Here is a 125,619-nt window from a genome sequence, read left to right on the forward strand (position 1 = left end):
TGTCGCTCCGCCTCTCTCCAGTGCCCGCGAAAGAAGCGCCGTGCCCAGAGACTCCCGGAGCTCGTCGCTCGCGAACGCTCGCCGGAACCTTCCCCTCGAGCTTCGCGTTCCCTTCACCGCCCCGCCTTCCCGACGCGCAGATGCCGGCTTCCGGGCCCTCACTGCCGTCGACATAGGGGACGAGGCGGGGGACGACTACATCGACAGCTGCTCTCTCCTGGCGTCGGACAGTGAAGAGTGGTCTGGATCCACACACTCCACCTCCTCTTCGACTCAAGAAACCTGGCAAGGCTCGGTCTAACGTGGACGCCGAACTCATCCGCCTCCTCACATGGCCGTCGACCAGCTAGGCCTGGATTGGTCTCCGCCAGAGGCGCCCGCGCCCAACAGGCTCGACGGGTGCTTCCTTCCTAGCCGCCGCCTAGCGCCCGCCTCTAGGTCAGCACCCTTCCTGCCAGAGCTTCACACCGAGCTCTCTAAATCGTGGAACGCTCCATTCTCCGCGAGACTCCACTCCGCTGCTCTTCGACTCTCTCCCAAGTGGACGGAGCCGTCGAAAAAAGGCTACAGCCGGATTCCCCCAGTGGAAGATGCGGTCGCAGTGCACCTTTGCCCGCCATCTCCAAAATGGCGCTCAAAGTCTGCCCTCCCGTCTAAAGCCAGCAGACCTCAACGTCCTGCTTCCGCCGCCGGCCTCTTCGGCCAGCGGTGACCCGGGATTGTGGACCGGTTTTCAGAGGTTCAGAAAACGACTCAGGCCATGAACTTGTTCCTTCACGGCTCGTTAGCTCCGCTGCAGGCCGCTCTCAGAAACAGCCATCCTGCACGAAGCTCTTCACAACAGTGCCCATCACAGCCTCCATCAGCTTCGCAGCAGCGACAGGGCGGGCCACCCTCGATCGCGCTCAAACAGCCGTCACAGACCGCCTCCCCCCCGGGGACCCCGGCAGAAGATCGTGCTGAAGCCTGAGGCCGCGAAATCCTCCTAGCAACCGCAAAGAGAAAAGATGCGCGAGTCCTGCCGCCGGACCGCCATCAAAGTTAACCGCTCTGTCAGTCCCCTTATTAGGCAAGGCTACTGCAGTAGTGTATTCAGCAGCCAACGAGCCCGTCACAGCACCCGCTCGCCTGCACACAAACGCCGTTTCACGGCGACCCAGATAAATCACAAAAAGAGTGTAATGTCTGTTCATGCGGCTCACGCCGATTGTGTTATAAGTGTAGAAAATGTGCCCACTCCAATGTGTTCACCACTACACACAAGCACACCCCCAATATCTGTCACAGAGCCCACTCACATAAAGTGGGCACGTACCGCTCGAGTGTTAAATGTAGGATTTGTGCCCACGCCCCAGTGCCCACACCTACAAAATGCCCGCTCTGCTACACAGTTATCCCAGGGGGTGAAATCAATAAAGCTCACCGGCCGTGTTTCAAGCGTAAGCGCTGTAAGTGCTCACGAGCGCTCACGCTTACTGATGAACACTGTTTCCCCCATATCGCTCACAGGCACCGCTGTTCGCGCCCCAAATTGTTCTCCGTCCCTAGCGACCAAGTTACTGAATGTGAAACAGCAGGCTGCTGCCGTCAGCGAGCAGCATTACTCAGCCAACGAGGGCGCGCGCGCCGCGCTGATACCTCCGTTTCAGTTTCTCGAGCCCGCGCAGTGCGGCGCTCAGAACACGGAGACCATTCTGCCCCTAGCTATGCGTGCGAAAGCATGGGAAGCGATTCCGGGCGTGTCAGAATGGGTGCTGAATGTTGTAAAACAGGGCTATACGCTGCAGTTTCGTCCGCCGTCCCCCGCGCTTCCGAGCCCGTACCGTGACGAGCGTGAACCCAGAAGTAGCACACCTACTTCGCGCAGAAATACCAAAGTTGTTGTGCAAGGGGGCAATAGAGCCGATACATCCTTCTATGTGCGAGTCAGGCTTTTACAGCCGTTATTTTCTCGTGCCCAAGAAGGACGGAGCGCTCAGACCTATATTAGATCTGAGACATTTGAACAAAGCGCTTATGAAAAGACCGTTCAAAATGATCACGACCAGACAAATCCTCGCGCAGATTCGCCCGAGGGACTGGTTTATTTCTCTCAATCTGAAAGACGCGTACTTTCAGATTCAGATCATACCCCGTCACAGGCCATTCTTGAGATTCGCCTTTGACGGTCAGGTATATCAGTACACCGTCCTGCCGTTCGGCCTGTCCTTAGCACCCCGTACATTTACGAAGTGCATGGACGCGGCGCTCGCTCCCCTGAGGCGTCAGGGGATGCGGATACTGAACTATCTGGACGACTGGCTGATTTTAGCACAATCAGAGGCGGAACTCGTGTCTCACAGAGCTGTGCTACTCAGTCATCTGGAAAGCTTGGGTCTCACGGTCAACTGGACCAAGAGCTCACTGCTGCCCCGTCAGTCAGCTTCCTTTCTGGGAATAGAGCTCGACTCGGTGGCAATGACGGCTCGCTTGTCAACACAGCGCGCGAGCCGTGTTCAGCGTCTGGCTGCGTCTTTCCAGAAAGACAAAGTTTTTCCCCTGAGAACGTTTCAGAGAATGCTGGGCTTTAGTCTATTGCGTATGCGCCCTCTGCAACAATGGCTCAACGCTCGTGTACATCACCGAGCCTGGGCTTCCGGCGGTTTCCGAATCAGAGTGACTCAGAGCTGCGTTTCAGCTCTGCAGCCCTGGTTAGTGACCGACTGGTATCAGTGGGGAGTGACGATGGGAACTGTCTCGTACCGGAAGGTTATCTCGACGGACGCCTCCAACCTAGGTTGGGGCGGGATATTCGAGGGCAGACCGGTCTTTGGCCTCTGGTCAGACACGGAGAAGCTCCTCCATATAAACTGTCTGGAGATGATAGCGGTCGAGTACACTGTGAAATACTTCCTCCCATTTCTGCGGGGCCACCACGTACTGGTTCGAACGGACAATATGTCTGTGGTATCATACGTGAACCGCCAGGGCGGTGTCAGATCCAGGACTCTCTGCGATCTGGCGGAACGCCTCCTCGTCTGGGCTCAGCACCACTTGCGCTCGCTCAGAGCCGCACATGTGCCAGGACGCCTGAACGACGGACCGGACAGACTGTCCAGGAACAATATTCCCCCCGGGGAATGGTCCTTGCACCCTCAGTCAGTCCAGTTATTGTGGCACCGCTTTGGCGAGGCGAAAGTCGACCTATTTGCGTCGTCAGACAACGCCCATTGCCCAAGGTTCTTTTCAAGGAACGAGGACGCTCTGGCCCAGACATGGCCCAGATGCCCATTATACGCGTTCCCTCCAGTCTCGATGTTACCACAGGTAATCAAGAGAAACAGGGAAATGCGTCATTCGGTGCTCCTCATAGCCCCCGATGGGAGAACCAGACGTGGTTATCGGAGTTGGTGCGGCTGTCAGACTCAGCCCCATGGCCGATCCCGGTGAGGAAAGACCTCCTTTCCCAAGCCGGCGGGTCGATTTGGCATCCTCATCCAGAGCGATGGTTTCTGCATGCATGGATAATCAACGGGTACCCGTTGCTTTGCCAGAAGGGGTCGTGAACACGATCACGCAGTCTAGAGCCCCCTCTACCAGGCGGCTTTATGCGTCTAAATGGTCTGTGTTTACCAAGTGGTGCACGGAAAAAAGCCTAGAACCACAAACGTGCGGAGTTTCGTGGGTGCTTTGCTTCCTTCAAGAGCTGTTGGACAGGGGCAGGTCCCCCTCCACGCTCAAAGTATATATCGCGGCCATCGCAGCGTTCGCTGAGTCGACGTGCGGCCAGGCGATAGGAAGGAATGAGCTCATCATCCGCTTCCTTAGAGGAGCCAGGAGGATGAATCCCCCACGGCCCCCCTCGGTTCCTATCTGGGATCTTTCCTTGGTCTTAGAGGCCCTGAAAGCACATCCCTTTGAACCGTTACACTCTGTGGATCTGAAGTACCTCGCGTTCAAAACCGCATTTCTGATTGCTCTGGCATCAGTTAAACGTGTGGGTGACTTACACGCGCTCTCTGTGAGCGCTGCGTGCCTCGAGTTTGGACCTAATGACTCTAAAGTCGTCCTTAAACCGAGACATGGCTATGTCCCCAAAGCGATCGGCACCCCGTTCAGAGCGCAGATCATTTCACTCTCAGCTTTGCCGGCATCAGGCAGCGAGGTCGATGCGAACCTCCTTTGCCCTGTCAGAGCGCTGAGAATTTACGCCACGCGCTCCGCCGCCTTCAGGCGCTCGGAGCAGCTTTTTGTTTTGTTCGGTGGGCGCACCAAGGGTCTCGCCGCCTCAAAACACAGCCTATCCAGATGGATAGTAGACGCTATGGCTGCGGCTTACGCGTCAAAAGACCTGCAATGCCCCTTGGGCGTTAGAGCTCACTCCACCAGAGGCATGGCCTCTTCGTGGGCTTGGTCCAGCGGGATTTCTATTCATGACATTTGTACGGCGGCAGGCTGGGCCTCCCCGTTTACATTTGTTAGGTTTTACAACCTAGAAGTCCCCGCCCTGCAGGCTAGACTTCTTTCAGTCTAAAAAAGTCCTAAACGACTTTCTCTGTGAACTGCGCTACAAGGGTAGATGTGTTCAATATAAGACTGGCGGTGCCGCTCTGAATGTGTATCCCCTTATAAAGTGCTTATGTTACATGTGCGAGCCCACTCTGTTGGCCGCCTATTTCTCACTTATCTATGTCCCCTGTGGCGTTCCCCCCTGGGATTCATGTAGTGACTGCTTAGCGCACACGGCGTTGACCAGGGGTTCCCGGTGCGTACTTTCAGTACGCAGTACGAGAGAACCTCTCGTAAGAGAACGTACTCGGTTACCTAACGTAACCTCGGTTCTCTCTAGAAGAGGGAACGAGTACTGCGTTCCCTGCCGTGTCGCGCAACGAGCTCATTTCGCTTCATGCGATGAAAAACACTGTTTTGCAGCCTCGAGCTTTCTTTTATACGCTAAGCCACTCCCATTTTGGCGGGCTGTGACGTTCGCGCCCTCATTGGGCGTGACGTCACGCCAGGAGCTCAGTGGTAGGCTGCAGCAGTTGCCGCGGAGCAGCCAATGAGCGCGCGAGATAGCCCGCTCTAGGTCTGACTGCTGCTGCACTGCGTTGACAATGTATACAAATTTAAGGATAAATTTTTGGCTTCAATATCTCGAGCAAAGAGACTTTACCCGGTGCGTACTTTCAGTACGCAGTACTCGTTCCCTCTTCTATAGAGAACCAAGGTTACGTTAGGTAACCGAGTACGATTTTTTCATGGGGGTGGCCAGGCAAGGGCCATCAACCAGTCTGGGGTGGCACAGACATTTTTATTATTTTAATTTAAAAATGAGTTTGACTATAAGTATTGGACTGTTTTAGTGCCTACACAACTGAATAGTTAATTTAAACTTAATTGTAATTGAGATAGTAGTGAATTAGGAATCATGGAATACTGAGTGAATTTTTATCTTTTTTATTATTATTATTCACCACCTCCAGGCAAATTAATAAAGGGGCACACACTATACCTAAAGTTCATCTTGCTCAGTTAGCTTGCTTCTGGTTCTCAAAACCCCCAATAGCTTGTTCTACATTGTTGCACCGTCTTGAATGAGACATGCAGATAACTACTTTAGCTCAAAGATTAATCAACCTTCAGTGAATTTTATATAATCATTGAATTCTTCAACCAATTCTGAGTTTGTAAAAAAAAAAAAAAAAGGTGCAACTGAAAAAGTTAACACTGCATGTTTAACTTTTCTATATTAGTTGTCAAAATAAATAATTGCATCAGTTCTATCATAGGCTACCTAAATTAAAAAGAAAAAAAAATGTCTCTTTTGAATCCCCATATGCAAGAATGTGAACAAGGCAGAAGTCAACAGCACATAAATGCCAGAATGTAAAATTAGTTATTTTATGGGTTTAAAAATATTATCCATTTTTGTCCTCTTTACAAATTAACGCCAGCTAGTAGGAAATGCACAGTGCTCCCATTTATTTGTAGGCTACATTTAAAAATTACATCAGTTTGTGCCTTATATTGTGATCTCACATAGCAGATTATTATTATTATTACAGACAGATGTGATGCATAACAAATACATGATGCATGCATGCAGTTTTGACACAGCTTTAATCGCCTTTTTGATTATTTCACGAGTCAATTGACGTCAAGACACGCCGCATTTGCGCACCGCGAGCACAGTACAACGGCTGACAGGACAGGAAAGTTAGGCTGCGTTTACACTTGGCATTAACATGCGATCACCATGATCCGATCAAGCAGATCGGATCATTAGCCAATCAGGACACCGTGCGTTTACATTTGTTCATATTAAGTAGCCTCTGTATCTGGATAACCGATCGGATTTCTGTTCCCTGCTTAATATTTAAATTAGGTCTGTAGTACGACACCAATAAGAGTAAAGATTATACAAATTAAAGGGGGGGGTAAAATACTTAGTTTCAGTCAATCTCATGTTAATCTTGAGTACCTATAGAGTAATAGTGTGTCCTTCATATCTCCAAAAAGTCTTTAGTTTCATCTTATTTATAAAATAAAAATACAGCTTTCCGATTCTATCCGGAAAAAGCCGAGGTCCTTGATTCTGGGCGTGGGCGGAGCTATAGAGTCAAGCGGGAGCGCGTGATACCGTTGTACTTACATGAATGGGGTGTTTTATCACTGGGACCGCGCCAGGTTTTAATTGCAACCGGTTTGCAAATCCAGCGACGGCCTAGGCCTTGTTAATAAAACATTCGTCACTGAAATGACCAGAACACAAAACCGCACTTGCCGAACTCCTTTGCTGTCCCGGAAATACAAACTGCATCCACTGTTCCAGTAACACTGGGTTCTTTGGGAAGCTGAACAAGGTAAACTTCCCTCCCTCACATCCCAAAACACACTTTTTTGGAGACATTCTTGACATCAACCATTCCTATTTAGCGCTGCTGATGATGATTTCCGGTAGTAGCGCGTCGATAAGCGCGGTCTTTCTCTCCTGTGGTCGACGTGTGCGTGAACGCGCTTTTCCGAGAGCAATGCTCATATAAGGAGTTCCACTCTGGTCTACGTCATTAGATCTACGATAGAAAAAAACCAGCCGAAACGTGTTGCAACCCGGAAGTATGATTTTTAGCACAGAAATTCTCTGTTATTCGTTCAAAATAACTTTTCAAACTTTGGCCATTATTAGCATGAGAATCCATCTCTTTAACACTGTAAACAACTCTGAATACATGAAACACCATTGTACCCCCCCTTTAAGCAATGTGCCAATTGCTTTCACTCACTCACTTTACTTTCCTGTGCAATCTCCATCCTTAAATCAAATTACGTTTTTTAAATGAAGGTATATTTCCAGGGTTGATCATACAAAATAACCATGGTTAAGTCACATCATCAATCATCTGGGTATAGCATGCAATGACTATATTAACAGAAATGGGAGATTAATAAACATGCTGAAACAATAAAAACATTCAACATTTAAAACATAAAAAAAAGAAAAAGAAAAGTAGGCTATTATTCCTCTGGCAAAGCAGCGCACGCTCTTCATTAGATCTCATGCCTCACAGCTGTGATTGTACAGGCGATCGCCTCGTTCAGGTAATGTTGCACAATTAAAATGAAAAATGACACACACAGTAGGCTATCATGTAAGTCTAAATAAACTGTTTTAAATATTGACGTTTATTGTAAGGTTCAAATAAATTAAATTTATTGTCTAAACTGCGTCTGGCCATTATTTTCTGACAGCACGTGGGGAGACTGGGCGGGGATTTAAATGACGTCCACCTGAATGCACTGAGATCCGATCGCAATTCGTCCTGGGGTCCGTTCTTCGTACGTTGCTTAAAACATCCGAGATCAAATGAGACATCCAAGATGATATAATCGGCCTAATCATGATCTGGCTAATTGGGTTTTTCGAACACACCAGCCGGTTATGATTAGTATAGCTGGATTGAGTTATCTGAGATAATTGCGCGTGCATGCGCTGGTTTAAAAGGGGATATGTATCGATAGTAGAAACATTGATCAGCAACGCTGCTATTGGCTCACCGTGGCCAAAGAGCACGCACAGTTTTTCTCCGCAGCAGAGCAAAAGCTAGTAGTCGAAGTTTATGCGGAATTTTAATGTTTAATGAAAACGCCAGGGAAGACATCAAAGTCTGTAAAAGCCAGGAGATGGGGCTGGCAAATAGTAGCAAACAAATTAAATTCAATAGTGGGGACCATGTTAAATGTTTCTATCACTTGTTACAGTAGCCTATATACATTTTTGTATTATAATTATATTTCATAATTACTTTGTTCATTGTAATGTCAGAGCCACCACCCACTAGAACATTGGAACAAGTAAAAGTGAAAATGGTAATCTTTACTAAGCTACTTATACTGTTCTTGGTCTCTTTTAAAAATACACCGTTAAATGATGTGCATGTGTTGTTCATGTGCAGCAACCAAGAAAAAGGCTATACAAATTTTAATAAAAAACAGGTGGTGGTCCTGCTTACTGTCCACTTGTCCACTTACTCCCCGACAGAAGGGCTGGCCCTTGGGTTGAATATGAATTGACCCTATTGTGGGGGGCATCTCTTCCTTAGACCCACGGCAGGGACCAGTAGCAGCAACAGCTTCATTACTGGTAAATGAGCTTTTAATTATCTTAGTACACTGTAAAATAATTTGTTGCTGCATTAAATTAAGTAGGCCTATTATCCAAATGGCTGGTCTAAAGCCTGAATTGCTTTACTTTATGAAAGTAAAGCATAAAGTAAAGCACCCCCCCCCCCCCACCACCCACCCACACACACACACACAAAATAACGACAGGGTGCTATCCGTTCCTATGTAATAAAACTGGCACTATAGAGTTGCTTCAAAGGAACTTCAGAGTAATTTCTAATATATTATTTCACACTACTATTGCTGACCTTGCATAATATATCTTATTGCAGGCAAAAGATTGTTTGATCACTGGCTTTTCTTTACAAAGAATAATTGAAATAAAAAAGGAACTAAGCTTATTTGTCTTGACTTTTATTAAACATTTAGTGAATTTTTAAAAATGGTGTCCCACAAATGGTGCCGCTCTGCTACTAGGTCCGCCCGAGGTCATCATCAGGCTGGAGGTCATCATCAGGCTGGAGGTCATCATCAGGCTGGAGGTCATCATCAGGCTGGAGGTCATCTTCAGGCTGGAGATCATTAGGCTGGAGGTCATCATCAGGCTGGAGATCATTAGGCTGGAGGTCATCATCAGGCTGGAGGTCATCATCAGGCTGGAGGTCATCATCAGGCTGGAGATCATTAGGCTGGAGGTCATCATCAGGCTGGAGGTCATCATCAGGCTGGAGGTCATCATCAGGCTGGAGGTCATCATCAGGCTGGAGGTCATCATCAGGCTGGAGGTCATCATCAGGCTGGAGGTCATCTTCAGGCTGGAGATCATTAGGCTGGAGGTCATCTTCAGGCTGGAGATCATCAGGCTGGAGGTCATCATCAGGCTGGAGGTCATCATCAGGCTGGAGGTCATCATCAGGCTGGAGGTCATCTTCAGGCTGGAGATCATTAGGCTGGAGGTCATCTTCAGGCTGGAGATCATCAGGCTGGAGGTCATCTTCAGGCTGGAGATCATTAGGCTGGAGATCATCAGGCTGGAGGTCATCATCAGGCTGGAGATCATTAGGCTGGAGATCATCAGGCTGGAGGTCATCATCAGGCTGGAGGTCATCTTCAGGCTGGAGGTCATCTTCAGGCTGGAGGTCATTAGGCTGGAGATCATCAGGCTGGAGGTCATCATCAGGCTGGAGGTCATCATCAGGCTGGAGGTCATCATCAGGCTGGAGGTCATCATCAGGCTGGAGATCATTAGGCTGGAGGTCATCATCAGGCTGGAGGTCATCTTCAGACTGGAGGTCATCATCAGGCTGGAGGTCATCATCAGGCTGGAGGTCATCATCAGGCTGGAGGTCATCATCAGGCTGGAGGTCATCATCAGGCTGGAGGTCATCATCAGGCTGGAGGTCATCATCAGGCTGGAGGTCATCATCAGGCTGGAGGTCATCATCAGGCTGGAGGTCATCATCAGGCTGGAGATCATTAGGCTGGAGGTCATCATCAGGCTGGAGGTCATCTTCAGACTGGAGGTCATCATCAGGCTGGAGGTCATCATCAGGCTGCACCTCCACCACAGGGATCCTCTCCTTTCTGATGTGTAATGATGTGTAATACGGCACATGTAACAATAATGTCACAGTCCTTGTCAGGTGCAACCCTCAGACTTTTCAGACACTGAAATTTTCCCTTTAGTTGCCCATGCTCAATTTAAAACTGTGCCCTTGTCCTGGCTAGAGCTCCATTGTCCGGGTTGTGGGTCAGGGAATGGGGTCATAAAATACTGCCTGCAGGTATAGCCCCTGTGTCTCCAAGCATGTTGTAATCACCTACATAATGAAAAAAAATAGTTATGTTAGGCTCAGAATACGTGTAGCCTATATACAGTGTGCTTGATATTTATATTTTCCGTTTCCATGTTCAAATAATGTGCTACATGTGACTATGTGACTGATATGGTATAGTGCCACCAAGACATTTTAGTCAGTCAACTGCATACTTTTTGATTCCATTCCTTTTTTTTTTTTTCATATAATATTACAAATATGATACATTTAGAATTGTTAATAGTAACTTACCTGCACATTTACACTGTTCACAAAATCCTCTTCATTGAGGCCTTGATGGGAACGTGTGTACAGTCTCTGGCACCAATCACGTTAGTGAAGCCTGACACAAAGGCTACTGTAAATCATACTTATTGGCCAAGTCATGATTGCATGATCTTCATTAAAAAAATATAATGTAAATGCATTGGTAAAATAAAAAAAAATAATCTGCTTTACAACCTTGGGTCTGAAAAAAAAACATAAAAAAACATAAAAAAAAAAAGCTTGAGCGCGAGGTAAACTTTGTGAATGGCACGACAGGCAGCACTTTTCACCAAGTTCACCGTATCACTCAAATAATCTCAGGGAAATGCACACAGTTTGTGCTGTTGTTAAAGCCCGACTCCGAGATTAAATGTGTTGTTCCAACAAATTAATGATACAAATGACACTCACGAGTCACGAGAAAAACGATATCTCTCTAAAAAGTATGCTATCGCGCTGCGCTAAAGGATCACCTCCGCTTATAAAGCCGGGATCTAATCCTGTTAACATGAAATAAGCCTGCTCGCGAGCAGGTTTAAGATTGCGCACCTGTTGCTATGACAGCAAGTCCAGGATGAGCGTCGAAGAACCAAACAATCCAAGATCATGCCAAATCGCCAACAATCAAATCCAGCTAAGTGAGTTAGCGACGTACGAAGAACGGACCCCTGGATAACCGATCGGATTTCCGTTTCCTGCTTAATATTTAAATTAGGTCTGTAGCACGACACCAATAAGAGTAAAGATTATAAAAATTAAGCAATGTCCCAATTGCTTTCACTCACTCACTTTACTCTCATGTGCAATCTCCATCCTTAAATCGAATTACGTTTTTTAAATGAAGGAATATTTTTCCAGAGTTGATCATACAAAAATAACCATGGTTAAGTCACATCATCGATCATCGGGGTTTAAGGTTATAGCATGTTATGACTAGCCTATATTAACAGAAATGGGAGATTAATAAACATGATGAAACTATAAAAAATATTCAGTGTAGTCATATTAGGCTATTCCTCTGGCAAAGCAGCGCACGCTCTTCATTAAGATCTCATGACTCACTGTGATTGTACAGGCGCCTCGTTCAGATAATGTTGCACAATTAAAATGAAAAAATGACACACACAGTATCATGGTCTAAATAAACTGTTTTAAATATTGACGTTTATTGTAAGGTTCAAATAAATTTAATTTATTGTCTAAACTGCGTCTGGGCATTATTTTCTGACAGCCACGTGGGGAGACTGGGCGGGGATTTATATGACGTCCACCTGTGAATGCAGACACGATGGCTGGATTGCGTTTACATTACACTGGGATCCGATCACAATGCGTCCTCGACTACCTCCGAAACTGGACAAAGCTGATCGGATAGCATTCCGATCAGAAGCGCGTTTACACTCGTCTTTTCAATGTGTATGTGGACAACATCCAGATACAGGTCGCATGTTAATGCCAAGTGTAAACGCAGCCATAGGCCCTGTCCCAAATGACGCACTTCATGTGGACTTTCGGTCTCGTGGACTTAAATTGCGCGTGCTCGCTGAGTCTACGAGTCCGTAGACCGTCCCATTCATCATTTTACCGCTCTGAAGTGTGCTCAGCAGCGCCCCTTTGTACCCTTGAAGCGGTCTTCCGCGAAGCCCGCATAGATGCAGGCTTCACGCACTTTAACTACCCAGGAATCCTTGCGAATTTGCGAAAGGCCAATCAGACAACGAATGGGAGGAGCTTTCGCTCACGTTAACATGAGAAGAAAATATTTAAGTGTAAATATCATTATGGTTTTTATGACCTGTGTACATTTTACCAGTTATTACCTACAGTTTATACAAACATATGGTCATCAACCAGTGGTTAATGTCTCAAACATAAATATTTATTTATATTTAATATAAACATAAATAGTGCACTGAATAATAGGCTACGATCGCATTATGATTCATTAAATAAATATAACCGAATGTCAGGGCTTTACTGAATCATATGTAAATGTAGAAATATAATATTTAAACAACAACCGGACCGTCTTCCTATTTCCGGCGTGGCGATCGAGTCTGTCCCAAAAATACCTCTCAATGCACCCTCGTGGACTCGCGCCAAAGGCCCTATAGGTCTGCACTACATGACGTCACCAAAGTGTGGACTCTGAGGAAGTCCACAAGTGTGCCATTTGGGACAGGGCCTTAGTTTTACTGACATTTGGCCTGACAACATCTCATCTTACCGAAGATAGCCAACTAATGTAGGACAACGCGCGCTTGTTGTTTCTTTGACTGCACACTAGCGACGGTCGTGTAACCCACCAGTTGAGAAACATTGACTCTATATTTACTATGCGTATATCACTGTCTGTTGTTCGGCTGAAGCTCGTTCGGCACCTGCACATTTCCGCACTCGCTTGACTTGCACTGGCGCTGAGGTGCAGTTGGAATGCGCGTCTCACGTTTTTGTTTTGTTTTTGTTTTTTTGTGGTCTTAAAGAGACGGTTCTGCGTTTAAAAAACGTAATTCTTGACAATAAAAAAAAGAGACCCAAGCTTAGGCAAAGGGTGGCCACGGCCACCCCTGGCCACCCCCTAGATCCGCCCTTGGCTGTGGGCCATCGTAGGTTTGAGGGGGATTTTGGATCTCCTCAGACTCAAAACTCTCCATACTTGAATAGAACTTTTTTGGCACGTCTCCCTCTTCTGACGTCACAGCTCAGCTGTGATTTAAAAATATGATCTTAACAGAAATGGCTTATTGTAGGGCAGTTACAGTAATAATTTTAATGATAATTAGCCTACATTTTCACTCAGACATCTAAACCTTTTTTAATATATCTAAAAAAAATGTTTAACCTGCAGACATACACACTTTAAGACCCAACAACTAATCAATTAATAAAACATTTCGGTTTCGTATAATTTGGCTTTGGCTGCATTACCCTATAGTTATTTTTTTATTATTTTTACAAATGTAATGAACATTTTCGTAAGTACTAGATGTGTTGGGATATTTAACATGTCATTTTAATTATATTATTTTGAAATTAACGAAATGACTCGAAAAAAGATTTGTTCATTTTGCTGAACGAGACTCAAAGATCCGAGTCAGTAAAATGATCCGAACTTCCCGCTACTATCTCAATCTCTCCTGTACAATGTTGTCGATCCAAATATGCTAATTTCCTTTTATCAGCAACCTATCTTGAAAGTACAATGGGGCATTTCATTCTAAAAGCGAAATCTCATTGGCTGATGTCAATTTATGACAACGTGATTCGTTCAGATGCATCACGTGACATGCTCTAACATGACATTTTGACAGGGGCGTAATTTGTGGGGGTTTTGGGGGAAGATAACCCCCCCAATATTTAAATCTATGCATTACAACCCCCCCAATATTTATACCATGATCACATGAAAACCCCCCCAATGTTCAAACCAAATCTACGCCCTTGCATTTTGATAGCCTATGTGTTTTTGACAGTATAGGTTTTTGACTGGGGTTCAGTTGAAGGCCATAAATGCTGTGTTATAAGTTTTGATGTGTTTTAAGTGGTTTGTATTGTCGTAGCTGATGATTTGATTAGATATTGTGTCTGTAAATAGTTATTTCCACTAAAAAAAATATGATTTTTTACATTACAAATCTTTAAATGCCGTTTTCTCAATTTTTTTAATTTTTTTTTGTCATTCTCCTGTACAAACATCTCAGCCTATGTAGCACCTATGTACACCAAACTTTCCAGTTATACACTTAGCAGTATTCGGAAGATATTTTCAGAGGGATTTGTTAATACATCATTAGTTCTGGCCTGATTTATGTGACATTTTAATTAAAGAAAATATGGCGAAAATCAATTGTTTAAGACTATGGACAGTATTTTGATTTCCTAGGTGGTGATATCCTGAAATCCCTCTGAATTTTTATTTTTTCATCTTGTGTGTAAACAAAATGAAACAATTATTGCACCGGCTTTATCATATGTTCAGATCTATCTTCCGAAAATATATGCAAAAACGTGCATATTTAATGAGATAATGCCTAGTTTGCATAATTAATTTTTATTTATTTATAGTTGTGTAAGTAATCAACTGAAGAAGTTTTATGGTGATATCTATATCTAAGAAGTTTATTTGGTGATTATTTACCGTATTCACCTGTAGTGTCAGATGTAGTGTGCTATAACGACCATAGACTGTAAAAGATAACGACAGAAGTAGTTATAGCGCGCGGGCTTTGAAACCAATATTATGCAATGTGCACGCCACTTCACCTGGGGCGCTGTTACTTTGTTCATTCGTCATATTAACAGCAGATTGTACGACCTGAAGAAGATACATCTTTGTTGTTGGAGTAACTCTCGCCATCTCTTTCCCATTTGGGTAGTATTAATAAAACATTTCAATACCAAAAAGGCTCGAATGACAACAGAGAACGAAGAAAACGGCACGGAAATGCAAACTGAGGTCTGAATATGTTGTCATATGGAGCCAGTGAAAATTAGCGCTGAAGCTATTGCTAGCAAGCACTGACTGATTAGTTTGTCAGTGCCTTTGTTAGGATCATTTTTATTCAAATACATGCGGCTAAATATTCTCATCCAATTGAATTGGATCAATATGGTTTACCTATGTTTTGTTGATGTCAAACATTTTGTGTCTCAGGTGGACGAGTCTGCTTATTTGCTGGCTCGGTGCAAGCTGGAGAACCTCCTCAATAAGAGCATGAGGATTCGGATGACAGACGGGCGCACGCTGGTGGGGCTCTTCCTGTGCACAGACCGAGACTGCAACGTCATCCTGGGATCTGCACAAGAATTCCTCAAATCCACAGGTACCCAGTGCACCCCAGGTACACACCTTCTTCTTCTTCTTTGATGTTTTATGGCGGTTGGCAAACCAGCTTTTAGGTACACACCTAATGCTTTATCAACACTTAATCATTATTATTCTTGTCACTTTATTTTCAACTATTGCTTTATATTGTCAGGAATTTAAATAACAACCATAATTATTAAAGGCACCTTATGTATTTTATCATCAAAATATCCCAAAACCACTAGAATCATTTTATATATTTAGTTGATTTGTGTACTTGCATTATCCTAAATATTTCTAAGAATGTTTAAATCCAGGGAAATAAGCAGTTTTAACCATAGACATCATATAGATAGACGCCCTATCGACCGCTACTGGCGCGGTCGAGCCGGTCACCCGCTCCACTCAGTGTAATCTGTATGGCAGGTGCAATGAGCTGTCAGCGCATTTAATTAATCATACCGAATTGATTTTCACGTGGGGTTTTTTTCTGCAAAGGTCATTTATGTAACTATGATACAGGACACATGGTTCGGCGTATTTTAATATTTATAGTAGGCTTAACAGTAATATAATATTCTGATATAAGATATAAAGTGACCAGACGTCAAAAATAAAAATATGTGATGTAGGATATAAGGTATTTTATAAATCACACACTATACATATGATAAAGAAGCAGAAACAGATAGTTGCAGTAAAGTAAGATATTTTAATAAGTTGAAGAAACAATAATGATTTGTGACCCACACACACACACACTTACACACACACACACTCGATTTGCGCAACGTTATTACATTGCTTCCTGATATCACGTGCGCAACACAAATAACCTATATTTATATTAGGGATGCACCGATGTGAATATTGTGGCCGATACCGATAACCGATATTAATATTGCTGTTATGGCCGATACCGATATTTACCGATGTCGATATCTCTGTATAGAAAACACATTTTTATGATAATAAAATAAAGAGCTATTTTCCAAAACACTTTTTTTTTTTTTTACTTTTGTAATTTATTTTCAGAAATTACTGATATTGGGCACCTTTACCTGTGTGTACCAATATCAGTCATTAATAATTTGTATGTCCACTCTAGCCGCGACGCGACTGCGAGTTGCATACAAATCAATCAAAACCCAGAGCCAATCAGAACGGCGTGTGGGCAGGCTGTCGCGTCAAGTGCACAGCACCAGAGAGTAATCTTGACGGCAATCGCAAGAAAATGGATAAGTAGCTACATAATCAAATTCACAAATATTACACCATTTAAACAGTATTCAAATACATAGGCTACTGAGTTACTTAAACAATCTTTGTCAAATAATACATTTGTTTCTTCAGTTTGAACGTTCTTGTTTCCATTTGTTTAATTTCAAGATCTGAGATGAATTATCCATTGTTGCTTTTACAGCTACAAAGCTAGAGCACTAAATGATATTCAAAGTCACATTACACGCTTTTAACATTAAATAAAGCACATAAACAGTGCCTGAGATTATCATTGCCACACGTTGTGTTTGTTGTTCCAGCGCGACGTCGCAGAAAAATAGAAACAGTTTCTAAAATAGAATCGTCGCGTGTCGCCGTCGCGGCTGGTTAGGACATAAAGCTCTGATTAACATTGAAAATATACCTTTTATCGCGTGTCGCGGCATCGCGTGTAGTTAGGACACGGTGTAATGACTAGTTCGCGCGCCCACAATGAAGTGCGCGTGCCTACACACAAACACGGGTTCAAACCTCGCCCCGTCCAGCACGGGAGATATAACAAATGTTGATCGTGTGCCCACTATAAAGTACGCACCACTACACATAAAAACTGTTCCCACAGTATCAGTTATTCCCCTCGCTCTGACGAGACGTGATAAAGGGTGCACCCTCTGTAAAGCGCGCGCCCCTACACACCAGCGCTGTTCACAGCTGAAATGCGCTCGTGCAAAAACAAACATCCCCGCCCCCACACGCACGTCAAATACACAGGAATGATAATCGGCCTGTTCACATCGGCCATATTTTGACATCGGAACGATACCGATGTGTAAAACAATGACCATATCGGCCGATATTATATCGGCGGCCGATATATCGTGCACCCCTAATTTATATATACTACAGGGCCGTTGAATGCTTGTATCTGATAACCGAGAAGCTATTGTAATTATTACTTTACCCCACCTCTCCACGCCGGGTGAACACCGGCTGGTGCAGTAAACATAGCCTAGCTAAAGTTAACGTTAGCTGGCTACAATTTCAGTACAGTAATTATACAGCTGTTATACAGCTCAACATAGCTAGTCTTTTTTGTTTAAAGGCACACTATGTAGAAATTGTACCTTAATATAACAGCTTCAAAGTCATTTCGGTGGTAAACAAGCTCATAGTAGGGCGAGTTCCCCCCAAGCTCCTGGTAGTATAGCTTGGGGAGGACGCCGCTGAAAAAAACAGCAATGCGAGTTTGAGAGGAGCGCCCCCGACAAATCTCTTGAGAATCACATCTTGCTTTACGACATCAACGTCACACACATTAACAACATATGAAGCACAGCTCTGTAAGCACGAAGACACTTGTGCACATTTCAGACGTGATACTCGACGATGGAAAAAGCAAAGAAAACTTGGTCGGACGAGACTTGGAAAAGGAAAAGAGAATCTTATCTCAGGCTTTCACTCATGGCGGGAGCTAAAAAGCGATGCTGACCTGGCGATCTTGTTGATGGACTAGTAAATAAATCTCTTATTTGTAAACTTGTTTGCGTTCTATGTTGTATGTTGTTGCGCTTGCTTGTAGTGTGTAATTTTTTTACGATGCTGTTAGGGATGCTCATTTCGGTTAATTTTCCCGACCGACAACCGCCGCTCGTTATCCGATCATTAACCGTTAACTGATAAGATTTTAATATTTAATTGGGATTAAATAAAAATAAAATTAACGAGTGTCTGTGACCCGTTAAAAAGACAAAAAAAAAATGTATCACTGGTTTATTTTAACGTACAAACAGCAGCATGCAGAACAGATCAACAACAGAACCTGGATTCACATAAAATTATCACGCACCTGCAGCATTTCTGACAGTGACAACAGAGAAAAACAGAATAAATAATATAATATAAAAAACTAAAATAGGCCTACACTAAATATATTTTTTTAACTTTTTTTTTTTTACAAATTAAGATGACAAGAAGAAAACACTGTTTGAAGCTTTGAAAAAACTATGTTTTTTCGTCAAATAAAAATAGCAGGCCTACCTCAATCCACCGCTTGTCTAGTTTTTATTTAAAAGTAACATGTCTACATGATGTGGTGTTAGTCTGGGTCTCCGATGGCACAGATGTCCCGGGAATACAGAGATAACGTATCGCTAGAGTGGCCAACTTCGGAAAGCGCCTTTCATTTGCTTTTAGATGTTTGCTTTGCAAGTGATATTGCAATTTTACTTGCACTACTGCTTTATTTTTAGGGCTGGGCATCGTTCAAAATCTTTCGATCCGGTGCCAATTTCGATACCTCAGTTTCGATACCGGTTCCTAACGATACTTTTTTCGATATCAATTTTATGAAATCTATTTTAACAAGATTACATAACATATTACCTCAGAAAAACTTTTATTTTTTATTTATTTAGTTTTATTTTTTCAGTTTGACTCATGCTCCTTAGCCAGTGCACAAAGGAATAAAAAATGTTTTATAAAGCGCTCATGCTCACCAAAGCTGAATTTTTTAATAAAAAAATACAGTAAAACTTTAGTAATATTGTGAAATAGTATTACAATTTAAAATCGTATCTAATATATTTCAAAATGTAATTTATTCCTGTGATGTCAAAGCTGAATGTTCAAAATCATTACTTCAGTGTCACATGACCCTTCAGAATATGAAAACAGTTTGCTGCTTAATATTTTGGAAACTATGATAATTTTTTTCATGATTATTTTATGAATAAAAAAATCAAAAGAAAAGCATTTATTTAAAAACGAAATATTTTGTAACATTACACATGTTTTAATGTCACCTTTGATAACTTTAATGCATCCTTACTGAAAAAAAATTCTGACTAACCAACACATTTTTGAACGGCAGTGTACATTCAGTAGGTTATTATTTATTGCAATATAAACACTGGAGTGATCAACAAGATATCTCTTCATTTACCATTCGAAGACGGAGCAACTTTCTGCTCTTATGTTTACTCCGTGCACTGTCAAGGTCTTCATCGTGTTTGTCGTGGTACCGGTCTTTGCAGCAATTATTTTACCGCAAATACTGCATCGCGCGCTGTTGGCATCGAGCCTGGAGAAATGTACCCACACTTTTGATCGATTTTTCCACATCTTTAAGGTATTATGTGTGTGTGCTCGCGTCTCATATGAATATGAGTGCGGAGAGTTTGTGTGTGTGTGTGTGCTCGCGGCTTATAAGTATGCGTGTCGAGAGTTTGTGCGTGCGCGCGTCTCATATGAGTGTGCGCGGAGAGTTCTGCGTGTTTCGTGTGAATAGAGTTTGTGTGAATGTGCGTGAGCGACTTTATGTGTGTCGTTGTGCATTTCATATGTATTTGTTTGAGCACTAACGTTGACGAGTTAACTCCTTAGGTATCGAAATCTGGAACCGAACAACATGTCATTTTTCGATACTCGATAGTATCGAGGCAATTCGGTCGGTACCTAAAAAGTATCGAGACTCGGTGCCCAGCCCTATTTATTTTAATACCGCGTAGCATATTTTGCAAGTAACTTCGTCGCCCTTTCTGACACAGTAGGCTATTCTTTTCGCTTGCTTCATTTTGCCTGCTCAGCGAAATGTCTTTAGGCGCGTGTGGTTGCGCGTGTCGACGCACTATGCAGCAAACAAACAACAACAAAAAAGCTAAAAAAAAAGCTTTTTTTTTTTTTTTACTTTTAAACCGTTTAACTGATAGTATTAATCGGTCAACATTTTTACTTTCAGGTAACGGTTAAATGGTCAATATGAGCATCCCTAGATGCTGTTCATTCATTCATTATATCAGACGACGCTGTTGACGTTGATTCCTGCAATTAACTAGCCTGGGAAAACCCAGACCACTTCCGGCAAATTTAGATTTGCTCTGCAAGTGGGTCTGGCAAAGAGCCCATTGAAACCCATTTCCAATCCGTCGAAATCGCGGTACCAATCAGAAACGTTGGGGCGGGCTTTACACGATGACGACAGAGCAGCGACGGTGACGCAGATTTTGTACATTACAGAGATGGATGCCGCCGTTGAACATCACAGCATCACTCGTTCGAATCAGCTATCGCGTCTGTTTCAAGCGATTTAAAATTGTCATTTACAAAAACGGCAAAAGTCATCAGAAGCCATTGCTACATCTTCCTGAAAAACACAAACAGAGAATTGCTGTGAGTCTCAGATGTTTCTCCGTCGCTCTGATTGGTTTTAGATCTATCCAATTGCGCCCAGAGCCATTTGAGCGACGTCCGTTGGTGACGCCCCTGTGGAAATGAATTGTCTATGGAGCTTTGCCAGACCCTAACTCAGTTACAACTGAGAGTGGTCTGGGTTTTCCCAGGCTAGCAATTAACATGAGAACAGTTGTCAATATTACACATAATTATCAGGACATAAATGCGCCTAGAGGTTGTAAATAGTGTAAATGAGCACAATATGCAAACTATTATGATACATTGCAATAATCATGTCTAATGAAATCATAACAGCCAAATAATGAAATAATGCGACGTACATTTAACTTTATTGATGTCATCTGGCATTTTGTAATGTTTACATTACAATCAAAAAACACAAATGAAATTATACAGTAGGCCTAGACTATAGGCTATTTAGTTGTGATTTAGCTGCAATCATGTAAAAACGTCAAACATGGTAGACTACTTTATTATTATAAAGTAGTCTAACACTTGACATAAACGTATTATTATCCTATTACCATCATCAGTATGCAGTATACTATGCAGTATGCAGTAGCCTAATATTTGTATGAAATCGCAGTATGCAGTAGCCTAATATTTGTATGAAATCGCGAAACACCTGGTCAATATCTTCGGAGTCTATCTGTGCCTGTTCCATGCCCGACGCTTCTTACGACAGTGCAAGTATGTTTCACAAAAACGGAAAGCTGCATAGTATGCCTTTAAATCTCATGTTTTTGATTTACAGCGAGTACCATGTTTACCACTAATATCGATCTAGCTCACTGCAGTGTCTCATATAGTAGCCGCCAAGCAAATACAAAGAGTAGCATTATAACAACTTTCAACACACTCAAATTAATCTAATATGGTAAAACATCGCTGCGTTACCCCACGTACATATGACCGGAAGAAGCACAAGCGTCTGCGGTATAATAAAAGCTCCATTTTTCTGGATCAAGTGTTGTGCTTTTCTATTAATGTTAATAAATATTGAATACATTACCAGTTATGCATGAATATGATTCCTTCCCGATTCCCGTTATATTCTCCATTGGCTGTAGAGGTGAAGACAACAACTCCAACGATTGCGCAAAATCAAGTTGTCATCAAGCTACGCCTTTGTTTAGAAAAAACTAGCTTTAGTGGCAAAAAATTACATAGTGTTTTTAAATTTACCAGCTTACCACAAACAATTTGTGCTATGGATACTTTAAAACCTTCTTTAAATAGTTTTAAAAAAAAGTAGGGGTGATATTTCATATATTGTATCTCACTATTTTACTAAAAACATGTAATATAGATTACATGTACTTTGTAGTATTACTTGAATAATGACAGGAACACCTTTTTAAATTTGACAAAATTATTTTTTTTAAATAGTTGGGACACTACAGCCCTTCATTGATAGTAGTCACAGGTAAAACCATGCATGTCTCCTCAGTACAATGGTTAAAAGTTAAAAAAAATTTTTTATTTTTTTTCCCCACAGATTCTTTCTCACAAGGTGAACCCAGAGTGTTGGGACTGGCTATGATCCCCGGCCATCATGTGGTTTCAATAGAAGTGGAATCTGAAAGCCTTCAGACCACAACCCATGGACTCTGACAACTTTAGAGACATTTGGGGTCACCATATGGACTAGAGAGAATGTCGTTTCCATTCAACACTTTGTGTCTGCAACTACAGAGATGGCAGTAATGATCCTCTAGAGCTGGAGTTGTAACCCAATAGGATTTTTCCTTTTTGTGTGTGTGTGTGTGTGTGTGTGTGTGTGTGTGTGTGTGTGTGTGTGTGTGTGTGTGTGTGTGTGTGTGTGTGTGTGTGTGTGTGTGTGTGTGTGTGTGTGTGTGGGGGGGGGGGGGGGTGTATGTAATTGTGTAACATACACATTGTAATGTAATTATGGACTTTGCCATTTTTCAATAAGAGTTTAATAATCAATCTGATATTTGTATTATGTCATTGCACCATTTATTAATATTTCCTCATAACCTCATATCACCAGCAGAGGTCATTCACAGACTTTATTCTTTTACATGTTAATTATTATTGCACATATATAAACAAAATGGCATCTTTCAACTGTGCTAAAATTATGAGAGTGCAAATAATTATATATATATACACACACACATATAATCAATACATTACAAAATTAAAAGGAAATGTTTAGTTTTGAATTCATATATATTTGTAACAACATGATATTAACTAATCTGGATATAGAAAAAGAATGACTAAATAACATCTTGGTTATTTAGTTATCCAATATAATTGTCAAGTTAATGTAAAATGAAAAGATATACAGTATATTTTAGTATTATCAAAATCTCACTGCTCTTTTCTTGTAAATTCTTGTACATAACAATTATTTACTGCATGCAAATACTTTTATCATTGACCAAATATACAATTATAACTTATTTAGTTTGCAGTGGATATAAAACGTCTGTCCACCTGTTTTAAAAACAGTTTTTTTGTGATGTAAGAACTGCAAGATAAATCATATCAAAATCTTTAAGCATTTAATGTAAAAATGACAGACTTTGCAATGCCGCTAAAAAACAAAGAGATATTTTAGAAAAAAAGGATAAAATAAACACAAACCTAACTGCATACGTCCGCACACCATTTTATAATTGTGTATGTGGCTGTCTTTAGAATTAACTAATCATCAAGCTCATGTGAAATGATACACACCTGTCTTCACCTGAAGTGACCAACTAAATCTCAGCAGTTCTTGTAAGATTATTCTGATATGTTCTTGGTTACAAGAAGCCATGGGCCACAAAGAGCTTACAAAGCATTGCCCAAGTGATGTGTACAAAAATGATTCCAAGGCATTAGACTAGATATACCATGGAACACAGTGAAGACGGTCATCAACAAGTGGAATAAGTAGGGCACAACAATGATATTATTAAGAACAGGGCTTACTTTTAAAATCGATTAGACAAAGAGAAAAGTGGTCATGGAGCCTGTCAAGAGGCCTACACCAATGTAAAAAAGAGTTGCTAACTCTAGTATTCATCTTTCATCTGTCTGGACTGTGGGGCAGGGTGGCAAGAGAAAAAATAACGTCCAAGCCTGTCTAAACTTTGTAAAAACACATTTCCAGTCTCCCAAAACTATTTAGAAAAATGCGTTATGGTTAGATTTCTTTTTCTTTTTTTTTTTTTGGCCAAATTAAAGTGTTTGGTGTAAATACAACAGATCATATCAGCAAAGAACACCATACCCACAGAGAAGCATGGTGGTGGTAGCATCATGCTTTTAAGATTTTTTTCTTCTTCAGTTGGAACTGAGGGTGCTTCTCATACTAAAATTGATGCTTCCTCGCTCCTCTGCCCTCCAGCCTGTGACCCGGAAACCGATCGAAATCAGCTATATTAAAGGGCATCTCAATTCTCAAATTGCACCACGAGGAGGTGAGGAACGAGGAGTTAGTAAGCTTCCAGAGGAGCTATGAGCGAGGAAGCACAGGTGTATCCTATACAGGTCTTTCTTGTCGAGAAACCTGACGCACGTATTAATTATCCTCCCCCTTCACATCTGTCACAATAATTTTAATTTATGCTTTACCTTTGCAGTTTAAATAAACCATATATCAACAGGGCATCTTGCTTTATCTTTATTATTTATTAATTTATTAATTATCCAAACTTTAACAACATGACTTCCCTACACTTGACCTTGAAGCTACATCAATTTTTCCATCTGCCACTGTCCAAAACTTGGGTATCATTCTTAACCCTTCACTGACCTTCAACGTTTATTAGTCTGTAAAGCTGCATTTTTTCAACTTCGCCGTATTACCGACATTGTCAGCCCAAAAGAGTCTGTATCACTGGTGCATGCGTTTTTCACCTCAACCCGATTATTGTAATGTTCTTTTTTCTGGACTACCAGCACACTCTATCTCGCGTTTGCAATATATTCAAAACTCTGCCTCAAGATTGTTAACTTACACTGAACGATCTGCTCATATCACTTCTATTCTGTTTAACCTCCACTGGCTACCTGTGTCTTCTCATTTTACTTAGAAAATTCTTCTGCTTACCTTTAACCCTTGTATGGTGTTCGGGTCTGTGGGACCCGTTTTAATTTTTATCAAAAGAAAAATGATACGATTAATAATCCCCCTACACATTTATATTACACACAGGATGTTCGGGTCCACTGGACCCCAGGCTTATAAAAGTGTGGAAATTGTAGGTCCTGTGTACCTTTACTCTGTCCTCCTGCTGTTATTGTGTGTGTGGGTTTATGTTCATGTATATGGTTTATGAGGACACAAATGTGTATAATGACATGGGTATTACAATGTAAACATGGTTTATGAGGACATCTGTGTCCTCATAAACCAAACGGCTTAAAAAAAAACATAATTTAAATTTAAAAAATGCAAAAAGTTTTCTGTGATTGGTTGGTTTAGGGGTAGGGTTAGTGTAGGGGTATAGATTATACAGTTTGTACATTAGAAAAAACATTATGCCTATGGAGAGTCCCCATAAACCACATATCCAAGTGTGCGTGCGTGCGTCTTCCCCTGGCTCTTAGGACAACAACCATATGCATTTAAGTCTAAACTCAAAACCTATTTGTTTAACCAGTATTATCAGTCATGTCATGTTTTTCTTAAACATAACTCTGTATGACAGTCATAATGTATCCTCCTTACGTACCATTTTTCTTTTGCATCTGATCTTCAATATTCAAATAAGCTTTCCTTCAATTCCTCCGTTCTCATTTTCTTTCCTTGCAGCCTTCCCTTGCATCCTACAGGGGGTGGAGATGAGATGCGAGGAAAGGAAATGAGGATGCACAAATAAGAAATAAGCACCCACAGGCAGATTCCAGCCGATTTTGGTACAGAACCTTCTCCTCAAGCCGATTCAATTGCATCATATCACATAATTTTCCGGTATGTAAATTGATTCGCCATTTTGAATTATCTGAAAAAATTACTTTTTCGAACTCCTCCTAGGCCGATGCTCAGATGAACCAGATCATCTCCAGACCATGCCGACCAAAAATTATGGAATTCATGTTGATTCGTCAAACCGTTCACGAAAAATGCGCAAAATAATATATGAAATATATGAATATATATATATGCCGGATATATGAAAAATGGCTGTTTGTGCTTATAGCTTCTGAACAATTTGTACAAAAAGCATCAAATTGGTCTCATTAGATTCAGGGCATCATGTTGAGTTGACTGATATTGGCTGTCGGCCATTTTGAATTATGTGCTAAAATGCTGTAATTTATGATCGCGTGAACGTATCATTACGAAACTCAGTATGGGTAATCAGTACAAAGCCATGGAGGTACTCAAAAGATTACGAGACAGCGCCACCTTTTGGTCAAAAGTTATAATTAAATTTCCAAAAATGCTAATAACTTTTGAATAAATTTGCCTATTGTAATGACACTTATCTTTATAGATTCCTTGGGTTATGCTGAAAGCATAGATACCAATATTGCAATATTCAGCCAAACTTCCTGTCCACCATCTTTATTTTCTTTTAAAACATACTTTTTCAAACTTCTCCTAGACCAAACATCCGATTTTCACCAAAATCGTATCGTGTCATCTCCAGACCGTGCCGAGTAAAAGTTATACCGTGCCGAGTAAAAGTTATGAATTTCGTGTCGATAGACGAAACCGTTTTAGTATAACACAGCAGCAAAGTTGAGGCATAATGCCAAAATGACTCTTCAGGCTTTATATCTGCAATACCTTGACATATTGACACCAAACTTTGTATGCGTCATTGTCACTTCACTCTGACCACATCACATCAATTTTGTAACTACGCCACCTATTGGTCGAAAGTGATAATCCACTAAATCATATTTTTAGTTAAAGGGGTCATGACATGTTTTATTTTATTTTATTATTATGTTCCCTTTGGTGCAATTATAGTATTACTATAGGTTTTTTTTAACAAAAAACTTTTAAAATGTAGTGATTTATGACCTTTTCCCACCCTGTTTCTCATCCTCTGATTCAAACAGTCTGTTTTGGTAACACAGTCTCACCCCAAAACGTCACATACTGACGGGTCTTGACCATACGGCAACATACGACGAAAAGGGTACCCTTTAACGTCCATGTGTGACGATTCGGGTATGGTTGGGTTTAGGTATGCGTTAGGGTACCGCTAGGAGGCGCTGCTGGTGCGCTTATGTCTGCGTCTCATATTGACGTTATAGGGGTACCCTTTTCGTCGTATGTTGACGTATGGTCAAGACCCGTCAGTATATGACGTTTTGGGGTGAGACCGGGCTGGTTTTGGGGGTGTTTCCCCTTTAGTGTTAACGCCCAGTGTTATGATTGGCTAACGTCAGTGCCTGTGCATCAATTATTAACGCCCCCAGCCAGAACATTTGCGGATTCGGCGCAACTGTTTAGTAGCGGGTGATGCATGCGAAGCGATGGCTCTTGCAATGATAAAACCTTATTATGTTTGAGCCGGTGTTCTGACGGAACATTATACCCATCAGAATGGGATACCTTCGGTTAATGCGCATGCGCAGCAGTAAAATTTGTGGAATTGCGCATGCGTTGCATTTAAACCATAATTTCAGCATACCTAAGATTACAAGCGGTAAGTGTTTGTGTATTATATCGCATAATATATACACATTACCTAATTGAAGGGTATGCTGTTTTGATAGCCCCTGGTTTAATAAAAATACAGTTAATAAAGGGGTATGCTATGTTGATAGCCCCTTGTTTAATAAAAATACAGTTTCTACAGGGGTATCAAAACAGCATACCCCTGTAGAAACTCTATTTTTATTAAACCAGGGGCTTTAAAACAGCATACCCCTTTATAAACTGTATTTTTATTAAACCAGGGGCTATCAAAACAGCATACGTTACCCTTCACAAACACTGGTATGCTTTTTTGATAAAGTAACGTTAGGCTAAATTGACAGAACCCGCTATAAAACTCAACTTCCGGTATGCTATTCTGACAAAGTATGCTACATCGACAGAACACCGGAATCAGATGAGGAATCAGAGGAAAATGAACCATCACAACAACAACGAAGACTGGATCAGCCCGTGTCCACATGGAAAGTGAAACTATTTTGAATTAATAAAAGAATTGTAACCCGAGACACTTGAAAACGGATTATTGTTGCATAATTATCCTATAGCTTAATTTGCTAACAGTTTAACATTATTTAACTAATTTCAATGAAATGATAGGGTGTACCACGGACAAAAATGCATGCACAGGCCATCTTTGAAGATGCAGCATCGATAAAGGCAACATTTTTAATTTTCTATCACATGTAGGCCTACTAGAAAGGCGACATATTTTCAAGAATCTCTTATACAAATGTGTTTATATTAGCCAGTGATAAAAAGTAAGTTTGCGTCGTCATTGTTGAGCCCAGAATAGTCGGCACGGACTTATCTTTGAGCAACAGTTTTCTGGCAAAGCCAGCATCATATTGGGATTTTTTCTCAAAACAGTCATCCTTAAAATGTATAGAACAAACGCTTAAATTAACACTGCCGTGACTGGGACGTCCGCAAAAAATAAAGTGCATCCATTTTTCCCTGACGTCTGGATCTTTCGGCAGCGTATTCAAATATGTTGTTTGTCCACATGGAACAGCACATCTGCGTGGCATCGTAATTTTACTGTACACAGACCCACTCGCTGTCCGTCGACTGAACACTTGTGAGGCGCGCGCATACGAAATGAGCGTAGTTGCCTTGCGCTTAAAGCGTAGCTGTCTTGTGCTGGAGGCGGTCATATGCAAATGCTGGTATGTCACTTCGCACCGTGACGTCACTTCTTACCATGGATCCAGAACGAGCTGTATTTAGAGCTTGATTAAATAAATGATTTGTTTATAATGGGGAGGACGTCTTAAGCTATAAAACTTGCAGGACGTTTTAATGGTACAAAGACCTCTTATATACCAAAAGATCAAGGCAAATATGGTTTCTCATGTCATGACCCCTTTAATATATATGATTTTTCAGCCATTTCGCCGAAATTCATCTTTAAATGTCTTCAATTGCTCCTTGCTGCAGTTGGTCTGACACTCCCAGCCATGTTGGCATGTTTTATCCTCTTCTTGCGCTTGGTCCCGATGATTGCTGCTTTCAGCTATATTTACAAATACTTTCGTTACAGTACTTTACGATTTTTTTTCTACTTTCTTGAGTATAATTAAATTGTGGTACTTTTACTTGAGTAGAATAAAAATAAAGTATTCAACTTCGCTACATTTATTTTTCACCAAAAGTACAAAGTACTTTGACAAAGGTGCCGACGGAGCAACAGGGCAGACACTTTTCAAACTACAGCGGTGGAGCCCTGCGCTTCAGCCAATAACTGACAGAACTGAAGCGCTTCAGCCAATAACAGACAGAACTGAAGCAGTTCAGCCAATAACTGACAGGTCTGACTCGGGTGCAAAACCAATCAAAACTTCCAGTTTGGCTGGAGAGCGGGGCGTTCAAACCGCGCTTTGACAGAGGCTGCGTTCGAAACCGCATACTCTCTGAGTAGGTACTTAATTTCAATAAGTACTTACTTAACGAGCGCTAAAAAGAGTAGGTACTTTATAGCCAGATATCGGCTGCGTTCCAGTCCAAAATTGTCATGCCCTTCACTCGCTAACTTCCCTCCGTGTCATTCACTCGGATGTACGTCATTGCCTACGTTGCACGAGTAGGGTTGTAACGGTATGAGATTTTCACGGTATGATAATCGTCTCAGAAAATATTACGGTATCAACGTTTCACGCTATACGGTATTAAACCATCATCGGTATTAAATCATTAATATTATAATCATCATCAGCTACAATGACTCTTAAATGAATGAAACCAGATAGGGTTTTTTGGTTGTACATATGGTTTATTAAACAGAACCATAGATATACAGATATTTAGCCAATGCAACATCTAGTGTATATCTATGACACCGAACAAGCAGGTTTATAGTATATAAAAAATTTTGCGCTGTATATTAATCAACACGCTCATATAACGATTTGATTTGTTGCACAGCTATATTTTAGATGTATTCATCCATCTATCAAATCGCACATTTTACGTGACATCTGCGTTATATTGTAAATTCCCTCAGCAACACGGAAATAATACGGCTTAAGTTATAAATGGAACTTTATCTGCAGGGAGGGATGGTGTTCGCGAATATTGGAGAACATGTTCGACGCATTCCCTCCTTTAACAGCCATTCTTCGTCAACATTTCTGGATACAACTGGATATCCATCTTCAAGGAAAACCCTGCGTTGCGCGTTCGTTTTTCGGATACCCAAAGTATTCCCAGACTGCAGATTTTAACTTTTTTGTCAGCGGGGATAGAGATTAGAATATCCAGCCGCTGTCTCAGACAATGTCTTCGCTGCACATGTGAAGTCTAAGCAGTCAAGTGGAAAGAAGTTGCACGCAGGTGAGATCTGGTTTTATTTTTTTCCAAAACCGGTAATAAGCAAATATTCACAATATGATAATCGTACATGTCAATATCGGGATAAACCGCCATACCGGTATACCGTTACAACCCTATGCACGAGTGCCACTACTGGCAGAAACTGCAATGGACTGAATTGGAACGTCCCCTTGATCACTTGGAATCAGCTATGGAGTTGATTTATTATTTACATTTCTTTTCCCTTTAAGAATTTGTTTAATGCAGCATCCAAATGTATATAGGTGTGTTTCGGCTGTTTTCAATTTGTTTTTAAATAAATTAATATATCATGGAGTTGTTTGTGGTGGTGGTGGTGATTAGACGAGATCTGCGGTGACGTCACAATCGTGTTGCATTGTGGTATATGGAGCTGTCTGAAGTGTACATATGAAGTAGACTCGCTCCCTAGGTCAAAATCATATCCATATAAACTTCCCTCGTCCACTTCGCGAAGTGGAACGCACTTCAAAATGGCAGTTTGCAAGTGCGTGTCTAAAAGTGGACTAAAGATATAATTTTTTATTACAAAAAAAACAACAAATCGTCATCTCTTGAATATGTTGTTAATTTCTTTATTTTATATAGAGTCCACTTTGACTGTTTGCACTGTATTTTATTTTATTTTTTATTCTAAACTGTTTTAATTATTCTTGTTTCTTTTGATTCTTTTAATTTCTTCTATGTAAAGCACTTTGAATTACCATTGTGTATGAAATGTGCTATATAAATAAACTTGCCTTGCCTTGCCTTGCCTATATCCAAAATGTTCACCTACAAGCAAAAAGCCCTATTGGACCCCCAAGGGCTATCCTTTATGTTTTCCTCTTTTTCTTGTTGAATGTTTCATCCCTCGGGCTTATAAATAACAACAACAAAAAATCAGTTTGTATGTTAGCCAATTCAAATTATTCAGTAAATTAACGCGTCTGAGAAAATTATTCATAGGCTAGATCAACCTATCAATTGACCCTATGTTTACTTTCTTCACTGACAGACAAAAATTAAAAGCCTTTATCAGTCAAAGCTCAGCTTTAGGAGGGGAAGAGATAGGGCAAGATAAAAACAAAGAGAAAAAGAGTGTTATGCTGATGAGGAGAGAAAAATAATCAGCTGCCCACTGACATGGTTTTAAAGCTATTGTTATCCTATTTTTTTGGCCTTCAAAACATCTTAAAATGCACATATGTAGATCAGAGAAATCTAAATTTTATCGGGGGAACCGCCCTAACTAGCTTACCTCACATTCAGGACCTCAGTGATTATAAAACCCTACCATATGCATGTTAATGAATATAGTTAATAGTGAGCATTAGACCCTAAACTATTTTTTTTTTTTTTTTTTCATACCCATTGGGTACCCCCCTAAATAGAAAATCCTAGAATCACACCTACATGGGGCCTACTGGAAAACTAAATTATTATGCCTAATAATTATGCTAAATTGCTGGAATGCTAACATCTTTCAGCATAACATTGATCCCAAACACATTTAAATCAACAAAAGAATGGCTTCACCAAAGAAAGATTAATGTAGAATGGCCCAACCAGAGTCCAGACCTGAGGGCTGTGGGCAGGTGATGTCCTCGCATCTGAAACATTTTTGCAAAGAAGAGTGGTAAAATATTCCCATCAAGATGTGCCAAGCTGATAAACTCCTATCCAAACAGACTGAGTGATGTGATAATATCAGAGGGGGCTTCAGTTTTAGTTCAGTGGTGTGCCCACTTATGCAGTTAGTTATTCAGTTATCTACTTTATCTAAGTACTTTTTTTTTCTCTCTGAAATGTATCACTTTGGTTTTCATTGCACAGGTTGCCGTTTGACATTAAACAAAAATTACAAAAATTAACCATTTTAATAGGGGTGTAGACTTTTTATATCCACTGTACATGGTTCCATTCTCCAGTAAACTTAACTCAAGACTGTTTACATAAGAAATGTGACATATCTGCTTTACAGCAGATTCTGACCATAATGCAGAAAAAAAGGTATTGCATTGTGTTATATGTGTTTTGTGATGTCATAGGCCTGCAACAGAACATCAGCATACATGGCTTCTGCAAGCAACAGTTCTCTCCCTTATATACTTTTTTCTTCTTCTGTGCGCTGCTAATCAGCACACAGACAACTCTTATCAAAGCTTATGGTGGGCTACCATTTTTAACAGGAAGAAATACTCACGTGAGAAATCCTGTATCATGCTTGATCTTACGTTATTTCCTGTATCACTTCTCGATTGTGTTTGGTTGTAGAGACCAGGGAGAGATGTTGGGAAATCTTTGTATTAAAAAATTGTGTAATGCGTGACCCCCTGTCGCCGATCTGTCATGTATTGTGCACACAATAGCACCTAAAAGGTACCCCAGACAGTCATGTAGTCTGAGAAGAACAGCGACCAAATGACTTTGAAAATGGTGTAGTGTGTTCCTAGCATCAAACATATGCATTGAGTCTATATTCGCTGGAAGGGACATGGGATGTTGTAGAGGCAGTTTGAACCATATGTCTGGATTGAGGCTGGCAGGAGTATGATCTGACGTTCTGAAGATGTGATCTGAGCAAAGAAAATAGAAATTTAGCACAGACATTTTTCTTTAAAAACAACTGATGCAGGGCAATCCATAGGGTGGTGCAACTGGTCCCACGCTTTAGGGGCCCCATGGCGGACGCAAACAGACCGACCAAGGGAGCCCGCTTCCTATAACTCCTAAACTACTGTCACCCCTCATTTAAACATTGTCCCGAAAATGTCTCAGGCAGGTTACTGATAGCTGAAGTGGTTAGTGAATGAAGTGTCATTTCAAAAGGGCATGTGTTGCATACTAAACTCACTTTTTTTCCTCTGGGCTGCACAGTCCACAGGAAAACAGCAAACAGCTGCCACCACATAAAGCCATTATGGCTGAACTCCAACCAATGTACAGCCCTTCTCCGATTTCATACCTAAATACACAGGACACATCTAACATTACACAGTAGAGGCATTCAAAGACTGTGACATGACAGGCCAATATTGTCTTAAACATAATCACAAACATGTTTGATCATGCTATATTATTTAATAAGATAACAACAAATACGATTAAATAGTTCTAAATATTTTCTCTAATAGCTATACAAACCAAGATAATAACTCTTCTTTCCACTTACTTTATTCCTGGATAAAGTGGGTCAAAGAATTCCTGAGTGATATTGAAAGCATACCAAGACACTGCAATCATCGTGCACAGACCTGAAATATGAAAATTTATTTGGCTTCTATAAACAAACTACCAATGTTTAAATTACCTATGCTTCTTCTTACCAAGACAGTCAATCATAGGTTCTTTTGAAGACATTTATATTGTGAAAGCATAATCTTAATAGTTCCTACATTGTAAAAAAATATCTGTAAAAAAACGGCCAGCTTTTGACAGTAACATGCTGTTTTCCATTAAAACAGCAATAAATGGTAAATGGACTGCATTTATATAGCGCTTTCATAGACCCATGGCCACCAAAGCGCTTTACAATTTGCCTCTCATTCACCCATTCACTCATACATTCATACACCGACGGCGGTGTCAGCCGTGCAAGGCGCCACTCAGCTCGTCGGGAGCAGCTGGGGTTAGGTGTCTTGCTCAAGGACACCTCGACACTTGGTCCAGTGGAACCGGGGATCGAACCACCAACCTTTCAGTTTGTAGACAACCTACATGAACCACTGCCGCCCCAATAAACCGTAGAAAAATGCATTCTGGGTGATATTTGCAGTTTTCGAGAAAGTAGCCTACAGGAATATACTGTGAATTAACAGTGCTCAAAGTCGACACACAGAGGCTGTGTTCAAAATCACACCCTATACTAGGGTGACCACCATCAAACGAACCAAATGTGGGACGATTGTAAGTTTGTGTGGGACAATGTGGGACATGTTACCAACGCTAAAACATAACCTGAAACTGTTATATAATGTCTATCTAACTTAATGAAAAAAATGTATTCTGCCTTTTAGCTGATAAAAATTATTTGTTCTTTAGTCCCTTCCAGAAAACACCATATCACAATGTAACATACATGTCTTTATTTTACATGTCATTTAAATTCAACATCACTGAGCCCAAAGGCATCATGCAGATAACTATTTTTGAAACAGTTCTGACCAAATCCAACTAAAATCCAACAAAATAAACAATGAATAAATAAAATATAAAACAACATGAAATTACATTGACAGTCTTATATGTTAAGAATATATTAAACCAAAAACGTTAATATTTTTAGACAACCACAATTAAAAATGAAAATTAACCTAATTATCCATTTGTTTTCTGACAGGGAACATATGGAACGAATCAGCGGTCCACATTTTGATTGACAGCCGTCACAACCTACTAGTGACCGTGTTTACTCCTTTCTTCTCAACCATTGGATAGGATTTAAAAAACGGCTGTTGTGTTTGTACTTCTGAGGAAGCGCTGTTAAATATAGGTGGAAAGCTATGCCGCAAAAAGAATAAATAAAATGCTTTTTTAAAAGGCAAAATAACGCATGAACGTTTTCTTAATATGATAATTAAAAACCAACAGACTGATGAAAATGTGGGACATTTTCTCAATATGCGACGTGCGGGACAAGGGGTGAAAATGCTGCGTTGTACCGCACAGCAGGACGGGTGGTCACCCTACCCTATACCCTCATTCACTATTCCCTACATTAGTTCACTAATATAGTCCACTTGACAGAGTGAATAATTACATAGTTAATTCAGTTCATTTTTGAAGTCAATGTAGACACTGATGAACACCTGCTGTTAACAAACAGAATCACTGAAGGAAAGAGGAACATGAAGAACAGATAAAAAGATTAAATCAACTGAAGATAGAAGACATTTAATCTTAGCATAAGATCTTAGCAGAGGAGGATTAAACAACTCCACAAACAGCATTACCAGCTTCACTTATTACTAACCAGACTGACTTTATTTCTGTCAGATGTCTAGTTCTTATTAAAAGGTGACAGAGGTTTAATGTCATTTTATTTTAATTTCAAGTTACCATTATGCTGGTTAGTGTTTGCTTTAGTTGGGCTCTTGACCCTTGACTTTTTAACATTAATTTATCTTTGGCTGCTGTAGCTGTGTCTTTGAAATACATTTCCTATGGCAAAAAGGCTGAAAGAAAACATGATCAGATGACAGTGACTGTTTGTTAATGGTCACAAGCATCATCTAGTGGCCTTTATCACTGATCTCTTATATTGTCTACTACAGTATTAATATGGGTGATGTATTGTATTTCTGATTAGGGTATCACTGTGATTTTACAGATCAGGATCTATCTGTGATATGACAACCAGCAAATATGTAGGATTTTAAAAAGTTTATGCTCAGAAAATGTTGAACTTCTGAATCTACCAGAAACACACAGACATCAATAATCGGCGTATGAATCTCAACAATGGTGACAATCAAAAGAGTCATGCTGCAATGCATGTTGGGTACCAGCATAGTACAAAAAAAATCATCCATTACTCCCAGCATGCATTGCAGTATTAATAAATTATACAGCTGAATTGTCTGGTTATTTTCTTATTTGCTTTTATTTTTGCTGCTGGTTTTGTGTTGACTTACAGTTGAGTAGCGTGTTTTATGATATTCAGATTTGATGTTATCTTTTTTGTTGATTGTCAACATTGTTGAGATTCATTGGCTGATTCTTGATGTCTGTGTGTGTCTAACTGAAATCGTAGTCCAATTTTTTTAGTGAATGATGACTTTAAAAATCCTTCACAACCGATTGCATAGCAGTGCTTGATCTTTTGCGGTAGTTTCAGAGTGTAGTAATATTAAATTAAGCTGTATTAAAAAACACATTTTTGATAAGTGATTAGACATTAATCCAAACATTATGTGATGACATAATATTCTAAACATAACCAGCATCACCTGATCTCATCATTCTTGGCTTTGCTTTTGCCACAACAAGTGTGTCTTACAAAAACACAGTTAAGGCTGGTTCACACGGCAGGATAATTAGGCCGAATTTAGCCCCGATTCACCCCTTCCGACAATCTTAAGGATGCTCCGATTATCATAAAATAATCTGATCAGATATTCCTGCCGTGTTTGGTGTGTTAAAACTGCTCTCGTCTGCTCGGAAGGACGTCGGGACCGCTCCGATCTCAAATCGGGGATATCCAACATGGATTTTTTTGGCCTGATTTCTACTCGTGTGTGGTGTCCCCCGGGGACAAAGAGCACGCAGCCTGTGGACTGTGGCGTGTAGCCAATCAGAAAGCGAGGTGGCGAGGAAGCACCGGGAAACAAAATCAAAACAGCCGGCGACATGGCGCACCAGAAAGTCTGGTGGATGTCAGAGATCTAGGATAACGGGGTTTTTTCGGTTAACAACAAACTATCGCCACTGCATCCTCTTCGTCCGCCATGATTGTTTACTCTGAAGTCACGTTTGATCTCGAGGAATTTTGCGAGATTTCCCGTTTGACCTGGGAATGCTCGGGAGTCAAATCGGCTCGTGTGTGATGAGTTGATTTTGCCGTGTGGTTGCACATCTGTACGACCAAAACTGTTAGACCCGTGATTTTTTTATCACCGTGTGTGGGGTCTCTCAGGTTTGGAAAATCAACCAACAATTTTAAAATCGTCCCGTGTGAACCAGGCTTTACAGCAGCCAAGGAAAACCTAATGTTAAAGTCAAGGGTCAATAGCCCAACTAAAGCAAACACTGATCTCCATAAGGGTAACACAAAATGAAACAAAACATCTAAACCTCTGTTAATTCTCAATAGGAATGTCTGTAGATGAATGAAAAAATAAATTAAGTCAATCTGGTTAGTAATAAGTGAAGCTGGTAATTCTATTCTATTTAGAGTTGCTTAATCCTCATCTGCTGAGATTTTCAGAGATTTAATGTCTTCTGTGGCTAAAGTCAGTTGTAGTTCTTGTGTTTCGCTTTTTTATCTTTATCTTTTGTTAACATCAGGTGTTATTCACTAATGCTCAATCATCAGTTAATTAATCACTAAAGTATATAATTAACTTCAACACTACTTCAGTGTTACACCAACACCCTCTGGTGTGGACCAGAAGTGGGTAATCCAGGAGCCAAATAATAAAAGTCCTGCCATATGTTTATTCCACCCATAAACTCAGTCAGCTGATTTCACTAACTAATTAAACACACTGTCACAGCAGCCAAAAAATTCAAAATATATAATAAGAGTAAGAGCCCAACTAATGGAAACACTAATCAATGTTACGGTGACTTCAAATGAAACACATTTGAGTTAATTCTCAATAAACACTTATGTAGACATCTGACAGAAATAAAGTCAGTCTGGTTAGTAATAAGTGAAGCTGGTAATGCTGTTTGTGGAGTTATTCAATCCTTCTCTGCTGAGATCTTCACAGATTTAATGTCTTCTTTTCTCTTCAGTTGATTTAATCTAAGGCTGTGGTTGAAATGACTCCATATTTAATATACACAGATATTTTGGCTACGATAAAATCCAGTTCTGGTTTATTTATTTTCTCTTGGCTGACATGGGGCATTGCTATGCAGAGGTGTAAAGTCCAGGTTCAAAAAGTAAAAGTCCTCAGTATTTTGTTCCAATCACCTGTATTTGCTCATTCAGACAGGAGAGAGAACTAATTAGTGAAATCAGCTGTTTATGGGTGGAATATACATACTTTTACTCTTTGGCCCCTGGATTACCCACCTCTGGTGTAGACACACAAGTGATTATTTAAAACTGAATATGTTGCAGTGGCGTTTAAAGGGTTAAATGGGTCAAAAAAAAAAAAAAAAACAGAGTGAAGTGTAATTTAACGGTAATCAACTGTAAATGAAGTTACGGCATAAAACTGTAGAAAAACAGCATTTTCCTGGCAACCAAGCTGCCAGTAGATTACCGTAAAATCAAGGAAAAGAGTAATATACTGTAAAACTTCACAGTCAGATTTACTAAACAAAAGAAGTTAATTTCACTGAAATATTAGTAAAAGTTCCTAGAAAAAAGTTATGCGAAGTCAATAACTGATAAGGAGAGTAAATATGAAACTGAAGTGTTTTGTGTGTCTTTGCACAAGATGATATAGGAGATATCTGTCAGTTTAAATCATTAGTTGTGTGGGTCACCATTGTGCTGGAGAGTAGAGCCTCTGCTTCAGGCAAAGATGAGCAGAGAAACACAGATGTTATATTGCCTGTTGCTTTTTTTATTTAAAAACAGTAACTGTGTAGTTGCTGATGCAGTGACAATCTCGTTGCTAAATACTTTAGCAGATACATGTGTGCCAGTGTTCGTTAAATGCGAACTGCAAAGATTTTAGTTAATGTCATGTTTTAATTCATTCATGATTACACATTGGGTGTTTGCAGTTTTATAATAAGAGATATTCATTTTCAGTGGACTCAAATGAAGTTCACAGTACTATCAGTATAAATACTCGTTTTTAAACTTTAACTGTTTGAAGCAATCGGTTTCCCAAATTATATGAGATACCTTCCATGGTAGTTTTACAGTAACATACTGTAAAATAGGAGAGCTGCATAATAACAGTAGAGGGCTGTAAATTAACAGTACTTTTCTGGCAACCACAGCTGCCAGTAGATTACTGTTATTTTACAGCACAATTTGTTTAATGGTTAATGTTATTTTCTACATATACCAATACATTTTTAACATTGTAATTTGTAAAAAGTAATGTATTATGAACAAAAAATAATTAACTATGAATAGTATATTTATAGATTACCCTTATAAATAGAGTAATAAATCCAATATAAAAAATTATGTTTATTGTTAGCTGATGATAGCCAATGAATTAAATAAAGTTATCAAATTTAATCTATTTGTAAAGTGTTAACCAGCTATTTTTGTAAAATAACTTTGACAGTTATCAAGCAGAGCGTACATGAGGACTTCTATTGAGAATTATAATTATCTTTAATTTAGTTCTTGATTAGATTGTGTTGGGTAAACATAACAAAGGCAAACTGACATACAAGACTCAATAAGATTGTGAAGGGAAATTTTAACCATAAGGGAAATTGAAATTCACATAAATGTTTGGTTGGGGAGAGTTGTCAACTGAGGACTTTTTTTATTTTTTTTATTCTTTTAATAAAAAATTATGTTGGTCAAAACTGTTTCTTGAATGCTTTGAATGCTCTGTGCACTGTACCTCAATATATTCCCTTGAGTAAAAATTATGGGTAACACTTTACTTGAAGGGGTGTGCATAAGACTAATATGACACCTTCATAATGACATGACACATGCCATGAATATGAATGAGGTTTTATGGATGTTTATGACAACTGTCATTAAGTGTCATTCACTAAATTATGACTTTTTTAATGCAAATATGACATTGTTTGAGATGTCTTTATGACAACTTGACATAAACCAATACATCATAACCTGTCAGTAGCAACGTTTTCATTACCCTTCAAATTGCGCAAATTGAAATTGTGAATTGAAAATACGCTCAATGGAAACACGTCAATTGCGCAAAAACTCCCATTTATCGCAAAAAAGTTTTTACGCTCGCATGAGGTGGTTTTTCAGGCAATTCAAAAAAGAAATATTTCGCAAAACTGCAATGGAAACAGTTTTTGCGCATTTACCGGTCACATGACGTAGATGATGCGGTGTGTTCGGACAGAATAAGAGACAGAGTTGTTTATTAAATTCATAAAAGACAAAAGAATTAGAGGAATACTGGATTCTAAACCTCAAAGAAACGCCACAATCAAGACCTCGAAGCAGAAATGAGTGAGAAACACCCAGAAACTCCTCATATGAGCCGCTCACAGTATAAGGGACTTTCCTTCTTTTCTTTTTTTTCATATTGAAAATATCAAGATTTACAGACAAACATGGCTGCATAAAATCAGTTTCTTCAGAATAGGATACAGAGATCTTAATACAAACAGGCAATATATATGTAACAAAAATAAGCATAATTTATAAAGGAAAATAAATATTCAAATAAACAAATTCAGATAGATAAATCAATGGTAAGAAATTATAATATACAGGGATAATTCAGTCTTTGTTCAGCTATTTACCTCAGTTGGGAAGTGTTTGAGGGTTTCATATATTTTTTATGCTTTAGGACCTTTCAGAGTTTTTAAGGATTTTATATACAGTTTAAATTCATTTAAAAAAAAACAATAAATTTGGGAGATGATTTCACAATTCTACATTTGTGGATGAAAAATTTAGCTAGACATATAATTTTATTAGTACAGATCTCATCACCCTTGCTTTGCAATATCAATCCAAATGTTATGTCGTCACTGGAAATAGAGGTTGGAAATAAAGACATCTGTTGCTTAACCCATTTGTGTATATCACGCCAAAATATCTGTATCACATTGCATGAGAAAAACACATGGTCCGTAGTTTCAACATCATTTTCACAGAATGTACATGTATTATCATCTATACCAAAGCGAAATCTCAGTAATTCTTTAGAGGGGTAAATGTTGTTCATTTTTGAAGTGTGTTTATTTCACTTTGGGAGGTATAGGGAGTGTTAGATACATTGTTCTTAGTTTAGTAATTGAATCTTTATCAAAAAAAATTAGGATGTTATTTTTATTTTGCCTTTCAGGGTAAAGATTCAGTAAAACAATTTCTGATAAAGTGGTTATTGCATTTTTTATCCAGAACAAAGATCCCTTGAATTGATAGTGGGGCCAATTGTGGTTGTATTGGGTAATATGCCATTTTGTTTCTTATCAGAAAGACACATTCTTGGGGTAGTGCTCTATGTAATTTAGTAAAGTCTGATTTTAAGGGTTTGAAATTATGTTTGATGCAAAATTGTTCATAATTGAAAAAAATTCTGTTGGTATCCATTAAGTTGGCTATGGACCATATATTTCTCCCATACCAATCTCCAAAGAACAGAGATCTGTTGCAGTGCAGAATATATCTGTTGTTCCAGAGTACAGATGTGTGAGGTGAGAAGTTATGTACATATAACATTTTCCAATACAAGAGTATTTGTCTGTGAAACTCTGACAATGATATAGGTAATTTGTCCACATTAAAGTTTAGAAATTCTAAACCTCCAATTTTCTTGAATAAGGACTTTGGAATACAATACCAAAAGGAATTGCTGTGTTTGAAAATAAAATTCCAATTTATTTTTAAGGTTCCATTAAGGCAGTCAAAATCAATAACTTTTAGACCTCCATCCTTTGTGTCTTTAACCATACTGCTTTTCTTGATATAATGTGGTCTGTTTCTCCAAAAGAAGTTTAGGTTGATTTGGTTGATAGATTTAATCAATTTGTTTGGAATGGCATTGGAATAGGCTGGGTAAATACATCTCGATAGACATTCCATCTTAGTTAGGTAAATTCGACCTAGTATTGATATATAGGTCCCTCTTTAGCCATATATTTAGTCTTGACTTGCATTCTTTCATTTTATTTTCTACATTCAGAAGTTGGCTTTGTTTTTGGTCCTTGGAAAGGTAAATCCCCAGGTATTTAATTTCTGATTTAATAGGGATATTACAGATGTCTTTGAGTGAAGTGTCGTGTACAGCCAGCAATTCACACTTTTTTAAGTTTAATGTTAGGCCTGAGGCTTTGGAGAATTTTTCAATTTTGGTAATAGTTGATGAAACTTGGTATCTATCTTTTAAGAATATTGTTGTGTCATCTGCTAGTTGGCTGATTATTATGTCTGTGCCAAATACATTATGTTTTTTAATATCATTACAGTTTTTAATATAAATTGCTAGCATTTCTGTGGCTATGATGAACAGGTATGGTGAGATGGGGCAACCTTGAGGATTACCCACATTAATCTTGAAGCTTGGGGTGGTACCACTAGGTAATAGGACACAGCTACTAATATCTCGATATAATCCACCCAACCAATTCTCTAAACCTGACTCCAAAGCCAAAGTGTTTGAGCGCCGAAAGAATAAATGGATGCTCCACAGAGTCAAATGCTTCATAGAAGTCTAGAAAGAGAAGGAAACCATCATCCTCAATTTGGCTTCTATACTCAATGATGTCCATTACCAATCTTATGTTATTATGGATTGACCTTCCTTTTAAGAATCCTGATTGTGTATCTGCAATAAGATCCGAAATCCCTGTTTGAAGACGAGAAGTGAAGATGTAAGTTAGGAGTTTGTAGTCTGAATTTCTGAGTTTAATGGGTCTTCTGTTGTCTATAGTTCTGGGATCTTTCCCAGTTTTTGGAATTGAGATGATAACCCCATGTCTCATTGTTGGTGGAAGTACACATGTTTCAAAAAAAGTAGTAGCAGCAGGTCTCTTAAATCTACCCAAAAATGTCTGTAAAAGTCACCTGTGTGACCGTCAGATCCGGGGGCTTTGTTAAGACCCAGATAGCAACATTGTTTCGGCCCAGATCCGGCCCACATCTGGCACTTTTGGAATGCGGATCTGGCCCATGCAGCGTGGAATGATGGCACTTGGGCGGACCGCTCCTATTTGCCAGATCTGGGCCACAAGCAGACCAATGCCACATGTCAGCCAAGAGCAAAGAAATAAACCAGAACAGGACCTTATCTGAGCCACAAAGTTTGTGTATATTAAATATGGAGTTATTTCAGCATTAATAAGCCTGTTAACAAGCAAAATCACTGAAGGAAAGAAGAGAACAGAAAAAGAGACGAGCAGAAACACAAGAACTACAACTGACTTCAGCCACAGCCTTATGAAATCCACTGAAGAGAAAAGAAGACAATAAATCTCTGAAGATCTCAGCAGAGGAGGAATAAACAACTCCAAAAACAGCATTACCAGCTTCATTTATTACTAACCAGACTGTCTTTATTTCTGTCAGATGTCTACAGAAGTTCTTATTGAGAATTAACAGAGGTTTAACTCAGTTTCATTTGAAGTCACCATAAATGATGTTTTATAAACAAAGTTCGGGAGGAGCACGTTCAAATAATTGATTCAATTATCACATCATTCCAACCAGCTGTCAACAATCAGTAATCAACATTTCTATCCAATCAGCATGAGTGGAGACCTATATACATACTCATTTGACTCACCAATGTTCCTCGATAGTTTTTCAGCATTTTGGCCGCGTCCCATATAGCCTAAAGTTGTCCGAAACGAGCTCTCCCATCCGATGAAGAATCTTTCGCCCTTCAGGAATCTTAGCCAGAATCCTCCGGCGTTATCTCGCGGGCGTCAGGCCAAACAAACGGATCGTCACCACCACGGGCGAAAACATCCGGGATCTTCCTTCTGCGCAATTTTCAAACTGGACCTTTCAATAATTCCTGCTATCGAGAAATGGACAATAAAGGCCGCCGAGCACCACGCTCGCGTCTCGGGTAATACCGCCCTCTTCATGCGAAGGAGCGGGACTTTCCTCCAGCTTTAAGCCGCCGCAGCAGGCATAAGCGAGTCTCTTTTGAACGTCACCAATTAAATGAACCAGCAACAGATAAAGGAACAAACGATCATATAAATCAGACTGTACTTTGCTGTGGGATGATCATCCTTAAAAGCTTTTCTTTTATTCAGAAAGGCTTTATGTGCTAATTGTTTTATTCGTTTTAGTTACCGTCGTTTTACTGTGTAGCACTTTTGAGATTCTTTGGAATGAAAAGTGCATTATAAATAAATGTATTATTATTATTATTATTATCCAGTATCAAATTGATACGTCAGTGGTGAATATACACAGGTGTAACCCACTCTAGTTCTTTCTTTCGACCCTTCCAGAAAGGACCACACGAAGACGTATGCTGAGCTCAGTCATCGCATGTTTACTGAGAACATATAAAATGACACCAAACAGACGCGAAATACAGCTCATTCCGGTCACATTCTCCTCAACAGCTTGCATGAAACTCTTTTCACCAGTTAAACCGCAAGGTTTCCTCTGAGCTTCGGATTTCAATCGCCCAATATCAACCATTCCCGCAGGATCCCTCTCACACTGCCACATCAGTGTCATCTCCTCCGCTGCTACAGGAGCTCCATCTCTGGCATTCATCTGGTTAACCTTCTTCACTATCAGCAGTCCATTCTGCTCCCACAAGAGTCAAGTTTCTCTGGCTAACCTTGCCTTCACCGCCACAGCAGTGATGTCCACTCTCACTCCTGCAGGAGCTTAGTTTCTCTAGCTAATGCTCTCCACTGCCGCAGCAGTGACGTGACCGTCGGCTCCCGCAGGAGCTTAGTTTCTCTAGCTAATGCTCTCCACTGCCGCAGCAGTGACGTGACCGTCGGCTCCCGCAGGAGCTTAGTTTCTCTAGCTAATGCTCTCCACTGCCGCAGCAGTGACGTGACCGTCGGCTCCCGCAGGAGCTCAGTTTCTGTCTAAACTTGCCTTCACTGCACAGCAGTATTACATGCCCGCTCCGTTGGAGTTAAGTTTCTTTGTAAGTTCTCCAAAGCCACAGTAATGTCACCTCAGCTCCGTTCTCTAAAAAAAAAAAAAAAAATTGTCTCCACTGTACAGTAGAGCAGTGATGTCTCCTCATCCAGTACCTTACTATTCAGAATTCATATCCCCGTGACTCACTCGTTAAAACCCCCACTCGACGCATCGCTTGACACCATCCTCCAAGCAGTTTTTCCCCCAGAACCATCCAATCCTGACTGCATGAAGATGTTTCAAAGGATCCCACTTTGCATGTAACTTGCAGTTCCCCGATATTTCTCTCCTTTCAGTCACCTCATTCACCTCCCATATCAACAGCGGTAAGGGCCTCCAAGCAGGGTCCATCAAAGGCTACTTTAGTGGTTTCCAATTTTTCCATAAGTTCATTCATGGCGCAAATCCCCCCCGTCCGTTGATGACTCCCTTGTTGCCCAGGATCCATTGCAGCTTCCCAACGCCGCAACGAGCTCCCATGCTCAACAGGACAGCACAACCGAACCACCAGCAAAGTCACGAGGCCGCAGGCCTAGCCGAGCCGCTTCCCGTACCCCGAGGCGCCGTGGCTTGCCCTCACCCCCACCATCAAGGTTGCCACCACCATCTCCAGCATCCTCCAACACTTCAGCACAACCCACCATTCCTGCGATTGAAAAAATTGACAGTTTTGGGGTTGAGACAAGCGCTAATCAGCGCCGACGTTTCTTTTTTCCAGGAGAATGAATAAACCACAACTATACAACCTGTACGTTTCTCTCCAGTCAGCTTTTCCGTCTCCAAATCCACTCCACCTGCAAATCCGCAAAGGCGAGTAATTACAGAGCCCTCGAACTCACGTTCCCAGGAAACTCCAACTTCCTTTTTCGCAGGGCCCAGTTTCCCAAGCATCAGGCCACAGCAGGCCTTCAGCTAGCCCAAGCCGCGCCCCAGTTTCCGCCACTGCCGGCAGGCCCCAGCATCCTTCCGCTCCGCTGAGCTACAGACCGCAGCTTTCGCCAGCACCACGCCTCACGTCCCAATACCATTTCTAAACGAACAGGCCCCCGTTAGCGTGAGTATGCCTCCACCAATGGCGCAGGCCCAGCTACCATATTATTTTCCTGTCACTTTTCCAACCCCTTCCCCTGTCCGTGGCCAGCTCCACCTCCAGACTCTAGCGCGAGGCTGCCTCAGCTAGAGGAGCAGGCCCAGACTCACTTTCTGCCTACCCAGCTCCCTTCCTTTCCCACTTTTTCTGTTCCTCCAAGCTCCAGGGGCCGACCTAAGCGTGAGGTTGCCTCCACAAACGGCCTCGGCCCCGGGGGGTTTTTTCCTCCTATTTTTTCCCAAAATCATCCTCCTTTCACACTATTTTCCGCAACGCCGATGCCCATCCCACCGAACGCTACAGCTATGGAACCGCCTCCCGTTGCCAGTAACATCAGAGCCCAAATCCTCACAGACATTCAGGCCACTGGCACCAGATGCGGACCCATTCCCAACTCCAGTACCTCACTATTCAGAGTTGATATTCCCATAAACCACCCATTGAAACCACTTCTTGACGCCTCCCTTAATTCCATCTCCACCCTCCGCAGAGGTAACCACTCCACCAATAATGCCCGCACACTGGACGCAATGTTCATATTGGCTTTTTCGGTTCCTAAGATGCTCAGAACTCACCATCACTTCCAGCTTTAACCCAAAAATCCACCCCACAACCACAGATCTATCAGTGCTAGACAACGAAACCATCTCCTACTTCATCAAGAAAGTAAACAGATCAAATCAGGAAAGGCCATTTCATATATATTTTCTATCACCAATCCAACCATACCAAACTCTCTCAGCCTATTTACTTTTCAGAATTCACGGACTAAATCCCCTTCCGACCCACTTTTCGCAGACGACTCCAACCGCCTCGTCACACGGTTCTGGTTCCAAAAAACACCTCAAATCGGTTTTGCTCCTTTCAGGCATCCCAGCAGAACACTTTTCCAGCCATTCATTCCGCATAGGCGCAGCAACCACAGCTGCTCAAAAAAGGCCTCTCCCAGCAGCAGATCCAATCTCTTGGCCGCTGGTCATCGGAAGCCTTCAAGAATTACATCCACTCAAACTGCTTCCATATCAAAGAAGCCCAACAAACCCTCATCAGTTAACTACTTTGCCAACTCCCCTCCCACCCAACCCTACAGACCATCAATCCCGCAGGAGCCTCGCTCCCCATTCTACCTCGCTTCTCTGCCATAGCAACACTGTCTGTTCCAGCCGGAGCTCAGATCTCCGTCCCACCCACCTTTCAGATCACAGTTCGAAAGCAAGTTATCATCATCAACACCACAGCAGCACCACCTCTTCCTCTAACAAGATACCTCTCTCGACGCAACTGGCTCTCCAGTCAGTTAGGAGCAAGTCAACCAAGTTCTTCTACTACAGCTACTCTACTCCACTCCCGCAGAGGTTTCGCCACTCCGTCCAAACTTGTTTCCACTTCCGCAGCAGCGTCATCTACTACGCTCCCACAGGAGCTCCATTACTCCGTCCAAACTCATCCACTGCCGCAGCAGTGTCATCTACTCCGCTCCCGCAGGAGCCCCGTTACTCCGTCCAAACTCATCCACTGCCGCAGCAGTGCCATTTACTCCGCTCCCGCAGGAGCTACGTTACTCCGGCCAAACTCATCCACTGCCGCAGCAGTGTCATTTACTACGCTCCCGCAGGAGCTCCGTTTTCTCTGTCCAAACTCATCCACTGCCGCAGCAGTGTCATTTACTACGCTCCCGCAGGAGCTCCGTTTTCTCTGTCCAAACTCATCCACTGCCGCAGCAGTGTCATTTACTATGCTCCCGCAGGAGCTCCGTTTTCTCTGTCCAAACTCATCCACTGCCGCAGCAGTGCCATTTACTACGCTCCCGCAGGAGCTCCGTTTTCTCTGTCCAAACTCATCCACTGCCGCAGCAGTGTCATTTACTCCGCTCCCGCAGGAGCTGCGTTACTCCGTTCAAACTCATCCACTGCCGCAGCAGTGTCATTTATTCCGCTCCCGCAGGAGCTGCGTTACTCCGTTCAAACTCATCCACTGCCGCAGCAGTGTCATCTACTCCGCTCCCGCAGGAGCTACGTTACTCTGTTCAAACTCATCCACTGCCGCAGCAGTGTCATCTACTCCGCTCCCGCAGGAGCTACGTTACTCCATTCAAACTCATCCACTGCCGCAGCAGTGTCATCTACTCCGCTCCCGCAGGAGCTCAGTTCCATGTCCAAATTGTTTGGATATTTAAAAGCAAATTGAAAGCAAGTTTAGTCCACTGCCGCAGCAGTGCCATCTACGCCGCTCCCGCAGGAGCTCCGTTACTCCGTCCAAACTTGCCCACTGCCGCAGCAGTGTCATCTACTCCGCTCCCGCAGGAGCTCAGTTCTATGTCCAAATTGTTTGGATATTTAAAAGCAAATTGAAAGCAAGTTTGGTCCACTGCCGCAGCAGTGTCATCTACGCCGCTCCCGCAGGAGCTCCGTTACTCCGTCCAAACTTGCCCACTGCCGCAGCAGTGTCATCTACTCCGCTCCCGCAGGAGCTCAGTTCTATGTCCAAATTGTTTGGATATTTAAAAGCAAATTGAAAGCAAGTTTGGTCCACTGCCGCAGCAGTGTCATCTACTCCGCTCCCGCAGGAGCTCCGTTACTCCGTCCAAACTTGCCCACTGCCGCAGCAGTGTCATCTACTCCGCTCCCGCAGGAGCTCAGTTCTATGTCCAAATTGTTTGGATATTTAAAAGCAAATTGAAAGCAAGTTTGGTCCACTGCCGCAGCAGTGTCATCTACGCCGCTCCCGCAGGAGCTCCGTTACTCCGTCCAAACTTGCCCACTGCCGCAGCAGTGTCATCTACTCCGCTCCCGCAGGAGCTTAGTTCTATGTCCAAATTGTTTGGATATTTAAAAGTACACCACATATCACCATCCCCAGTCTACCACCTCAGAGGCCCACCCATCTGACGTCATGACAATCAACTCCCATCCGATGTCACAAGGAGGCTTCCAGCGACTTACCCCTTCCCATTTCCGATACCTCAAGCTGCACCCTGCAAGTTTTTGGGGGGTCATCAACATCATGGCGGCTGTCCTGCATTTATTTTTGCAGCTTTTGGGGGGAGTACTCTGGGTTCGGGCCGAATACCGAGCGCGGAGCCCTCTCCTCGGACAGCACGCCAAATACGCATACTATTTATTCTATCTGACTTATTTGTGAGTGTGAACTCGTGAAATGATGTTTTATAAACAAAGTTCGGGAGGAGCACGTTCAAATAATTGATTCAATTATCACATCATTCCAACCAGCTGTCAACAATCAGTAATCAACATTTCTATCCAATCAGCATGAGTGGAGACCTATATACATACTCATTTGACTCACCAACGTTCCTCGACAGTTTTTCAGCATCCCTCCACCACCCCGTCTCCTCACACTCGCCTGGTTACTTCCTAAACCAGCAATACGGGGGGAGTACTCTGGGTTCGGGCCGAATACCGAGCGCGGAGCCCTCTCCTCGGACAGCACGCCAAATACGCATACTATTTATTCTATCTGACTTATTTGTGAGTGTGAACTCGTGAACAGTGATTAGTGTTTCCATTAGTTGGTCTCTTAACTCTTATTATAATTATTGTCATTCTTGCCGCTGTGACAGTGTGTTTGTCAAACTCATTTGCAGCAGTAAAGAAAGCTAAAGTAAAAAGAGATCAGGTGATGATAGTTACCTGTTGATGGTTTTATAATCATCATGAAATAACCTGTTTCACTGATGTCTTTGGAATCTAACAATTGTTTTGTGCCATAAATATTTTCACATCTAAACCCTGTGTTACTGCAGCAATATTATAACAATCAGTTAGAAGACTTTAAAGGGGTGGTTCAGGATTTTGGACATCGGACCTCATTTTCAAGTTAGCCTAGTTGTTATTCATCAGTGGAGACAGTTTTCAAAAATGTTCATCCAGTCCTTCCAGTTGCATAGTTCGCCGATGCTAGGCTAGCGCGAGTCAACGGTATAAGCTAGCCTGCCATTAAAAACTGTTTTACCCACTCCACAGTACACCAAAAGCAAATAAATGATAACGCCAGACTGTCGATGTAAATGTCCCAGCCAACATTTGTATGTGGGGCCCATGTGGGTATGAAATGGGCTGAAAAAATGGGCCACATGTAGGATTGTCCGCGGGTTAGATTAAGGCCCCATGTTAATTGCCCAGATGAATTTCATGTAGGATTGCACTTGGTACTAGTTGGGACCCAAGTGGGCAATATGCACAAGACCCATCTCGGTCCCAGCTTAACCCCACGGACATTTGTATGTGGGGCCCATGTGGGTTTGATATGGGCAGAAAAATGGGCTCTATATGGGATTGTCCGCGGGTTAGATTAAGGCCCCAAGTTAATTGCCCAGATGAATTTCATGTAGGATTGCACTTGGTACTAGTTGGGACCCAAGTGGGCAACATGCACAAGACCCATCTCGGTCCCAGCTTAACCCCACGGACATTTGTATGTGGGGCCCATGTGGGTTTGATATGGGCAGAAAAATGGGCTCTATATGGGATTGTCCGCGGGTTAGATTAAGGCCCCATGTTAATTGCCCAGATGGATTTCATGTAGGATTGCACTTGGTATTAGTTGGGACCCAAGTGGGCAACATGCACAAGACCCATCTCGGTCCCAGCTTAACCCCACGGACATTTGTATGTGGGGCCCATGTGGGTTTGATATGGGCAGAAAAATGGGCTCTATATGGGATTGTCCGCGGGTTAGATTAAGGTCCCATGTTAATTGACCAGATGGATTTCATGTAGGATTGCTTTCGGTACTAGGTGGGACCCAAGTGGGCAACATGCACAAGACCCATCTCGGTCCCAGCTTAACCCTACGACATTTGTATGTGAGGCCCATGTGGATTTGAAATGGGCTGAAAAATGGGCTCTGTATGGGATTGTCCATGGGTTCCATAATGGCCCCATGTTAATTGCCCACATGGATTGCATATAGGATGGCAATTATAAACAGGTGGGCCCCAACTGGGCTACATACACAAGACCCATCTTTAGTTTTTTTTGTGGGTAAAAATTGCCCAGATGACAACATGGCCTTTAAATATGGGTTATAGGTGGGATTGTCCATGGGTTCCATGTTGGCCCCTTGTCAATTGCCCATGTAGATTATATGCAGGATTTCACTGGATGTTAGGTAGGGCCCAAGTATACAACACATACAAAACCCATCTGGGTCCCATTTTCAAGCTTTATGTGGGTGCTAAATGGTGACAGCATGGGTTGTTTAAATATGGGTTATAGGTGGGATTGTCCATGGGTTCCATGTTGGCCCCTTGTCAATTGCCCATGTAGATTATACAGTATGCAGGTATGGCCCAGCTATACAACATGTGCAAAACCCATCCAGGTCTAAAGGTTAAAAAAAAAAAAATTCACATAAACACCGTGTGTCCATGAGCAGTTATGGCTGTAGGTATCAGTAGACCATAATGCCAGTGCCACCACTGGTCTGAATAAAAGACTTTGGACATTTTAAAATAAGATGATAAATGTCTTTCTTACTGGTTCTTAACTGTTAGTCCCATAGTACCAAACTTTTCCACTAAATACCATCCAGGCTCCATTGGTAACCAAATACAGACTCTTCCATTTCCATATAGCCTATGGTTTGAGTGACCTATATATTTCCATGTTTATAAAATTTATGAAACTTACATAATGGCAGTATTTGTTTAAATTCAACCTTTAACAAACACGTAAAAGACATGCAAAAAGAACATGAATTTTCATTTTCAGTGTAGAGTCTGAAAAAGTTGAAATTACCCTTTTCATTTTTTTAATAACGTGGAGAAAACAAGCTTTCAGTAGTCAAATCTGACTAGAAACACCACACAAATAAATTAGCTAAATATTACCATGGCAGAAAGCAATAGAGCACAAAGTGAGACTGAAATCCTCTCAAATTCCAATTTGATTTAACTAATCATTATTATGTAATGTTTGTCAAAAATGGCACAAAACAATTATAGAACAAGTGTTGCACACACTTCAATAAGAAATACAAGAACTACAAATGTTAGAAGCAGCAACTCCCCTTCTCAGTACACCTTAAACTGTAGGCATCCTTTGGTGCATTCTTGACGCCCTCTGTCCTCCTCTGTCTCTTGCCCCAATAAACCATTTAGACAGAGCCTTTCAGCTTCTTGTTGGTTGACTTTTGAGGTCAGGGTGTTGTTCTTAAGAGCCTCTGCAAAAAACAAATGAATTTTTAAGATACAAATATATAACCTATACAAATAGCACATATGTGCTTGTTACAATCACGGTGATGAAGTCTGAAAAGAATAAAATAGTTAATAAATTGTCAAGAAATTGACACATGAAGATACTGTCCTCACATACCAGGGCCGGCCCGTGGAACAGGCGGAATAGGCAAATGCTAGGAGCGCCCAAATTAGTGATTTTTTGGGTAACACTTTACAATAAGATTTCATTTGTTAAAATTAGTTAATGTATTAACTAACATAAACTAACCATGAACAATACACGTGTTACTGTATTTTTTAATGTTAGTTATTAAAAATCCAGCTGATCATGGTTTGTTCATGTTACTTCACAGTGCATTAACTATTTTTTAAACTAATAATATATTAGTAAATGTTGAAATTAACATTAACAACGATTAACAAATGTTGTAGTGCAGTTCATTATTAGTTCATGTTAACTAATGTAGTCAACTAATGTTAACTAATGAAACCTTAAAGTAAAGTTTTACCATTTGTTTTATGTATTTTTTATTTTACTAATTGGTCTAATTGGTGTCCGCAAAATAATATAGAATAATATAATATAATATAATATAGACTCTTTCACCTAGATATCATCATATGGAGACTGTGTCTGTTCCCCCGAATTTGGAAAACCAAAAAACGTCCAAACACATCTAACCAAAGGTTAAAAATTTAATTGATGTTCAACAAATAAAAAACAAATATAATACTGATGAGCAAATGATAAAGCTCGGGCTGCTGAATATTCGATATCTTACTTCAAAAGCGCTAATAGTTAATGATATGATTACAGATTATAACCTAGATGTGCTGTGTTTGACAGAAACCTGGCTAAAACCAAACGATTACATTGCTTTAAATGAGTCGACCCCACAAGATTACGGTTATAAACATGAACCTCGTCTGAAACGCAAAGGAGGAGGTGTTGCTGTAATTTATAGTATTATTTTCAAAACCACTAAGAAGTCTAGTTTTAAATATAATTATTTTGAAGTGTTGGTGCTTAAAGAAAAAATATATAGTGTAAACGATAAATCACATTTGAGATTTGTACTGGCTACTGTATACAGGCCACCAGGGTACCATACAGACTTTATTAAAGAATTTGCGGACTTTCTATCAGAACTAGTATTGGCTGCAGATAAAGTACTAATTGTTGGTGATTTTAATATACACATAGATAATGAAAAAGATGCATTGGGATTGGCATTTAAAGACATTATAAACTCAATTGGAGTTAGACAACACGTGTCAGGACCGACTCATTGCCGTAATCATACTCAAGATCTAATACTATCACATGGAATAGATGTTGATGCCGTTGAAATTCTGCAGCAGAGCGATGACATCTCAGATCATTATCTAGTCTCGTGTAAATTACATTTAGCCAAGGCTGCAAAGCCGACTCCGTGTTATAAATATGTTAGACCGATCACTTCTGCCACTAAAGATTGCTTTATCAATAATCTTCCTAATCAGTTTCATCATCTCAGCATCCCAGGATGAACTACTGTATTCACATGCACTATTTTAACGATGCCGTTACTACCTTTCAGGAACTTCCGGGACGTTGTTATGTTGCTGTCTATGGAGGGGGGAGGAACTCTCGGATTTCATAAAAAATATGCTAATTTGTGTTCCAAAGATGAACGAAGGTCTTACGGGTTTGAAACAACATGAGGGCGAGTTATTAATGACTGCAATTTCATTTGTGGGTGAACCAAACCTTTAAGATCACAGTATTAACTATTCAAGTTATACGTTAATTTACTTACCATACATGACGTTAAAAAGGCGCAAGTCTTTAAACTTTTTTTTTCCATGACGGCCAAACAAATTGTACTCCATTGCCAGTTCATTTGAGAAGATGTATTTCATCATTCTTCTGGTTGCGTCATCAACACTTGTGCCGCCTACATCTGCCACCATGGCAACCTAAGGATGAGAGCCAAAAGGAGAAAAAAAGGTTTACACAACTGCAGAGAAAATAACCTACTAATATTTAACAAATCAATTCCTTAAAGCAGATGGAAGATTAATTGCCGTACATATTTTAGCAAATATTACAAAATGTTAAATTAACAAATGGGTAACACTTTAAAATAAGGTTCAGTAGTTAACATTAGTTAATGTATTTAACTAACATAAACTAACTATGAGCAATACATTTGTTTCCGTATTTATTCATCTTTGTTAATGTTAGTTAATAAAAATACAGTCGTTCATTGTTTGTTCATGTTAGTTCACAGTGCATTAACTAATGTTAACAAATACTTCTGTTAACTAGAAGTATTGTTCTTTCTTAGTTCATGTTAACTAAGGTAGTTAACTAATGAACCATATTGTAAAGTGTCACCAACAAATGTCTAAATCACTTGTTTTTCTGAAGTAACAGTGTCCAACAACGACATCCTGCTGGTGTAGTTATAGCGGTTATAGTTGTAGCAATCTGTCCCCATTGACTTGAAAACGGACACCCCAAACATGCGGTGAGTTTAATGGATGGCAATTTAAATAAATGGGGGGAAAGTCACGTGAGAGGAGGCAATGGTTTAATGATTGGTTATGAAAGTTGACAATTAAAGCAGCTGAACATCAGTTCACAAATAAAACATTGTTTTAGTCGTTAAATTGTGACTTTTGTTATTATTTTGGATGCTTAAATGCTTAAAAATGCTTAAAAACTAACTTGATGAGATTTATACTAGATTTTAATATATAGAACATTAATTATATAGTTAATGTAAAAATACAAAATAGATTTGTATTATATAACAAGTATTAAAAAAATAAAATAAAACTGTGGCGAGCAGGACGAGCTCGAGAGCCGTGGGAGGACGGCGCGAGGAGGAGCGAAAGCATAAAAGGAGGAACGACGATCGTGAAGATCGAGAGAGGATGCGAGACCGGTGTGTCGCTCATCAGTAATCACGCCACTGGTCTCGCTCTGTCCACCCACAGCTCTCGACCTGCTCGCCACAAAAACATTTATAAAACATAAAAATAAAAAATAAACAGACACTCATTTCAGAACACGCTCCTCATTCAAGGTCCATAGCAATAAAAAGAAAACTAGAAAAATAAGCCACAACAATTCATAAATAAAAAAATTTGTAGGCTATCATTCCTCTTTTTTTTACCTTAGATTAGTCCCAGGAGGAGAACATTGCTAAATAATTAATGTAAACTTACAACAGCAGACATGAGACTACGATCGCCCAGCTTCTGATCAAGAGCCTCGAGGTCAGCCTGGGTTTTCAGAGGTAAGACCACTCCTTCAGGAACCTCTACCACCGATCCGTCTTGCTTTTTCAGCAGGACATTCAACATTTTACTATGAACACGTTGGGTCTCCTTCACTTCTTCTAAAACTGTAATTAGTTTAGTGAACATAGCTTCACATGTAGGGCTGGCGCCCCTGGCTGTGGGGCTGGCAAGTTGTTGGGCTGAGGAGCTGGTGCCTCTGGCTGTGGAGCTGGTGCCTCTGGCTGTGGGGCTGGTGCCTCTGGCTCTGGGGCTGGTGCCTCTGGCTGAGGAGCTGGTGCCTCTGGCTGTGGAGCTGGTGCCTCTGGCTGTGGGGCTGGTGCCTCTGGCTGTGGGGCTGGTGCCTCTGGCTGTGGGGCTGGTGCCTCTGGCTGTGGGGCTGGTGCCTCTGGCTGTGGGGCTGGCAAGTTGTTGGGCTGAGGAGCTGGTGCCTCTGGCTGTGGGGCTGGCAAGTTGTTGGGAAGAATGACTAGCGACACGTTGGGCAGTGGGTTTTTGAACGTACTTGTTCACTTTCTTCACTGCTGGTAAAAGGAGTTGGTTTGGTGGAGTGGGTGGAAGTTCCTCTGAAGAATCAGAATGTTCACTTGATTCTAGTTGGGTGCTCAGTTGACTCTGGAGAAGTTTTGCACTTGGCCTAGAGAAGTTAACACAAACATATAAGGCACACCTTACCTACTGCCTTCATTTTATTTCTGGAGGGCATGGAAGTTGAACTGCATTGCTTTACAAACACCTACCTTCTTTTTCTTGAGACATTTTCATTGTCAGTCAAATCGGATGAATACTCGGCTTGGTGTAGCTTCACCCTGGCTTCTGCATTTCGGACAATGCCCAAGCAAACTAAATGCATATAGTCCAAGGGAAAATTGGAAACCATGCCAATGCCTAGGCCCTGGAGAGGTGACTTAGAGTGATGGTGCTCTTCATCAGACATTTGATCAAACTGAGTGTCTGTCCTTGGGCTGGAATCTATATCAGGAAACACAACTTTACCATCAAGATAAATGCCATACTGCGTGCAACGTTCACAAGAACTGTAGCCACCATGACCTTTGATACATTTTAAAAAAGCTCTTGCTGGAGTGTCACATATAAACGCATCTGGAAGTGGTACATTGTAATGTTTACCATTAAAAGTTACACCAATTGTTGTGACAACTTTTAAATCTTCTATAAAATCATGCATGTAGTCATTTACAGATTTAGGTTTACAGGGACCAGCATAGACCCCTATTATAAACACATTTGCTTTTGGTAATTCAACTATTTTACCTAATATAGGCCACAGCTGCATATTTGAGCTCCTTGAAAGAGGCAATCCATCAACATTCACACGAACAGTCAATGTATCTGTTGTCAGTTCACTCTCGCTTGTTATTTTCAGTTCTGAAATTATTGCACTTGTAAGCCCAAAATGGTAGTAGCTACCCTGTCCCATTTCTTTCACATCACATTCTCTCAATGTACTGAGGAGAGTTCTGGGATCCTTTGGTAAATCCAGACCTAGTTCCAAAAGTATACCTAATAGCTCTGAAAGTGCAGAATGAGACACATTTCGGTTAACTGCCCATTCAGCCAGTTTCCTTTTAGCATCAAAATGGGGCTCCTCTTCAGGATTATCAGAGCTAAAATTTTCGTCAGAATCACTAGCTAACTTATCAACTTCAGTATCGACATCAAAATCCAGATTTACAGCTTCATCAGCATTGTCTTCCACATCTTCCTCAATATTTTGCACTGCCTGGTCCACAGCCTGATCTGCCTGCTCCATAGCCTCCATGGCAAGACTCAATAAATGCTGCTGCACTCTCACTTTAATTCTTCTCCTCCTCGTCCGTGAATTGCCATTGAGGTAATCCATTTCACTACAATACACAGAGGAAACCAGTGGCAGAAATAGACATATGATATCTGGTAACACTTTATAATAACGTTCAGTTATAAGTTACTTATAAGTTATTAGTTAATGATGATGATTTACAAAACATGACTACGTTTATAAATAATTAACAAGTGACATGCTATTATTTTTATAAATGTTTTGTTAATTCAGTTATGTAATTTATAAGTTATTAGTTAATGATGAAATAATAATTTACAAAACACGACTATATGTTCAAAAATGATTAATTAGTGGTATTCTACCATTTTATAAATGTTAATTCAGTTATAATTCATTTAAAAGCACAAACATGCAGGTATGCTAGAGCAGTATTTTTAAGAAGAGTAATGCATTTGTTTTTAAGCGGATTAACGTTTATAAATGACTTGTAGTCTTTCACTCATAAGTGCAAACTTGTGTTCTGTGTGGGATCTAGTGATGTGGACCGGTTTTACCCTCCACTGAAGCTCACATCAGATGCACATGTGTTTAAAGACTCCACGTGTCAGAGGAGACAGCTGTCTATACCCTCACCAGTCAGCATTTACATTAAAGTACACACTACAAAGTGTTCAACACCTGTTGTTATAGATGATGTTGTAAAAGCTTGAATAAATAATTTACAAAGCTTTCTGCATCCCCTAATCTAAACTATTCATCACGTGTAAATGTGTATATCATTTGTAGATCTTTCTTACCTCTTACTTTATGTGTACGTGTATGCAAGTCATTTACAACACTTTCCGAATCCCCTAATCTAAAGTGTTATATATCATTTGTAGATCTTTCTTACCTCTTACATTACTTCTATACAAATAATTTACAAAGCTTTTTGCATCCCCTAATCTAAAGTGTAAACTATTCATTACTGATATATAGATATATACAGTAGAGCATACCACTTATAAATAATGTATGAACGTATTAATAATTGAAAACTTACTTATAACTGAGTTTACAATACATTCATAAAATGTTAGCATATCACTTATTAATCATTTATTAATGTATAGCCATGTTTTGTAAATGATTAGTTCATCATTAATTAATAACTTATAACTGAACATTATTATAAAGTGTTACCATATTGGGACACCTAATTACAAGGTGTTTTCATTACCTAGATGAGTCCTGTTCGATTTATTGCTTACTAAATAATATAAGTAAATCTGAATGGGTTTTAGCCCGCTTGTTAAAAAAGCAGAAGCCAACATAAAGACCAAATAGCTCTCTTGGGGGAAAAGTTAAGCAACTCTAAAGATGAGAGAAGAGGAACAATCAAGGAGACATTTTACAAATATGGGCATAGTCAATGTAACAATTTTGGAAAAAATACAAAGTATTGTTTCTCTTTTTATGGAGCAGCCAAAGAAGTGCTGATTGGCCCAATTAGCCTTTCGCCGAGCCCCGCCCCCCTTAGTTACTGTTGCTACTTCCGACAAACAAATGGTCAAACACGACCAGATTGCCATGACGGGAAGAGGTATAATGCGCGGGAGGGGGTGGAAGAAAATGCCATCAAATCGAGCAGTCGACGATCGAGCTTTTCGATTCCACGACGAAAAGCGTACGTTATTAGAATAATGATAAAAGAAGTAATATTCCAATGATGCGCCGTAAATATGGCTTCAATTTGGCTTGTTATTTTCCATTTCACGAATATTCCAATGTCGTAGCAAACTATAATCGAATTAACGTTAGTTTAGTTAATTAGCAAATTGACCATCCCCTATTGTCTTACAGCTAAAGAAACGTCTTTATAAAATACTTATATTCTATTATGTATTATACACGGTTATAAGATAGTTTTACATCATAATCAAACAATCTACTTACCGCAGAGCACTCCAGTCCAGAGTCCAGGCCTTAATGAAATGTGATGTCAAGTGATGGAAAAAGACCGCCAAGTGGTCGCAAAATGGCGCAATACGCACGTCCTTTTTTTTTTCCTTTGACGCATCATACTTTTTTTTCTCTTTCTTTCTTTGTTTTTATTTTATTTTATTTTTATTTATTTTATTTTTACAGATGCCTTTGTCAAACAGGATAATGGACTGTTAAATGTTTGTGTATTATTATATTATTTAATTTCCATTGCTACAGAACACACACACTGTATAAATACATGCAGTGTTTAAGAATAAATAAAAATACACAATCACACATAATAATAATCTCTCTCTCATCTCACAAAAGTGAATACACCCCTCACATTTTTGTAAATATTTTATTATATATTTGCATGGGACAACACTGAAGAAATTACACTTTGCTAAGTATGAGTGTGCAGCTTATAACCGTGTAAATGTGATGTCCCCTCAAAATAACTCAACGCACAGCCATTAATGTCTAAACCGCTGGCAACAAAAGTGAGTACACGAAGATGTCCAAATTGGGCCCAAAGTGTCAATATTTTGTGAGGCCACCATTATTTTCCAGCACAGCCTTAACCCTCTTGGGCATGGAGTTCACCAGAGCTTCACAGGTTGCCACTGGAGTTCTCTTCCACGCCTCATGACAACATCACAGAAGCTGGTTAATGTTAGAGACCTTGCCACTTTCCATTTGAGGATGCCCCACAGATGCTCAATAGGGTTTAGGTCTGAAACATGCTTGGCTAGTCCATCACCTTATCCTCAGCGTCTTTAGCAAGGCAGTGGTCGTCTTGGAGGTGTGCTTGGGGTCGTTATCATGTTGGAATACTGCCCTGCAGCTCAGTTTCCAAAGGGAGGTGATGATGCTCTGCTTCAGTGCGTCACAGTAGCCTACATGTTGGCATTCATGGTTCCCTCAATGAACTAGCTCCCCAGTGCCGGTAGCACTCATACAGCCTCAGACCATGACACTCCCACCACCATGCTTGACAAGCAATACAGGTGGACAGGTTCCCATGTCCTTAATCTGCTTGTCTTCAGCAAACTGTTTGCAGGCTTTCTTGTGCATCATCTTTAGAAGAGGCTTTCTTCTGGGACGACAGCCATGTAGACCAATTTGATGCAGTGTGCAGCGTATGGTCTGAACACTGACAGGCTGACTTCAGTGACCAGTGTGAGATGATAACACCAAACTTAACACACCTGCTCCCCATTCCTTACCACAATTGCCAAAAGTATTGGGACACCCCTCTAAATAATTGAATTTGGGTATCTTGGGTATCACTTCCATGGCCACAGCTGTATACACACACGCTTTTACATCTACACACATTTGTGAAAGAATAGGTCGCTTTCAGGAGCTCAGTGAATTCAAGGCTGGTACCGTGATAGGTTTCCACCCGTGTAAGTCCATTTGTGAAATTTCCTCACTACTAAATATTCCACGGTCAACTGTTAGTGGCATTATAACAAAGTTATAAATTATTAAATTATAAATATACTGTATATAATTGTTTTAATGATTGTACAGATATGTTATTTATAAGTATATAGATTATGATGTAATTTACAGATGCACAATTTATTTTTATTACATAATTAATTATTTCAAAATTATACTCGTATTTCCCCATTCATAACCCATATATAGATGACCTATTTGGGTACTACCATGCGCCCATGTAAAGGCAGCCTATATGCGATTGATGGTGTTTGCCCATGTCTGACCCATATAGTTTATCAAAGTGGGCCCCATATGTTTTTCCCATTCATAACCCATATAGAGATTGCCTATGTGGGTACTACCTTGGGCTCAGGTTGGCAGCCTATATGGGACTGGTTGTGTTTGCCCATGTCTGACCCATATGGTTTGGCCAAGCGGGCCCCATACGTTTTTCCCATTCATAACCCATATAGAGATTACATATGCGGGTACTACCTTGGGCTCAGGTTGGCAGCCTATATGGGACTGGTTGTGTTTGCCCATGTCTGACCCATATGGTTTGGCCAAGCGGGCCCCATACGTTTTTCCCATTCATAACCCATATAGAGATTACATATGCGGGTACTACCTTGGGCTCAGGTTGGCAGCCTATATGGGACTGGTTGTGTTTGCCCATGTCTGACCCATATGGTTTGGCCAAGCGGGCCCCATACGTTTTTCCCATTCATAACCCATATAGAGATTACATATGCGGGTACTACCTTGGGCTCAGGTTGGCAGCCTATATGGGACTGGTTGTGTTTGCCCATGTCTGACCCATGTGGTTTGGCCAAGCGGGCCCCATATGTTTTTCCCATTCATAACCCATATAGAGATTGCCTATGTGGGTACTACCTTGGGCTCATGTTGGCAGCCTATATGGGACTGGTTGTGTTTGCCCATGTCTGACCCATGTGGTTTGGCCAAGCGGGCCCCATATGTTTTTCCCATTCATAACCCATTTAGTGATTACCTATGTGGGTACTACCTTGGGCTCAGGTTGGCAGCCTATATGGGACTGGTTGTGTTTGCCCATGTCTAACCCATGTGGTTTGGCCAAGCGGGCCCCATATGTTTTTCCCATTCATAACCCATATAGAGATTGCCTATGTGGGTACTACCTTGGGCTCATGTTGGCAGCCTATATGGGACTGGTTGTGTTTGCCCATGTCTGACCCATGTGGTTTGGCCAAGCGGGCCCCATATGTTTTTCCCATTCATAACCCATTTAGTGATTACCTATGTGGGTACTACCTTGGGCTCAGGTTGGCAGCCTATATGGGACTGGTTATGTTTGCCCATGTCTGACCCATGTGGTTTGGCCAAGCGGGCCCCATATGTTTTTCCCATTCATAACCCATATAGAGATTGCCTATGTGGGTACTACCTTGGGCTCAGGTTGGCAGCCTATATGGGACTGATTGTGTTTGCCCATGTCTAACCTATTTGGTAAACCCAAATGGGCCCCATTTGTGTTACCCATTTTCAGCCCATGCACTCAGTTCCCATTGGTGACCCAACTAGGAACCATATAGGGAGCCCACCTGTTTTTGCCTATGTGGGACCTACTTGGATGACCCAAGTGGGCCCCAGATAAGATGCCCATTTTGGGACCATGCCCACTTGGTACCCAAGTAGCCCAAGCATAAACCATGTGGGGCCCACATATACGTGTTGGCTGGGGTCTGTTGAGAGAATAATGTTAGAAATCAAACTACCCTTTCATTGCATTGCAATAGTTACATTTTGTTCCCTGTATTTATTAGCACAGTCTACAGCAGCGGCGGAGTGATATTAAGTTACCTAGGCAACCGAGAGAGTCTCCACATGACGCAAGTGTATTTACCTGCCGCTGACACTCATCACTACAGAAGCAGAGTAAGAAGAGTAAGATTTCACTAAGAAATCAACACAGGACTATGGCCACATTTGAAAGCCATGCCAATGTTTCAGACTTTGGAGACGAGGAATGTGTTTTATTCAACGAACCGTACATGAATGAGCCGGAATACACAGACGAAGAACTAATCGAGATGGATGCTAAAAGGGCAGAAATTGAACTGTAACGTTATCTCCACTAACGTTGTCATTGTCATTCTATCAGTTATGAAAGGGATTAGCTTCATAGATAGCTATAGTAGCCTAACAAAAGTTATTACCTGTTCATCTGCTGTTGGTGCATCTAGAAAGACGGCTGAAACTGCATTCCTTGTCAGTGACTTATGAACGTTTCGATTATGGGGGTTTTCAAAGTCGTGTGGTCTAAAATAATCACTACAAATTCGCAACTTTAATAGTCTCTGCCGGTGTCTCGTTGTCCAAGCCAGCAGAAAGAAGTCACAGTTGGTTCCTTTCTGGGTCTCTCAATGGAAATTTGTGGAAACTTTTTGCATGACCATCTATTTGGTTTATTTTTACAATTTCGAAATGCACAACGAATCACCATGTTGCCAATTCCTTAGTTTACAATCAAATGTTTTTCAATATCGTTGTTCATGGCTACTACTAGCTAGCTAGACGTCCCGTCTGTAGTGCGCGCTTCTGTTCTGTGTTTACTTTTCGGCGCAGTACTACTAACCGGAGCAAAGTAAAATTCCGCCGCTGCTGAGAAACTAGTTCCTGTAAATGTAATGTGATCATTGAGATGTAAGAGTACCGGTAAGTTACTTTGATTTCTAACATTATTCTCTCAATAGACATTTACATCGACAGTCTGGCGTTATAATTTATTTGCTTTTGGTGTACTGTGGAGTGGGTAAAACTGTTTTTAATGGCAGGCTAGCTTATACCGTTGATTCGCGCTAGCCTAGCATCGGCAAACTATGCAACTGGAAGGACTGGATGAAATTTTTTGAAAACGGTCTCCACTGATGAATAACAACCAGGCTAACTTGAAAATGAGGTCCGATGTCCAAAATCCCGAACCACCCCTTTAAGGGCCAGATTCACTAACAGCTTGCGCCAGCGCAAACCATCTTTTGGCGTTAAAAACTACTGTCAGGATTCATTAAAGGAAAAGTTCGGTATTTTACACTTAAAGCCCTGTTTACAGATTGTATCTGATGAAATAGAACAGTTAAGATTAAAATTTGGACACATGCTCCTGTCCCGAGAATTTTAGGTTTATTTCGCTCCCGTGGTTTGCTTGCAATTGGCAAAGGTGCATTATCGCCACCAACTGAGCTGGAGTGTCTATTATTCAAGCTCTCAACGGAAGAATCACGGGTGTGACGCGTTTGGAAAAATAGGTCCACAGTTTTACAACTAATGGTAAAACACCTGTTGGAAAGCATCTTTTTCAGCGATTTTTGAGTGAACATTCCAGTGAACACCCCAGACCACTCGGTGAGTTTCACGTCTTTGTTAACGAACGTTTAATGTGTTTTAGGAAGGAATGTTCCAGTGCACATAGACAACCATTGTGGAAGTGGGGGGGAAAGCGAAATAAACCTAAAATTCTCGGGACAGGAGCATGTGTCCAAATTTTAATCTTAACCGTTCTATTTCATCAGATACGATCTGTAAACAGGGCTTTAAGTGTAAAATACTGAACTTGTCCTTTAACAAAAAATGAGCACGAAAAAGTCAGTTTATGCTGACACACACAGACATCAACAATCAGCGTTTGAATCTCAACAATGGTGACAATCAAAAGAACCTTGCTGCAATGCATGCTGGGTACCAGCATAGTACAACACTCCCAGCATGCATTGCAACATTGCTGAATTGTCCAATTATTTTGTTTAATTCTAAATATTTGCTTTTATTTTTTGCTGTTGTTTTTGTTGTGAATTAGTAGCTTTTCAGTGATGTTCTGAATTAATCATCTAAATATTTGTGATTGTCACCATTGTTGAGATTCATATGCTGATTGTTGATATCTGTGTGTGTCAGCATAAGCTTATTTTTTGATCTCATGTTTGTTAAAAGATTTAAACTGACTGTTATTGCATTGCTGGAACTCATGCTGCAGTAACACAGGATTTGTGACTTGAAAATATTAATGGATTAACACAATTGTTAGATTCCGAAGACATCAGTGAAACAAGTTATTTCATGATGATTATAAACCCATCAACAGGTAACCATCATCACCTGATCTCGTTTCACTCTAGCTTTGCTGCTGCAAATGTATGAGACAAACACACTGTCACAGCAGGCAAAACGACAATAAATATAATAAGAGTTAAGAGCTCAACTAATGGAAACACTAATCACTGTTATGGTGACTTCAAATGAAACATCTGAGTTAAACCTCTGTTAATTCTCAATAAGAACTTCTGTAGACATCTGACAGAAATAAAGTCAGTCTGGTTAGTAATAAGTGAAACTGGTAATGCTGTTTGTGGAGTTGTTTATTCCTCCTCTGCTGAGATCTTCACAGATGTATTGTCTTCTTTTGTCTTCAGTGGATTTCATAAGGCTGTGGCTGAAGTCAGTTGTAGTTCTTGTGTTTCTGCTCGTCTCTTTTCCTGTTCTCTTCTTTCCTTCAGTGATTCTGCTTGTTAACAGGCTTATTAATGCTGAAATAACTAAATTTTTAATATACAAAAACTTTGTGGCTCAGATAAGGTCCTGTTCTGGTTTATTTATATGAAGTTCCTAAACGTAAGTTAGGGAGGAGTGAGCCAATCTAATCTTTCAATCATCAGCCGAGTACAGTATATAAGCAGCCGCTTACCTCTCCCTAGCATCAGCTGTTCCAGTATCCCTCCACCTCCCCAAACTCCACCTTCATCTTAGGTACCTTGCCCCTTTTAATCATCATATCCTACATTTTAGCCACTGGGTATATCAGAGCTCGAGTTGAAGCTGCTTCATCGAGCCCCTCTCCAGTGGACAGCAAGCCAAATAAGTTTAACTTAATATCTTAAAGATTTTATGGGCAAACAAACTCGTTAATTACTCTTGGCTGACATGTGGCATTGCTATGGTCTGCTTGTGGCCCATATCTGGAAAACAGGAGCGGTCCACTTAAGTGCCATCATTCCACGCTGCATGTGGGCCAGATCCGCATTCCACAAGTGCCAGATGTGGGCCGGATCTGGGCCGAAACAATGTTGCTATCTGGGGAGAGAGACGACCAATTACTGCGTCAAGTTCTGTCATTGTTATTTGATTATCACATGTTTGTTTGAGGGCATCCTCTACTTTGGGAATATGTTTAGCTATATCCTGACATTTTTTTGACAGTCCACGTTAGAAAATTTAGATCTATATAGCTGGCCATAGAATTTCCAGATTTCTGAAGAGATCAATTTTTCATCTGAGTCTTCATTATTATCAACCATAAGGGATCTGATGCTATTTTTATCCTGTCTTCTTTTTTCCAGACCACAGAAATACGCTGAATTCTTTTCCCCCTCCTCTATCCGCTTAGCTCTGGATCTAATGAAGGCCCCTTTGGGCCTTACGACTGTAAATTTAATCTAGTTTAGGTTGGAGGTTTAATATCTTCTGTCTATTGTCTTCAGTTGGGTTTGGCCCATTGCAGTACATATTTAACTGATTAATAATGTCTACTTCTTGTTTTTCACTATCTTTTTTAAGTATTTTACTGAATGAGATGGTAAATTGGCGTATTTTATATTTTAGGAATTCCCACTTTTTTGGTAGCAGTTGTTAGCTCCTCAGAATTGGCATTTTCTTTATTTAATAATTAGATTTTTTTGGCAGTAGTCATTATTTTTGAGCAGACTGGAATTGAACTTCCAATATGTGTGTGAGTGGACATTGTTGACATTGGGTCTGATCTGTAGTAAAATAACACTATGATCTGTTAGTGGTGCAGCAGAAATATCAGAGCTAATATTATAAAAAAGTAAATGATTTGCAATTAACCAGTGATCAATTCTGGATTTATAATTGTGGCTTGAGCTAAACAAGGAGTATTTAGATATTTCTGGGTTTAAGTGCCTCCAAGTATCAATCAAATTATGTTTTTCGCAAAAGTTTGTGAATAAGGCTTTCGGTTTTCTCTGCTGATGTTATAGCCATAAATGTTGACTAAGATGAATTTCAGACCATCAATGTTTATGATAAGAATCAGCCAGTGACCAAACTCATCTGCCATATTGGACACAATATGACCTTTGAAGTTATTTAGGAGGATGGCGACTCCTGCTGACCTTGGAGTGCCATGGCTAAAGTAAGCTTCATCTCCCAATTGTTTAGCCCAAAATATAACATCATCAACCTTAGAATGTGTTTCCTGCCAAAAACATTTTTTTTTACTTTTTCCCTTTACAAAATAAGAAAAAACTTTTTCTCTTTGTCATGTCTCTTAAACCCCTTGCATTAACAAAAATTAGAAAGATGTTACTCTTTAAACTGAACATAGAACAAAAACAAACAAACAAAAACAAACAATCAACAACAATGGATTGCTGAACCTAAAACAATAGTCGAAGTTTCCTATCAGGAATATATAATAGTAGCAAAAACCTGAGAATACGTTTTCATTCAAACTTACTTGTTTTCGGGATTCAAAAACCCTGGATAGTTGTGTCTATGGTGAGACTTTTTGTCCATTAATGAAAGCATGCGGGCCCCCGGAACACTGCTTTTAGTCCTGCCTTCCTGGCTTGTTCAACTTTCGGCCTGACAGCCCTCGTGCCTCTCTGTCTTCTTTAGTGAGGTCTTCTGCGAAGCGGATGTTGAGATCCTTGCAGACGGGGTGAAGTTTGGTGATCCGCCAGAGTTCGTCCCTGAAGTGGCATCCTGTGAACTGCATGATGATCTGACGAGGGCGGTTGGTGTTACTCGGCCTCAGTCGGTGCACCAAATCCAGGATGAAATCCATATCCTCCCAGTGTGGCACAATCTTTCGGATAATATCAGAGATGATTTGTCGTGTGTTTTCGTCTTTTCCCTCCTGTAAGCCATTTACTCGCAGGTTTCATCTTCTTTTATAACGCTCCAACTCTGCAGCTCTTTTCCCCAGTTCTGTGTTCTCCTCTTTAAGTTGTTTCACCTCGACGTGCAGTTTTTGGCACTGTTCTTTACATTCTTTGATTTCGACAGAGTTAAACTCAACCGCTTTCGCGACGTTGGCTATGGTCAGCATGTTCTGCATTAGCTCCGCTTTGAAGTCCTGCATCATGTTTTGAAGAATGCCAATAGCAGCCAGGATCGCAGCGTTAAAGGCGTCTTCAGAATGGGCTCCAGCAGTCACGACGTCGTCTGGTTTTGACTTTTTCTGTGGTGCTGGAGCTTTGGAAGGAGATGTTAAGGTGTTTTTGGTTCATCTGGCGTTCGTTTCCATACTTTCTGGACCGCCGTAGGCGTGTTCTTGGGGAGCCTTCAATTTAGCATTAGCTTGTGTGCTAGTCACATTATGGTCTACAATATCGTGCTCAGGGTTACTTACACGTTTCTGAATTATTATGATAAGTTCCCTACGGTTTTACATCTGATAAATCAGGGTTTTGTTGAGTTATAAGTTAATTCCGTTGATTTTCAAGGCTTTGCTACTCAGAGCTATTCATAGTGCGTCTGCTCTCTTCGCCATCACGTGGCCCCAAGGGATTTTCTTTGCCACTAATGCTTGGATAACACGCCTACGTCTCCTTCCGTTAGTAATAATAATGTCTAGTGCGGTACGTGGCTGTGATATATAAACCTACCAACGTCCGTTGCCATGATTTTCTAAATGACTTATCGCGAGAGGAAAAAAATATGTTTTAGTCGCATAACACCGGTTCATGGAAACACCGTCATTTCGCAATAGTTTTGTATCGATATTTAGAAAAAATCGCAAAAGTTTAGCGCAAATCTGTAATGGAAGCGCGGCTACTGTCTTCGTCATGACAACTTGACATAAACCAATACATCATAACCTGTCAGTGTCTTGGTAATGACAACTTGACAATACCAAGACAACATAAATTGTCATAAATATGTCATAAACATGACATAGCAGATTCATTATCAAACTTAAGCAACCAGTTAGCTTTATGGGTTAACATTACAATATTTTTCATTTTAATGACAAATTCAATGTGTACCACTGTAGTTGAGGTCAAGAAAAGTATACATGACACTGTTATACAATTGTTTGACAGAGTATTAACACTTAATGACATTTTAATGACAAATTTAATTTGTACCACTGTAGTTGAGGTCAAGAATTCATGACACAGTTATGGCCTCATGACAGCCAATGTCAAAACCAATCACATGACAGTTTAATGTAATGTTAACCCATAAAGCTAAGTGGGTTTTTAAGTTTGATCATTAATAATTTTCAGACACATTTATGACAGGTCATGTTGTCTTGGTAATGTCAAGTTGTCATGACAAAGATACTGACAGGTTGTGATTTATTGGTTTATGTCAAGTTGTCATAACAAAGTTTCATGGAGCGATCTCTATCGCCTCCTTCTGGCGGCATCAGATCACTTTTCCCCAAATACTAGGACTGCACTTCCCATCTTCCACCTCATCACACTCATCATCTACCAGCCCTGTCCCATTCCATCATCACCACACCTGTTCTCACTCTGACTCTCTCAGCACCCTTTATATGCACGCTCCCACTCACCTTCAGTGGGAAGTCTTGTTTCTGCCACGGCGTTCAGTTCTAAGCGATCTCCATACCTTCCCGAGTATTCCTGGTTCTCCGACCCCAGCCTGTATTTCCAAGGATCCTACACGAACGTTCTCTGCCTGCCTTGACCCGTGCCTGGTAACCACTCTGATTCCTGGATCTCCCTTGCCTGTTCCCAGTCTGCCTTGTATCTTTGCTATATTCTGTATTCCAATAAAATTACTGCAAATGGATCTGAATGTCTCAGACTCTTCGTCACAGAAGACTTCGCCAACACTGGATCCAGCAGCCCTGCATCAATTTTCCACAGAACTCTCCAATCAAGGTTCAGTACTGGTGGTTCATCAACGACAGCTGGAGAAATTAACTTCCCTCACCGAGGAACTGGTGAGATCCATGCAGTCATTTTCTCCTCAATCCACCGCGGCCACACAGGTCGCTGCACCCCCGGCTCAACCCATGCCCAGTGAGAGTACATCCAATATTCTCCGTTTATCCCTTCCTGAGAAATACGATGGATCTTCAGCTACGTGTAAAGGGTTCCTGTTACAATGCACACTGTATATTATTCAACAACCTCACCTCTTCACTAGCGACAACGGCTGTGTGTCCTTAATATGCTCGTTGCTGACTGGAAAAGCCCTGGAATGGGTGACGGCGCTTTGGTCAGGAGGTAACCTTGCTTTTCCCTCTTATGACGATTTTCTCATCCAATTCAGAGAGGTGTTCGAACATCCCGCCGACGGAAAGGACCCGGTGAGCTGTTGCTGTCTCTTCGCCAGGGAGGATCCTCCGCGGCAAACTACACTCTCACCTTCCGCACTCTCGCTGCTCAGACGGCCTGGGAGGAGAATCCTCTACCGTACTCTACCGTAAGGGACTCAATTCTGATCTACAGGGAGAGCTCGCATGCCGAGATGACGGAAAAACCCTTTCTCAACTCATGGACCTTACCATTCGTCTGGATAACCTCATGCGCGCCCGCCACACATCACTCAAACCTCGCATCGCCGAATATTCCTCCGCCAATGCTGAACCAGAACCTATGCAAATCGGCTTCACGCGCCTAACCACTGAGGAGCGCGACCGGAGAATGCGCCGGAACCTTTGCCTGTATTGTGCCCAAGCCGGCCACCTGAGGGCGACATGCCCCGTGAGACCCAGCTTGAATATCCCTTCTGCGGTGAGTTCCAGTCTCCTCACTATTCATTCTCTCACAAATATATCTATTAGCACAGATAAGGAGACTGTTAACACCATTGCGTTGATTGACTCTGGGGCAGCGGAAAATTTCATTGATATCACGTTTGCTAGAGCTCATCATTTCCCTCTCGTTTCATGTGAACCTCAAGTGGCAGTAGCAGCCTTGGATGGGCGTCCCCTGGGGTCCGGCAAGATTCAATATATCACTCAACAGTTAACCCTCGATACCGGTGTTCAACAATCTGAGTTAATTCAACTGCTCGCTATAAATTCACCTCAACACCCTGTAGTTCTAGGATTTCCCTGGCTGGAGAAGCACGACCCCCACATCTCGTGGTTCAAGAGGAAAATAATTCAGTGGTCCCCTTTCTGCCTCCGCGAACTGTCAGTCCGCTGTCCATGGTCCTGAAGTTGATCTCGGTCAGTCAGAGAATCCTGATCTCAAGGGCGTTCCCTCTGCCTATCACAACCTCGCTTTGGCTTTCAGCGAGAAGGAGGCATCTCAGCTACCTCCTCATAGACCAGGGGATTGCGCCATCGAGTTTCTTCCTGGAGCTGAAGCACCCCGTGGGAGAGTCTATCCTTTGTCCCAGCCAGAGATCGACGCCATGAAGGCCTACATCGACGAACAGCTCGCCAAGGGTTTTATCACATCTTCCACTTCCCCAGCTTCCGCGGGGTTTTTCTTCGTCAAAAAGAAGGACGGAGGTCTCCGCCCCTGCATAGACTACCGCAATCTTAACGAGGTGACAGTCAAATATTGTTATCCCCTGCCGCTGGTTCCAGCCGCCCTGGGGATGCTCCGCACCGCCAAGTTTTTCACCAAACTAGACCTGAGAAATGCCTACAACCTTATCCGCATTCGACAGGGGGATGAGTGGAAGACGGCCTTCTCCACGACGACTGGGCACTATGAGTACCGGGTTATGCTGTTCGGCCTGTCCAACAGTCCCTATGTCTTCCAGGCCTTCGTCAATGACATCTTCCGGGACTTGTTAAATCACAAGGTCATAGTTTACATTGACGACATCATGATTTATTCCGAGACTCTTGCAGAACACGTCAAGGATGTGCGCGCCGTTCTCCAGCGTCTTATTGACAATCAACTATACGCCAAGGTCCAGAAGTGCGAGTTCCACCAGACCCGTATTTTATTCCTGGGGTACGTCATTAGTTCCGAGGGCGTCATGATGGATGACAACAAAGTAAAGGCGGTGGTTGACTGGCCTCGACCCACCACTGTGAAGGAGCTTCAGCGTTTCTTGGGCTTTGCAAACTTCTACCGGAGGTTCATCCGGAACTTCAGCATAACGACAGCTCCTCTCACGTCCCTCCTTCAGGGGGGGAGGCAACGTTTAAGGTGGTCTCCTGAATGTACGTCCGCCTTCGAGAAGCTTAAGGAGAGATTTACCACTGCTCCCATTCTCCATCACCCAGATCCTGAGAGCGAGTTCATTGTGGAGGTGGACGCATCAAACTCAGGAGTAGGTGCCATCCTCTCGCAGCGACACGGGAATCCTGCCAAAATGTTCCCCTGCGCCTTCCACTCTCGTAAACTCACCTCTGCCGAGCGCAACTACGATGTTGGGGACAGAGAACTCCTGGCCATGAAGGCTGCCTTCGAGGAGTGGAGACATTGGCTAGAGGGCGCACGTCTACCCTTCACGGTTCTCACTGATCATCGCAACCTTGAGTACATCAAGTCAGCGAAGCGGCTGAATTCCCGGCAGGCTAGGTGGTCACTGTTCTTTTCAAGATTTAACTTCAAGATCACGTATCGCCCAGGATCCAAGAATGGGAAGGCCGACGCCCTGTCTCGTCAGTTTGACGGAGCCACTGATATCTCCCAGCCAGAGCCCATCCTGCCTCCGACCCTCATCGTAGCCCCAGTCCTTTGGGATATTATGTCAGAAATTTCGGCGGCCCAGAATAATCTTCCTGCTCCTCCAGAATGTCCTCCTGACCGGGTTTTTGTACCCCTGGATCTCCGCACCCGTGTTCTTCAATGGGTACACTGCACACCCAGTGCTGGTCATCCCGGGATCTCTGCTACCATCCAGCTGGTAACCAACCGTTTCTGGTGGTCCTCTATCCATGCTGACACCGTAAAATTCATTCATCAGTGTATCACTTGTAACATGATGAAGGCCTCTCACTTGAAGCCAGCAGGTCTGCTACAACCACTTCCGATCCCCCGACGACCCTGGTCCCACATTGCCGTGGATTTCGTTACCGACCTGCCACCTTCCCAAGGCTTCACCACCGTCCTCTCCGTGGTGGACCGCTTCTACAAAGCATGCCGCTTCATACCCATGGTCGGCCTGCCTACAGCCCTCCAAACCGCTGAGTCTCTCCTTCAACACTTCTTCCGGTTATATGGCCTACCCGAGGACGTGGTGTCCGACAGGGGGACCCAGTTCACATCTCGGGTATGGAGAGCACTCTGCAGCAAGCTTAACATTAACGTCAGTCTTACCTCTGGTTATCACCCGCAGGCCAACGGACAGGTGGAGAGACTTAACCAAGACCTCACCTGTTTCCTCCGCATCTACTGCCATCAGAATCAACAGGATTGGAGCAGGTTCCTCGTCTGTGCTGAGTACGCCCAGAACCCTCGACCGGTCTCACTCCATTCCAGTGCGTGCTGGGGTTCCAACCTCCCTTGTTCCCCTGGTCCGGTGAACCCACAGATCTCCCTGCGGTGGACACCTGGTTAAGGAGGAGTGAGGAAACTTGGAACACTGCCCACGTCCATCTTCAGCGTGCTGTGCGTCAGTTCAGGAGACAGGCTGATCGACGCAGAAGAGGCGGTCCTTTCTTCAGGCCGTGCCAGTGGGCATGGATCTACCAAGTTCGGGAGGTTCTGGACTCCAGGCGGCGCGGCGGGGTTCTTCAGTACCTCATCGACAGCGGCCCTGAGGAGCGCTCGTGGGTGAGGTTCCAGAACATCTTGGACCCTGCGCTTCTGACCACTTTCCATCAGGACCACCCTGACCGTCCAGCTCCTAGACCCCGAGGAAGACCCCGTCGTCGTCCAGGCCCTCGCTACCGGGGCCACTCGCAGGGGGGGGGGGGCTCTGTCATGGAGCGATCTCTATCGCCTCCTTCTGGCGGCATCAGATCACTTTCCCCCGAATACTAGGACTGCACTTCCCATCTTCCACTTCATCACACTCATCATCTACCAGCCCTGTCCCATTCCATCATCACCACACCTGTTCTCACTCTGACTCTCTCAGCACCCTTTATATGCACGCTCCCCACTCACCTCCAGTGCAAAGTCTTGTTTCTGCCACGGCATTCAGTTCTAAGCGATCTCCATACCTTCCCGAGTATTCCTGGTTCTCCGACCCCAGCCTGTATTTCCAAGGATCCTACACGAACGTTCTCTGCCTGCCTTGACCCGTGCCTGGTAACCACTCTGATTCCTGGATCTCCCTTGCCTGTTCCCAGTCTGCCTTGTCTCTTTGCTATATTCCAATAAAATTACTGCAAATGGATCTGAATGTCTCAGACTCTTCGAAAAACACATCAAAAAAATGTTTGGCCTAAAAAATGCGTGACATCGCTTAGAGCACCTTTAATACACAATTAAATTTTACACTGCATTTAATATTGTATATAGCTGAAACCTAATTTTCTTGAGTAAAACAGTGAAATAACAAACTTTAAATGAACTCAGAGCACTTGCAGTTACTGCTAGCTCACAATATCACACACAAAGTCAAATCCAGTGAGTTAGGCTAACTCATTACATTTGAGTAAACCGATTCCCTCAATTCATTTAAGTTTATAAAAACAATAGATATGAGACTGGCTGACTTCAGCCACAATCTTAAATGAAATCAACTGAAGATAAAATAAGACATTAAATCTCTGAAGATCTCAGCAGAGGAGGATTGAACAACTCCACAAACAGCATTACCAGCTTCACTTATTACTAACCAGTTTGACTTTTATCATGCGTCTACAGAAGTTGTTATTGTAATTGAACAGAGGTTTAGATGATTATTTATTGTTTCATTTAAAGACACCATGATAGTGGTCAGTGTTTGCTTTAGTTGGGCTCTTGACCCTTGTCTTTATAACACCAGTTTTTTCTCTTGCTGCTATAACTGAGTGTTTATATAACACATTTTTTATGGCACAAAAGCCAAAAGAAAATTTGAGCATATGATTGTGAATTATGAAATGATGAATCATCATTTGGTGTCTTGATTATCTGATCTTTTATAGAGAATAATCTCTGATTAAACAGGTGATATATAACTTGTATTATTCATTATAAAAGAACCGTGATTCTGCTGTAAGGCCTATTGTTGTTACAATGAGATTTTGAAAAAAACTCTATATTATCATGCTGACTTACACAGACATCAAGAATCAGTATATGAATCTCAACAATGGTGACCATTAAAAACGATTCATGCTGCAATGCATGCTGGGAGCCATGGATAAGGTTTGTATTATGGTAGTACCCAGCATGCATTGCAGTATGAATAGTTTTTTAATGGTCACCATTGTTGAGATTCATATGCTGATTCTTGATATCTGTGTTAGTTTTGGTGATGAATTACATTTTCTGTAAAATCCTTCATACTATCTGATAGTCATAACATTGCTAGTGCTTATGATGTAAAATCTTAATTTTGAATACAACTAATAATATAATCAGAAATTAGACTATGAATGAGATCAGTGAATTAAATCATTAGGTGATGATTGTCATCATTAAACCTTGACCATCATCTCCCAAACATGCTTTTTCTTGAATTTTGTGCCATAAACATTCAATTATAGCAGCCAAAGAAAAACTTGCACTCAAACATTCAAGGATCAAGAGCCCAACTAAAGCAAACGCTGATCTCCATCATGGTGACCGTAAACCTTATATTTCTTGTGTTTCTCTTTCCTTCAGTGATTCTGCTTGTTAACAGCAGGTGTTCATCACTAATGATCTCTTAATTGATGATTAATTAACTTAACTATACAATTATTATTCAATTATCATTCTGGGATCTAGAAATGTTCTATAACTCATTCCGTTTGAGTTCTGTTTCAGTCCTTCAAGCCACTTCAAGTTTCGGTATTATTTGAGTGCAGTGAACTCAATTTAATTGAGTAAATATTACTGTTAGGTTTTACAGTGAAATGTCATAATTGAGCGAATAACAATGGCAGTTGTCATAAACATGCATAAAACCTCCTTCATTGTCATGATATGTCTTATGCCATGATTATTTTTATTTATTTATTTATTTTTATTTAACCTTTGTTTAACCAGGTAAAATCAGTTGAGAACAAGTTCTCATTTACAACTGCGACATCGCCAAGACAAAGCGAAAACAGTGCGACAAAAACAACAACACAGTTACACATAGAAATAAATAAACATTCAATCAATAAACCAATCCATATACAACATACAAGTGTAAAGCAAAATACAATATAATTATTAAAATAGGACAATAAATAAATAGGCCATAGTGGCGAAATAAATTACACATTTACACTAAATTGGCAAAAAAAAAATGCTCATAATGAAGTGCAAAAAATAATAATACTGGAATGCACAATAAACGGAAATAAAAGGGCTATTAACATTGTGAATGTGTCATGTCAGTCTTATGCACACCCCTTCAAGTAAAGTGTTATCAAATTATGACTGTAACAGTCAATTGCAGCAAGGAAGGCAGGATCTATACAAAGCAGTCACTTTATTTAACAATAGACCAAATCAAAAAAACACGCAGCAGCATTGGGGATTTCTGGAATGCAGGAGAAAAGACCCTAAACATTGACAAGAACAGACCAAGAACAACTCAAACTGAGAGCTATAAACAGGGTAGCAAAATAGCTAATTAAAAATGAACAGGTGAAGCAAACCAAACAATGATTTGCTATGGAAACAAATGAAAACATTCTAGACACCATGGGAACATAAAAGAAAACCAGGAAACAAACTAAAAGTTCAGGAAAACGAAACAGACACTTATTTCGTCTGAAAGAAGAATGTCATATACACCTATGACTTCAGGGTGAGTAAATCATGGCTTAATTTTCATTTTTGGGTGAACTCTCCCTTTAATTTTACCCTTATTTCCTTTACTGTATATGACAGGTGGTAAGACAGTGAAGGACATAACTTGGTCACTTCTTACCTTGCAGTATGAAGAAGATGCCTCCAGCCCCAGCGATACGACCCTTCATTATGTAATTCTCCCCTCCTATCTTGGAACACTGCATACCCACTAGAGTTGCCACCAGCCCGAATGCGCCTAGCACAATGGATGTGATCATTAATGCACGGCATGCTTGGATTAAACCTGAGAAAACAGTGAAGGAACAGTTACAAGTCTGACAGCTGTACACATATAGTAAAATAAAAATAAAAGAGATATGTGTATAAGATACAAATATGTATATACATAAAAAATTGAAATTAATATGTACAGGTGTGTTATATACAAACAGAATAGAATAGAATTAAAGGTAACACTTTACAATTGGCTTTATGCACAGCTCCACTACTTCCTGAACTTCAGGCAGCTCCTTTGTTTCCTGTCTGCCATTATTGGACAAACTGATTAATCCAGGTTTGATAATCAGTTTGTCCAATAATGGAAGACAGGAAACAAAGGAGCTGCCTGAAGTTCAGGAAGTAGTGCAGCTGTGCATAAAGCCCATTAGATTTAATTAGCTTCATGTTAACCTCTTAACTACATCAGTAAACATGAACTCCACTTCTACAGCATTTATTAATCTTTGTTCATTAATTTTCAGCATTTACTAATACATTATTAAAATCAAAAGTTGTATTTGTTAGTTAATGCTCTGTGAAGTAACATGAACAAACAATTAACAGCTGTATTTTTATTAACTAACGTTAACAAAGATTTACAAATAGTCACAAATGAATTGCTCATTTAACAGTAAGTGGAATAAGTAGAGAAATTGAAAGTATTGTTAAATAAATGTAAGTGGTATTGCACATGGTTATCATTGCACAGTAGGGAGAACATTTAGCTGTTCATGAGGTAGATTGCCTCGGGGAAGAAACTTTTCTTGTGCCTAGCTGTTCTGGTGTGCACACAATTAGATTTCCGTATGCTTTATAAGACCGGGAAGAGCAGTTGTTGGCATGGTCTACGGGCTTTGTTCGCCGTTTGAGACTTCAAAGAGGACTGTTTCCCCCACGCTTGTGTGCGGGTGCTGCATATGAGTTAGAGGCCTTTGTTTTAGGCTGATTAGATCTCCCTGTTGGTCGTGGGGCTGGTGGACGCATGTTAGTGACCATTGAAAATGGCGCTGTGGTGCTGTTCAACCCATTAGATCTAATGGACCAACAGGGAGATCTAATCAGCCTAAAACAAAGGCTCGAGCATCAGATGTTTTATGCTCGAGCATCGGATTTCCTCCCCCATTTTCTTTTTCTTTTTGGGATATGTAACCCTTCTCTTTCTTTTGGTTTTGTTGGTTAAGGTCTGTATATTAATTTCATATTTAATATTGTGATGCGTATTGTAGGGCTTGGTTATAGAGAGCCTAAGTCCCTCCCCTTCCGGGTTTACCACCATGGGACCTTATTTCGGAAAAATATTGTATGATAGTCAATGGCGAGAGACAACAAATATTTTGATCTCGTTTGAATTGTGCCCTGAATTACACGTGATGTTTGTCTATTTAAAAGATACACTTTAAAGCCAAGAAAGTCGCAGTTTGATGTAAAACTGTTGAGGTATAAGACTGAAAACACGTAATTACAAAGACTACAGACCCAAAAGGCGCACATGTGACGTCAGACATCTCTCAATGAATGAGTAATAACTTTACTGAAGCTAACGTCTGTCATTTTTTCTGTAGTCTTACTTTATAATCATAACGTTACGCCGTCATACCTGAGTGTTTTATACCAGACTGCACACATACGAGCAACGGTGACGTACAGTGCGAGACGAGAGATGTAGTTCATTGAGCGATTTTCACATAAAACGAAATGTTACTCTTCTGTTTTATGACAAACTGTGACTTTCTTGACTTTCATAATTATCTTTTAAATTGACAAACATCATATGGGTAATTCAGGGCACAGTTCAGACAGAATAAAAAGATAAGCTGTCTCTCGCCATTGACTACCACACATATTTTTTCAGAAATAAGGTCCCATGAGCCGGAAGCGGAGGGGAGGGACTTAGGCTCTCTATTGCTGTTGTTATGAGTATATATATGGGCTGCATAAACTATTAATTGTCCCCCTAATAGTTTCCTTAACATTTTTTATTCTGAGAACCAACTCATTTGTTTTATTCCTTTTTTGTGTGGTTTTAGCAATCAATGAGGGGTGCTGTTTCAAACACGTGTGTGTGTGTGTGTGTGTGTGTGTGCGTGCGTGCGTGTGTGTGTGTGTGTGTGTGTGTGTGTGTGTTAGTATCTTTTTTTTTTAAGGCACATTTACTGGTGAATTTTACAGGGGCAAAAGAGTGGGCTCACGCCGGTGGCCGGTCAGTCCTCCTCGAGTGTCCGCTAGTTTTTTGGGGTTTGTTTTATTTCTTGTTGGTGTTCTCTCTTTTAAGATTACAGCTCAATGTGTGATTACACTGTATGTACACAGTCGATTTTCTGTATAATGTCTGTTAATAAATTGTGAGTTTTGTCATACTTGAGAAACACATCTCTGTTCCTTCTGTTGGTGAGGTACACATTAAATCAGGCTATGTTTGATTAGGCTTATTAATTGCCCAGGTTTATGGATCCCCCTCGCAACACAATCAAAGTACGCAGGCAGTCAACATGCACTCTAGAAAGTTTCATCTTGGTCTTCTTCTTCTTCTTCTTCTTCTTTAGGGTTTAACGGCAGCTTGCATCCATTCGCGTTGCACTACTGCCATCTTCCGGACTTTTTTTCCTGTCATGTCCATTTACAGACCTGCTCTTGTTTAAAAAAAAAAACTTTCTTTGCTTTGTTCATTCTCCCCACTTTCCTGTATCTGTTATTCCAACTTTTCCTAATTTTTCAATCATCTTTTTCCTCTTTTCTTCATAGTGTTTGCAACTCAACAACACATGCTCTAGTTTCTGCAACCTGTCAATAGCTACAAAAAACAGTTGGGTGCTTCCTTATAATGTGTAGTTCAAATTACTGTGACCTGTGAAGAATGGAAGGATGACCCAAAAGCGATATGCAGCAGAACAGTCTTTTATTAACAGAAAGGACTGTCCGGAGGTAAGCAAACAGAAGTTCAATAAAGTTCAACAAAAGATCCTCCGCAAATGCAGGTAGACAGTAAACAATATAAATCTTCCGTCCAGACAGCAGAACGTCACAGGTGGAGGAGGACACTGTTCGAGCGCCAGCCAGCTCAGGTACTCACAGGAGACGGTGTAGCAGTAGATGAGAGCAGGTGCTAGACAGCTATCAGCAAAAGCACATCTTTAGCAAACAGGTACTTGGTGAAAGCGCAAACACACACTGCGCGCACAGGACAAAACAAGACAGGAACGAGAGGTAAGCACGCATAGACTTGATACAGGTATCTGACGAAATAATCTGGCAGAGAGACTGGGGAAAAGCAAGGCTAAAAAGGAGCAGACATAATTAAGGAAAGAGAGAACAGGTGTGGAAAGGAGGAAACGGTGATGGGCGGCGAGTGAATACAGCTGGAACTGATGAGAGAGAGATGTGTGCGTGAATGTGGCAATCATTGTGAATGTCCGTGTGTATGCGTGTGTGACCAGAAGGGGGAGACAGAAGAAAGAGAAAGAGAAACGGGATCATGACAGTACCCCCCCCGCCCCCTGGCGCTCCCGAGGGAGGAGGCAGGCGAGAACGGAGGAAATCATCGATGAGCGAAGGGTCCATGATGTCCCGGGCCGGGACCCAGCTTCTCTCCTCAGGACCGTACCCCTGCCAGTCTACTAAATACTGATGACCACGACCCCGGCGGCGCATATCTAGAAGCTTACGGACCTTATAAATGGGGGATCCCTCTACGCGAACAGGAGGAATAGATGGACGTGAGGGCGCGCGCAGAGTAGGTTTAATACAGGATACGTGGAAGACCGGGTGGACACGACGAAGATTAGGGGGAAGAGAAAGTTTAACCGCAAGTGGATTGATGATCTTGACGATACGGAACGGACCGACAAAACGAGGTGCCAGTTTGCGGGACTCAGACTGGAGTGGTAAATTGGACGTGGAGAGCCACACCTTTTGGCCACAAATGTAGCGAGGGCTCTTTACGCGACGCTTATTGGCGTTGATGCTCATGCGTCTCCTCGAGCGACATAGTGCGGATCTCACGCTTCTCCAAGTGCGCTTACAGCGGTTAATAAACGCTTGTACGGACGGAACGTTAGACACCGAATCTTGTGAGGCAAACAGCGGAGGTTGATAACCCAAACAGCAGTGAAAGGGTGAGAGACCCGTGGCCGACGTAGGAAGTGAGTTGTGCGCATACTCTGCCCAAGCGAGCTGCTCAGACCATGACGAAGGATTGCGGTGAGCCAGACTGCGGAGGATGCGGGCAACGATTTGATTGGCCCGTTCAGCCTGACCATTAGTTTGGGGGTGAAACCCGGACGAGAGGCTAGAGGAAGCGCCGATTAGGTGACAGAACTCTCTCCAAAACTGAGAGGCGAATTGTGGTCCCCTATCAGATACCACATCAGTGGGTAAGCCGTGTAACTTGAAGACATGATCAACCATGACCTGAGCAGTCTCCTTAGCTGAGGGGAGTTTTGTGAGCGGAATGAAGTGCGCAGATTTAGAAAAACGGTCCACAACAGTTAGAATTACCGTGTTCCCAGCGGACGGAGGGAGACCAGTGATGAAATCGAGCCCGATGTGAGACCAAGGGCGAGACGGAACCGGTAAGGGACGAAGCAAGCCGGCCGGGGAGGAATTCCCGGACTTAGTCTGGGCACAAACCTCACAGGCGGCGACAAAACGACGCGCGTCACGTTCCAAAGTGGGCCACCAAAAGCGTTGGCGGATCGTGGCGAGAGTGTCAGCCCATGGAGATGTCCACAAACAGGAGATGTCTAGGACAGTTGCGCGGAACTGTAGCGCGGACAAGGGCGCGTTTAACTAGCTTCTCGATTCCCCAGACCGCCGCACCCACAACACAGGAAGAGGGAATAATCTCCTCCTGAGCAGTGGAGGGGGTTGAGGAATCGAATAGGCGAGAGAGAGCGTCTGGTTTAACGTTCTTAGATCCGGGACGAAAAGAGATAGTGAAATCGAAACGCGTGAAAAACAGAGCCCAACGGGCCTGGCGTGCGTTCAGTCTCTTGGCAGAGCGGATATATTCTAGATTCCTATGATTTGTCCAAACTATAAAAGGGATCGGGGATCCCTCTAGCCATTGACGCCATTCCCCCAAAGCCAGACGTATGGCGAGCAACTCGCGGTTCCCGACGTCATAGTTGCGCTCAGCGGGCGAGAGCCGATGTGAAAAAAAGGCGCAGGGGTGTACCTTCTCGTCGGCTGATGAGCGTTGAGAAAGTACAGCCCCGACCCCCACCTCCGAGGCGTCGACCTCGACGATAAACTGTCTCGTGATGTCGGGAGTAAGCAGAATGGGAGCGGTAGTGAAAAGAGTCTTAAGAAAATCGAAAGAGCGCTGAGCAGGAACAGACCACTGGAATTTGGACTTGACCGAGGTCAAGGCGGTGAGAGGAGCAGCCACCTGACTAAAGTTGCGTATAAACCTGTGGTAAAAATTAGCGAAACCAAGGAATCGTTGTAGTGCGACACGAGAGTCAGGAATGGGCCAATCAATCACCGCCTGGACCTTAGTGGGATCCATACTGACCCCCTCCGCGGAAATGACCGATCCGAGAAACGTTACAGAGGGAGCATGAAACGAACACTTCTCCGCTTTAACGAAGAGTCGATTCTCCAGCAAACGCTGGAGAACTCGGCGGACGTGTTGGACGTGCACTTGGAGCGTGGGTGAGAAAATCAAAATGTCATCGAGATATACGAAGACGAATATATTGAGCATATCCCGGAGTACGTCATTGACAAGGGCTTGAAAAACGGCCGGTACGTTGACCAGGCCGAACGGTAAAACCCGATATTCGAAGTGACCAAGGGGTGTGTTAAAAGCGGTCTTCCACTCGTCGCCCTCCTTGATGCGGAGGAGATGGTAAGCGTTTCGGAGGTCGAGTTTAGTGAAAATCTTTGCTCCCTGTAATAATTCAAAGGCCGAGGACATCAGCGGCAAGGGATAGTGATTCTTAACGGTGATGTCATTCAGCCCCCGATAGTCTATACAGGGACGCAAAGAGCCGTCCTTCTTTTTCACAAAAAAAAACCGGCGCCGGCTGGAGACGAAGAATGCACAATAGTGCCTGCGTTGAGAGATTCTGAAAGGTAGTTCTCGAGCGCTTCGCGTTCGGGGGCAGACAAGGAATAAAGTCTCCCCCGCGGAGGCGAAGCGCCCGGGAGAAGGTCAATGCTGCAATCGTACGGTCGATGAGGAGGAAGGGAGGTGGCCCGGGAACGACTGAACACCTCCTGCAGATCGTGATAAACCTCCGGTACCCCCGACAAATCACCCGGCTCTTTCTGAGAAACAGAAACAGAAGAAACAGGAGGAATGGCAGAGGTTAAACATTCAACATGACAAGATAGTTTCCACGACAGTACAGAATTATTAGACCAGTTAAAGTGGGGGTTATGCTGAACTAGCCATGGGTGACCTAACACTACTGGACTAAAGGGGGAGCAAAAAAGAAAAAAAGAAATAGCCTCTCGGTGGTTCCCCGAGACAGTGAGTGAGAGAGGAATGGTCTTCCTCCGGATCCTAGGAAGGGAACTGCCATCTAAAGCAAAAAGGGAGGGGGAGTCTCTTAAGTCTATGAGGGGAATACCTTGCTCTTGAGCCCACGTCTCGTCGAGGAAATTCCCCTCAGCCCCAGAGTCAATAAGGGCGGAGCCAGTGACCGAGGAACCGGACCAGCAGAGAGTGAAAGAAAGAGTGGTACTTGACCTCGATGGAGAGTCCCTGGAGGAAGTGCTCGCCAGTAGCCCTCCTTTTACTGGCGAGCCCTGGCTTTTACCGGGCACACGTTGACAAAGTGATTAGAGGAAGCACAGTACATGCATAGGCGGTTTGATATTCTCCGCTCCCGCTCCCTTGATGATATGCGCAATCCTCCGATCTGCATAGGCTTTGGCTCCGGGTCAGTAGGGGGTGGAGAAGCGACGACGGGTGGAGAGGAGAATAGGGAGGATTCCAGACTGCGGGCCCGGTGGCGCAAAACGAAACGCTTCTCTATCCGAATTGCCAGGTCGATTAAGGGATCCAGACGAGTCGGCGTTTCGCGGGCAAGGATCTCATCCCTGAGCTCAGGATTAATTCCCTCCTGAAAGCGGGCCACTAGCGCCGGTTCGTTCCAGCCACAAGTAGCAGCCAGTGTGCGAAACTCAATAGAGAAATCCGCAACAGAGCGCCTCCCCTGGCGCAACGAGGAGAGAACTCGAGAAGCCTCCTCTCCATAGGCCGAACGGTCAAAGACCCGGATCATCTCGGTCTTGAACTGGGAAAAGTTAAACACACAGTCCGCCTCAGTCTCCCAGTGAGCTGCTCCCCATTCACAAGCCCTTCCGACTAGGAGAGAAATGACGAAGGCGACCCTGGCTCGGTCAGAAGCATAGGTCGAAGGCTGAAGGGCAAAGACAACCTCACATTGAGTCAGAAAGGCGCGACATTGGGTCGGCTCGCCCGAGTAGCATGGGGGGTTGTTGATCCGTGGTTCCGATCTCTCTCGAAGATCCTGAGTGACTGGAGTGTCTTGATGAAACTGATGAAGTCGTGAGGAGAGGCACGATACCTGTGAGGCCAGAGACTCGACGGCCTGTCTCGCGGCGGAGATCTCCTCTTCATGCCGGCCCAACATCGCTCCCTGGTGCTCGACAGCAGACTGAAAGTGATTGCCGCTCGCTGGGTCCATTTGGCCAGATTATTCTGTGAAGAATGGAAGGATGACCCAAAAGCGATATGCAGCAGAACAGTCTTTTATTAACAGAAAGGACTGTCCGGAGGTAAGCAAACAGAAGTTCAATAAAGTTCAACAAAAGATCCTCCGCAAATGCAGGTAGACAGTAAACAAAATATAAATCTTCCGTCCAGACAGCAGAACGTCACAGGTGGAGAAGGACACTGTTCGAGCGCCAGCCAGCTCAGGTACTCACAGGAGACGGTGTAGCAGTAGATGAGAGCAGGTGCTAGACAGCTATCAGCAAAAGCACATCTTTAGCAAACAGGTACTTGGTGAAAGCGCAAACACACTGCGCGCACAGGACAAAACAAGACAGGAACGAGAGGTAAGCACGCATAGACTTGATACAGGTATCTGACGAAATAATCTGGCAGAGAGACTGGGGAAAAGCAAGGCTAAAAAGGAGCAGACATAATTAAGGAAAGAACAGGTGTGGAAAGGAGGAAACGGTGATGGGCGGCGAGTGAATACAGCTGGAACTGATGAGAGAGAGATGTGTGCGTGAATGTGGCAATCAGTGTGAATGTCCGTGTGTATGCGTGTGTGACCAGAAGGGGGAGACAGAAGAAAGAGAAAGAGAAACGGGATCATGACAGTGACCTATCCTTAATCTGGTCATAACTATTTGTTCTTTTCTATTCCCTTCCCTATTCTTCACAGCCCCAACTTTATTTTGAATAGCATATGTACCAGGCAGCTGCCTAGTTAATTTGGCAACAACCTGAGTAGCCTACTAACTGAATGGCAATCACCTAATTAGATCCAGGTTTTCTATAGGTGTGTGTGTGTGTGTGTATAGGGAATGTTCCTGCGTTTGTTGGGGAGCGTGTTGACTGCTGCAAACTTGGACGCCGATTTTCTGAGCTGATCCCACGTTGGGATCTTTGAGCTGAGCCTTAGGCTACAGCATTTGTGTATGTTACTACGGAGAAATCTCTTTGCTAGTTTGTTTTGGTTCCGTGAGCCGGTTCCGCTTTTTAATTTCCGACAATGGCGAGCGAAAGAGAGAGAGTGTTGTTGCAGCTGGAGCTAATCGACATGGAAGAAGAAATTATTTTATTGCAAATGTTTAATCGCAGAAGAAAAAGAAGATGTCGTTGAAACAAACAGTGTAGTGGTCACTTTAAAAATGGCGGTATAGCGGGAGGGGGAAACCGGATAAGCTACACTCCGGAAATGATGTATAATCTGACCAATCACAGCCCTTGCGGTCTGCGTCGCCTCGACGCGTAGTTACAATTTTTTGGAGGTGCACATCGAGCTACGGCGGAGGGGTCGGAGAGGGGTTCGCGGAGATGCAGAGGGGTCTGCGGGAGTACGCCGTTGATTCGACGCAAAAGCATAAAACAGACTTTAGACCAGCCCACGTCAAGTTAACTTGACATCGGCAGGGAGAACTTGTGAGACCTGAGTATTAATTTGTGTGGTTCACCCCCGCACTGTTTCAACTGGAAGACTGTGTTTGTTTGTGGGGTTTGTATGGTACATTTATCGTTGTGTGAATGAACTCATAAGTTGATGCAAGTTGTTTGAGTGTGTTTGTTCACCGTTGGAAGTGGCTATACCTGTGTGTGTGTGTGTGTGTGTATGTCCACGTGAGAAAATAAAGTGTTAATGTTTGCGTGATCTTATGGAGTGTATATCTTTTGTGAGTGTTTAATGTTAATGGATCATGATCTCATATGTCGGTGAATGTACAGTATATGTGAATGTGATTGCATCTCTAGTAATATGGCATATAGTCTTAGAGCTCAACCATGACAATCTGGGACTCAGGTCAGGAAGCAGACAGACTGGCTAAACCGACCGTCTGCTAGCTGTCTAACGTCACCCAGGTCAGTTAAATCCCATCACATACAGGTGCTGGTCATATAATTAGAATATCATCAAAAAGTTGATTTATTTCAAGAATTCAACTTAACGGGTGAAACTAATATATTATATTATATTTCAGCAAAGTGAGATATTTCAAGACTTTATTTGTTATCATTTTGATGATTATGGCTTACAGCTTATGAACCCTACAAAATCAAAATCCCAGAAAATTTGAATATTACATGAAATCACACAGTAATTACACAGTAATACCATGGTCATTGAACCAGGTTTTGGTTATTTTGGCAGTGTGGGCAGGTGCAAATCCTGCTGGAAAATGAAGGAAGCATGAAGTGCTCTGAAAATGTCCTGGTAGACAGCTGCGTTGACTCTGGATTTAATAAAGCACAGTGGACCAAAGTCCTCTTTTCTGATGAGAGCAAATTTTGCATCTCATTTGGAAATCAAGGTCCCAGAGTCTGGAGGAAGAGAGGAGAGGCACAGAATCCACGTTGCTTGAAGTCCAGTGTAAAGTTTCCACAGTCAGTGATGGTTTGGGGTGCCATGTCATCTGCTGGTGTTGGTCCACTGTGTTTTCTGAGGTCCAAGGTCAACGCAGCCGTCTACCAGGAAGTTTTAGAGCATTTCATGCTTCCTGCTGCTGACCAAATTTATGGAGATGCAGATTTCATTTTCCAACAGGACTTGGCACCTGCACACAGTGCCAAAGCTACCAGTACCTGGCTTAAGGATACTGGATCTTATGGATCCAGTATCCTTAATATAACATATGCTTAATATAACAATATCTAGTGTAAATGATAAATCACGTTTGAGATTTGTGCTGGCTACTGTATACAGGCCACCAGGGCACCATACAGACTTAATCAAATAATTTGCTGACTTTCTATCTGTTACGCTGAGGCATAGATGAAGCGGAGAGAGAATCCAAGTGCACGCACTACTTTACTTTATTTTAATAAACAACAGAACAGGAAACTCAGGAAAGGAACAGGAAACATCTACCAGCTACAGCAAACACAAACATCGACCGACAACCAACAACTGAAACACAGAGGTATAAATACATAGACAAACAAGCTAAACAAGATAACAAGGGGGCGTGGCTAATCAGAAACACATGGGAACAATGATCAGACAATTAACAAGACACATGGCAAACAGGGAATCACATGACAGACAACAAGGAACAAAACCCACACCGTGACATAGCCCCTCCCCTATGGGCGGCTCCTGACGCCCATAAGGGACAAAAAAAAAAAAACAGACAAAAAAAAACAAAAGATGAAAGTTCAGGTGGGCGGTGAAGCGGAGGCGGACTCGGGGGAGGGATGGAGGGTGAAGCTTGAGGCTGGACAGATGGCCAGAGCGGAGCAGGCTGTGCAAGAGGCCAGGGCGGAGCAGGACCCTCGGGCGGCCAGGGCGGTGAAGACCCCTCGGGCGGCCAGGGCGGTGAAGACCCCTCGGGCGGCCACGGCGGTGACGACCCCTCGGGCGGCCACGGCGGTGAAGACCCCTCGGGCGGCCACGGCGGTGAAGACCCCTCGGGCGGCCACGGCGGTGAAGACCCCTCGGGCGGCCACGGCAGAGACGACCACTCGGGCGACCACGGCAGAGACGACCACTCGGGTGACCACGGCACAGGAACAGAACCCAGCTCAGCGACAGCAACCGGCTCAGGAACTGCGACAGACACCGGCTCAGGAACTGCGACAGACACCGGCTCAGGAACTGCGACAGACACCGGCTCAGGAACTGCGACAGACACCGGCTCAGGAACTGCGACAGACACCGGCTCAGGAACTGCGACAGACACCGGCTCAGGAACTGCGACAGACACCGGCTCAGGAACTGCGACAGACACCGGCTCAGGAACTGCGACAGACACCGGCTCAGGAACTGCGACAGACACCGGCTCAGGAACTGCGACAGACACCGGCTCAGGAACTGCGACAGACACCGGCTCAGGAACAGGCTCAGGAACAGGCGTAGCGGCGGCCATCTTGACGTGAAGCTCTGGCTCGGTGGCGGCCATCTTGACGTGAAGCTCTGGCTCGGCGGCGGTCATCTTGACGTGAAGCTCTGGCTCGGCGGCGGCCATCTTGACGTGAAGCTCTGGCTTGGCGGCGGCCATCTTGACGTGAAGCTCTGGCTCGGCAGACGTGACGTGAGGCTCAGGCTCGTCAGACGTGACGTGAGGCTCAGTCTCGTCAGACGTGGCGTGAGGCTCAGGCTCGGCAGACGTGACGTGAGGCTCAGGCTCGGCAGACGTGACGTGAAGCTCAGGCTCGGCAGACGTGACGTGAAGCTCAGGCTCGGCAGACGTGACGTGAAGCTCAGGCTCGGCAGACGTGACGTGAAGCTCAGGCTCGGCAGACGTGACGTGAAGCTCAGGCTCGGCAGACGTGACGTGAAGCTCAGGCTCGGCAGACGTGACGTGAAGCGTCTCTGGATCGGCAGGACTGACGTGAAGCGTCTCTGGATCGGCAGGACTGACGTGAAGCGTCTCTGGATCGGCAGGACTGACGAGACGCGTCTCTGGATCGGCAGGACTGACGTGGAGCGTAGGCTCGGCAGGGCTGACGTGGAGCGTAGGCTCGGCAGGGCTGACGTGGAGCGTAGGCTCGGCAGGGCTGACGTGGAGCGTAGGCTCGGCACGGCTGACGTGGAGCGTAGGCTCGGCACGGCTGACGTGGAGCGTAGGCTCGGCAGGGCTGACGTGGAGCGTAGGCTCGGCAGGGCTGACGTGGAGCGTAGGCTCGGCAGGGCTGACGTGGAGCGTAGGCTCGGCTCGGCAGGGCTGACGTGGAGCGTAGGCTCGGCTCGGCAGGGCTGACGTGGAGCGTAGGCTCGGCAGGGCTGACGTGGAGCGTAGGCTCGGCAGGGCTGACGTGGAGCGTAGGCTCGGCAGGGCTGACGTGGAGCGTAGGCTCGGCAGGGCTGACGTGGAGCGTAGGCTCGGCAGGGCTGACGTGGAGCGTAGGCTCGGCAGGACTGGACGGAACCAGCGGTGAAGGCACTGGGCTGGACGGAACCAGCAGCGAAGGAAGCTCTGGGCTGGACGGGACCAGCGGCGAAGGAAGCTCTGGGCTGGACGGGACCAGCGGCGAAGGAAGCTCTGGGCTGGACGGGACCAGCGGCGAAGGAAGCTCTGGGCTGGTGACTTGAAGATGCTCAGGCTTGGCGGGTACTGTCAGTTTGCAGGCTTCTGCATAACCCTCAGTAAGAGTTGATCCGGCCAGCCAAAGAGCATGGAGAATATAATGCTGGAGATTCCAGATAGGGTGATGAGGTGGCATAAGGGAGCTGATCGGCTCTGATAGTCCTCCAGTGAAAAAGATGATAAGACTTAACTCATCCATACCGGTCAAGTGAGCCAGCTCCAAAAAGTCCACGATGTATTCTTCCACGGGCCTCTCTCCCTGACGGAGACACACAATTTGTGCTGCTGGATTCATCTTGTGGTCGGTCGATCTGTTACGCTGAGGCATAGATGAAGCGGAGAGAGAATCCAAGTGCACGCACTACTTTACTTTATTTTAATAAACAACAGAACAGGAAACTCAGGAAAGGAACAGGAAACATCTACCAGCTACAGCAAACACAAACATCGACCGACAACCAACAACTGAAACACAGAGGTATAAATACATAGACAAACAAGCTAAACAAGATAACAAGGGGGCGTGGCTAATCAGAAACACATGGGAACAATGATCAGACAATTAACAAGACACATGGCAAACAGGGAATCACATGACAGACAACAAGGAACAAAACCCACACCGTGACACTATCAGAGTTAGTACTGGCTGCAGATAAAGCCCTAATTGTGATTTTAATGTCGATAGCAACAAAAAATTTGCATTGGGATTGGCATTAAAGGCATTCTTAACTCTATTGTAGTTAGACAACACGTGTCAGGACCTACTCATTGTCGTAATCATACTGTAGATTTAATATTATCACTTGGAATAAATGTTGATGCCGTTGAAATTCTGAAGCAGATTAATGACTTCTCAGATCATTATCTAGTCTCATGTAAACTTAATTTAGCCAAGGCTGCAAAGCCGACTCAGTGTTACAAATATGTTAGACCCATCACTTCTGCCACTAAAGATTGCTTTATTAATAATCTTTCTGATCAATTTCATCATCTCAGCATCCCAGATAGCTTAGACAAACTCGATATTGCGACAGAAACCTTAAACTCTCTCTTTTCCAACACTTTAGACAGTTGCTCCTTTACTCTTAAAGAAGATTAAAGGAAATAATCCAACGCCGTGGTACAACGAGCACACTCAGGCCCTTAAGAGAGCAGCCATAAAAAATGGAGCGCAACTGGAAGAAAACAAAACTAGAAGTATTCCGCATTGCATGGAAAGAGAGAATGATCTTATACAGAGAGGCATTTAAAAGCTGTCAGATCTGCTTATTTTTCAACCCTATTAGAATAAAATAAACAAAACCCTAGGTATTTATTTGAAACCGTGGCAAAACTAATGAAAAATAAAGCTTCAAGCTCAGACGTTTACAATTTAGCACGTGCACTCCCTGATGCCTCAGGGGAGAGAGCGCTGCATCCATGCACTCCGTGAATGTACGGGGTGCTAGGGATAGACCGAACGGCAGAACGGTGTATGACCTGATCCCCGAAGGCGAATCTCAAAAATTGCCTGTGACGAGGGTTTATCTGAATGTGAAAGTATGCATCTTTCAGATCCATCGTAACAAACCAATCCCCCGGGCGAATTTGCGCGAGGATATGTTTGGTAGTCAACATTTTGAAAGACCGTCTCATGAGAGCATTGTTCAAATGTCTCAACTCTAGTATGGGTTTGAGACTAGAAAATAGGGGCTGTAGAAACCCGATTGTTTTAGCGCGGGGGGGACTAGCTCTATCTGCCCTTTTGCTAACAGATTATGTATTTCGGCGCGAAGCATGTGACCCACGTTGCTTCTCACCGAAGTCTCGACAACCGCCTGAAACTTCGGGGGTCTGCGAACGAATTGGATAGTGGATCGCTTTATAGTGTTTATGACCCAACTCGACACATCAGGGATGGCTTGCCAGGCCATCGGTCGTGTGGCTAGGGTTTGACACACAGATTGGGATGGGTCGCCAAACACAGGGGGACCTGATACCCTTATATTGTGATTTGTGCTGAGTGTTGGACTGACTGTACAGGCTTTTGCCTGGGGAAAAGTTAGTGTAAAAAGTGGGAGGGGGCCGCCTAGTGAAGGGGGACCGTTAACCCGTGTGTTGTGCTTGTGAAACATACTCTTTTTGTGCTTTATTTGGGTTGCCATGAAAACAGCGTGACCTGAAAACAGACCTGCTTAGCCGGCTTCACTGGATGAAGTGAATTATAACTGCAGTCAATGTCAAGTCAAGTCATCTTCATTTATATAGCGCTTTTAACAATGTAGATTGTTTCAAAGCGGCTTTACAGTAGTAAATGGATAATTTAATGTAACAGAGATTGTTTTGTCTTTATAGCGGTTCTTGAATAAAGATATTTTCCAGCTAAAGTTAGTTTTTATTGATTCATTTCCGTCGCAAGGATAATTAGTTATTAAATTAGAGGCCGCTAAGACGACATCGTTCTCTCTACACATACTTTAAACACGAACCTGTGAGAAACACTGATGACGCTCACGTGCGCATTAAGAATTAATTCTATAGTTATGCGCATTTGAATATATGTGCACAGGTTTGTAATTCCCTACAAACCAAGCCTTAAACTACTTGTCTGGCTTTAAAATTTTGAAACAGAATTTTATCACTTCAGGGTAGATACGCAAAACCGAAATTATCCCGACAAGCGACAACGCTTTATCTGTAGAGTGGTAAAGGGATCCTTCACAGGGGAGAGTCTAGTTGGCCCTTCAGCACTGTGTTGTCATCGGGTCCAGGCGAAGGTCCTTCGTCAGATCTGGATACGGCCTGGATCCGGCAGGCTGCGGGAAAACCTCGGGATAAACAAAGACACTAAAATTAGCGTAGATGCCATTCTTCTTATGATGTAACGAGTACATCAGGATTTATGGGAACTGCAAAGCGCGGATGCTGCAAAGCGCACACCTACGACAGATAGTCACTGCTTTGACAGCTGCTCTGATAGAGTGAAACATGAGTGTTTCAGCTCCACTGAAAATATTAAAAGCACATAAAGAGTATGTTTCAAGCACACAACACACGGGTTCCCGGTCCCCCTCCACTAGGTGCCCCCCTCCCAGTTGTCACTATGACTTGCCGAAGGCGAAAGCCTCTTCAGTCAAACCAACACTCAGTATGTGCACAAATCACAACATAAAGGTGTCCGGTCCCCCTGTGTTAGGCGGGCCGTCCCTAAACATGTGTCAAACCCTAGCCACAAAGGCCCTGGCCTGGCAAGCCATTCCCAGTGTGTCGAGTTGGGTTATAAACACAATAAAGCGAGGCTACTCGCTCCAGTTCGCTCGCAGACCCCCAAAGTTTCAGGCGGTTCTCTAGACTTCGGCGAGAAGCAGCGTGTGTCACGTGCTTCGCTCCGAACTACAAAATCTTTTAGCAAAAGGGACAATAAAGTTGGTTCCCCCCGTGCTAAAACACTCTGGGTTTTACAGACGTTATTTTCTAGTCCCAAAGAAAGATGGCGGCATCAGAGCCATACTAGATTTGAGACATTTGAACAAAGCTCTCATGAGACGGCCGTTCAGAATGTTAACTATAAAACAAATCCTCGCCCAGGTTCGCCCAGAAAATCTGTCTGGGGAATAGCAAACTTTTTTCCCAGTTTACTGTGAGACCGAGATTCTCGAGGTGACTCAGCAGCAGGGCTCTGTGCGCCATGATCTCTGAGTGAGATTGGGCTAGAATGAGCCAGTCGTCCAAATAGTTCAGCACTCAAACGCCCTCAAGTTTGGGGGGAACGAGTGCTGCGTCCATGCACTTCGTAAATGTACGGGGTTCTAGAGACAAGCCGAACGGCAGGACTGTGTACTGGTATGCCTGGCCCTCGAAGGCGAATCTCAAAAATCGCCTGTGATGTGACGCAATCTGTATTTGAAAATACGCGTCTTTTAGATCTATTGACACAAACCAGTCTCCTTGGGGAACATGCGCGAGGATTTTTCTGGTCGTTAGCATCTTGAACTGGCGTTTCATAAGCGCTTTGTTCAGTTGCCTCAGATCTAGTATGGGTCTCAGACCCCCGTCTTTTTTGGGTACCAGGAAGTATCTGCTGTACAGCCCCCCTTCGCTCTGAGCCTGAGATAAAGGTTCGATAGCCCCTTTCCTCAGAAGTTTCTGAATTTCGGCTCGAAGTAGGTGTGCTACATTCGAATCCACCGAAGTCTCGACGCGCGCCGCATGGCGGCGAGGGCGTCGGCGAAACTGCAGCGAATAGCCTTCTTTTATGATGTTTATCACCCATTTTGAGACCCCGGGAATCTTTTCCCATGCATCTGCACGGGCAGCTAGGGGCTGAGTGAAGAGCGCACTCTGATCGACTCGCGATACAGCGGCTCCTGTGAGCTGTGACAGAAATGTCTCGGTCGCAACATCCGAGGCCGCGCTGATGACAGCGGGCAGAATGTCCGCGCTCGACCCCTCGACAGCGTTTAAACGGATGAGGGAGGGCTGGACGGGCTCCGTAGGAACCGTGGTGCTTGTGTGGGAACGTGGGCGCGGGGGAGCGGGCACGTTTACCACCTTTATAGTATCGCTCGCCGGAGCGGAGCGCCCGCACGCAGGTTTCGTTTTTACAGAAACCATGCGATAAGCAGGAGGTAGCATTAGTGGGCACTGGGTAGTGAGCACATGTGCTACTTTCAACGCGCAATCGAACTGGTTCGATTTTATGTGCGCGGGCCCTGTGTGTGGGGCCGTGTTTGTGTGTAGGGATGGGCACATTACAGTGGGCAGTCTTACTACACATGAAACACCATCGGCCGTGGCCGGGACACCAGAAAATACGCTCTTTAAAGGATGTATCTGGGTAGCCGTGAAAACGGCTGTTGTGTGCAGGCAAGTGGGCAATGATACAGGCTTGTTGGCTGCTATGTACACTGGACCAGTCACTTTTTTTTTGGGACTGGATGAGCGGCAAACTTCGGTGAAGGTCCGGCCGCAGCGGGACTTGAACACCGTCGTTTTCCTAGGAGTGCTAGGATGACTTCGGGGGCTCAGGTTTCAACGCGATCTTCATTCGCGGGCCACGTGGTGCGGGGCGGCGACTGGAAGAGCGAGAGCGCGGTCTCGAGCTCTGCGTCTGGTGGCGTTGAGATGAGGCGCTGGGCGGAGGCTTAGGGTGAGCACTCTGAGCAGGCGGTTTCGCACGGCCTGCTGCAGAGTTGGAGCGCTTCGGCAGGAAGTGCTTCATCGCCTGAGTCGCCTTCTGTACCTCAGCGTACCTGTCTGTGAAGTCCTTCACCGATGTCCCGAAGAGGCCAGCAGGGGAAAGCGGCGTGTCGAGGAACGCGGTTCGCTCCGCATCCGGCATGTCTGAGAGTGTGAGCCAGAGGTGCCTCTCAGACACGGTGAGCGCCGCCATGCTCCGTCCAATGGCGTCCTCGTGGAAAACGGGGAATTCCAAGCTCTCTCGACCTCCTCGTGAAGCTCAGGAAGGAAGGGCGCGGGCTTAGAAGCGGGTGATGACCGCTCCCCGGGCAGAAAGTAGCCGTCCAGTCGGTTGTGGGTCGGGCTTGAGTGAGCACGCGGATGAGCTCCGCCTCGATGCTTGCTCTCTTTCCCGTCGACGCACGGGCAGGGGGCGCGAGGTCCACGGAGCTTGCCCAATCCTCACTGCCGGACGCCAGGATAGAGCAGGAATCCCCATCTCGCAGCATAGCGTCGACTTCATCCGCGTCGGCGACGGAAGCGGCGGCAAGCTGCGGTCGCTGTCCGTCCGGAATCGACGACGAGGAAGCCGGAGAAGAAGCTCGTGGGAGCACCGGCGAGCATTGGCGGCTGAGAGATGTTTCGGGGTTCCGCTGAGCACGGCGCTTCTTACGGCGCGGCACTACAGCGGAAAACACGGGCTCCTGGAACGATGCCAAGCGAGTCCTCAGAGTCGCTAAAGGCAAAAGTTCGCAGTGATGGCAGCCACCATCAGAGAGAGCGAGAGCCGCGTGTTGCTCACCCAGGCAGGAAGCGCAGATAACATGGCGGTTTCCGTCGCTGAGTGTGGCTCGGCACGAGCCGCAGGAAGGCATCTTTAAAAAGACGCTACTCTTTTAGTGACAAAGCGTGATTCGCGCCGGCGAACTCACACACACAATAGAGCAGTAAATGAAAGGATATAGGCGCCGGATAGAGCAGCTGGAAGGCGATGAAGGCGGCGAGGCCAGCAGCTTCTCGACTCTTTCCGCTGAGTTGCTTCTTCGACGACGCAGCTTCTTCTCGGATCAGCGATGTGATGTCTTCGCTTGAAGGATTAAAAATCAGATATTATAAGCCTGTGAGCGCATTATATAGACCTAAGCCACGCCCGTTTCGGCGGGATGTGACGCGGGAGGGCGCAAAGCGCCCTCATTGGGTGTGACGTCACTCAAGGTCTCGCTCGATAGGCTTAAGCAATTGCCGCACAGCAGCCAATAGGCGCGCGAGCTGTCTCGCCTAGGTCTGTATGCTGTGGCAATGCGTTTTACATTTATACAAAATTTAGGATAATTTTTGGCTTCAGAATTCTCGTGGAAAAGGATTTTCCCCAATGAGTTGCTAAGACAACGCAGTACGAGAGTATCTCAGTTTGAGACTACAGTTTGACCTGATATAACTCATTCAAAATTATCTACTACGGTAGAAGTACAAAACAAAATATTATCTTGTTATTTTTTTTTTACTTTCTTACCTCGGAATTAGATTTTCTACTGTAGCTTCAGGAGAGATAGCAACACAGATAAAAAAAACTCCATGTGGGATCGTAAAGGAAGCCTGAGAAAACTGAAACACATGACTCCTATCTTATCCCTGATTGGTTGAATTGGTAGTGTTACAACTAGCCCTGTGTTACAACTGTACCCGGTCTCCCCCATTGCTTAAGATGATTACAAAAAGCAAGTAAAGGAAATTCTGGGTCAGGGGAAATTTCCTTGGACAAGTGTGTCTAAAGTTAAAAATGAAATTTGTGGAAACCCCTAATAGGTTGAGTGTTTCCGTGCAGCTTATGGAAATGTATATCTGTTAATGATTATGATTTGGCTATTGTGATTGAATCCGCCACTGGCGGACTGTCAAAAGAATACAGAGTACTGCTTATCAGTGGCTCTGTTTACATTCATGATTGGGACAGACTGCTTCAATGGTGTCCAGTAAGTTGGAGCCGTTTGCAAGCTCACAGTGATCAAACTAGTGGAAAGGTGTCTACTGCTGTAGTTGAGACTGATACAAATGCACCAGATTACAGAGAGTGTTTTAATTGTGGTCAGCAGGGCCATTTAGCCCGTAACTGTAAATGCCCACTAAGAAAGTGTTTTTCAAATAAAAGTGATAAAGTGACAGAAATTTCTGGTGTTAAAGAGGTCGTCGGATGACCATTTTTTACAAGTTGGTATGATTCTTTAGGGGTCTTCATGTAAAGTTTGTAACATAAGAAGGAGTTCTTTGCAAGGCTTGAATAAAATGATCGGGCGTGACTCGAGAGGTGTAAATAATGATATTATTATAGGGACAGATATTTTTTAATGGGTTAATGATCTGAATTTGTTTTATGGAAGATATGATGCAGCTTACAATTGGAATAAGATGAAGAAATCAGTGATAGTGGGGCCACCTATTTGGTTGACAGGTGACCAGATCAGAAGGTGCCTTAAGTGTATTAGGCCTTGTAAAGCACCAGGTCCAGATGACCTTAAGGGCTGAGTTTTAAATATATGTGCAAATGAACTTACTGAGCCCTTATTAAATATAAAATTATTTCAGTTTTTATTAGACTTACCAAATACATGGAATTTGTCATTAATACGACCCCTTCCTAAAAAAGTGAGCGCTAAAAATCTAGAAGATTTGCGTCCTGTCTGTGGCTTTAACATCAATACTCGCTAAATGTATGGAAAGGGTAGTTTTTATCTTAAACCATATCAGAGCAACTAGATGTACTGCAATTTGCATATAAATCACAAAGAGGGACAGAGGATGCCACGCTCACTATGGTTGATATAATTGCCAGCCATTTACAACAAGCAAAGCCTTATGTGCCTTTTATTTTTATTGATTATACTGCTGCCTTTAATACTATGCAGATACATGTACTATTGGAAGGTCTCCTGGTTCTAGTATAGGTGTAAATGGAGTAATATTTCATTGGATAAATAATTTTTTAACAAATAGACCACAGCGAATTTGTGCTTGGGGGGTTAAATCAGATATTATGTTTTTAAACACGAGAGGATGTGTCCTGTCACCACTGTTGTTTTCTGTTTATACAAGTGGTATAAGAGTGCAGCATAAGAATTATAAATTATACAAATATGTAGATGATATGGCACTTTTATGGAAAGACATTTTACATTTTACATGTACATTTTAAGTATGAGGAGCAGGATTTTAAACTAGAAAAATGGTTTGAAGCAAGTTCTTTATTGATAAACGTCAGTAAAACAAAATAGTTGATTTTAAATTATTCAAATACAGCAAATAAAAGGCTATTCTTGCTAAGGAAATTGAGAGAATTTGCTGTAAGTCAGGTTGTTCTGCAAATGGTTTATATTAGCTTAATTTGAAAGTGTTTTAGAGTATAACATAAATGTGTGGTTCGGACGGGTTACATCTGCGAATAAAGTAAAATTAAACAGAATTACAAGAGTAGTAGGTAAAATTATAGGATCTGAGAAAAAGTCAGTCGCTCAATTATATGAAACTGCTGTTCAGAGAAAAGTTTTGACTATAAGACCAAAGACCAATTTTCAGCTAATGCTGAACAATAAAGTACTTCTAACAAACTACTAACTAACAAACTAACTAACTAACTGACTAACTAACTAACTAACTAACTAATTTGTATTTTAGTGGAAAAATAATAGTTGAAATGATGATGTGAATTAGTTTGTTAAGATGTTATACAATTAAGATGGTACATGATAAGATTAGTATCTGTGTAGTGACTGTGGGTCTATGCTAGGAAAACAGCAAAAGTGCTTGTTTATTTAGCCCGGTTTCCAGAGAATAAATATGTACTTGTTTTGTAATCCGTTAAATTGATGATAAAACCAAATTAACCAAGATTAATAAAAGCTGTGTAAGACATATAAAGACAACTATGTTGAAAGGTTCTGGAGATAAATAATGTATGTGCTAGGATGTTGTGTTCTTGTTAAGTCCTTGAAGGAAAAATATATTGTCTGTTTTATCAAAATTATAACCTAACAGGGGAGCATGGGTCAGAAATTTTAAAGCAGCCTCTATGGAAAGACCAGGGCCCGTATTCTTAAAGATTCTAAGAATCCTCTCAGAAAACTCCTAATTTAGCTTAAAAACTTCTATGTAGGAGTCTTAGCTTAAGAGCGATTCGGGACCGATCTGAGAGCAAATCTGAGCAAGGAAAAGACAAAAACGTTAATCTTAGTGAGGAGGCGGGGCTGACCCCGTTGCTATGTATGACACAATCTTTTGAAGACTGTGATTGGTTGTTTGTCCAAGAAGGAAAAAAAAGGGCAATTTTAAGTATATACTCACACACACACATTATATATAAATGTATATAAACCATGCTGTTAATTTCCTATAAGGTATTTGATTGCCTTAGAATGATACAAAATGTTCCACTCTATCACACTGTTCAATTACACTGATTGATGGCATGTCTATTTAAGTAATGGTTTGAATGTTGGTTTGAATGTAGCACATTTGGAATAAAAAACAAGAAGGACAAGAAAGCCCAACTGGACAGAGGAACAGCGTTTACTGTTAGCCCAGTTAGTGGATAAACACAAGGCCATCCTTAAAGGAAAATGCGGGCCAGGTGTCAAAGCACAGGGCAAGAAGCAGACGTGGAAGCTTATAGTGGTTAAAAATAAACTATCATCGGTTCATTCCCCTGCTTGTGCGCACCAGGGAAACCTGCTATATTCATAAATGCAGTTTTTGAGCCTGCAAGGTGGGAATGTCCAGTGGAAACGAAATGAACTGCGACACAATAAGAGGTTCTGAAAGTGCTGTAATTGTTTGTGTGATCACTCTGCTTACAGAAGGTTGTGACAGACCCAAATCATCACTGCTGCATTGTTGCATTTTCCCAGTTGCCAAATATCTTAATTTAGTGATTACTTTAATTTCGATGGCATTCCTGCGCTGTGTCTGAGATGTTAGCATGTCTCTAATAAGATCTGTCACAAACATGATCCCTGCACGATGTAATCTATAGCGTCTTATTAAATCACTGTCATCCATTGTCTGCAACACATTTCTTCTCCCTCTTTGTCTTTCTGTCATTTTCTCCTCTGCTAAAGAAACTCTTAAGCCTCTTAAGAGTCATCGTCCGTACTCCAAACAATTTTGACCGTAAGACCTCTTTTAAGGGTTAAGATGCTTTCTGAATTATTTTTTTCTTTACTAGGATTTTTAATTTAAGAGTAAACGTCCACATTTCTAAGAATTTTCTTAGAATTTTGTCACTATAGGAGCTACTCTTTGCATTAAGATTTTTTATGAATATGGGCCCTGATGTGGTGTTCAGAACCCCAAATTAATATTTTAGGGGAAACTGAAGGTAGTGGATTTTGGAATCCACTGCTGCTTCAATGTATATCTGATGAGTGATCATAATCAAGGTATTAATCAATATTTTTCCTTCTAAATATCAAATGAATTTTACTTAGTTATAGAAGTTACCATTGTGATTACTGAAATGTTCTTTAATATATTCTTTAAACGTCTGTATGACAATTCGGTGTAGTCTAGACTCTAGCCTATGCTAGGAATACAGCAACAGTGCTTGATTATTTAGCCCGGCTTCCAGAAATGAAATATGGACTCATTTTATTTGAGAAAGATCTTCAACGTCTTAATATATATATATGTTCTTATACCTCACCATGATGACTAGGTCACAAGGGTCATTGGAACCCATAGTTTAAGTGACCATTTCTTTAAGAAATTTAAGTTAAAGTCTTTACTTTACTGTGTTAGATTAAAGTGTCCTCTCATTGAGAGAAAAAACATGTTATCTTGATGTTTTGGGAAGAATCTCCGGTTTATCGTTAGAGCCTGGCCAAATCTAACCTTGAAGAAGCTGTGTGTGTGTTAGTATTCTTGGTTACAGGTTAAGGAAAAAGTGGCATTATTGGAGATTGACTGACTTGTTTTCTTTGACATTTTGGCGCCTAGACACACAGTTGTGTGACCTCGGAGGACCACTGGTACCTAACTCAGGGTCCTGGTGGCAGCCATACGGACTATGGAGATGTGCTACTATCAGTTGAAAATGTGTGTTTATCTATTTCTTATCCAACCTGAAGAAATGATATAGCTTAGGGTAATTGCTGTGTCTTTGTAACTGTAAAAGGGCGGCCTACTAACTCCTTGTGAGTGATGAAGCTGACTTCTGCCTGATGAAACAGCAAACTAACTTCAGTAAAAAAAATGTTTTTAATTTATTATAATTGTGCACTTCTAACTCTTCTAAGGGGTCTCTGCAGCTTCCTTCCACCATTATCTGTGGTGTAGATCTGGCCCTCCAGGTTCCAGTGATGCTTCAAGCTTTTGAAGGATGCCCTGTCAGCTGGTTGTGACTGAATGAATGAATGAATGAATGAATGAATGAATGAATGAATGAATGAATGAATGAATGAATGAATGAATGAATGAATGAATGAATGAATGAATGAATGAATGAATGAATGAATGAATGAATGAATGAATGATGAACGAACGAACGAACGAACGGAGGCATTCATATAGCGCTTTCATATGTACTACTGTACACCCAGAGCGCTTTACAGTCATATCAGGGAATCTCTCCTCAACCACCACCAGTGTGCAGCATCCACTTAGATGATGCGACGGCAGCCACAGTACAGCGGCACTAGTGCGCTCACCACACACCAGCTATAGTGGAGATAGAACCAATTCAAAGGATGTGGATTATTAGGAGGCCATGATTGGCAAGGACCAATGGGTGGAATGTGGCCAGGACACCGGGTTACACCCCTACTCTTTACGAAAAGTGCCATGGGATTTTTTAATGACCACAGAGAGTCAGTACCTCGGTTTTACGTCTCATCCGAAGGACGTTGCTCTTTGACAGTATTGTGTCCCCATCACTATACTGGGGGGTTAGGACCCACACAGACCAGGGTGAGCGCCCCCTGCTGGCCTCACTAACATCTCTTCAAGCAGCAATCTGGTTTTCCCAGGAGGTCTCCCATCCAGGTACTAACCAGGCTTAGCCCTGCTTAGCTTCAGTGGGCAACCAGTCTTGGGCTACAGGGTGATATGGCTGCTGGCTGATGTGTGTTGTATGAGGAGGGAAGCACACAACATGTTAAACACATGGCTGCCGTGCCCGTCACGCAGAAGCACATGTGTACGGGGACTGGGGATCTTCTTTGAGCAAGTGAGCTATGAATTGCTTTTTCAGTTCAAAAACTCCTCAGAGTTGATCCATCAATTGTCTTAAATTCTGACAAGGGTATTAATTGATGCCCCAAAACACCATTCAGCCCGAAGCCATTTGCCTTCCCAGCCAGCAAAAAGTCGTCTATTAGACGTTGAATAGACGTAATTTTTACGGTCTAATTACGGTCCAATGAAGGTTGAAAATGAAAATTGAAAAGACGTCAAATTTGTCCGACTTTTCAACGTTTAAATTTTTTTTATAACTTTGACGGAATATGTAAAACTCTTTAAATTTATTTGAGATAATAATGAACATGGTTTGGTAGTTTGTTTTCTCTGTTGTTTTAGCATGTATAACAGACTTATCCTAGCTGTCTTAGATTATCAGTTGAAAACATTTTAGATGATCAGTTGAAAACACGTAGTCAAACAGTCCGGCCAAAACTACTTAGTTGAAATCACGTCGTAAACCAGTCCAAGGCGGACCGACATATTTTCAACCATATTTCAACATTGAAAGACGGTAATTGTTTACTGGGTTTGAATATGACAAGTAGCGGCCTATACTGCCCTGCTGCATAAGAGACATGCTAAGAGGGTGGTTGTTTCTCCCCATTCATTTGCAGTACTTTTAAAGCATGACAATCCTACTTCAGCCACAAAGTGGTCATGTAGGCCTCTTGCTCAGATATTTGGGACCTCATCTAAATTTGGGAAGTTGGGACTTATAGCCCATAACAACTCCCTTCTCTCACCTCTGCAGAGTTGATTTTGGCATGTTCCATTTCTGGCCAAGAACCTTAACCTTGGTATGTTCCTTGCATCCACTATCTTCTTGTACTCTTCATCCTTTCTTCTATCTACTTGTTGTAATTTTTATTGCTGTTTGTTTGTTCTTTCCCTGTGGTCTCCCTTTTGCTTTCTACCTACATCTCTCTTCCTGTCTCATTTGTGTAATTCTGCTCTGCAATGGCTTTAATTAATCAGGATCAGTTAGGAATATATTAAAAGGTCAAGGCGAAACCAAGTGTTAGGTTTAGCTTAGTTAGTGTATCAGGGTAAATTCTCACATCGAATATATAGCACAAACCTTTGATGGAGACATGAATATGGTGTACTACTGCAAAAAAACAGTAAAAATGTGTAACTGTCATAAATTGTACAAACTAAGTTGAGAAGCACGAGTTTATGCAAACAGAGCATCTATTGCAAGGCTAATCATTTTATTAATTAGCAAACCATTTGGGCACTGTGCCTATCACCCAAAAGCATGCTGTCCCATTCACCCAAATTGTGTTTGGGTGGATGAGACAAAATAAAAACCACCTAATTCTGAGAATAGAAACATCATCATATTCATGCTTCCATCAAAGGTTTGTGCACTATTTTAGCTATGAAAATGTCATGACCTTATTATTAAACTAGCATGCTAATTTCCATTTCCTCACCTCATGCGTTGCAGGGTCAACTTCCTGTTTTATGTTTGCCCCACCCACGCAATGTCACACCAATGAGGGGATGCAATTTTGATTGCATGGTCTCACAGCTATGGCTCAGCAAAAAAAAAATTATTTTCACTCATCAGGCAAGAAAATTAACTGTATATTTATACTGTCCAATTTGACAGCATGTCCCAATCAACCTTAATTCACCCTATGTTTAGCCTATCATAGTCTGCACGACCCCGTTGTTGCCTTTCTTTGATATTGCAGGGCAGTGGTCACATTAGACTTTCATTTTGATGGACAGGATCGTAAAAATTCCGTTATAATATATTATTACCCGTCATATTATTTTCGTATTTTAATGATGATAAGACATTTAATAGCCTCTGTTTTCATTCACATTCTCATTTTTATTCACAAACTTACAGGACAGGCATAGGCTATGTAGTAGTAGTAGCAGACCCAAAAGGGCAACCATGGCAAAAGAAGCAGGTGACTAAAATAAAAATATGAGCAAAATAATGACTATTGCCTTTTAGAGCTGCTGTACAAGCAGAATCTCTATAGTTGAGTTTCCATAATTGATTCTGTTATTTTCCTATTGATAACTGTGAAGCTGCTTTAACACAATCTGTATTGCATAAAGCGCATAATCCAGGTGATATGTGCAAATTTGAGGTAATATAGAAATAAAGGTGACTTGACTTGATACCTTATTTTTCCATATCAAGCATAACAAGCTGTTTTGTACAGCTAAAAATAACTGGAATGACACCGGAAGCCAGACACATTAAAATTACAAATGTCCGCGCCCGTTCTTACCTGAAAAATAAGGTGGATAAGGCACTTGAAGACCCACAAAAATACATGTGACCTCAAAATACATTGAAATGTCTCAAAAATCAGATGGCTTCCAAACTCACTGGAGGGTCTCACTGTCAGATTTAGAAGTGACACAGGAATAATTACTTAATGTCTCAGACAGCAGTGACAAACGAGTAGTCAGTAACATCAAAAAGACCTTAAATGCTTTCCTGTAGCTCAAACAGAGGAGTGTTGGTGCTTGCAACACCAAGGTCATGGGTTCGATTTCCAGGGAAAGCAAGAACTGATAATAAGAATGTAAATGTGTACCTTGAAATGCAATGCAAGTTGTTTAGGATAAAAGCGTCTGCCAAATTCATAAATGTAAATGGCCTGTTTATTTCATTATTTTATCTTCAGTTACAAGGGACAATTCTAGCCTTACTGAACAGTGCTGCTAACCGTCCCTTTGCGCCACTTTGTGGTGATTTCACAAACTAAATTTCACAAAAGAATGTCATGCACGATAATTTTAACTTTTCAACATTTTTGGTCATAACATAATGTTTTAGTGCCACTGCCTTGAGTCAGTTTTGATTACGTTGAAATAATTATCAAATGTTAAAAATAGTTCGTTTTGAACATAAAAAAGAATAACATGCATATTTTAATTGTAACTCAATCAGTAAAGAGTAAATAGTAATGATAGCAATATCAGTAGTATAATGATAGTACTATCATCAGTATTACAGTTATTTATAGAGTTATCATAGACTGTGTTTTACCTGGTAAAGCGAGCATGGACTGGAAATCCCAACAATTGAAAGTACCCGTGGAATCATCTGCACAGGACATCCAGAGGTTCTCAAAGATGCTGGATGTGACGATAACACTATCATCATCTGTTGACACTTTCCAGTAGTGACTAAGTAATGATAATACAGCAAACCCACACCCCAAAAAACCCAACAGAAGTGCAATAATTTGCAATATGTCTTTCATATCTCTGGATCTTCTGCGTTCCAAGGTGTTACGGGTGGCTGGAGATCAGTCTATGTTCTGCACATTTCAAAGAATATAGTATGCCTGTCTTGCCGTACCTGCACTCTCAGAAAAAAAAGGCACAGAAGCGGTCACTAGGGCGGTACCTTTTCAAAAGTCACACCTTTGTACCCAAAGTGCATACCTCAAAGGTACCAAAAGTGTACATATTAGTACCTAAATGGTACAAAGTAAATAATGACCTTTTTAAAGGGTATGGTCCCATGGTAGCTTTTGTATAATATTTTTTTCTGAGAGTGTGTTAAACATAGTCTTAAGAGTTTTGACAAAGGCAGACAGGTACAAAAGAGAACCACCACCCCAAATCAAATCTTGTTTACTTTTTTATACAGCACCATCGAATTTCATAATTCTACTGCTAGCAGCACGTAGTGATAAATAACCTATGTATTAAACGATACGTTGCACCAATAAATGGAATTTAACCTTGTAATGCCTTTTAAGCTGTTTGATTTCAATGCCTGGTAGCTGCCAGAAGTTATAAATTCATACCGCATGTTACTCTGATAGGTTAAACATTAAAAAGAAAGGTTCTTTAATAGTTTTTGGGTTCAGCAAAAAGCCTTCAGGCAACAGTTTTCATGAACTGATTTAAGGAAATGTGCAAAATATAACACCACTCCTAAGAATTAAAGTTCCAGTTAGAAACCATAAAATAATTTGATGCCATAAAAAAAACATAAAATGCAGAAACCATGACTGATCTCAACAACCTATATAGTAACATTAAGAACTTTTACCATCTCCGATGAACCACAATAATTGCATTTCTTTTTTTATTATACAGTGAAAAGTGTGAAACATTCATAGTTTTTGTCTTTTAATACTTCACCAAGATGTCACTTTTAATATTAGTCACTGATCATTATCTTTACATAACAGTTTCAGATGTTTAGAAAAAACAATGAAATAAAGAGTTAGCAAACATGAGAATGTACTTAAAATTGTTTTATTTGGCTAATCGATACATCATGTACAAAATGTTTAAATGTACCATTGCATTAACATGTTCTAAGGATAGCTTAAGATATTGTACAGTCTTATCTTTTAGACAAGTGCTGTTTACATTGGAGGGGCTGAATATGTTGTACAAAATACATTTTGTGTTAGTAATGTGAGCATTAAAGGTTTACTAAGTAATCGATAAAGATAGATAATGTTATTTAAGTTATTTATTTTTTAGATGAGAACCTAAAAATCTGTTATTTCAAAAAGTAATAAAATTAATATGTTATACATATTTACATCCAAATGTTACTACTTAATTTGTAACATGATAAATTTAGAAGTAAAAAAACTGGAATCGCATCACCGTCATCTGTGAGAAAGGGTCAATGGGTTCAATTCCGTTTAACGTACTACTTGACAAACCATAAACTGTCTTTTTCCCATTTGGCTTTATTTTACTTTCCCATTTGAGGACTTATTTATTTCCCCTAATATATATATATATATATATATATATATATATATATATATATATATATATATATATATATATATATATATATATCCCTAAAATATAGTCAAATTCCCTAGTATCTATAAAATCCACAAACAATTTTGTTTTCTACAGCTATTGTATGAATAGTTGTGCTCTGTAGGCCCATCCAGCTGTATTTACTATCATTAAATTAAGATGAGGAACAATGAGGAACCTTTGATGACTTGTCATCTGACTGATAAGTACACACCACCTCCACTATCTTATTGTTTTTCAAATCGGCTGTATGCTTTTTAAGTAGTCAGGCATCCACTTAATAAATAACTGATTAACTACAGAAGCCTTTGTCACACCTCAATAAACGGTCCCTGACAATGTGATCCTTTACTTCAACAAAGGAGGAGTGGACAGCTATGTTTGGAAACAAAGGATATGCCTAAAATGGAGGCTGAATACATCCATAAATTCGACAACTGGCATTGGGAAATCTGATCTCTGAATATGAATGACATTTTAATAGCATCATGTTTGGTGTGCCCCAGTTGCAGCTAGTGTGAGTTGCCTAATAATGACAAAGTTCGGTAACACTTTGCTTGAAGGGGTGTGCATAAGACTGACATGACACCTTCATAATCATGACATGACACATGTCATTAATATGAAGAAGGGTGTATGCATGTTTATGACAACTGTCAAGTGTCATTCGCTCAATTATGACATTTTTAATGCAAATATGAATATAGGCTTGTTTGAGATGAGCAAAATCTGCGCAGAACCGATCACCGGTGATCAGCGCGAGATGCATGCCGGTTAGAAATGTGTCCGAGTGTGGTCCGCCTTGCTCTGATGTCATGCCGACGTATGTAAAAAAACTCTTGTGAGCACAAGGCGCACGTGTCGGATTCTGCAGTTGCGCGCAGTTGCTCTCCACCGACTGTGCTGATCAAAAGCATGATGGGAAACGACTTGCTGACGACACAGCTTAATGCTCATTGGTTTAAACAACCATGACGTATTGTTCTCTTTTAAAATTTTGATTTTAAAACTCTGATATCATGTTTTATGTGTATAAATTATGTGTGAATATTCCCAAACTCTCTGACAGTGCGATCTCTATATGGATTATGTGATTATGTAATTTTCATTTTAAAAAAATGTATAAAAACACGTCTGTATTAAAGAAAAAAATGATTGATAAACACGTATTTGGAATGGGATTAAATAACCAGTGCTTTGGGTGTCTTATTCATTATATTTATTTTCATATAAAAGCAACAGAACTTAAATTACATCCAGTTTATTAGCAACACTGTGCACGAGCGTGAATCCCGTGAAGGCGTGAATCCCACGATATCCATTTTTGATCTCACAGGTGTCAGATCCACTGCGACAAGAGAAAACTGTCTCTTCTCAGACAGTTTTCTGCCTGCGCTTTTTTCACTCCTCCCCTCACTTCAGCCGTCTACTCTCGCATACAATTCAGGCGAAGCAAGGCGCATCTCAAACAAGCCTAATGTTTGAGATGTCTTTGTTATGACAACTTGACATAAACCAATACATCATAACCTGTCAGTGTCTTGGTAATGACAACTTGACATTACCAAGGCAACATAAAATGTCATACATATGTCATAAACATGACATGGCAGATTAGTTATCAAACTTAAGAAACTATTGCGTTATTGGTTATTACATTAAACTGTCAGGTGGTTGGTTTTGACATATTCTTGACCTCAACTACAGTGGTACAAATTGAATTTGTCATTAAAATGTCATTTATATATTTTTGCAAATTCACTGCTGCCAAGGGTTAATAAATCATCTATATGATTGAAAAGAGACAAGCAAAAAGATATAAGAACAGCAACCAAGACTTCTAAAGGTAAATTAAATTATATGATTATAATCTTAAACCTTTCACCCTTAATGCAGAGTCAGTGTGTAACTCTGCACTGTTTTTCTATAAAATAAAAAATCTCTTTCCATTTAGTAAAAATGAATGTAAGAAACACAATGGGGTTTAATTTCATTTGCAGCCTGTGTTCAAAGTTGGCAATAAGCACTGTTGAAATACATGTAAATATATACAACAAAATCAGAAAACAAAATCAAAATAAAACAGATACTCTCAGTGACACAGTGAAGCAAACTCTTTTCTTTGGGCCTTAGTGCAAAAAATTATGCCTTTAAACTTTGTATTCAAATGTTTCCACAAATAAACTCCTACCTGGTTTTCAACAATTACAGTTTATATCAGTCAGCCTCTGTACTATCTATTGTCCTCTATACCTGTAGCTACACACAGATTAGATACTTAGAAGCAGCGCACTTTTAGATTTGGTCTAAACTGGAAGCTTTCTTCCAGTTCTAACATTCTAACAATTCCAAATTGCCTTAGAATCTGTTCAAATAAACAGCAACATCACAAATGTACAAATTGGTTTGGCTCTGACTTAAACGTACACAAAAATGTGTAATATTTTAGATAATACATTTTCCATTTCACTTGAAAATAATGCCTTAATATATACCTAATAAACACCTGCTGATGTATGCATGCATATATATATATATATATATATATATATATATATATATATATATACACACACACACACACACACACACATATTTTTGTGTTCAGTAAGGGTATGTAGGTACAATTACAAAGAATGAAGAATGTATTGTATATCACTTATTGTGACAGAAATAAATATTGCCGAAGTTCCTTTTCTTTTCATTAGAGCGATGTGAATAGGTGCCACTCTGTTTAGCATTATGCCATAAGTGTGAGATTTTTCTGACTTTAAAAAGTACTTGCTTTAACAGGAGGAAGCTAATAAGGCATCAGAGGGTGTCTTACTTCTCTAGAGTCATGATGACAGATATTTAGCAGGCCTTTCTGCATCCGTTCATCACCCAAAACAAGGCGTAAGGCAATAAGATTTGGCTCAGGTCATCCACTTATGCAGATTTCTTAGCCACAGCTAAACCAATCAGACCAGCCAATCCTGCCAATCCAACCAATCCAGCCAAACCCAGACCAATGCCACCAACAATTGCCATTCCAACCAGCCCATCTAGAAAACATAAGAATGAGAAACATGTTCAATGCAAATTCCTTGTTCAATCATGAGACATGCAAAGATGACTTGTATACAGTACCTACTATATAGCCTACACCACATATTACTACTACTACACACCGTAAATAAAGAAATTAATATACATGCTCACCTTTCTTCATGGTTTTATTTATGAGTTTGTCCAGATCTAAAGCTTGAGAATTTCCAGGTTCATTCCTCAGTAAATTTCTGATGTATTTCAGAGCTCTCTCATATTCCTAGAGTTAAAATAAAACAGGAGAATGAGATTCGCAAAGTCATTCCAACTATGAGTGTCCAATCTAAACATGAGATAACAACCTTGAGTTTGTAGTTGGCTACAGCAAGATAAAACAGATAATCCCGCTGGTCATCTTTGGTGCCCTTATGAATAAGTTCTGGTGAAAGACAAAGCAATTCCACATTTATATTTATTAGCAAGACCAAATTATAGTGATTGTAAAGATTAAATGTAAATACAGAAATCTGATGTACTTGAATAGCATTGCATTTTTTTGAGTATTTCACTCTTCCCTGCATGTATAAAAATATAATTTCACCATTCTAAACTTTTGTAGTTCTATATAGGCATATTGGAAAAATTAACATGAACTTAAACATGTGCCTTTCTTAGTAATGTACTAATATTTATGTTTGTTTAATAATATTTGTTTTATAAGATTTAGATTTTTTTTAATTTTTTTTATACAATTTTCAAGGGAAATTATATTGATGCTAAAATGTTATGTGGTGTAACCATCAAGTAAAAAAAATAATATAAACCAGGGATTAAAATTTTTTTATTCTGACTGAAAACTTTTTTTTCAGGCTACATCATATTTCTTGAACCGGAATATATAACCGGAATACAAATGTTCTTATAACCAGAGGCGGACAGAGTACACAGCTTCATTACTTGAGTAAAAGTACAGATACCCCTTGCTAAATTTTACTCATGTACAAGTAAAAGTACTACAGTCAGATGTCTACTTAAGTTAAAGTACAGAAGTACTTGTTTTTAAAAGTACTTGAGTATCAAGAGTACAAGAGTACATTTTCAAAATATTGCATTACTACTGCCACAGTGCTTATATTTATGTACAGAAACGTCCTACATGGAGTTATGAAAAATGTTAATACCTTGGATTTGAAATAAAATAAATTTGAAATAAAAGGAATTGAAAGCAAAATAAAAATAAAAATTTGAAATTATTTTTTTTGATTTGAAATAAAAGGAATTGAAAGTAAAATCAAGTAATTTTCATCTTTTTACCACGACATTGCTTTATTTAACATTTCGCACTTGCCCACAAGGCAATAGCACAATGGCAACGCTCTGACATACCTCTGCTAGTTTTAATAGATTTTTTGCACCCACATTTGAACTAACAATTGTGTGTACATGTGAGTTTCTCTGTTTTTTTCATCAATCAAATCAATAAACCTAAACCAGCAAAGAAGTAGCCTGGGAAAACCCAGACCACTCTCAGTTGTAACTGAGTTAGGGTCTGGCAAAGCTCCATAGACAATTCATTTCCACAGGGGCGTCACCAATGGACGTCGCTCAAATGGCTCTGGGCGCAATTGGATAGATCTAAAACCAATCAGAGCGACGGAGAAACATCTGAGACTCTCAGCAATTCTCTGTTTGTGATTTTCAGGAAGATGTAGAAATGGCTTCTGACGACTTTTGCCGTTTTTGTAAATGACAATTTGAAATCGCTTGAAACAGATGCGATAGCTGATTCGAACGAGTGATGTTCCACGGCGGCATCCATCTCTGTAATGTACAAAATCTGCGTCACCGTCGCTTCTCTGTCGTCATCGTGTAAAGCCCGCGCGGCCCAACGTTTCTGATTGGTGCCGCGATTTCGACGGATTGGAAATGGGTTTCAATGGGCTCTTTGCCAGACCCACTTGCAGAGCAAATCTAAATTTGCCGGAAGTGGTCTGGGTTTTCCCCAGGCTAGCAAAGAAGGCAATATAGCAATGTTCTGACACACCTCTGAAAGGTGATAGGCTGTCCCAATCAGTGACGCCTGCACAATCCAGTCACGTTTGAGAGGGAAACAACAAATTGAGGGTTTCCGAGATTTTTTTATTTTTTCCTTTATTTTTTATTTTTAGAAGTAACGGGTACTCAGTACTCATGGTTTTGGATAGAAATGTAGCGGAGTAAAGAGTACAATATTTGCCTCTCAAATGTACTTGAGTAAAGTCATGAGTACTCCCCAAAAATGATACTTGAGTAAAGTACAGATCCCTCAAAATTGTACTTAAGTACTGTACTCAAGTAAATGTACTCCGTTACTGTCCGGCTCTGCTTATAACTTATTAGTTATAATTTTTCTTCCATAAATGGACATGTGGTGTTCAAACGTTAATCATTAATATTTCCTGCTAAATAATAAATAAATAAATCGTACTGACCCCAAACTTTTGAACGATAGTGTTTATTGTTACTAAAGCTTTCCATTTCAGATAAATGTTGTTCTTTTGAACTTTCTATTCATCAAAGAATCCTGAAATAAAAAAGTAAATACCCTGACGTGCACCTCTTCAAAAATATAACAACGCGTCAATTCTACACGGACCGCAAGCACTGTGATTGTATGGAAAGCCAAGAGGGTCAGAATTACGCTATAGATTAATCGCGTTTACATCCAAACGCTGTCAAATACGGCGTTTTAAACCGCATTTGCACCCGCAAAATACGCTGTTGTAATTACAAACGCCGTATTACAAACTCCGTATTCGACAGAGTTTTAGTGTGCACGAAAAGCGCCGATTTTTACGCCGTCCATCTCAGCATAAAAAAACGTTTTGGTTGCACATAGCGCGTTCATTTAAGGCGTTTTGCTTATAGTATAATGAGCCATGCCCACTGATTTCCACAGCCAGTAAGTTTGAACTGTTCTCTCCCAATCAATGATGAACGGAGTCAGACCAGAGCAATTCAGCATGGATCATTTGTGGTAATCCAATTCTCATGCTCCTAATGAGTTATTACTGCCATTAAACAAGGAAAAAAATCCAGGTCGCTTTAAGATGGCCAGAAGATGCTTCATTTTGTGCTGCAAGTGAACATTGCAAGTGACTGCTCTTGCCAGCTAACAGAGGATGCTGGACCCAATGTGCTTCAGACTTTAGTGAGGGACGGATTGCTTTCAAACTTTCGCAGTTGATCAAATCGATGCTGGCATTAAATGCCGTTGTTACAGTTGAATGAGTCAGTTGGTGGCGGCATTTTTCTCTCTGCGTCTGAAAATGTAAAAAAAAATTTTTTGCATTTAGTGCTTCTGTAACTTACTATACACTACTATTGCACGTTATCTTGTACTGAGACGCATTGCTGCCACAGACATAGCGTATTTTCCGGACTATAAGTCGCTCTGGAGTATAAGTCGCATCAGTCAAAAAATGCGTCATGAAGAGGAAAAAAACATAAGTCGCATTTATTTAAAAATTTATTTCACAAAATCCAAGACCAAGAACAGACATTTAATCTGGAAAGGCAAGTTATTCAACTACATAATAGCACACAGAACAACTGAATAGGCCGAATAGTTGTCCAGTATGTTAATGTAACACATTAACAGTTATTCAGCTACACAATGGCTACAGGCGAGCAGATGGACTCAGAATATGAACTTAACGCGCAAAGTTTCACGCTAAGTGTTTTCCAGTGATATAGTGGTTATAAAGTTGGCTTGACATTGGACATTCGCACATTTAGGGACCGTCTCTAAAGTTACATACGACATTGGTATACACATTTCTAATTTCAATAGCATTGGGAGAGAATGACTTACAGTCATAAAACCAACTGAAAAAGTGTTCATGTAGGTGTCAGGCAAGATGCACACCTTTTAAGTTTTTTATATTTATTCAAATAAATTGAATTTTCCTGCTATTGAAGTTAGAAACGTGTATACCAGTGTCGTATGTAACTTTGAAGACGGTCCCTAAATGTGCGAATGTCCAACGTCAAGCCAACTTTACAGCCAGTATATCACTGGGAAACGCTTAGCGTGAAACTTTGCGCGTCAAGTTCATATTCTGAGTCCATCTGCTTGCCTGTAGCCATATAGTATAGCCTTCTCAATAAGGTGCGAGTCTGGTCATTTATATCACTGTATTAGTCCATTAAGCCAAGTGTTTTATTACACTGAATTAAACATAAAAACAGCCAATCACAAATACACTTACATTTCTATAAATCAGTTTTTATGAATGAATGGCTTGCTCTAAGGCCCTGTCCCAAATGGCACACTCCGGACTTGTGGACTTCCTCAGAGTCCACACTTTGCTGACGTCATGTAGTGCAGACCTAAAGGGCCCTTGGCGCGAGTCCACGAGGGCGCATTGAGAGGTATTTTTGGGACAGACTCGATCATCACGCCGGAAATAGGAAGACGGTCCGGTTGTTGTTTAAATATTATATTTCTACATTTATATATGACTCAGTAAAGCCCTGCCATTCGGTTCTATTTATTTAATGAATCATAATGCGATCGTAGCCTATTATTCAGCAAGCTATTTATGTTTATAAAATATAAATATATATTTATATTTATGTTTGAGATATCAACCACTGGTTGATGACCATAATGTTTGTATAAACTGTAGGTAATAACTGGTAAAATGTACACATAGGTCATAAAAACCATAATGATATTTACACTTAAATATTTTTTTCTCATCCATGTTAACGTGAGCGAAAGCTCCTCCCATTCGTTGTCTGATTGGCCTTTCGCAAATTCGCAAGGATTCCTGGGTAGTTAAAGTGCGTGAAGCCTGCATCTATGCGGGCTTCGCGGAAGACCGCTTCAAGGGTACAAAGGGGGCGCTGCTGAGCACACTTCAGAGCGTTAAAATGATGAATGGGACGGCCTACGGACTCGTAGACTCCGCGAGCACGCGCAATTTAAGTCCACGAGACCGAAAGTCCACATCAAGTGCGCCATTTGGGACAGGGCCTAACTGTTGCTCTGGTCTTCGTCAACAACTCGCGCTTGCACCCCCTGCTGGTGAGGTTGATTAACAACAGATGGAGATTATGCTCGGTAATCTACTGCTTTCCCTGCAGTTCCTGGATGTCAATGTTGAATTTACTGTTGAATTTGAACCACTGAATTTGTGAAAGTGAATTTGTAAAGAGAAATAAAATGCAAGCATGGGAATGCAATGCAATGCATATTTTTTTCAAGTAGTGCAATTCAACAGGCTTTTTTATTTCAAAAACATTTGGCATTATTTTACTACCATATCGACGCAGCAACAAAAGTCCATGCGCATTCTGCGTCCTGTCTGAAAGGTGCTTGTAACCTCTGCTTTTCGCCAGTCCCTCACAAGTTTCTTACTCACTCCAAACTTTCTTTCTGCTGCTCGATTACCATTTTCGGCTGCATATTTTACTATCTGCAGTTTGTAATCCGCAGAATAGGATTTTCTTTTTGGGAGCATTTTGTTTGTGTTCAGTCTTTCTCAGTTTTCTTTAAGTTAATGTTTCAGTTAACAGTTTTAAGTTGTTTTCAGTTAATTTTTTCAGGGGTAGGCTACAGGAGCAGCTTAGAGCGCCCTCTCGCGGCTGTAGATGGTAAAGTTTTCTCTTGGTTCATATCAGTCAGTCTGAATTAATTTTGATATAAAAGTCACACCTGACTAAGTCACAGGACCAGTCAAACTATGAAAAAAAGTGCACCTTATAGTCCGGCAAATACGGTATTATTCTTTCCACGCAATAATGTCTAAATAACGAGATGGTATACCGTTAAAACAACATATTTTTTCTCATTAAAATAACATATATTTTCTCAAAATAAGGACATATGTTGTATAGTGACGTGTACAAAATGCCCGTATCCACATCAGAGGCTTTATATAGTCTATTGTGCCTTTATCACATTTCCACGTTCGAAAAGCACTTTGCCCCTATTCTAAAAAGCGTATGGTATTGTATACAAATGCCTTGATAAGACAGTGAACCATAAATGTGTCACTGCAGTAACACTGTTCACTCACTGTTGACTCCACATAAATCAAACAATAGCATTTATAACCTCTTCCTTGCCCGTCCTATCAAATAAGAACAGAGTGTCATCCATAACCCAGATAACAAGTGCCGCGGCACTTAACTACTGTGAAGTTGTGAAATAAGCCCATGCTTTGAGTAATGTTTATTGTAATAATGTGATTAGATAGTTCATTGTAAGGCTGCTAAGTATTTTATGGACAGGAAGTTGTTTACACCACTCATTATTTCATCACGTTCAACAATAAAAGTAAAACTAGTAAACAATAAAACAATAAAAAAATGGTGATTCAATCACACCTTGTGATTCTCACGTGGGCCCTTGAATACCCTGACCTGAAGGGTCACTCATTTAAACAAAAAAAACTCCATTAAAAAGCCATGTGATCACACTGTTACGCTTTTAAAAGTCTAATTACTAAAACTTAACATCTTTATGCAACATATATACATTTTGGCAAATTAAACTAATATACTCCACTCTTACTTATACTGTAAACGAAACAAGGAAGCAATATGTGCAAGACCCCTAAAGACGTGCATTTCTAAAACACCAACAAACTAGTGTACAGAAAAAAAAATTTGCATCCTAGGTGTATATGACATTCTTTTTTCAGACGAATACAATCAGTTATATATATATTTTAAAAAATGTCCTGTCTCCTCCAAGCTTTATAATGAGAGTGAATGGCTGGAGAAAGTTTGCCCAAAAAAAGTGCATCCATCCATTATGAGAGTAATCCATACGGCTGTACGCATCGATTTACGGTGGACTAACCCCTGATCCGACGCAAAACGTGATGACGAACACGGAAGCTCAGAGGAAAGAGCAATATAAAACACTGTTTTAATACAAAAATAAGCCATTTTGAAGAGAAATTTCTATACAATAGAAGAGGAGCTTCAGTTTGTTGCACAGCCCTATTTTAAACCGCGAGAGATGTCTCAGTGTACGATACTCTTACATCCTACGTCATACATACATACTGGTCGTCTGGCAGAAGCTAGTTATTAATATGGGTATTTTTCTTATATTACAAAACCAGTGGCTTCGCTTCAGAAGGCCTTTAGTAACCCCCTGGAGCCGTGTGGAGTATTTTTTTATCATGGGCTTCACATTTTCTCCAGGCATTCATTCATTATAAAGCTTGGAAGAGACATGACATTAATATAACTCAGATTGTATTCGTCTGAAAGAAGAATGTCATATACACCTAGGATGGCTTCAGGGTGAGTAAATCATGGGCTAATTTTCATTTTTGGGTGAACTAACCATTTAAATACTGTTTAAAAGCATCCCAGGATACACCTACTGAGATTTGAGTTTTGTTGCACGTTGTTATGTCACTACATAACTCTTGTACTTCCATGTAATTTACTTTTGACTAGAGATGCACCGATGTATCAGCATATTGGTTATAGCATGAAAAAGGCAGATATAACAAACCGATAGTTTACTAACTAAACTATTCATCTGCGTGAAGGCAATGATAATGAAAGTATTTTTTTGAGAAATAGCTAATTTTTTACTTGACATATAAAGCAAAAGTACTGAAATGTTGTTCATAGAAATATTTGATAGAAAAAATAACCTCTGAATTTTTTTTTGTTTTTGTTTTTTATTTAGCTTACTTTGTGCCTCTCTTATAATGTTCTCTCCTGTTTATGTTCAATTAAAATTATTTGATGATGCAGCAATAAACTAGCTAGTATAGCTTGCTTGATGCGATTTTTGAACTTTGCTAAATTAAAACATGATTAAAACAATAATCAATGTTTATGATAAAAAGTTCAAATAAGTAGGGAAGTGACTAAAATCAGTATCAGAATCAGCCAACAGATGTTTTTAAAATCGGTATCCATATTGGCCCAAAATGTCCTACGGTACATGTTTTGACTATATTACTTACTATACTATTATTATAATAATGTGGAAAATAATAATAAATAATTAGATGATGTGTCTGAAATGCTAAAAGGGCACCTATTATGACATTCAAAATGTTCCTAATGTTGTTTAGGGAGTCCCCAACAACAGTTTTACGTGCATGCAATGTCAAAAAACACTTTTGTTTTCGTATAATATGCATTTATTTTTACCTGATTTGCTCACCGACTCCCAAATGATTCGTTCAACGACTCATTTTTCCAAACCCCTCCTTTGCGCGACGCTAATCTGCGATTGGTCAGATGACCCAGCAGTGTTTACAGAGATAATACTTATTGTTTAACACAGAGTACAATGACGCTTTTATCAATTAAATCGTGTTATAATAATGATTATAGTCCACTGCTTTGTAGTTTGTTGTAAAAAAATAAAAATAAGATAAAGAATTTAATGTTATGTTAGCGAGCATAGCCCAGAGTTCATATTGTAAAAGCACAATCAGTCTTTGTTTGCGTTAGCCCGATGCATAAACATAACGTTTTTACAAAAAAAAAAAAAAAAATGCAGTTACGTTACTACGAGGTATTATTCTATTCTTTAAGACAACTCCGAAAACAACGACAAACACTTCACATATCTCAATACAATTGTCATTGAAGACCTAGAAGCTAAACGGTGCTTACACAACAAACAAAATAATTATTAAGCATGCTAAATAAAACATAAAAGCAACAATTATTAATAACACTTACAGGTTGTGATACGGAGGAGGAAGCTGATGCAAATACACTTAGAAATGAACCTTCCTTCAAAATCAACCAGCTCGCGAATCCAAGTTTGATTGCATTTAAAAAGCAATCGTCTTCAAAATGGCGCGAACAAAGCACAAGGCTCGGACTATACTTCTGTGGTATAGTTGTATATATGAATTGTAGCCACTTAGTCTTCAAATGCTCCTCCTTGGGCAGATGAAAAAAAGTTGGCTTTTGAGCTGCACTTCAGAACACAGCATCTCGTCGCCATGATGTTTTCATGTTTTCCCTGGCCTTGGAGCGCAATAAGTGAGCGTATCGTATTCAAATAACTTGACAAGTTGAAGTCATCTAGTCAGAGAAAAAGCTTCGGTCTTCTAACGATTCATAAAAATGACTCCGAGTCGACTCTTACTTTTGAAAGACAATAACTTTATATACGGTGCACTTTCATATTTCAAACTTTGCAGGATGTTTTTGTTCACTTGGATCTATGTTACACACTACATGAAAGGTAAATTTCAAAATTCCATAATAGGTGCCCTTTAACAATTAAATCCAGGGACATGTCCGAAACAAAGGGGACCTGGATGAAAGAGCGCTCAAAGTTATATTGTTACGATGTCAACAATACAATGTAAAAAATGTATGTAAAAAAAAATAAGAAAGGAAAGAAAAGGGAAAGACCTATTAAAACATTATAAACTTGTTTAATTGATTGAATGTAGAACTAGGGCTGTCGATTTAACACATTAATTTGGTTCGATGAATTATGGAAAAAATAAGGTGTCATAATTAATGCTTTTGACGCACCTCACCCAGGACTGCACATCATCTTACATTGCATGCAGTTTAGTTAAAAACACGATGCAGGGCAGACTCACTGTGTGATGAAGCCTATTAGAATGCAGTTAAAATTGCACTAAAATTCAAGATAAAAAAAAAAAAAAATTATATAGTTTAGCAATAACACACAAGAGTGCTGTTTTGATTCCTTCCAAATATCTGCACGATTGCAAATGTGACATTGATTTTATACACCAGTTCAATAAAGAAGTTAATATTGTGCTACATCTTAGACACAATATTGTCTGTTTTTGCTCAATTGCTAAAGAAAACAGTTCCAACTGTTGTGAATCTCCGAGAAACACTGAATTTAGTCTCATTACTGTATGAATCCAGGTTTTTTTTGTTGTTGTTTTTACGAATCGTGTGACCAATTCATTAAAACAGCAACTTGATTTATTCCTGAATTAATCTGCCATTCAAATGAATCGGTTGAATAAATGACTAAATTACTGTGGCTGCGTCCAAAAGCTGACTTGTTGAATTATCAGAATTTAATGTTAGCTTCACTTCCTGTCTCCTGAGATACATTCGTCTGATTGAATTTTAAAGGCAGCATAGATATATCCTTCATCACTGCCTATGATATCCCACAATCCTGTTGGAATGCATCCTTCAAATGCAGCATGTTGTCCATATGCTGCCACCCACTGGCGGTTTCATTTTTCATATTCATACCATCACAGAACTGAATTAAACAGTCTGTACAAATATACCTTAATGCCACTTCAGAAAAAACATTGTATGGCCACATTGTAGCCTTAAAAGTTTATGTTTAATAAATTATATGTTGAATCAAAGAATGTCTTTTTAAAACTCCTTTTTTTGTAATGTCTATTCAGTGCTTTTCTCATCTAACACAGACCGTAATGACACGTTTCCAAAGTTATCATCGCAAATCTAGTAAAGTTCCAAATCTCCAGTTCACCGCTATAGATGTTTACCTAACTATGACGACTTCCACTTCTCAGAAACCCAGAAATGTGAAAAGGGTTAATAATAATTACTTTAAATTATGTTTTGGTTCTAATTTCTCAGGCCAAAATTGAAATTAGATTAACATTTTTAATTACATGACAGTTCTAATTTGCACCTCTTTGATTTAATCAAATCAAATCAAATCAAATCAAGAGTTCAAATGTGTTGCAATGAGAACATTGTCCTGGATGTTTTGTTACTCTGACTTCTCTGAGACAAAAAAATTATTTATGGAAAGAGAGATAAAAATGAACAGAGAAATAAAACAATATTTTAAAAGAGGTGATTAAAACTATTTTTTAACTAAGTTTACATTAGTTGGGCTTGTGATTGGTATTGGTCTACCTAAATTTTTAAACTGGGATAAATCTGCAAAGTTAGCCTGATAACTGTCAACTGTCAGTGTCCCGGTAGGGGTAGCTTTGAATGTTTATAAACGTATCAGATGTTTCAGTCATTATCATAAATTAGGTATCATTCAAAGCCTAAACACAAATGTCATCCTGTGAAATTTGGACATTGAGTTACCTTGGAAACTTTTTAGCTAGCTCAATTTTTGTGAAATTAACTTCACATGTGGAACACAAATTGGTTAGACATCTGGATTTGATATTATATAAATTTTAGAGTCCAAGTTATTTTGCAGAATATATATTTTGTATAAAGAATATTTTTTAGTTCATTCATCTGCTTTAGAGTAAACTCTAAACATCTTAACCTTTCATTTCCAAAAAGTGGGTGACAGTTAACAGGTTAAAGATGTTAAGAATGTCATCTCTCAATTACAATACCTCAAAAATACAATTTCATAATCAGAAAGATATGACAGCAAAAATTATATTTATAAATTACGAATCTTCCCTGTCGTGGCATCCCTGGAATGCACTGTTTGCTAATAACTTATGGCTAAAACGCAGATGCAGTTACCATCGAGCAGCACTATTCCCTTCTTGATGTCCTCCGACTGTTTGCTTCTGATCAGACACCACGCATACTCGAACTGAATATCTTTAGACACAGACCCCTTTGATAACTCTGCCTTGTATTTCTTCTCGAATTTCTGAAAATAAAAAGAATACAAAGTTGACAACGTACGACCCAGGCTCGCTTTCAAATTACCATCGGGAGTCAAATAAAAAGCTCTAAGCGCACACATAATAACAATTAATCTGAGGTTACATAACATCATTTTTAAACAGACATGAGAAAATAACACAAATTACCTCCAGATCTTCTGGGGTAACAACCTCACTAACAACAGCTTCCATTTTAACGGAAATAATGATGTGTTTACACCGGAAATTCCACAGTCACATGATTGCAGAAGATTTTCAGTGTATGTGGATTGACTGTCAAGTCGCCTGACTCGCCTTTTCATCCAACATCTGATTAACAATCAGATTTTTTTCATTCGTTTCATTAAAGGGATAGTTCACCCAAAAATAAACCTATAAACCTATATGAGATTATGTCTTCTGTTGAACACAAAAGAAGCTATTTTAAAGAATTTTAGATACCCCCCCCAATATTTAAATCTATGCATTACACCCCCCCCCCCCCCCCCCCCCCATAACATTCATGAACAGTGAATGCATTTTAAAATAGTCTTCTGTGGTGCATCATACATTAAAACGTACTCGGTTACTAACGTAACCTCGGTTCTCTCTGAAGAGGAACGATTACTGCGTCGAAGACCCTACGGGAAAGATTATTTCTCGAGATATTGAAGCCTAAAAAATTAATCCTTAATTTTGTATTAATGTAAAACGCATTTCTGCAGCATACAGCCTTAGGCGGACAGCTTGCACGCCTATTGGCTGCTCTGCCAGAAAAGCAGCAGCCTATGCGAGGCCTCAAGTGACACTTGACCCAATGAGGGCGCTCCGAAACGGGCGTGGCCTAGGCTATAAATACTCGAGCGTTGCTGCTCCACACTGATTTTCGCCACTGAAGCGACGCAGAGTGGGCATGCACGGCACTGAGACGCAGTACTCGTTCCTCTTCTAGAGAGAACCGAGGTTACGTTAGTAACCGAGTACGTCTCTTACGAGAGTTCTCTCGTACTGCGTCGAAGACGCTAAGGGAACCCCATGTAAAACGCTGTGCGTGCTCGGATCCAGCACAGACACCCAAGGGCGCGCGCGCATGCAAGGGCATGCAAGTGCCTACACACAACAACTCACAGAGAGTTTTATAAGGAGAGCGGCTAGAATAGCATCATCCCTTTAAAATAGCATATATGTAACAAAATAGATATATATGGCGGGTCATAGCATACTCATGGGACATAGTTGTCAGTGAGTGATGCTTAAACATAAGGTGATCTGGGCCGCGATGCGGGGCAGGGACACCGTTTGAGTCTCCTAGACCGAGAGCAGTTTAGCCTGCAAAGCGGGAACCTCTAGGTTATAGAACCTTATAAATGTAGACGGGGAGGCCCAGCCTGCCGCCGTACAAATATCTTGCAACGAGATTCCACTAGACCAAGCCCACGAGGATGCCATGCCCCTCGTAGAGTGTGCTTTGATGCCCAGTGGGCATGTTAAACCTTCTGATGCGTAGGCCAGCGCTATGGCATCCACCACCCATCAGACAGGCTTTGTTTCGTTGCGGCTCGCCCTTTAGAACGCCCACCGAACAAAACGAAGAGCTGCTCCGTCTGTCGAAAAAAACAGCGGAGCGGGACACATAAGCTCTTAATGCCCTGACCGGACAAAGGGAGCTATTTCCGTCCTCGGAGGCCGGCAGAGCCGACAGGGAGATGACCTGAGCCCTGAACGGTGTGTTGAGGGACTTAGGCACGTACCCATGTTTCGGTTTTAATACGACTTTAGAGTCGTCAGGCCCGAACTCCATACATGACGCTCTCACTGAGAGTGCCTGCAAATCCCCCACATGCTTCACTGAAGCAAGAGCCAAAAGAAATACGGTCTTGAAAGACAAGTGTTTCATGTCAACTGAGTGTACAGGCTCAAATGGGGCACCCTTCATGGCATTCAGTACCGTAGAAAGGTCCCAGACGGGGACTGAAGGAGGTCTGGGAGGATTCAGCCTCCTGGCTCCTTTGAGGAAACGAACCACCAGGTCGTTTCTGCCCAGTGAACGGCCAAGCGTTGGATTAACGAACGCTGATATGGCCGCCACGTATACTTTAAGTGTGGATGGGGTCCTACCCTTATCCAACAGCTCTTGTAAGAAAGAGAGAATCTCCGTTTCCCCGCAGTGCAGGGGTGACAGACCCCGGTCTGAACACCAACCAGAGAACACAGACCATTTAGAGGTATAGAGCCGCCTAGTGGATGGGGCTCTAGCCTGCTTGATCGTGTCTAATACTCCCTTCGGGAGGTTAGCGGGTACCCGTTTATGGCCCACACATGTAGGGACCATAGTTCTGGGCGAGGATGCAAAATCGCGCCCTTGGCCTGAGAGAGGAGGTCCCTCCTCACTGGTATCGGCCATGGAGCAGTGCTCGTCAGCTGCATCAATACTGGAAACCATGCTTGGCTCGTCCAGTATGGGGCAACGAGTAGCACTGAGCATCCGCTTTCTCTGATTCGCTCCAACACCTGAGGTAGGAGTGAGACAGGAGGAAAAGCATAGAGCGGACAGGGGGGCCAGACACTGGCCAGCGCGTTCGTGCTCTTTGAAAAGAATTTCAGGCAGTGAGCATTCTCTTGAGACGCAAACAGGTCTATCTCTGCTCTGCCGAACCTCTTCCACAGCAGCTGTACTGCCTGTGGGTGTAGAGAACACTCTCCCGTAGGAACGTTGTTCCGTGAGAGTCTGTCCGGGCCTACGTTCAGGTGCCCTGGTACGTGTACTGCTCTCAGTGAGCGCAGGTTGTGCCGGGCCCAGACAAAGAGGCGTTCCGTCAACCTGTAGAGGTTTCGGGATTTTACACCCCCCTGGCGGTTTATGTAGGCCACTACCGACATGTTGTCTGAACGGACCAGGACGTGGTGTCCCTTTATCCGAGGACAAAAACGCCTCAGCGCTAGGTCCACTGCCAACATTTCCAGGCAGTTTATGTGTAGTGACATGACCCGTTCTGGCCACTGGCCAAAGAGCGGTCTGCCCTCGAGCAATGCTCTCCAGCCCGAGGTGGACGCGTCCGTGGACACCACCTTCATGCTCGAGGAAGTCCCCAGGCTTACACCTGACCGGTACCAGTCTGACGCACTCCATGGTGTCAGGGCTGCCATGCACACCTGATCGACCTTGAGGTGATAACGACCGTGGACCCATGCTCGGCGCGGCACTCGCGCTTTCAGCCAGAACTGCAGTGGGCGCATGCGCAGCAGACCCAGCTGTAGTACTGAAGAGGCTGAGGCCATATGGCCCAGCGTCCTCTGAAACTTCCTGAGCGGGACTATGCGACCGCTGCGGAAGGATTTCAGCATATGCAGGATGTTCAGTCTGCGCTGTGATGACAGCTTTGCCGTCATGGACAGCGAGTTCAGTTCCCAGAAAAGAGATCTTTTGACTGGGAATTAGTGAACTCTTCTCCCAGTTGACTCTGAGACCTAAACACTCGAGGTGATCGAGTATTAGGGTTCTGTGGCGAGTGAGTTCGGAACATGATTGAGCTAGAATCAGCCAATCGTCCAAATAATTCAGAATTCGAACGCCTCGGAGTCTCAGTGGTGCTAGCGCCGCGTCCATGCACACTGTAAATGTACGAGGTGCTAGAGACAGGCCGAATAGCAGGACTGTGTACTGATAAGAATCGCCTGTGACGTGACGCAATTGGTATTTGAAAATACGCGTCTTTCAGATCTATTGCCATAAACCAGTCTCCTCGGCGAATCTGCTCGAGGATTTTTCTGGTCGTGAGCATTCTGAACTTTCGCTTCATAAGCGCTCTGTTCAGATACCTCAGATCTAAAATGGGTCTGAGACCCCCGTCTTTCTTTGGCACCAGGAAATATCTGCTGTACAAACCCCCTTCGCTTTGAGCTTGAGATAAAGGCTCTATGGCCCCTTTGCCCAAAAGCTTCGCTATTTCGGCTCGAAGTAGATGTGCTACTTCTGTTTTTACCGTGGTCTCGACCCTCATCGTGTAACGGGGAGGGCGTCGAGAGAACTGTAGCGAATAGCCTCTTGTTATAGTTTTTAGCACCCATTCTGAAACCCCGGGGAGTTTTCCCCATGCATCTGCACGAGTAACTAGGGGTCGAATGAATTCCGGGCCCTGGTCACGAAATGGTGGCGACACGCGAGCAACCATGTGCTGTAACATGGACACCGTGGCGTCTGAGGCAGGGGGCACGCTTAATCGAGCGGGCATCCCACGCGCGCATCCCGCGCGCGCTCAACTCTCTTGGTTGAGAGAGAGCGCGCGGGCCGAGCCCCGTAGGGCTCGTTATGTTTGTGAATAAATGTGGGCGCGTGATAGCGGGCACATTTATAACACTGGGAATACTGTGTATTAGAACTGACTGACCGTGCGTTGGTTTCGTTTTTACAGAAACCGCGGGACGTGCAGTGTGTAGTGGTTGTGGGCACTGGAT

The 125,619-nt window shown here is 41.8% G+C and overlaps 2 protein-coding genes across 3 annotated transcripts; one reads left to right on the plus strand and one right to left on the minus strand.

The window, feature by feature from the left end:
* Positions 1–14,783: 14,783 nt before the first annotated feature.
* Positions 14,784–24,529, plus strand: naa38 (N-alpha-acetyltransferase 38, NatC auxiliary subunit). Of its 2 annotated transcripts, none has more exons than XM_079605936.1 (3): positions 14,784–15,141; positions 15,340–15,526; positions 22,403–24,529. In XM_079605936.1, exons 1-3 carry the CDS (start codon positions 14,926–14,928, stop codon positions 22,516–22,518), a joined length of 519 nt encoding a protein of 172 aa, XP_079462062.1. In that variant the 5' UTR covers positions 14,784–14,925; the 3' UTR covers positions 22,519–24,529. The 2 variants fall into 2 exon arrangements, with proteins under 2 accessions (XP_079462062.1, XP_079462063.1); XM_079605937.1 differs by having other exon boundaries at positions 15,340–15,508.
* Positions 24,530–32,828: 8,299 nt separating this feature from the next.
* On the minus strand, positions 32,829–121,433 carry cldn15b (claudin 15b; the record flags this gene model as incomplete). The annotated part of the gene is made up of 9 exons (XM_079606502.1): positions 121,333–121,433; positions 121,037–121,169; positions 109,933–110,009; positions 109,745–109,850; positions 104,787–104,903; positions 76,533–76,697; positions 33,546–33,627; positions 33,228–33,338; positions 32,829–32,949 (listed from the first exon to the last, which is right to left on the minus strand). The coding sequence occupies exons 1-9, from the start codon at positions 121,375–121,377 to the stop codon at positions 32,829–32,831; spliced, it is 957 nt and encodes a 318-aa protein (XP_079462628.1). The 5' UTR covers positions 121,378–121,433.
* Between the last annotated feature and the right edge of the window lie 4,186 nt (positions 121,434–125,619).

The sequence above is a fragment of the Phoxinus phoxinus genome, assembly GCF_949152265.1.
Source record: "Phoxinus phoxinus genome assembly, chromosome: 3".
NCBI lineage: Eukaryota > Metazoa > Chordata > Actinopteri > Cypriniformes > Leuciscidae > Phoxinus > Phoxinus phoxinus.

Coding starts and splice junctions, on each gene's coding strand:
- naa38 (XM_079605936.1), top strand. CDS start 14,926: ATGCAATGTGCACGCCACTTCACCTGGGGCGCTGTTACTTTGTTCATT. Junction 15,142..15,339: donor GCACGGAAATGCAAACTGAG/GTCTGAATATGT, acceptor TTTGTGTCTCAG/GTGGACGAGTCTGCTTATTT. Junction 15,527..22,402: donor AGGTACCCAGTGCACCCCAG/GTACACACCTTC, acceptor TTTTCCCCACAG/ATTCTTTCTCACAAGGTGAA.